Source organism: Salmo salar, chromosome 11, assembly GCF_965601325.2.
Source record: "Salmo salar chromosome 11, fSalSal1, whole genome shotgun sequence".
Lineage (NCBI taxonomy): Eukaryota > Metazoa > Chordata > Actinopteri > Salmoniformes > Salmonidae > Salmo > Salmo salar.
Window position 1 is genome coordinate 93,001,975 of NC_138301.1, and position 109,445 is coordinate 93,111,419.

The following is a 109,445-nucleotide window of genomic DNA, read 5'->3' on the forward strand; positions in this document are numbered from 1 at the left end:
TCAGCTCCTGTGAGATTCTGCCCAAGTCAAGCACTGTCACAAAATAATAAGAGGAAAAACAAGGCAGTGAAGGCCACTTTACCTTCGGCCAGTCGTACCACTACCAAGCGTGCCGCCAAGGTCTACGGGACATGCTTTCAAGTCAGCTGCGTGAAGTTACTCACAATCGCAGAGTGGTAAAAGTGGGTTGTTATGGTACCCACTTTACACGGATAAAGGGGTTGCATAATGTTACTGGTTCCATGCCCTGCAATCTGATTGCTCAATTGGGTTTGCTCTAGATGGGAAAGATTGAGCTTTCTAATTCATTTTGTAACCATGTCTAATTGGTGTTTTATTAGGATGCCACCGGAGATCCTTCTGAAGATCCTGTCGTACATGGATGCCTCTCTTCTCCATAGGCTACGTCAACAAGCACTTCTATGAGGTGGTTCACAATGAGTAGGGAGTGAAGTACTGGTCACATTGTAGGCTATTCTTCCTCCCTACAGTCTTGCATGATCATTTTTGACCCACAGTATTTTCTTGCAGTGGAACGTGGCACAATATGTACTCTGCGGAGTATGTACAGAGTAAGAAGTGGAGGCTCAAGCGTATGGACAAGGGTCATTGAAATTCAATTTTATAACACTCCTTTTTGCTTATCCCACCAGGGATGCTTGCGATGAGGACTATATGCCTGTGAGCACAGTACTTTTTGTAATATCATTGGTGTTTTCCCCCACCAGGTGCTGGACAAGCTGAGTGTGGTGGTGGTGCAGGAGAGGGCTACTGGAGAAGGCTGTATTTCAGGACCATGGATAGGCTTTAACGACACCAAGTGGAGGAAGCAGTTGAGAGATATCAACCTCTTCACAGGCCTGAGTGTCCTCAGGTTAGACTAACTGCAGTCAGTGCTCAAGTTGTACTGCCTCTGTTGTTAGGTATAAAACATACAATATATAAAACATATGCTACTGTAGTATTGTCAGAACCTACTCATTGAAACTCATTGGGCCAGATTCAATTAAATTTAAAGTATTTTGCTCTCCTCTCCCCTGCCTCAGGAGCCAGCGTGTGACCTGGGAGATCAGTGTCTGACAAGAGGGGTTTGGAGGGGACATTTGAGCAGAGCTTGGCTGGATTATGTCCTTTCTATTTCAGGTTTCATTTCAGCAGAAAAGGATGATGGAATGCATGATAGATTAAATAATTAAATCATTCAGTCATTAATTCTCTCATTCCCTCCCCCTACTCCATGCAAGGACAAGCCTCCTTTTGATGACGTGGACCCTAACTTCGGCCTGCATGATTACACGCTCCACATTATACTACACACCACTCGAACCCAGATAATGGCTGGCCACTTCTCTCAACTCTACTGCCGCCAAAGTAAACAAACCACTACCCAGTGAGTTTCTATTCTAGAACTACTGTATATACTTTGGGTACCATAATGCAGCTGTACCATACCACAGTCTGTAGTTGACTTTGGTTGGGGTTGTCCAGCTCAGGTCTATGGTAGTGTCATCCAGTTGAACGTCATCAATAGGGGAAGCCTGTCCCAGCACACGCCTCTCTCTGGCAGAATCAGTATGCCCTGGAAGTGTGAGGCTCTGGAGGGCACTGTGGAGGTACACTGACTCCCACTGGCTGAGGTTACACTTTATAATATATGATAATATATGCCATTTAGCAGATGATTTATCCAAAGCTTCTTAGTCATGCGTGCGTACCACTAGGCCTAGATGATGGGGATATTGTAATAACAGAACAGCAGACAGATATTTTCTCGTGCTCTCTCTATATGTCTTTCACGCTATATTTCTTTCTCTCTATATGTCTTTCTCTCTGTGTCTTTCTTTCTCTCTGTCTTTCTTTCTCTCTTTCTTTCTCTCTATAGGTCTTTCTCGGTCTTTCTCTCTATAGGTCTTTCTCTGTATCTCTCTTTCTATATATATATATATATATATATATATATATATATATATCTCTATATATGTATATTTCTCTCTCCCTCCTCTCTGTAGAACTGCTGCATGATGAGCCTGACCCTGATGGATGAGTACCAGAATCCCTTCTGGTGTGTCAGCATGCCCGTTTCAATGATGCTAAACAACAAGTAGCCCTTCTCCGACGACTACGAGGGCCAGCACTTCCTGATCAAGTACCAGGATATGACCCAGAGGGCAAGGTAAACCAACCCCACATGACCCAGAGGGCAAGGTAAACCAACCCCACATGACCCAGAGGGCAAGGTAAACCAACCCCATATGACCCAGAGGGCAAGGTAAACCAACCCCACATGACCCAGAGGGCAAGGTAAACCAACCCCACATGACCCAGAGGGCAAGGTAAACCAACCCCACATGACCCAGAGGGCAAGGTAAACCAACCCCACATGACCCAGAGGGCAAGGTAAACCAACCCCACATGACCCAGAGGGCAAGGTAAACCAACCCCATATGACCCAGAGGGCAAGGTAAACCAACCTCATATGACCCAGAGGGCAAGGTAAACCAACCTCATATGACCCAGAGGGCAAGGTAAACCAACCTCATATGACCCAGAGGGCAAGGTAAACCAACCTCATATGACCCAGAGGGCAAGGTAAACCAACCTCATATGACCCAGAGGGCAAGGTAAACCAACCTCATATGACCTATGCATCAGAAGATAGATGGAGAGACCTCTTTGTTTATTTTTGTGTGGCAAGTTTGGGTTGGTTTATTAGACACCATATCAGTGAAAACATATCTGTACTGTATATATATCCCCCAAACTTTAGTAATTTAGCACATATGGGGAGCAGCAACCAGGAAGTGGTTGTCTTCATCGCCACGGCCAAAGTCAACAAGCACTTTGGGAGAGCCTACTGACGCTGCATGTAGAGGAGGCACTGTATGACATGCCTCTATCATAATGATTACATAATGATGACGAGATGTCCTAAACAGTCATGACAACTGTTTATGACATCTTGTATGTCACTGTTAGGACAGTATTAGCAATGTAGGCCTTATGACAGAGGTTTCAAGTAAAGTGCTTTGTAAATTGATGACTTAGTTGAGTTTTGTTTTGAGTTGGCTTGAAGTAGTTCAAGCCGGAGGGTTTGCCTCTGCAAGTTTTAGTTCTTCCATGTATTTATATATTTGTATGCATTGTTTTGTGAATCATTTGTACACATTGGTAAAATGTGATCCTAGATATTATATAGAGTAAAATAAATGTGAAATGTGTTAAGAGAGTTAAGAAAGTTTATGTTACAGATCTGATTGTATGAAAACATTTTGATTTATATATTTTGGTGTTTGTTTTTTTGTGAGCCGTAATGCATTAATTAAAATCACTAGTCAACCTAAATCAAAGGGAATTTTACAGCATAGTACTGTAGTAGCTCACTAGAGGGAACTGCCTGCATACTACTGTGTTAGACTTACATCCTCAGGATGGCAGCAGTGATCTTCACCCATAATAGCAATATTTCCAGAAAGAGTAAAGTGCAAAGGCCTTTGCAGCAAGTGCTCCCTCACAGTGCTGGCCATGACCGCTTTCTTCGAAGCTGAGTGAAGACTCATTACACTAACTGTGCATACACCATGCACTGATGCCAACTGTCTAACAGCACAGATAAACCTTCTATGCATCAACATTATTATTTCTAAATACTGGCTGCAAATGCCCCAAAAATATCAAAGCCTTCATTCATACAAGTATTTTTCAATACAGTAAAGAAGCTAGTAAAGAGTTATTGACAGAGTGGAAAGCAGCGATGCTTCAGTACATTTGGCACAGGGGCTCTGCGTACGTTCTAAAAAAAAAAGTAAGAAAGAGACAAAGACAGTGGAGATTACACTCATATATCACTGCATCCTGGCTCCTGTGCCTCCCTCCGGATCCTGAGTGAGCTGTTAGCTCCCAGGGGCTCTGAGGCCATCGGATGTTTAAAATGCTCACCGGCTGTGACCTCTCCATCTCTGCCACCCATTCTACCTAGCACTCCACCAGAGGGGCGGGACCAGTCATCCATCTTCTGGTGGCCTTTTCTGATGAATATTTTACAGGGCCTAATAGTGCTGTGTAAAACCCCGCCATCACATCCCCATTACCCTCCCGGAAACCTCAACAGACAGCTTGGATCTCTACAAGGAGAAAGATGATAAAGATTAGGTAATGTATTGTGCCAGGTGACCTTCTGGTGCCGGGCGTGTGTTTAAATCCCGCATAGTTCTTTTAACTGCTAACTTTTGGCTTGAGAATGTGTTAATGTTTAAAATAGCTTTTCCAACATCTATTGTGTGTCTGTGTGTGCATACATTCGTTTGTGTGTGCGTGCATGTGTGTGTTTGTGCGTTTGTTTGAGTCCTGAGTTGATGCCGTAATTAATGATGCCATATAAAAAAAGACATATCCCTAAGTCAGTACAGGTGATAAATAGTCAAATAAAAAAAAGTTTGATCACGTTGAATACCCTAATGCCACGTCAACCCATTAGGTTTCCTTCCCAGGATGTAGCTAAAGGCAAGACTCTGACCTGCCTGTCATTCATGTGTGAGAGCAGGTGCCGGTGGGAGGACCATCCGCTTGGCCTGTAACTCATCCTGGTCTCCCGCGGGGCAGAGGAGTGATGTGTATGGTGGCCACGCTCTGAGAGCCACATTCATTCTTCATCCCACACTGTAACGCCATTGACACCAGGAAAGCAGGCGGCTCAGCCTAGTCCTAGCAATTCATCTTCGTCTGGGCCGTTCACAGTGGGCTAGCCACGACGCATTGCCTCCCCTCACCCGAGTCTTGAAGAGCTCCCAGAGCTACCTATATGGACTGACTTAACTGCTGGACTGAACCCCCTTTATGACAACACAACATGGTGCAGATTTGTCTAGAGGTTGTGTGGAGGCCATGATAACAACAATGCATAGGTCTTCATAAATTATTTCACAAATCATATTGTGTTAAGTGATATTAAAAAATACCTCAACTTGATGAGCTAATGATCAATCATGAGAGTCCCAATAGCCTACAGCACTGTGCCAATACTGAGTGGACATATTTGATTTACAGTAATCTCTACGCTCAGGTTTGAAGGACACAATGAAGTCCATCTCATCATCATTCAGCTAATGGAGAGTAATGGAGAGCTTGATGACAGATTAAGGCACAGCAGCTCAATGTCAATCTCTGTACAGGATTAATGCCAGCAAAGGTTAACAGAGCCACCAATCATCCAGTGACCTGGGTCTTTACAGATAATTCATGGACATTCTTCTCATGTTTCATCTCGATTGGGATTGGCAGGGGCAGGGCTGCAAATCAGGAAAAGGATCCTAAAGTTTTATGAGTGAGGGGCAATCGTAGGGTTAATGGTAAGTATACTGCTATATACAATATAATATTACACATATTGTACTATACCTTAGGATTTGTCTTTGAACAGGTTTCCTGAACCATTGATGTTAAAGAATAATTTTTTTGTTGGTCCGAATAGAAAATGATGTATTCTAATTTCAGAGCCAGAACAGAGGGGAATGAATAAGGAAAGCTCACAGGGTGAGTCACAGCCAATGATTTATATATACACTAGACGACTAACAGAGGCGCTTGTTTTGAAGCCACCACGCCTCCATTTTAACACTCTCACAAAATATTTTGGAAGCTATAAAAACGCATTTAATTACATTTTTTGACTTGTTTATTCTATTACAGTCACCTCAGTGCATACTTAAGAATTATATGTGACCTAAACATACAAATAAAAAATGTAAGCCTTTTATTGGCCAATACATAGCATCAGTAATCCAGAGATTATATACCATACATCATTAGTCACAGCCCCAAACACATAATTTGCTGTTTTTTCTTAAACAAATTCTTTCAGCCTCTCTTTCATCCCTACTAAGCTCCTCCTACCAATCACCATGAGGGAATCATTCTTCTCTGCTCATCTGTCTGAACAGCTGGACATCCATCCAGCTTCCTGTCAGTAATCAGGGTTGAACAGGGTTGACCCACTCTAGATTACCATTCAACCTTTTGGCCACCTGGCTAGTTTATAAGGCCAACAGCAGTGATCAGACCACCTCAGTTCCATCCACAATTTTTTTTCTTTGCACGTCTAGGGCTGCACAGCTAAGATCTGGAACAGTTCCCAGACCCAACGGTTGCCATCACAAACACTCGCATTGCAGAAGCTTTAATAAGCGGAGAGAGATACAAATCTCATTCACAAACGAATGCAGGTCGACGTTTGTCATGAATCTTGGCTTGGAGACAGAACTGAGCAATTTCCGCTAGATGGGCCAGCTGCAAACTCAAAATTGGCAATATTATAAAAATTCATGAAAAATATCATGAGCTTTTTGGTCCTAATTTAAGGTTTAGGCATTAGAGTTTTTAGCAGTGTGGCAAGGGTTAAGGTTAGTGTTAGGTTTAAAATCAGAATGTATTTCCTTGTGGCTATGCCAGCTAGTGACCACTCTGCGCAGCCACCCCAGTACATGAGTCATCCCAATAAATGCCAAACTGCCCAATTAATGCTAATTTAAAACTACCAGGCCCTGTTTGGCTTGTGGTAGAGGGTCTTTTGACAATCTTAAACATATCACACACTAGGGGGTCCAAGATGGATTGCAGCAGACTTCCTCTGGTTCTTTTGCCTGAAACAGTTGTGCTCCATTGGTTCCCCTTCTTTATAGCTGTTTAGAGGCACTTTAATTTCTCTAAGACACATATTTATGCTAAGCTGCTGGCGCTGTCAGGGATGGGATGTTTATTTATTTTTATTCGTCTGTCCCTGCATAAAGCTGCTACCTTGGCAGTGGCACCCCCATTAAAAAGCAGGACGCTCTGCTGAAGCAGAGGGTGGCGTCGGGTTGGCAGCCATGTTCCCTGGCTAACTGATTTATTTCAAGCATAAAGGAGTGTTGACACGTGTCCTTGCACAGACAAACAACACACGGCTATCAAACCACAGGACACTGGGAGTCTGGGACACCCTCTGCCACTCAGCCCAAACAGAAAGGGAGTCAAAAGAGATGAGAGGAGTACAGGACATGTCTGACAGTATTATTGGCTGATTAAACCCTGCAGGTTTACTGTAAGTTAATGTTCTCTTAGCCAGCCAGCCAGGCAGCCTCAGCCTTGGTGTGGATCCAGAGGGGATGACACAGCGTTGATGAGACATATCCTCACCTCCACTCGGCCCTAAAAGTGTCCATCTCATCATCTGTCCACTGCCCCAGCAGGGTGACATCATCATCATCGGAAGCTGCATGGCATTTTAATGAATATCTTACACACCATTATGTTTAGTGTACTACTACATCGAGTGAGGGCCTGATATTTTAGAACAAGACGGGGTTCAAATTAAATGCAGCACAGACACTGTGCATTTTATGGATTTTCTATAGTATTTGAGAAGTGCTTGCTAGGCAAAGGAATGTGGCAATCATACAGTAAATGATCTGAGAGGATGGGATAGAGTTCAGTGAGATCATGCATATCTCCACCAAGCCCTCTGGTAGGTAAGGTCGTGGTTTCAATTTGCATCCAGTTCTTTCAGATCTACTATAGAGAATCACCGAAATGTCTTGTCATTGGGGGTAATGATTTGGTTTGAAACGTGTCCCATTTCTGTTTGTGTGTTCTGCTGAAGAACGTGAACAGCGGTCAGTAAATACCGCTGGTGCTGTATGCATGCCACTGGCTGAAAAGTGTCTGCCATGCAGGCCCACAACTATGTCTTCAAATGGGCATCATCTTCGCCTTGCGCACTACATTGTTGGTGCCTTATTCGTTGATTTTATGTATTCACGTTAGTTACATTAGTACGCAAAGTTTAGGAATTTCATATATATTTTTGGATACGTTTAGTCGTATGTAAACTAAATTAATCTTGTTTGTCCAGATTTGAGGCGTTTGAACATCCGGATATCACATTATATGCAAGTCCTCTTTATATAAATCATGTTTTTATTACTGTAGGCATGTTCATCTCAACCCTAACTTTATGATGAGGTATTTATTCAAGGCTACAAAAACAGAGGACAATATAACTGATGCAATTAAATAAAATATATAGGCATATAGCCTACAAAGTAGGTCTATATCTAGGCCTGTTTTGAATTGTGTATAGTAGTTATACAACATATTCCAGATGGGATAGTCCATAATTCATTGAGAAATCACTAGATTCTATTGACTACTCATGCAGTTCATTTCCTCGCAGCCCCTTTTCCCCCACGGCGATTACGCACGAGAGTCGTTAATCGGACGGAAGATGGGAACAGCCGATCTATGGCATAGCCTGCCTTGATGTTTGCTCATTGTGTATGCAGGACTGAACAGGATATAAACTAGCCACTGTTCACTGTCTACTCTCTGGAGTGTGCAATTAATTGCGTTAACATTAAACGGTGGATTTACTGTAAGAAGCAACAACCCTCAACTTGAACATTTTGTTCTAACCTAGAAATTGGCGAACAACAAGCGAAAGTGAATTTGACGCAGAAAAATCAGATGGAGGCAACATACAACAATTTGCGTAATGTGGATACCAAAGCAGGTGGACGTAAATAACACTGAGTTATTATTTGGAATAGGAATGTACTGTTGCATCTGTTATTAACATAGAGTTATATCTTTCCATCAGAGCCCTTTACTTTGTTGGGAATTGAAGAAATGTAAATTACCAGAGATGTGTGTCAATTGACAGCAGAAAGACAGAAGCTCTTCCCTCGGTGCAGTGTTAGAGGGCTCCTCTAGATTATCAGGACTTTCCTATTTGCAAAGACACAACTTTCCTCTCCGTGTGATGTTGCCAATTGCCACAGTGTTCATTTTCACACTTCTGACAGGTAAGGCTTGCATTTTACGTTGATGGATGGTGATTATGAAATAGTTTTCAATAAATGTTAAAAAAAACAGTTTGTACATTATCTTTTTCGTTTTATTCAATTTATTTTAATTGTCACCCATATGTACTTTACTGTAATCTACTTCACTGGTACTGACAAATATTTAGTTAAAAGTAAACAATTGATCAACAGATCAAAAATGGATGTAGTGTCCTCTTGACAGTTGGAAACACATTTGAATGAAAAGCTTATTTTATAACATTAGCCCCATACTTTGACGTAGATGCACTCATTCATTTAAAACAGTTCCTATTTACATACACAATGAAAAAGAGGATACAACTTTTTAAAGAGACAGGAACCATGATATCTCAACTTTTTAGTTTGCACTTACATGTGATGATAATCCTGAAAATAACATGTATTCTATGATGCTTTGAGATACCATTAGGCCAGGGTTTCCCAAAGTCGGTTCTGCGGCCCCCTCTGGGTGTACGTTTTTGTTTTTGCCCTAGCACTGCACAGCTGATTCAAATAACTAAATCATCATCAAGCTTTGATGATTTTAATCAGCTGTGTAGTGCTAGGGCAAAAACTCTGCCATAGGCCAATGTTTTCTAGAAAGTAGTCTGGCATGACTACTGTTTATTAATTTTGACTAAGTTGCTTAATTTCCCTTGCTTCACTGAGAGCCCAACTAGCACATTTGGTTCCATGGGAGTTGTGGGAATGTATGTTTTTGGTTTGACATTGTTTGTGGGAACGAAGCCATACGTTTTCTCACTGGTAAAACAGAACAGTTTTTAAATGTTCTGAGAATAGAAGTGAAAATGTATCCTGTTCTTAGGTTGCAGGGAGGTTCTGAGAAGGTCTTACTCTGGTTCCTTGAAAGTTTTCCTCTGAGGTTTTATTAACACTCTGAGAACTGAAAATATAGGTTATTTGGAGATTTCTTTTATAACTTCCTTAAAATGTTCACAGAAAGGACACATGGAAATGTATTTCCTTAGGCATTAATCATGCAAACACATTAATTATTGTCTCTTTCATTGTGACACGGCATCAGTGAGATTCAAACCTATAATCTTCTGTTCTCCATCCATGGAATTAGTCCACTGCGCCACCAGGATGGAGCTAGCATGACATGTTTAAAAAAAACAAAAAAACTGTTCATTTTAGTCTATTCAAATAGACCCCATTTCAAAGGAAACAAGCACTCATTGAGAGCAGGTGTGACCAATTAGTGAGCGCGGGCAACACACCTGGACACACTTCACAAGATAGAGGATCGTTTTGTTGAGGCTGAGAACAGAATGTATATGTTTTTAAATAACATTCTTATAACGTTTTCTGAACATTACTAAAGTTTTCTTGTGTTTTTTTATAGAACACTGTTATCTTGGCTGCAGCGAGGTTTGGTATGGAGGAGAAAAAAAGTGAAGGCCCCATACACCATGAACAATAAAATGGCAAAGATCCACCAGATAAAAAAAAAACGGGAAATTTGACATTCACATAAGTATTCAGACCCTTTACTAAGTACTTTGTTGAAGCACCTTCGGCAGCGATTACAGCCTCAAGTCCTCTTGGGTATCATGCTACAAGTTTGGCACACCTGTATTTGGGGAGTTTCTCCCATTCTTCTATGCAGATACTCTCAAGCTCTGTCAGGTTGGATGGAGAGCATCACTGCACAGCTATTTTCAGGTCTCTCCAGAAATCTTTGACCGGGTTCAAGTCCGGGCTCTGGCTGGGCCACTCAAGGACATTCAGAGACTTGTCCCGAAGCCACTCCTGCATTGTCTTGGGTTGTTGTCCTGTTGGAAGGTGAACCTTCGCCCCAGTCTGAAGTCCTGAGAGCTCTGGAGCAAGTTTTCAACAAGGATCACTCTGTACTTTGATTTGTTCATCTTTCCCTCGATCCTGACTAGCCTCACACTGCCTGCCACTGAAAACCACCCCCACAGCATGATGCTGCCACCATCATGCTTCACCCTAGGGATGGTGCCAGGTTTCCTCCAGACGTGACACTTGGCATTCAGGCCAAAGAGTTCAATCGTGGTTTCATCAGATAGAGAATCTGGTTTATCATTGTCTGAGAGTTCATCAGGTGCCTTTTGGCCAACTCCAAGCGGGCTGTCATGTGCCTTTTACTGAGAAGTGGCTTCCGTCTGGCCACTTTACCATAAAGGCCTGATTGGTGGAGTGCGGCAGAGATGGTTGTCCTTCTGGAAGGTTCTCCCATCTCCACAAAGGAACTCTGGAGCTCTGTCAGAGTGACCATCAGGTTCTTGGTCACCTCTCTGACCAAGGCCCTTCTCCCCCGATTACTCAGTTTGGCCAGGCGGCCAGCTCTAGGAAGAGTCTTGGTGGTTCCAAACTTCTTCCATTTAAGAACGATGGAGGCCACTGTGTTAATGTTTTGGTACCCTTCCCCAGATCTGTGCCTTAACACAATCCTCTCTTGGAGCTCTACAGACAATTCCTTCATCCTCATGACTTGGTTTTTGCTCAGACATGCACTGTCAGCTGTGGGACCTTATAGTAGACAGGTGTGTGCCTTTCCAAATCATGTTCAATCAAAGAAATTTACCACAGGTGAACTCCGATCAAGTTGTAGAAGCATCTCAAAGATGATCAATCAAATCAAATCACATTTATTTATAAAGCCCTTTTTACATCAGCCGATGTCACAAAGTGCTTTACAGAAACCCAGCCTAAAACCCCAGATAGCAAGTAATGCAGATGTAGAAGCACGGTGGCTCGGAAAAACTCCCTAGAAATTAAGGAACCTAGGAAGAAACCTTGACAGGAGCCAGGCTCTGAGGGGTGGCCAGTCCTTTTCTGGCTGTGCAGGGAGGAGATTATAACAGTACATGGCCAAGATGTTCAAACAATCATAGATGACCAGCAGGGTCAAATAATAATAATCACAGTGGTTTTAGAGGGTGCAACAGGTTTGCACCTCAGGAGTAAATGTCAGTTGCCTTTTCATAGCCAATCATTCAGAGTTAGAGACAGCAGGTGCGGTAGAGAGAAAACAACCCTAGCCTCCCGACACATAAACTATTGCAGCATAAATACTGGAGGCTGAGACAGGAGGGGTCGGGAGACACTGTGGCCCCGTCCGACAATACCCCCGGACAAGGCCAACCAGGCAGGATATAACCCCACCCACTTTTCCAAAGCACAGCCCCCACACCGCTAGTGGGATATCTTCAGTGGAAATAGGATTCACCTGAGCTCAATTTCGAGTCTCATAGGAAAGGGTCTGAATACTTATGTAAATAAGGTATTTCTGTTTTTCGTTTTTAATACATTTGCAAAACTTTCTACAAACCTGTTTTCGCTTAGGCATTATGGGGTATTGTGTGTAGATTGATGAGGGAAAAAAACGAATTTAATACATTTTGGAATAAGGCTGTAACGTAACAAAATGTGAAAAAAGGGAAGGGGTCTGAATAATTTCCGAATGCACGTGATCCTTAAGGTCCCTCAGTCAAGCAGCGAATTTCAAACACAGATTCAACCACAATGACCAGGGAGGGTTTCCAATACCTTGCAATGAAGGGCACCTATTGGTAGATGGGTCAAAATAAAAAAGCAGACATTGAATATCCCTTTGAGCATGGTGAAGTTATTAATTACACGTTGTATCAATACACACAGTCACTACAATGATACTGGCGTCCTTCCTAACTCAGCTGCCAGAGAAGAAAGAAACCGCTTAGTGATTTCACCCTGAGGCCAACGGTGACTTTAAAACAGTTAGACTTTCATGGTTGTGATAGGAGAAAACTGAGGATAGATAAACAACTTTGTAGGTACTTAATTATCAGGCAGAACAGAAAACCAGCAAGCTCCGGACCTCGTAGGGTAAGAGTTAATTACCCCTGCCCTATATAGTGCACTACTTATGACCACAACACTAACCTAAATGACAGAGTGAAAAGAAGGAAGCCTGTACATAATAAAAATATTCCAAAACATGCATCCTGATTACAATAAGGCACTAAAGTAATACTGCAAAAAATGTGGCAAAGCAATTAAGGTTTTGTTCTAAATTCAATGTGTTATGTTTGGAGCAAATCCAGTACAGCACATTACTGAGTACCACTCTTCATATTTTCAAGCATAGTGGTGGCTGCATCATTTTATGGGTATGCTTGGAATCGTTAAGGATTGGCATGTTTTTCAGAATAAAAAAAAGAAATGGACAGGCAGAGGAAAACTTGGTTCAGTCTGCTTTCCACCAGACACACTGAGATGAATTCACCTTTCAGCAGAATAATAACTTAAAACACAAGGCCAAATCTACACTGGAGTTGCTTACCAAGATGACAGTGAATATTCCTGAGTGGCCGAGTTACAGTTTTGACTTAAATCTGCTTGAAAATCTATTGCAAGACCTGACAATGGTTGTCTGGCAATGATCAACAGCCAATTTGACAGAGCTTGAAGACGTATGAAAATAACAATGGGCAAATGTTAAAGATTTACTCAGAATGACTCACAGCTGTAATCACTGCCAAAGGTGCTTCTACAAAGTATTGACTCAGGGGTGTGAATACTTATGTACAGTAAATTAGATATTTCTGTATTTCATTTTCAAAAGATTTCCTAAAGTTTCTAAAAACATGTTTTCACTTTGTCATTATGGGGTATTATGTGTAGATGGGTGAGAGAAAAAAATATTTTGAATCCATTTTGAATTCAGTGTAACACAACAAAATGTGGAATTAAGTCAAGGGGTATAAACACTTTCTGGAGGCACTGTAAATAACTCAATGTATTAACTGTAAACATTAACTCTGTAACCCATTACAGTTACACCACTAGGGCAGAAGCGCAGTGGTCACCTTACCTGCTCCAAAGATGAGATCAACAACAATCTCCACAGCACGTACAGTGATGCTATCAGAGAGCAAGATCTGGAGCACTGCAAAGCCTTGATAGTTCCACCAGTACCAACCACAGAGTTCAACGAGAAGCCCAGTTGGAAGGAGGTATAGGAGGTTGTCAAGAGGGAAAGAGCTAGCTCAGCCCCTGGACTGAGTGGTGTGCCCTACAAGTTCTACAAACACTACCCATAGCTACTACACCAGCTCTAGAGAATCCTGAAGGTCTTCTGGAGGAGAGGCAAATTCGCTCAACTGTGGAGATGTGCATACGGAGTATGGATTCCTAAGGAGGAGAACTCAAAGAACATAAACCAGTTCAGAACCATCTCACTGCTAAGTGTTGAAGGAAAGATATTCTTCAGAATTGTGTCCAGGCATCTGACAGACTACTTCCTGAAAAACTCCTACATCGACACATCAGTCCAGAAAGGAGGGATTCCGAAGGTGTCAGGGTGCCTGGAGCACACACGCATGGTCACGCAGCTAATCAGAGAAGCCCGGGAGAACAGAGGAGACATTGCTGTACAGTGGCTGGATCTCACAAACGCCTATAGCTCCATACCCCACAAGCTGTTTGAAGTGGCTCTAGTTCGGCACCACATCCCAGGCTGGACTACTACAACAGTTTCAGTTTGAGAGTCACCTCTGAGTCCACAGCATCGGAATGGCACAGGTTTGAGAAAGGAATCATCACTGGCTGCACCATTTCATGATCATGGCCCTTGCCATGATCATGCTGGTGAAGTCAGCAGAGGTGGAATGTAGAGACCCGCTGACCATGTCTGCCATGCGACAACCTCCTATCATAGCCTTCATGGACAACCGGTCTGTGACAACAACATCTGTCCCATGTAGTAGGTGAAATCTGAAGGGGTCGCAGAAGCTTGTCACCTGGGCACAGATGATCTTTAAGCCAGCAAAGTCTAGATCCCTGGTGGTGAAGAGAGGGAAGACAGTGGACAGGTTCTGCTTTGCCATTCAAGACACACATATCTCATCCATCACAGAGAAATCAGTGAAGAGTCTCAGTAAGATGTTTGACAGCAGCCTGAGGAATACAGCATCCATCAAGACAACCAACCAGGAGCTGGAAGCGTGATTGTACCAACATGGTGTCCTCCCACGGATCCTCTGGCCCCTGCTGGTCCTGATCTTACAGTCAAGGGGTTCAAGAGAAGGGTCAGCAGCTACCTCCGCAAAAGGCTGGAATTACCTCAAAGCCTGAGCAACATCGCCCTGTACAATCAGAAGAAAAAAACTGTAGTTACCCATCATCAGCATACAACCCTGCATCCTGCTGCTGGCTTACTTCTGAAGCTAAGCAGGGTTGGTCCTGGTCAATCCCTGGAAGGGAGACCAGATGCTGCTGGAAGTGGTGATGGAGAGCCAGTAGGAGGCAGTAATTCCTCTGGTCAAAAAATAAATATCCAAATACCCCAGGCCAGTGATTGGGGACATTGCCTTGTGTAGGGTGTTGTCTTTCGTGTGGGATGTTAAACTGACTGTGTGGGATGTCCTGACTCTCTGTGGTCACTAAACAGCCCATGGTACTTATTGTAAGATTAGGGGTGTTAACCCTGGTGTCCTGGATAAATTCCTCAATCTTGCCCTCATACCATCCCCAGCTTATAATTGACTCCCTCTCCCTGTAACTATTCCCCAGGCTGTTGCTGTAAATGACAATGTGTTCTCAGTCAACTTACCTGGTAAAATATGGGTTTAAATGAAATCAGCAGCCTAAATTAGGAATTCATGGAGAGGTGCTGCAATACAGAGAGCCAAGTGACCCAAAAATCTCCTGTTCTGCTGGGGCAATGTTGATTCACCATCATGTCCTCTGTGCCTGAAGAGAGGAATCCTTGAGCACATCCTCAGCTGTTGCTCAAAAGCCTTAGGTGAGGGTTGCTACTACTGGTGCCACAACCAGGTGCTCAAAGCCTTAGTGGATACCATCTGCAGTGGAATCAGCTACTGCAAGTGCCTCTGATCAACAAAGCAGGCAATTGTATTTGTCAGAGGTGGGTAAAAGCCAGCTACCAGAACCTCTTCTTGCAACAGCTCAAGACTGGGAAAGCAGCTCAGATGACACTGAGGCCAGACATTGTGCGGCTTTCGAAACCTCCAAGCAGGTTATCTTACTGGAGCTCACTGTCCCTTTGGAGGACTGCATTGAGGAGGTCAATGAAAGAAAGAGGGTGAAGTATGAGGACCTGGTGGAGCAGTGCCACAGGCAGGGGTGGGCTGCAGAGGGTTTGCTGGTCAATCCCTATACAGGTCCTATAGCCTACTGGGTATCACAGGGGCCAACAGGAGGAAGGCCATCAAGACCACCACAGAGGCATCACTGATGATGTGTCCAAGTGCTTTTCAATATGTATTTTTCAAAAAGAGAACATGACTTTAACCTGTCTGGGCTAGGGGGCAGTATTTTCACGGCCGGATAAAAAACGTACCCGATTTAAACTGGTTACTACTCTTTCCCAGAAATGAGAATATGCATATTATTAGTAGATTTGGATAGAAAACACTCTGCAGTTTCTAAAACTGTTTGAATGGTGTTTGTGAGTATAACAGAACTCATATGTCAGGCAAAAACCTGAGAAAATTACAAGCAGGATGTGGCCTGTCTGCGATTTTGTAGTTCTCCCTTTGCTTCTCTATCGGAACTACAGTGCCCGTGGGGTTATGTAGCACTTTCAAAGGCTTCCATTGGCTCTCTAAAGCATTCAGAAAGCGGATTGACGCGTCTCCTGTCTCCGGGCAGATAACAGGAGCACAGTTTGTCAGTGGACTGCCTGGTGGCTAAGAGATGGGAAATGTGCGTTCACGAGACCTCGCCATTTTTTCTCTTCCTTTTTGAATGAATACAGCATTGTCCGGTTGGAATATTATCGCTATTTTACGAGAAAAATACCATAAAAATTTATTTTAAACAGCGTTTGACATGCTTCTAAGTATGGTAATGGAACATTTAGAATTTTTTTGTCTCGAAATGCGCTCGCGCGTTACCCTTTGGATAGTGACCTGAACGCATCAACAAAACGGGGATATTTGCACATAACTATGGATTATTTGGAACAAAAACAACATTTGTTGTGGAAGTAGCAGTCCTGGGAGTGCATTCTGATGAAGAACAGCAAAGGTAATCCTATTTTTCTAATAGTAATTCTGAGTTTAGGTTGCCCCGACGTTGGCGGGTGTCAAATTAGCTAGCCATGATGGCTGAGCTATGTACTCAGAATATTGCAAAATGTGCTTTCTCCAAAAAGCTATTTTAACCTGTTATGGCTAAGGGGCAGTATTTTCACAGCCGGATAAAAAACGTACCCGATTTAATCTGATTATTACTCCTGCCCAGAAACTAGAATATGCATATAATTATTAGCTTTGGATAGAAAACACTCCAAAGTTTCTAAAACTGTTTGAATGGTGTCTGTGAGTATAACAGAACTCATTTGGCAGGCCAAAACCTGAGAAGATTCCATGCAGGAAGTGAACTACAGTACAGGGAACTACAGTATGCCCTCTGTGATAGTTGTAGCCTACTAATGAAAGGCACTCAAGGAAAGATGGATCAACCGTCTCAGTTACTGTACCATAGAGTGGATCAGGACTGTCAAACTAATTTTGCCTTGAGGGCCGCACTGTATAATTGTAGGTACATTATTATTTCTATACAGTTTCGATTTGATTGGACCCCCTCTGGCCCGCTGGCCATATGTTTGATACCCCTGGAGTAGATGAATGATGTGCATTGCACTAAACCCTCAATCACACATTGGATGCAGTATGCTTGAACCCCCTTGTGTGGACAGTACCAATATTCCACCCACAGGTCCAAGTTTAATCATTATGGAGGGGTGCGATCACACGTGGTGTTTGTAGTGGTGTTGGTGTAGGTTTTTGTAGACATAATTTGTTCACTAGGCGTGTGCGTGTGTGTGTTTTGGCGTCTGTTTGGCCAGAGGATGAGGGTGTGTGTGTGTGTGTGTGTGTGTGTGTGTGTGTGTGTGTGTGTGTGTGTGTGTGTGTGTGTGTGTGTGTGTGTGTGTGTGTGTGTGTGTGTGTGTGCGGTCTCATCCTACTAGGGTGGGCCTTGCTGTGCCACTGTGCTCTCCACGTTTGTATTAAAATGATAGAGCTCAGTCTTTCGATTTCCTCCCTGCTTGGACATGAATATGCATGCATTTATTATCTTCCATTGCTGTGCACTCATTAAGATATCCAAGCTGTGCCTAAACATAGGTCGAGCCTGTAGAAAGATTCAAACATCAGGAAGTATTCATATTTGCTTTGTGCACAATTTCACCTCATGACCCTCCACAACCCCAGTTTATCCTTGGAAATTAAAATGTGATTTTGATTGACCCTCTTTCGTAAGAGAAAGGTCACATAGGTTGAGCCATGAAGGGCAGCACAACCCTTCCATTTCCCAACAATAATTGGCCAGAGACTGCTTACTCTCCTCTAACAAAATGCTAATGATTTTGCAATGTGTTTGTTAATATTGTGCCTGTGTGATCGGTGATTGGCTGCTTTTTTTCATGGTGAAATCACTGATCAGGTTCCTTCCACTCCGGGAACTGGGTTAGGAATGACTCTTATATCTTTGTAGTGACTGGGTGTGTTGATACATCATCCAAAGTGTACTTTTTTTTTTACTCATCTACCAAAAGGTGCCCTTCTTTGCTAGGCATTTCTTTTGGCCTTTTCTACTAAAGCCCATAGACACGCATTGAATAACACATTCGTAAATGTCAAAAAATAAATCATAAGAAACAAGATTTTGAAGTGTCTGTCCTAATTGTAGGCGATATAAAAAAAACTCTGGAAATATTTAGTATAATTTTTTTACACGAATTTAACCTCTTTTTTGGCATAGGCACGAAACTACCATCATACTTCAATTCATTTTTTTAAACCGTTACCTTTAGACGAGTTCTGTGACACTTGTGTGGGTTGTAGAGCAAAACGGTGAACACCATCATGTGAAGGTCTCCCCTTTCCATAGAGTGGTCGTAATAGTTTTTTAGGTGAAACCGTTCAGACGCTACAGATGATTACATGAGAAGCTGACATATGGAATTGTTTTAAGATGGTCATACCATGGATCATTTTAAGCTATTTGATTTAGAATTTTAGGACCCCTTTAGGTATACAAAATATACACTACCAGTCAAAAGTTTGGACACACCTACTCATTCAAGGGTTTTTCTTTATTCATACTATTTTCTACATTGTAGAATAATAGTGAAGACATCAAAACAACACATATGGAATCATGTAGTAACCAAAAAATTGTTAAATAAATACAAATATATTTTATATTTGAGATTCTTTAAAGTAGCCACCCTTGGCCTCGACGACAGCTTTACACACTCTTGTCATTCTCTCAACCAGCTTCATGTGGAATGCTTTTCCAACAGTCTTGAAGGAGTTCCCATATATGCTGAGGACATGTTGGCTGCTTTTCTTCACTCTATGGTCCAACACATCCCAAACCATCTCAATTGGGTTGAGGTCGGGTGGTTATGGAGGCCAGGTCATCTGATGCAGCACTCCATCACTCTCCTTGGTCAAATAGACCTTACACAGCCTGGAGGTGTGTTTTGGGTCATTGTCCTGTTGAAAAAAAAATGATAGTCCTGCTTAGCGCAAACCAGATGGGATGGCGTATCGCTGCAGAATGCTGTAGCAGCCGTGCTGGTTAAGAGTGTCTTGAATTGTAAATACATCACAGACAGTGTCACCAGCAAAGCACCCCCACATCATCACACCTCCTCCATGCTTCACGGTGGGAACCACACATGCGGAGATCAGCCGTTCACCTATTCTGCGTCTCACAAAGACATGGCAGTTGGAACCAAAAATCTCAAATTTGGACTCATCAGACCAAAGGATAGATTTCCACTGGTCTAATGTCCATTGTCCAAGAGAGTCTCTTCTTCTTATTGGTGTCCTTTAGTAGTGGTTCCTTTGTAGCAATTTGACCATGAAGGCCTGATTCTGAACAGTTGACGTTGAGATGTGTCTGTTACTTTTATTTGGGCTGCAATCTGAGGTGCAGTTAAGTCTAATGAACTTATCCTCTGCAGAGGTAACTCTGGGTCTTCCTTTCCTGTGGCAGTCCTCATGAGAGTCAGTTTCATCATAGCGCTTGATGGTTTTTGCGACTGCACTTTTTCCGGATTGACTGACCTTCATGTCTTAAAGTAATGATGAACTGTCATTTCTCTTTGCTTATTTGAGCTTTTCTTGCCATAATATGGACTTGGTATTTTACCAAATAGGGCTATCTTCTGTATACCACCCCTACCTTGTCACAACACAACTGATTGGCTGAAACTCATTAAGAAGGAAAGCGTACCCGATTTAATCTGGTTATTACTCCTGCCCAGAAACTAGAATATGCATATAATTAGTAGCTTTGGATAGAAAACACTCCAAAGTTTCTAAAACTGTTTGAATGGTGTCTGTGAGTATAACAGAACTCAAATGGCAGGCCAAAACCTGAGAAGATTATGTACAGGAAGTACCCTGTCTGACCATTTCTTGGCCTTCTTTGTCATCTCTATCCAAAACAAAGGATCTCTGCTGTAACGTGACACTTTCTAAGGCTCCCATAGGCCCTCAGAAGGCGCCAGAACGTTGAATGATGACTCTGCAGTTACTGGCTGAAAAACAGTAGCGCATTTGGTAAGTGGTCGATCTGAGAACAATGAGACGGGTGCGCGCATGCACGTGAAGAGTCCATTTTAGATTTTGAGTCTTTGAACGGAAAGGACATCTCCCGGTCGGAATATTATTGCTTTTTTACGAGAAAAATCGCATAAAAATTGATTTTAAACAGCATTTGACATGCTTCGAAGTACGGTAATGGAATATTTTGAATTTTTTTGTCACGATACGCCAAAACGCCGCTATTTGGATATAACTATGGATTATTTGGAACCAAACCAACATTTGTTGTTGAAGTAGAAGTCCTGGGAGTGCATTCTGACGAAGAACAGCAAAGGTAATCCAATTTTTCTTATAGTAAATCTGAGTTTGGTGAGTACCAAACTTGGTGGGTGTCAAATTAGCTAGCCCGTGATGGCGAGCTATCTACTCAGAATATTGCAAAATGTGCTTTCACCGAAAAGTTATTTTAAAATCGGACACCGCAATTGCATAAAGGAGTTCTGTATCTATAATTCTTAAAATAATTGTTATGTTTTTTGTGAACTTTTATCGTGAGTAATTTCGAAAATTCACCGGAAGTGTTTGGTGGGAATGCTAGTTCTGAACGTCACATGCTAATGTAAAAAGCTGGTTTTTGATATAAATACGTACTTGATTGAACAAAACATGCATGTATTGTATAACATAATGTCCTAGGAGTGTCATCTGATGAAGATCATCAAAGGTCAGTGCTGCATTTAGCTGTGGTTTTGGTTTTTGTGACATTATATGCTAGCTTGAAAAATGGGTGTCTGATTATTTCTGGCTGGGTACTCTGCTGACATAATCTAATGTTTTGCTTTCGTTGTAAAGCCTTTTTGAAATCGGACAGTGTGGTTAGATAAAGGAGAGTCTTGTCTTTAAAATGGTGTAAAATAGTCATATGTTTGAAAAATGGAAGTTTTCGCATTTTCGAGGAGTTTGTATTTCGCGCCACGCCCTATCATTGGATATTGGAGTGGTGTTCCGCTAGCGGAACGTCTAGATGTAAGAGGTTAATTGAAATGCATTCCAGGTGACTACCTCATGAAGCTGGTTGAGAGAATACCAAGAGTGTGCAAAGCTGTCATCAAAGCAAAGGGTGGCTACTCATAAGAATCTAAAATATAAAATGTATTTTGATTTGTTGAAGTGCAACACTGGCGGATGTGGTGGGTTGAGATGCATCCATGCAAAAAAAACTGATATTGGTGGGAATTTGTCTATTATGTAACCGGTGCGTCAATCAACTCTGGGGGTTAAACACTATTATGCAACTTATTAGGAGAGGAATGGGGAATACCTAGTCAGTTGTACAACTAAATGCCTTCAACTGAAATGTGTCATTTAACCCAACCCCTTTGAATCAGAGAGGTGACTTGTTGAGCACATTTTTACTCCTGAACTTATTTAGGCTTGCCATACCAAAAGGGGTTGAATACTTATTGACTCAAGACTTTTCAGCTTTTCATTTTTAATTAATTTTTGAAAATGTCTAAAGACATCATTTCCACCTCCCGAGTGTCGCAGCGGTCTAAGGCACTGCATCGTGGTGCTTAAGGCGTCACTACAGCCCCGGGTTTGATCCCAGTCTGTGTCACAACTGGCCATGACCGGGAGTCCATAGGTCGGCGCACAGTTGTCCAATCATCATCAGGTTAGGGGATGGTTTGGCCAGGGGGGCTTTACTTGGCTCATCGTGCTCTAGTGACTCTTTGTGGCGGGCCTGCAGGCTGACTTTGATCGTCAGTTGAACAGTGTTTCCACTGACACATTGGTGCAGCTGGCTTCTGGGTTAAGTGGGCAGGTGTTAAGAAGCTGGGTGAAGCGGGCAGGATGCATGACTTGACCTTCGCCTCTCCCAATGAGACAAGATCGTAATTGGATCTCAATTGGATATCATGAAATTGGTGAGAAAAACAGGTTAAAAAAATAAAAACAGAATTACACTTTGACATTATGAGGTATTGTGTGTAGGCCAGTCACACACAATATCCATTTAATAATATTTTTATTTAGACTGTAACACAACAAAATATGGAAAAAGTAATGGGGTGTGAATACTTTCTGAAGGCACTGAGTATACAAAACATTAGGAAAACCTACTCATTCCATGGCATACTGACCAGCTGAATCCAGGTGAAGGCTATGATCCCTTATTGATGTCACATGTTAAGTACATTTCAATCAGTGTAGATGAAGGGGAGGAGACAGGATAAAGAAGGATTTTTAAGCCTTGAGATAATTGAGACGGATTGCGTATGTGTGCCATTCAGAGGGTGAATGGGCAAGACAAAATATTTAAGTGCCTTTGAATGGGGAATGGTAGTAGGTGCCAGGCACACTGGTTTGAGTGTGTCAAGAACTGCAACGCACGCCTCTAGGAAGAGGGAACGCAACACCCTGCTACAACTCAACTCTCCGTGGTGTGAAAGAGGAATGGACTGTAGGTGCGAGTAAGGATGACAAAGGCAGAGAGTGGTACCATTTACAAGGAACTTATTCCGTCACACGGTAATTTTGGGGAAAAGGGGCTGGACGGAACCAAAGCAAAGAAAGTAATTATCAAAGCCCCATTACCTGCCTACCTAACTAGCACCACCTGGTACACTAACCAAAATACAGTGGATGGTCCGCCCAAGTCTTAGTGTGCATAGACAGTAAACTACTACGGGTTATGTATGCCTGCGGGCCTCTTGCCTAAGCACTCCCTAGGTGCCTTGCCCTTCGGGAACAAATGAAACAGAATAACACAAATGTAAGTAAACAATGTCAATCATCAAAATACTGCATCCTACTTACACACACAGGACTTACTAATTAGCTCTCTCTCAACAACCAACATCAAAGAAGCTTGCTCTGAGCAACAACCAATACAGGATATAACCCTCAGCTTCCTTCTGATCAACAGAACACTGGCTTATATAGCTGGAGAAGTAGCCTATATTGGGATACAGCTGTATCCTGACGAGGGGGCGTGGTCAGCTCTCCAATTAGCAATGGGGGCCGACCAATCAGCTGCTTGGGGGAATTCAGGAAGCCATCCTGAAACACACACATACAAATACACAAACTACAACACAGAAACCGGGGAACGTAACAAACGCTGCTAGGGGTTTCATGATCAATGGTTTCCCATGTGTATCAAGAATGGTCCACCACCCAAAGGACATCCAGCCAACTTGACACAACTGTTTTGGAGCCAACATGGGCCTCCTCTGTGGAACGCTTTCGACACCTTGTAGTCCATGCCCCGAAAAATGTAGGCTGTTCACTCAGTGTATATGACAGCAGGATTCAACACATACGGACCTTGAAGTTGTGGTAGAAAAATACTGCCTAGATAAAGTTGACTCATACTTTGCCGTGTATCATTCCAAGTGCTCTCAGCTGTAAAGCTACTCAGCTGTTCTAGGTCATGTTTAAATTGAAAGGGATTGTGCTGGATATCAGGATGGGCTGTATAGTGGGGCAGGAGGACAGTGGGCTAGCTAGGGCATTCCGTGTGATGAGTGTTTGATGTACAGTTTATTGGATTTCAGCAACCGTACCCTGAAAAGTGGGGTCATCTCTTCCAGACTTCCACTGAATAACCATTGTCACTGTGCATGAGCATGGCGTCAGCTTTTATTTTATCCACCACCATTATTCAACATTTAAACTCATTTTTTGGGAGAAACCATAATAATTCTGCTACTTTGAATAGACACACATTTGTGATTTTTTGCGCTATGCTAAAAGCTGTATTTGAAATCTCATTCTCTAGGTGTCCACTGCCAGGAGATGTCAGAAGACACCAAGAACCAAGCTCCCTTCCCTGTCTACCCCTCAGTGGGCTACCAGATCCTCAATGCAGACCACCTACTGCTGAGAGAGAATAGCCAAGAGCTGCTGGGGAACTCCGGCCTGCAGACCCAGAGGCAGGCCTTCCTCATCACCAACCCCGGGGCGGGCCTCCTGCGGCCGGCCGTCAATGCCACGTACGGCCCCCTGTCTGTGGAGAGGCCGATCGGCCGAGAGCTGCTCCTCAGCGGCCGTAGGATCCTTCCTGTCATCCTGGCCCGCCAGGTCCGCTCCTCTACGCCCATTGTCAGAATCCTCTTCCACATGCCCGATTTGGCCAGTGGAGGTGACGCTGGGATGAAGGCAGGGGAAAAAGAAGACAGGGGTAGTGGTGGGAGGAAGGGAGCGGCGGAGGAGGGGGCGCATTGTGTGACGGCGTATGCCTTCTGGGAGACACGGGAGGTGCGGGGGGCATGCCTGCTGTCTCCAGGGGGATTCTGTGTGGCCCAGTTGAAGCCTGAGCCAGCCTGGTTCAGCCCCAGGGAAAGACTGGGAGATGTGCAGGGGAACCCCGTAGAGATCTACTTCCAAAGCCGACGGGACCGGACGGGCCAGTGTGTGCCCCAGGACAGCCTGCAGCGTGTGGGGGTGGGGAGGGGCGGCCCAGTGGGGTCTGGTATACCAATGAGGAGGGTAGGGAGTGTCAACCTCCTAAAGGCCTCACCTGGGAACCCTACATTTCTGCGTCTGAGACTAGGGGGAGCCTTGGTGGTCCAGACCTCCTCCAAACCACTGAGAACCACCGACTTGGCCACTTTCTATGTGTTCCTGTCCAATGTGTCTGCTGTGGAGAGCTTCACTCTTAGGTAAGAACACTGCTTGGATATAATGTTTGTCTGTGCGTCTCTCTCATTGCATAGCTAGAATATCCAGGTCACAATCAGATTGTCTGATAAATTAGCTATGAATGTTGTACGTACTACTACTATGTTGTTGATATGACTTTACTGTCTATATATTGTATTGTACTGCTTTGTGTGCAGAACATATTCTGTATACACTGATGCACTCTCAAACACTGATGGCTTTTGATGACTATTGAGGATCAATTCTACATCCTATTTGTTCAATGTAGGTTTACTAATACTGCTAATATACTACTAAAACGAATGTGTTACTGCGTCCCCTCTGTTACTATGATGCATGCTACCATGATGTGCTGTCCCCTGGCTCAGAACATAAATCCATATGTAACATTAAATGTATAAATATGATTTATATGTTAACCTTTCATGTTAAGCGGATTTTATGAGTACGAAATACACTATATATACAAAAGTATATGGACACCCCTTCAAATTAGTGGATTGGGCTATTTCAGCCACACCCATTGCTGACAGGTGTATAAAATCGAGCACACAGCCATGAAGAGCTCAGTGACTTTCGATGTGGCACCGTCATAGGGTGCCACCTTTCCAACAAGTCAGTTTGTCAAAGTTCTGCCTTGCTAGAGCTGCCCCGGTCAACTGTAAGTCCTGTTATTTTGAAGTGGAAATGTCTAGGAGCAACAACGGCTCAGCCGCAAAGTGGTAGGCCACACAAGCTCACAGATCGGGACCACCGAGTGCTGAAGCGCGTAGGGCGTAAAAATCATCTGTCCTCGGTTGCAACACTCACTACCAAGTTACTTCCAGAGGCAGTTTGAAATGTCAGCACAAGAACTTTCAAGAACTGTTTGTCAGAGCTTCATGAAATGGGTTTCCATGGCCGAGCAGCCGCACACAAGCCTAAGATTACCATGCGCAATGCCAAGCGGTGGCTGGAGTAGTGTAAAGCTCCTCGCCATTGGTCTCTGGAGCAGTGGAAACGTGTTCTCTGGAGTGATGAATCACACTTCACCATCTGGCAGTCCGACGGATGAATCTGGGTTTGGTGGATGCCAGGAGAATGCTACCTACCCCAATGCATAGTGCCAACTGTAAAGTTTGGTGGATGAGGAATAATGGTCTGGGGCTGTCTTTCATGGCTTGGGCTACAGTAGGCTCCTTAGTTCCAGTGAAGGGAAATCTTAACTCTACAGCATACAATGCCATTCTAGATGATTCTGTGGCAAGAGTTTGAGGAAGACTCTTTCCTGTTTCTGCATGACTATGCCCCCTTGCACAAATCGAGATTCAATCAGAATTATATATATATAATATCTTTTTTTATTTATTACAAAAAACACAAGGAAGGGGTAACATTAAAGTATTAGAACATGAAGGACAAACAATACAGCATCAAGACACTATCAAACTTGTATCAGTCTTTCCGCAACATAGCCATCCTCATGTGTGAGGGTGCGTGTGCATGATAGTGATATAAAATATATGTCATAGTTTCCTTTTTCATGATCACAATCTTGTGAAACCCGAACCCTCCAAGATCCCCCCACAGATCCCCAATAGCTGTCCCTCAACCATTCGAGACCCCTCCCAAAGTCCCCCAAGAAGGGAAAAAAATAAAATAAAAATTAATTCCATTCCCCACCCCCAAGAACCCCCCAATGCACCAACAACCAAGAGAATGAACTAAAGAGAAAAAAAGGAAAAGATAGAAGAAAACAACAATGCAAAAAAAAAAATACATTTAAAACAAAGGACATCAAGGACAACTGAAATCATAACTGCAATGCCTACTTTATATGTTTCTGTGCATGTCTGGCACTATTACATGTATGTGTGTGTTCTTGTATGTGTTAATTTGAATGAGAGTGTGTGTATATGTGTACAAACACCTGCACGGCATCAGCCTCAGGCAAACCGGCATTAGTTGTAAAAACACTGCCACTTAGTGTCATTCAAATGTACTTTTATTATGTTTTCTTTTGACTTTTTTTTTCTCCTTCATCTTTTGACCATCATCCTCTCAATCAGAAATGGTTTGTTACGATCAGTGTGGAAGAACTTGACTGGCCTGCACAGAGCCCTGATCTCAACCCCATCGAACGCCTTTGGGATGAATTGGAATGCCAACTGCGAGCCAGGCCTAATCGCCTAACATCAGTGCCCGACCTCACTAATTCTCTTGTGGCTGAATGGACGCAAGTTCCTGCACCAATGTTCCAACATCTAGTGGAAAGCATTCCCAGAATAGTGGAGGCTGTTATAGCAACAAAGGGGGACCAACTCCATATGATTGACCATGATCTTGGAATGAGATGTTTGACTAGCAGGTGTCCACATACTTTTGGTCATGTAGTGTATGTTGGAGGAAGTTACCAAAAATAAATCAATAATTTGTGTCATTTTAGGCCTTGTGGGAAAGGTTTATGACCATGATGTATGGGAGAGGCACTTCATGAAGGATAAGTTCCATGCATTTAAATGGTAACTTAAGGCCACTTGATTGGCGCCAGGGCATGTCTCCAAGGCCATGCTGTGGGATGGTTGAACGCTGGTGTGGCTAGGAGTCATCTTGCAGTTCCGCTCCCTACACAGATTACAGACTTGTCGTATGCTAGTCCCCGTCTACTTCACTCCTGACTGAAAGAAGTTCACAAGTCGTTCTTCCATAGATGGGAAAATAATTGGGAAATTATTCGGCAGCCTTCATATCTTAACATCCTATTAATGTTTGAACAGGGATTTCTGGATATTTTCGTTCATAAATAATGCATCAATTTAATGGAGCAAGAAAACAAATAACTAACAGCTGCCTGACTCCTTTGGGCAGAAATTAACTTATTACGCAGGCAGCTCTATCGCGCCAAAACACACAATTCAATCTGTTTTGCAACAGCTCTACTCACTGCCTCGGATGCACATCACAGAGCAGAATAATATTGCTTTTATTGGAATGTTTTAGATGAGTATACTGAAAAACAGCAGAACATACTCTATCTTCTGATACAGTGATATCCCAAAGCATACCCTGACCTTGTGTTAATCCACAGTTCATATCCTATTATATGACTAAAAGGCACAGGGAGGGATATTCAGTACAGATAACAAAAGATGAAACCTCCACTAGATTAGTTATTGTCGAAATGGGACCTGTGACTGTCTGCCAAAAAATGTTACAAGTTTAATCATCTCTGAACCTGAAACTGACCTGGATTTGTTGCATTGCGTCGGTGGGGATCGAGGAGAGTTGAGTGAGAGATGCCTACCCTCTCTGGTCACAATATTTATTTGAGAGATCAATCTGTTTGCCACCTGAACTTCCTAAATCCATTGACCCACTGCAGATGCTGTTAGGCCTCTGTGCTTGAGTCCCATTGCTCTTCATAGCCCCATACTGGGATTTAGAGAGGGGAGACGAGTGAAGGGACTGAGCCGAGTGTTTTAAGGCCATGTGGAACCAGGTCTGGATTGGCTTGGCTCAGAGATGAGTGATTCTTCCTTGGGGAAATCCCTGCTCCACTTCACTCCTCCAGGCCCAAGATTGAGTCCAAACCCCAAGGGTTATGGCAGATAATCCCTGTTCTGATTGAAAACGATTCGAAGAGGTTAACCCTTTGGGTGGAGATGATCTGACCACCGTTCCATTACTGCCTCCTGGACTTGTGTGTGTGTGCGGTCGTAAATGTGTGAGTGTGTGCATTTGTGTTTGTTGGTAGTTCCAGTCCCATAGTCATTGGAACAAGGCTCTCGATTACAGTAAGCCTATTTGCTGCTCTACCTCATAGCCAGTACTCAGAGACCATCAGGAAAAAGTACCAACTGTCATATTTGAGTAAAAGTGAATATACCTGAATAGAAAATGACTCAAGTAAAAGTCACCCAGTAAAATTCTACTTGAGTAAAAGTATTTGGTTTAAAATATACTTACGTATCAAAAGTAAAAGTATAAATCATTTCAAATTCCTTATATTAAGCAAAACAGATGGCACAATGTTTTTGTTTTTTTAATTACAGAAAGCCACGGGCACACTCCAACATTCAGATTGGATAATTTACAAACTAAGCATGTTTATGTTTATTTTATATAAATAGCAAAGTAAAGTACAGATACCCAAAAAAACTACTTAAGTAGTACTTTAAAGTATTTTACCTAAGTACTTTACATTACTGGAGACCATCCATCCCCAGTCTGTCCAAAGTGGCTATCCCTTTTGCTCTTTCCCTCCATGAAAAAGCCCACAGTACAATATCAGCATATACAGAGATCATATGCTACAATGTATATTAAACTTTAACTAATTTGATATTCTCTACAAAGCCTTAGAGAGTTACTTGTGGAATTCATTTCAATATTTTTGGTGACCGAATTGGATTCTTCTCACATCAGTTTCTTTATAAACACTGTGTATTTAATTTGAAAGAAGAAAAAAAACATAAATTATACCAAGCTTACATTTACCAAGCTCACTCCTCTAGCCTAAGCTCTTAAGACTGTTAGAATCCTCAAAATCGAAAAATCTGAAATTAAAATGTCAGAAGCTAATATGAGGGTAGAGAGTCTTAGCGAGTCTTTACATTAGATATGAAGTGAACTTGGAATACCAAATCCACAGACACCTACTGTAATCTATGAAAATGAGCCCACTCTGTTTGTCCTCCTGCTGCATGGTTGGCTGGGAAAATTAGCTCGGTGAAAATGACGGTTGCATGACAAGTAATTTAATTTGCTTCGTAGAATTGTGGGTAACCTATGGACATTTCAGGCAGCCTCATTTTTTTTATCTGCAAAAAAATTGATTGCTTAGTCCAAAGGAATTAATACTTTGTGAAATTCAGGCCATGGGATGCTAACATTGTGTATTTTGAAAAGTGCTATTTTAGTGATGAGTTTGTGCTGTGCTTTAAGGGAGGTTCAGGAAGTCTCCGGCAGCAGTCTATTTAGCTGATAGCCTGTTGGCTGTTCCACACTAAATAGATTGTAAACGTGGGACATGTGAAGGTAGTAGATGAAGAGAGGAGCTGTAAAACATCACAAATGAGATGATGACGAGTTGACTTTGAGGAAGTCACACAGACAACTCTATCAAGTCTCCCTTAATTTCCCCCCTTTTCTACATGATCTCAGGCAAAGGATTTATTTAATCAACCTCCTCATTGACTCTCGTTTCCTTTACCATCCTGATCTCATACTTAGACTGTTTACTGATCCAGCCAGGCTTAAAATAGACTGTTGTCATCCGGCTTTGCCCCTGTTGGTCTGAATTCCTCCTGGTTCCTTGTACTGGCCAACTAGATTGAGATATATATGTAAAACAACATGTCCTAATTTATATTAATGGGAAAATCCACTCAAACTATCTTTTAGTATTTTTTTCCATTAGTCCACTGTAAATATAGTCCACAAAATGTTTGCATGTCAGCAGTCAAGTTTAGAAGATGTAGGACTTTCAAGCAGGCTGTGTTTCTGCCGTTTTTGAGTGGATTTCTCTTTTAACAGGAGTAATGATATGTTTGGTTGGCTGTAATGCTGGCCTTGCCTCAACAAACCTAGCTGAGAGTTGATTAGTCTGGCTCCTGACCCAGGCCTCGGCCCTGCCTGGGTTAGTATTCATCAGAATACCAGCTGTCAGAGAGCACCAGTCTTTGTATGTTTGACTGACTAACACCCCTGCAGGTGGACAGGACAGGGGGAGGGTGTGTGTGTGTGTGTGTCTAACCCCTGTTATCATATTTTATGAAGTTGCCTTGCCAGTGTGTTTGTGTTTTGTGGAGACTAGGAGTTGTATGTCTGGCAGCGTGTGACTTTAAGCCACTGGGCTTTCACTTCATGACCACACTATTCTGATGTCCTCCCCATTATCTGAATATTTTCCCCTCTAATACCATTTCTGTAATAGACCTAATGGAGGAGTATTTCTGTCTTTGATCCTGTTTGTGCTGTTTCAAACAGTCAGCTCAGTTTAAAGAATAATGAAATGTTAGTACTTTATAAGACAACACCCTGCTAAGCAATTAGTATTCCAATCGCAAATTCAAATACCTACCTATGAAAGCAAATCATTTTCTGTCTGACACACACACACACACGGCACTGATGGGCGCTATCTGATATTATGATCCACAGCTGCATCATATGCCAGTCACATTTTCCTTTAATGCCACATAAAGAGCATCAGTGATTCCTATCACATGTGCGTTTAAAGGTGACAGGCAAAGGTCTCCACAAAACTATAACACTTAATAATAATGCTCATGTAGACTTCATTAAATAAGCCTCCACACCAAAAACTATGACTACATTTTAGCTGTCATTTCTACTTTTTGGTGAATGCCATTTTCTGTCCGTAGAATTCAAGGATGACATAATTTGAGGGCAAAAGGAAAATAACAATTGCTCACTGCAAGGAACACAAGCTACAGACATGGCTTTTATGAGTAATTTTCTGGATCAGAAATGAAACAAATGATACTGACATGATCTGGGAAATAAACATGTATGTCAATAATGATTATACTCATATGCAGATAATGCAGCCAGGTCACCCGTGATATGTCAGTGTTCAACATTCATCCATGTCTGATGACGTGGAAACCAGACACTAGGGACAACAGTGAGCGCTGTTACCTTGAAGTAGGTTTCGGTTTTGCTAGGGAATTGTAAACAGGGATGGCGGATGGGTGTAAGCATGTTTCTAATCCAATGATAGAAAGTTATTTTGAGATTTTTGATTTAAGCCTATCCCAAACCCTAACCCTTACCTTAACCATTCAGAGTTAATGCCTAACCTTAAGATTTCGGAGATAATGCCTAAACTTAACCCTAACCTAAAAAAATATTCAAATAATGCCTAAACTTAATCTTAAACACTTTGAAATTTGATGTTTGGAACAACTTCGAAATTTGAAGTTTGTGAAACATGAAGGAACGTCTAATTATGACATGAGACTGTGAAAGCAAGTAGAGATAATGAGATCCAGTATGATCTAGCTAGTTAGTTAGCTAGCTATAGCCAGACAGTGTATTCCCAATCAATTTGATGAGGCTCCCATTCATACAGCTAAGATTAGCTAAATGTTTTAGTTGATAATACTTGTTGGATGATACAACACATGTACAGTATAATGAATGTTAGCTAGCTAGTTACCTAGCTAATACACTTAGTTTACTTCTTGGGAAACAATATTTCTGCTATCTAGCTAGCCATTTCTGCTGCAGCCAGCAAGCTATCTAATCAAAATGTGGCTAACGACCACATGAAAATAATTTAGCTATTACTGGTCAAATGTTACCATATATACATCTCATTCTGCAGCATAAATCTGACCGACCACCAACTGTCACAATTACCAAGTTTCCATCAACAGTTTTTTATGTGAGTAAAGTCATAACGTTTAAAAGATATCACAACAGCTGTGATGGGAACAGGAAGTTTCGGTACAATAATTTGGACATGGTGGAATCTTTTTGTGTCGGTAAAATGAATTATGCGAGAAATGGCAGTGAAAACTCCTTTATGCGCAAATACTGATATAATAACAGTCATATATGTGCAAATATTGATATAATAGCCATCATATCAAAATAAACTTGGATTAACACGGTGATGGTGTGTCCTCCAACTACGACTTGAGAAACAATGCAATTTATTAGGCTACAGATTAAATAAATGACGATGAACATCACAGTGTGGTGAAAGTGAACTGTGATCTAGATGCTCTTTTCCAATAAATATCGAGGGTCTTCTGGTGACATGATGATCGAAGCTTCACAGCCTTTTGACAAATACAAATATTCTTGCTCTTATCCATAATAATCTCATTATGTAGAATAGCCAACCCGCACAGCCTAACCTCATTATATCTAGAGCACACTAGCCAAGACCAGGGTAGGCACATTTGCTTTTTAACGCAACAATTTTTGTGACAAAACTGTAAGTGGAGTTGAAAATGCGATGGGAACAAATTCTAGAGTATTTACATGAAAATCTGTCGCCAATTGGATCGAAACCTAGCTAATGCAACACAAGTGAAAAATGAAAACTACTTTGAAATAGCTGGATCAAATGTAAAACTTGAAATAGAGTTCTGATTTTGTTCAACAGTACAATACCGAGCATGTGAGCTCAGAAATGTGTGAAATTGTGCACTAAAATCAGACAACTTTGAACGTTTTCCAAGAATTCCAATAGAGCAAGTTGACAAAGTCATAACATTTAAAAGTCATAACTTTATATCAAGGATACAAAATCTACCCTGACCAAAATATTATTTCAGACCATTTTAAGATGTATTTAGCTGTTGTATTCAGAAAGGTTTGGAAAAACAGGGACATCTTTGCCTGTCACCTTTTAATGCTGATGGGTTCTGACAAATAATCATGATTTAATCATCTTTTCTAGGAAAGGTATTTTATTCCTGTTGAGATAGATGAGAGCGATAGATCAGTGACCTTTATCTCGCTGATGGAAGATGTGCCACTCCATATTACTTTACTTTATTTAGACAAGTATTATATTAACTAGACTGCTCTCACATGTAGTGGCCTCCAGTTCTCAGTGTAATAAATATGTACAAGTAGGGATTTGTAAAAAAGGCACTGACTGCGTAAACATTGCTATGGTGGTTTTGACTAAATTCAACTTCCGGGCAACCCCTGGTCGGCCTTCAAAATCTATCACTCGGTCTCCTCCCACGCCTTGAAGTCTCACGTGTTCTTGTTCTGTTCTGTCCCCTCTCTAAGCCTTTATGTTCGCTGGGAGGAACAGACAAGCTGTCTGGCCTATGGATTGAGTCGAAAAAAGCTTAAGGCAGAGCGGAGAAAGCTCCAGGGCCATGTTGCACAGCTGGAAGAAACCCAAAAGGAGAGGAGATTAGTGCTTCTTAGGCCACACAATCAACGGGCCTGATTAAGAAACAATGTTACAGGCACTTCTCCATTTAGATATACACACACACACACACACACACACAATGATGGAGAGAAATGGGCCTGGTCAAAAGTACTGCACTACATAGGGAATAGGGTGCCATTTGGGATACAGACTCAGTCAGCCCAGACTCAGCCAGGACAGAATCACTCCATCTAAATAAGCTTGTATGTTTTCATGTAAAGAGAAACACACAGATGACTATATGTATTACATCACATTAAACATATATTGCAAATGTACAGTATATACTGTAGTGGACAGATTGACATACATTTAGGTTATATCGGTTATATCTCACACGCATACACAAGATTAAAGACTTACTTTAACTCCTTGTACTCCTTGTACCCACCCCCAATGCACATACAGTGCCGACGTCCAGGTCCTGAACCTCCCCTAGGTTCTTACTGTGGAATGCAGTGTTTGGTTTTCGCCAGACATAATGGGATACATCTCGTCCAAAAAGTTGACTGAAGTTTGCCAAAAAAGCACCAGGATGCACCTGGATGATCATCAAGACTCTTGGAAGAATGTTCTATGGACAGATGAGTCCGAAGTATACCTTTTTGGAAGACATGGGTACTATTATTCCTGGCAAAAACCAAACAATGTATTCCACAGTATGAACCTTATACCAATTCTCAAGCATGGTGGTGGTGGTAGTGTGATGGTTTGAGGATGCTTTGCTGCCTCAGGACCTGGACGACTTGCCTTAATAGAGGGAACCATTATTTCTGCTCTGTATCAGAGAATTCTTAAATCAAATCAAATTAAATTTGATTTGTCACATGCGCCGAATACAACAGGTGTAGACCTTACCGTGAAATGCTTACTTACATGACCTTAAGCAACAATGCAGTTCAAGACATAGAGTTAAGAAAATATTTACTAAATAAACTAAAGTAAAAAATAAAAAGTAACAATAAAATAACAATGACGAGGCTATATACAGAGGCTGCTAGTACAGAGTCAATTGTTTTATTTAACCTTTATTTAACTAGGCAAGTCAGTTAAGAACAAATTCTTATTTACAATGATGGCCTAGGAACAGTGGGTTAACTGCCTTGTTCAGGGGCAGAACGACAGATTTTTACCTTGTCAGCTCGGGGATTCAATCTAGCAACCTTTCGGTTACTGGCCCAATGCTCTAACCACTAGGCTACCTGCCATCAATGTGCGGGGGTACAGGTGCGTCAAGGTAATTTGTACATGTAGTTAGGGATAAAGTGACTACACATAGATAATAAACAGCGTGTAGCAGCAGTGTAAAAACTATGTGGTGGTGGGTGGGACCTAGACTTGATGCTCTGGTACCGCTTGCCTTGCTGTAGCAGTGAGAACAGTCTATGACTTGGGTGACTGGAGTCTGACAATTTTTGGGCCTTTTTCTGACACCACCTAGTATATAGATCCTGGATGGCAGGAAGCTTGGCCCCAGTGATGTACTGAGAGGTATGATTTATCCTCTGTAGCACCTTACGGTCGGATGCCGAGCAGTTGCCATACCAGGCGATGATGCTCTCGATGGTGCAGCTGTAAAACCTTTTGAGGATCTAGTGACCCATGACAAATTTTTTCAGTATCCTGAGGGGGAAAAGGTGTTGTTGTGCCCTCTTCACGACTGTCTTGGTGTGTTTGGGCCATGATAGTTTGTTGGTGATGTGGACACCAAGGAACTTGAAACTCGGGACCCACTCCACTACAGCCCTGTCGATGTGAATGGGGGCATGTTCGGCCCTCCTTTTCCTGTAGTCCACAATCAGCTCCTTTGTCTTCCTCATGTTGAGGGAGAGGTTGTTGTCCTGGCACTACACTGCCAGGTCTCGGACCTCCTCCCTATAGGCTGTCTCATCGTTGTCAGTGATCAGGCCTACCATTGTTGTGTCGTCAGCTAACTTAATGATGGTTTTGGAGTCGTGCTTGGCTACGCTGTCGTGGGTAAATAGGGAGTACAGGAGGGGACTAAGCACGCACACCTGAGGGGCCCCCGTGTTGAGGATCAGCGTGCCAGATGTGTTGTTGCCATCCCTTACCACCTGAGGGCGGTCCGTCAGGAAGTCCAGGATCCAGTTGCAGAGGGAGGTGTTTAGTCCCAGGGTCCTTAGCTTGGTGATGAGCCTTCAAATCAAATCAAACCGTATTTGTCACATGCGGCAAATACAAGTGTAGGCATTACCGTGAAATGCTTACTTAAAACCCCTTAACCAACATTGCAGTTAAGAAGAGTTAAGAAAATATTTACCAAATAAAGTTTAAAAAATATATATAATAATAACAATAATAATAAAAAGTAACACAATAACATAGCAATAACGAGGCTATATACAGGTTAGTTGAGGTCATTTGTACATGTAGGTAGGGGTGAAGTGACTATGCATAGATAATAAACAGCGTGTAGCAGCAGTGTACAAACAAATGGGGGGTGGGGGGGGTCAGTGTAATTGTTCATTAGTCTTATGGCTTGGGGGTAGAAGCTGTTAAGGAGCCTTTTGTACCTGGCGCTCTGGTACCACTTGCCGTGCGGCAGCAGAGTAAACAGTCTATGACTTGGGTGACTGGAGTCTCTGACAATTTTATGGGCTTTCCTCTGACACCGCCTAGTATATAGGTCCTGGATGGCAGAAAGCTTGGCCCCAGTGATGTACTGGGCCGTAAACACTACCCTATGTAGCGCCTTACGGTCAGATGCTGAGCAGTTGCCATACCAGGCGGTGATGCAACTGGTTATGATGCTCTCGATGGTGCAGCTGTAAAACTTTTTGAGGATCTGGGGACCCATGCCAAATCTTTTAAGTCTCCTGAGGTGGAAAAGGTTTTCTCATGCCCTCTTCACGACTGTCTTGGTGTGTTTCGACCATGATAGTTTGTTGTTGATGTGGACACCAAGGAACTTGAAAATCTCACCCGCTCCACTACAGCCCCGTTGATATTAATGGGGGCCTGTTTGGCCCACCTTTTCCTGTAGTCCATGATCAGTCCACACTGCCAGTTCTCTGACCTCCTCCGAGTCATGACTGAACGACGACGCGGATAGTATAGAGCTGGCAGGATTTTCAATTCACCGGCAGAACAGAGAAGCTACGTCTGGTAAGACGAGGGGTCGGGGTGTGTGTCTTTTTATCAATAACAGCTGGTGCGCGACTTTAGACTACCTTTACTCCACACACAGAGATGCGTACAAAGCTCTCCCCCACCCTCCATTTGGCAAATCTGACCGTAATTCTATCCTCTTGATTCCTGCTTACAAGCTAAAACTAAAGCAGGAAATACCAGTGACTCGCTCAATACGGAAGTGGTCAGATGATGCAATGCTACACTACAGGACTGTTTTGCGAGCACAGACTGGAATATGTTCCGGGATTCATCCAATGGCATTGAGGAGTATACCACCTCAGTCATCGGCTTCATCAATAAGTTGTCATGTCTTCACTATTTGTGATGTCATGCTATTTTCAAATCGATTACCTAACGTTTAATTATTTGATTAAATGAATCAGGCAATAACTAACTCATTTGGAATCCGGGGCACCACGGAAGCATTAGTTTATAGAGAGGGCTATCTCCCGAATCAACTCTTAAAGATCTGAAGATCTTTTATATCAATAGCAGTCAATCATTAATTATTCTTTGCCTTCTATCAGTCTCATCTGAAAGTCGTAAAATTCTTGGTTATCTGCTCGAACCCTAATATAAATTATGATTCAGCGATGTGCAAATTGGCTTAATTATTTATTTACTAACTAATCAAATCACAGACATACAGAAAATACACAGTACATTGGGTTGCTACATGATACAACTAAAAAGTCCCTAGTGGAAGAAACCGATATGACGGCTTGGTAGACAAAAGAAAAGGGGTGTGCAGTTCAAGAGCGGGAAACTCATAGAGGAAAATGACACTCATAGAAATTGCTAACGCTTTACATGAACGACTGCTCATTTGAAAATAAATTGCAATTTATATTTACGCCCGTACGTCGTTGTTGTCTTCTCTGTTGGAATCCAGTCCGTCTGCTGGAGAGTGTCGACAGAAAAGCCTCTGGTTGCGTTTCCCCGAAGATCAAAGTGTTTCATGGATGTTAGAATGGGTACTTCAGAGTACCATTCGGAAATGTTCTCATAGATAAATGTTTCGGCAGTTGACTGTGTTCTTGTCCCAGATTTACGTAATTTCTAACTTCAGACTAGTTATTAGTGTCGTCTAGAATTTCTCACTTATTCAGTAGTGAATTGATAGTCTCAGAGTTTAACCATATCCAGCCTTGTAGCCAATGCTCCACGTGGGATGGTTTTCTAGTCTTATAGTTTCTAGAGGTCTTAACCTCTATGGGCTAGGTGGGACGCCCACCTACTCAACAGCCAGTTGAATCCTGTGGCGCGTTATTCAAATACCTTAGAAATGCTATTACTTCAATTTTTCAAAAATATGACTATTTTACACCATTTTAAAGATAAGACTCTCCTTAATCTAACCACACTGTCCGATTTCAAAAAGGCTTTACAACGAAAGCAAAACATTAGATTATGTCAGCAGAGTACCCAGCCAGAAATAATCAGACACCCATTTTTCAAGCTAGCATATAATGTCACATAAACCCAAACCACAGCTAAATGTAGCACTAACCTTTGATGATCTTCATCAGATGACAACCCTAGGACATTATGTTATACAATACATGCATGTTTTGTTCAATCAAGTTCATATTTATATCAAAAACCAGCTTTTTACATTAGCATGTGACTAGCATGTGACTAGCATTCCCACCGAACACTGCCGGTGAATTTACTAAATTACTCACGATAAACGTTCACAAAAAGCATAACAATTATTTTAAGAATTATAGATACAGAACTCCTCTATGCACTCTATGTCCGATTTTAAAATAGCTTTTCGGTGAAAGCACATTTTGCAATATTCTCAGTAGATAGCCTGGCATCACAGGGCTAGCTATTTAGACACCCAGCAAGTTTAGCACTCATCAAAGTCAGATTTACTATAAGAAAAATGTTATTACCTTTGTTGTCTTCGTCAGAATGCACTCCCAGGACTTCTACTTCAATAATTAACAAATGTTGGTTTGGTCCAAAATAATTCATCGTTATATCCAAACAGCGGCGTTTTGTTCGTGCGTTCAAGACACTATCCTAAAGGGTAAAATAGGGTGGCAAGCATGGCGCAATTCGTGACAAAAAAATTCGAAATATTCCATTACCGTACTTCGAAGCATGTCAACCGCTGTTTAAAATCAATTTTAAAGCCATTTTTCTCATAAAAAAGCGATAATATTCCGACCGGGAATCTGCGTTTAGGTAAACAGACAAAGGAAAAGAAAGCATTCGGTCGAAGCGGGCACGCGCCTAAGCCCATAGTACTCTGAGTGGCCACTTGCCAAAAGCGATAAAGTGTTTCAGCCAGAGCCTGCCTCGATATCGTTCAGCTTTTTCCCGGGCTCTGAGACCCTATGGAAGCCGTAGGAAGTGTCACGTTATTGCACAGATCCTGAGTCTTCAATAAAAAGAGCCAAGATGAAACACTACTTCTCAGACAGGCCACTTCCTGCTTGAAATCTTCTCAGGTTTTGGCCTGCCATATGAGTTCTGTTATACTCACAGACACCATTCAAACAGTTTTAGAAACTTTAGGGTGTTTTCTATCCAAAGCCAATAATTATATGCATATTCTAGTTACTGGGCAGGAGTAGTAACCAGATTAAATCAGGTACGTTTTTTATCCGGCTGTGTCAATACTGCCCCCTAGCCCTAACAGGTTAACCATTCGAGACGTCCGGCTTACCGTGTGTCTCTTTGGCACCTTGTAGTTTTAACTACTTCACACACCAGCGTCACCCGGCATGTTTTGGTCTTAGAAATTCAACCATTTGCAACCTTAGCTTACACCGGGGTTTGCGTGGTCTGGTGTGAATTTCATCAGGAGTGGGTTTTATACGTTTCAGTAGAAAATGGCTGTTCCATGAAGCCAAATGTGATGTCTGGGCTCATGGGGGTGTGGCCACTGACTAGTTCATCTTCATATGAAAATCCATAGTCTTGTTTAGAAGGTTAATATCACATTACATCTTTTCACAAATAGTTTCATGTTTATTCACATACTTTTCACAATATTTAGATGTAAACCTGACAGCTGGGAAATATACACTTTAACCTCTATGGGCTAGGTGGGACGCTAGCGTGCCACCCGTGGTGCACTCCATCAACAGCAGGTGCATTTCAAGAGCGGCAAATTTGAATCCAAATAAATGTCAAAATTCTAATTTTTCAAACATACAACTATTTTACACCCTTTGAAAGATAAACATCTCCTTAATCTAACCACGTTTTACGATTTCAAAAAGGTTTTACGGCGAAAGCATAAATTTAGAGTATGTTAGGACAGTACATTTACAAGAGTTGTGTGTAATGTTTTGTCAATTCAAAGACAGGGTCACCAAAACCATAAAACCAGCTAAAATGATGCACTAACCTTTTACAATCTCCATCAGATGACACTCCTAGGACATTATGTTAGACAATGCATGCATTTTTAGTTCTATCAAGTTCATATTTATATCCAAAAACAGCGTTTTACTATGGCATTGATGTTGAGGAAATCGTTTCCCTCCAATAACCGGCAGTCAAGTCAGCGTCACAAATTAAATAATTAAAATTAGAAAACATTGGTAAAATATTATATTGTCATTTAAAGAATTATAGATTTACATCTCTTGAACGCAATCAACTTGCCAGATTTAAAAATAACCTTACTGGGAAATCACACTTTGCAATAATCTGAGCACTGCGCCCAGAAAAATACGCGTTGCGATACAGACTAGACGTCATGTTGGGGAGATCTAAAATCGAAAATACTATGTAAATAATCCATTACCTTTGATTCTCTTCATCAGATGTCACTTCCAGGTATCACAGGTCCATAACGAATGTAGTTTTGTTCAAAAAAGCTCATCATTTATGTCCAAAAATCTCCGTCTTGTTAGCACATGATCTAAGCCAGCCGGACTTCTCGTCATGAACGAGGGGAAAAAATATATTTACGTTCGTTCAAACATGTCAAACGTTGTATAGCATAAATCATTAGGGCCTTTTTTAACCAGAACATGAATAATATTCAAGGTGGACGAATGCATACTCTTTTATAACGTATTGGAACGAGGGTACCCAACATGAACTCGCGCGCCAGGTGTCTAATGGGCCATCATCGTTCCATGGCTCTTGTTCGGTCAGATCTCCCTCCAGAAGACTCAAAACACTTTGTAAAGGCTGGTGACATCTAGTGGAAGCAATAGGAAGTGCCAAAATATTCCTCAGCCCCTGCGTTTTTCAATGGGATAGGTTTAAAGGTAATACAACACATCAGGTATCCACTTCCTGTCAGAAAATGTCTCAGGGTTTTGCCTGCCAAATGAGTTCTGTTATACTCACAGACACCATTCAAACAGTTTTAGAAAATGTAGGGTGTTTTCTATCCATATGTAATAAGTATATGCATATTCTAGTTACTGGGTAGGAGTGGTAACCAGATTAAATCGGGTATGTTTTTTTATCCAGCCGTGTCAATACTGCCCCCTAGCCCTAACAGGTTAAGAGATACCGTTATGTGTGTTTCCTGTCCTTCATGAGATCACCAAATGAAACACACTCGTCATAACTGTCCCTTAAGTGTCCAGGGACCATTCATCACTAAGTATTGAACGCTGAGCTGTAGTCAATGAACAACATTCTCACATAGGTGTTCCTTTTGTCCAGGTGGGATAGGGCAGTGTGGAATGCGATTGAGATTGTGACATCTGTGGATTTGTTGGGGCGATATGCGAATTGGAGTGGGTCTAGGGTTTCTGAGATGATGGTGTTGATATGAGCCATGACCAGCCTTTCAAAGCACTTCATGGCTACCGACGTGAGTGCTACAGGATAATATCATGCCATCCGTCTTTGAGTTGAAGCTGAAGCACAGCTGGGTCATGCAGCAAGACAATCATCCAAAACACACATTCAAGTCAACATGAAAATGGCTAAAAAGTAACACATTTGAAGTTTTGGAATGGCCTAGTGAAAGTCCAGACTTAATCCCAATTGAGAGGTTGTGGCATGACTTTAAATGAGCAGTTCATGCTTGAAAACCCACAAATCTCTGTTCGGCATGGAAGAGTGGGCCAAAATTCCTCCACAGCGATGTGAGAGACTGCTCAACAACTACAGGAAGTGTTGTTTTTGCAGTTTAAGATGGCTCCACCAGTTATTGAGTGTAAGGGGGCAATTGGTTTTTCACACAGGGACATTGGGTGTTGCATAACTTTGTTTATGAAATAAGTATGTCATTGTTCACTTAAGTTCCCTTTATCTAATATTAGGTTTTGGTTGAAGATCTGATAACATTCAGTATCAAAAATATGCAAAAGTAGAGAGAATTAGAAAGGTGAAAATATTGTTTCACAGCACTGTACATGCTTATTCAATCATTCCAGGAATAAGTCTGATGACAAGATCTCCATGGTCAGGCCATGTTAGAGAGCATTCTTTACCCACACTGGGTCACCCCGTCCTAGGGAGTTTGTATGAGGGCCTCGTACTGCCACCCTGCCTGGTCCTCCCACCCTTAGAGGCGCGTAATGAGGGCTCCTGCTCTGCTGTTGACTGGAGAGATAGACGGGATGATTCACACAGCAGATTAAATGATCCTTGGTTCCCCAGCAAGCAGCTAAAGGTGATGGGAATAAGATGTGCCTGCTGATTCTCGGTTTGCAGGCAGGGAGGTAAACATCACTTCTCCGATGTCTTTCAGCACACCTCATTAGAACACACACACATGCATATATATATATACACACACACACACACACACACACACACACACACACACACACACACACACACACACACACCAGCCAAACAGTGGTAAAAACATGTTGATCTTCTTTCAAATTCAACTTTCACCAACCAGGCAGCTTTAGATGCTGAGCACAGAGCAGTGCAACCTCCATAGACAAACATTGGCATTAGAATGGCCCGTAATGAAGAGTGACTTTTAACTTGGCACCATCATAGGATGCCACCTTTCCTAAAAGTCAGTTCGTCAAATGTCTGCCCTTCTAGAGCTTCCCCGGTCAACTGTAAGTGCTGTTATTGTGAAGTGAAAACGTCTAGGAGCAACAACGGTGCAGCCACGAAGTGGTAGGCCATACAAGATCACAGAACAGGACCGCCAAGTGCTGATGCGCATTGCACGTTAAAATCGTCTGTCATCGGTTCCAACACTCACTACCGAGTTCCAAACTGCCTCTGGAAGCAATGTCAGCATAAGAACAATACGTCAGGAGCTTTATGAAATGGGTTTCCATGGCTGAGTAGCCTGCACACAAACCTAAGATCACCATGTGCAATGCCAAACGTCGTCCAACATCAGTGCCCGACCTCACTAATGCTCGTGGCTGAATGGAATCAAGTCCCTGCAGCAATTTTCCAACATCTGGTGGAAAGCCTTCCCAGATGAGTAGAGGCTGTTACAGCAGCGAAGGGGGGGACCAACTCCATATTAATGCCCATGATTTCGGAATGAGATGTTCAACGAGCAGGTGTCCACATACTTTTGGTCATGTAGTGTACGTCAGGCTTCTATCATTATCTAAGGTTCTCAGGTGATCTTAGATAGACCCACCTCCCATGCAGCAGATACTCATGGGTCAATAATATTCAAACAGATACGTGGAGATTCTGTTGATATCAACTCAAGTAGCCTGTGTTTGTACAGTATGTGTGTATGTCAACTAACCTGTGTGTGTTACAGTAACTGTGTGTCTGTGTGTTCCAGAGCCACAGTGAGGAAGGGCATGTCATTCACTACAGCGAGGCCCAGTGACTCAGCCTTATGGGACATCGCCCTGGAGTCTGGCAGAGGGGGCGCAAACACCATCTCCGCCGTGTGTCAGAGGAAAACAACCACCACCAGGAAAAGGTGTGTGTTCAAGAATGAGATGGGTTCCTAACCAACCTCTACTGAATTCAAAAAAATGAAACTACAAATGGTTCTGAACATCTTATTCATTACAAAACTGAATGATTGCCAAATTTCTAGAAGCCCTACATTTTCCGCTTTCTTAAATGGCCTTCCTCTGTCCTGTTACTACTGACTGATATAAGTAGTGTACAATTGTTGATGCACAGCACGTGTCCAAAGACAAGGGTAGAAGAAACAAACAGGTTGTTTGTTATAGATTTTTTTACCTTTTTTTAACCTTTTTTTTACCTTTACTTAACTAGACAAGTCAGTTAAGAACAAATTCTTATTAACAATGACAGCCTAGGAACAGTGGGTTAACTGCTTTGTTCAGGGGCAGAACGACAGATTTTTATCTGTCAGCTTGGGGATTCGATCCACCAACCTTTCGGTTACTGGCTCAACGCTCTAACCACTAGGCTACCTGCCGCCCCATCTGTTAAAATAGGAAGAAGGAAGAAATTGCAAATCTAGAATTTTGATTGAGGAAGAAAACTATTGAATTTCATCAGTTGCCTTGTTGGTGTGGTCATGGCATCTTTGCGACAGCCTGTTATTGTATGAAGCAGGTCTATGTTACATTGTGATGAATCACTCTCATTGTAAATAGACTGAAGGGACTATTCAAATAACTCATTAGGGAACTATTTTAACGGATACAGTATATGTGACATAGTTATTTGCTTTAGGCAGTAATTCCCCTGATTTACATTAGATATATTATGGGACCCAGTGATTTCCCTGGTCAGGTGAGGTCATGCGGTCAGGAAAAAACTCTGGGCCCTAGTTATAATCTTATGCAATGGTTTCCCGGACAGAGATCTAGCCTAGTGCTGACTAAAAAAGCATTCCCCAATGAAGAATATTAATTGAAATGGACTATACGACTAATCTTTGACCTGGGAAACCAGCCCTATAAATACAAGGAAAAACATACAGTAGTTGACAATGCAAATCAGTTGTTTGTAATACTCTGAGATTATGATGACATTAGTAAGAACGTTAGTATTCCTGCTGTCTACCACAGTGGGGGAGGGATCAACTGGGTTAATATGAACACTTTAAAACCCTCAAACTCAACTCTGGACCTCGAAGCCTGTTCCACTGCCTTTTTTCATTGTTCCCCTCTAGTCAGGGCCTTCTTTAGATCTGGGATACCAGGTGGGTGCAATTCATTATCAAGTAGAACACAAAACTAGCAGGCTCCGGACCTCGTAGGGCAGGTATTCCCAGGGGTACGCGCAATGTTGTCGGGTGTACGCCAAATAAAAATGTGATTCACGTTTTTTTTTAAATAAATTTATAAACAGTACATTTATATTTTCCAACGGGGCTATACATTTGTGTGAGATTTTTTCTCTCGCCTGAGTAGCCTAGTTTCACTGCCAAAAATAAAATGTAACCATCTAGTGTTTAGCGAAATAATACAATGTCAAATACAGGTAGCCTAGTTAAATAATGAACTACCAATCATATTAACCGTTACTCTCTCACGGTAAACCTTCACTCTTGCGCAGACATTTAGAAACTAAACATGACAAGCCACAGGAGTTTTTTGAGCGAGAGTAAAGACGACTTTTGAGTAGTAAGACATGTATAAAAGCAACAGATACTATTAATAAGAAAGGGCTAGAAGCATCTTATATTGTGAGCTACCGAGTGGTAATGGCTGGGACAATGCTGGGAGAAAAGTAAAAAAAAAATATACAAACAATTACTTCATTAAACAACACTGTTTCACGACGCATCAGTGACATGGCAGGAGATGTTTGGAAACAATTACTGCTTTGCGTACATGCTAGTGAATTATATGTGTTACAGTTGGATGAGTCAGTAGATGTGGCGGGCCTGGCACAGCTCCTGGTATATGTCCATTACATTTATGGGGGGGGGGGTCAATTAAGGAGGACAATACGAGAGGATATTTTTAAAGTACTGGACAGCTTTTTGACATCAAATTGACTTTGGTGGTCAAGATGTGTTGGTATCTGTACTGATGGCGCAAAAGCCATGACAGGGAGACATAGTGGAGTGGTAACGCGCGTGGAAGCAGTTGCTCCCGACGCCACTTGGGTACACTGCAGCATCCACCGAGAGGCTCTTGCTGCCAAGGGAATGCCTGACAGCTTGAAAGACACTACAATGAAAATTGTTATCTTTGTTAAAGCAAGGCCCCTGAACTCTCGTGTATTTTCTGCGTTATGCAATGATATGGGCAGCGACCATGTAACGCTTTTACAACATACAGATGTGCGCTGGTTGTCAAGTGGCAAAGAATTGACCCGTTTTTTTAAATTGAGAGATGAGCTTAAAGTTTTCTTTACTGACCATAATTTTCACTTGTCTGACCGCTTGCATGATGATGAGTTTCTCACACGACTGGCCTATCTGGGTGATGTTTTTTCTCACCTGCATGATCTGAATCTAGGATTACAGGCACTCTCCGCAACTACACTCAATGTGCAGGACAACATTGAAGCTGTGATTAAGAAGTTGGAGCTCTTTTCTGTCTGTATGAACTCGGACAACACACAAGTCTTTCCGTCATTGTATGATTTTTAGTGTGCAATTGAACTCAAGCTGACGGACAATGTCAAATGTGATATAGAGAAGCAACTGAGTGAGCTGAGTATGCAATTACGCAGGTATTTTCCCAAAACGGATGACACAAAATACTGGAGTCTTTATCCCTTTCATGCCCTGCCTACACTTACCAATATCTGAACAAGAGATCCTCATTAAAATTGCAGCAAGCGGTTCTGTGAAAATTTAATTTAATCAGAAACCATTGCCAGATTTCTGGATAGGGCTGCGCTCAGAGTTTCTTGCCTTGGCAAATGACACTGATGCCCTTTGCAACCACGTACCTATTTGAGAGTGGGTTCTCGGCCCTCACTAGCATGACAACTAAATACAGGCACAGACTGTGTGTGGAAAATGAATAAGACTGAGACTCTCTCCAATACAACCCAACATTGCAGAGTTATGTGCATCTTTTAAAGCACACCCTTCTCATTAACCTGTGGTGAGTTATTCACCATTTTTTATGAACAAATAAGGTTTTATATGTAAGGTGGCTAAATAAAGAGCAAAATCGAATAGTGTGTGTGTGTGTGTGTGGCAGGGTTTAAATGATGGCAACAAAAAAAAACATTTGAGAGTGCACTGACCCTGGTGCTAGAGGGGGTACGCAGCTGGAGGTTGAATGTTTGAAGGGGTACAGGACTATAAAACGTTTGCGAACCACTATCATAGGGAAGGAGTTGAATACCTCTGGTTTAGATTATTTCTTCATGATGTGATCTTGTAATCCCCCATCTTTATATCAGACACATCTTGTTATTGACAACTCATGTCCATTTGTCAATTGTTATTTTGTCATTAAAGGCATTTGATCTATGTACTCAAGTGATGTACACAAGTCACTGCTGCCAATAGATTTGAGTTGCTATATTATTAATGTATGTATTTAATTGAAAACATTCGGAAAAGTTGGCACCATACTGTATATGACACTTCATTTTTTTCTCATGGACACATGAAGAATTGCAACAGGCCAGGTAACGTGATGTTTTACAGATGCACATCTACAGTATTTATTGGTGGACTAGACATGTTGGCTTTAGAGGACAGCATCACGCGTCACATTATCAAAAATGGAACGTCAACATGGAACATTGTGTGCTGCTATCACAGCACTACCTGATCCAGATGGCAAAACAAACCTCTGCCCAGCAACCTCCCAGCACTTGCTCTCCCCCTCAGGCAAACACACACACACACACTCCAACCCGGCTCAGCATGCCGCCTGTCCGACCCACTTATCTGTAATCATCAGTAATCATCAGTGCGTTATCCGGGCTTAAGCACTGGCTGGCGTGCTCCAGGGAAGATTAGGAGCCCAGATATTCCAAGTCCCAGCAGTGGTATTAACTAGTGAATAACCAGTGAACACCCAGGCTGGTGGACAGAGGTTTCCACCCCCCCCCCATGCACCCACTCTGGAACTGATGATAGGAAGCTTTACAGGCTGTGACCACCAAAGCCCTCAAAGAGGGAAATTTTCCACTTTTTTCAACTCCATTCCTGTCTAGTAGTAATTGTGTGGAATCATGGTGAAAATGGTCCCAATGAACCACCAAGAATCCTGTCCAATCACTTTTTTTGAGAAAGAAGTGAATGTAGAGCAAAGCTATCTAGAGGTCCTATCTGAGTGTTAGAGATGCTGTCAAGGCTCTGACTGGTTTAAAAATCCTTAGGAGTCGAATGAGTTACCTGTGCGGCCATCAAAATCCATCCGTTTAAGATAGAGATATCAGTTTTTTTATGGGCTGCGTCTCAATCCACCACATCCGCCCAGGTCGGCCTTCAGATACGCTGCTGTTTGTCAGACCAGGAGACCGGTCTTCTCACAAAAACGTCTGTAGTGTCTGAATGGTTTTGCCTAAAGGCAAATATGATCACTCTATGGAAAGATGAGACTCTCACGAACACGATGGTAATCCCCCGGGACTCGTCTGAAGGTAACCTGGTACCGGAAGTATGGAAGTAGTTTTATACCAACAAATAAAACGGGATAAATATGTGTCCCAAATAAAATATATTTCCTGAGCTTTCTTATATCTCCTAGATATAGGACAGACACTTCAAACCCTATTTTGCCATTTGTGAATGTGTTATTCAATGTGTTTCTATGGGCTATAGTAGTAAAGGCAAAATTATATATTTTCTTTTTTTTTTTATTCTTATTTTATACATACAGGGGTCCTAAAATTCTAAATCAAATAGCTGAATGGTATGACCGTTGAAGTGACGTTGATATCTGCTAGGTTGGAGGAACATGAACAACTATGATACCCAAACTATGACTGTCAACACTTACCTACACAACAGTATAACCAAAGTGTATGTTAGAACGGGATCGTTTTATAATAACACTGGGACTTTGAATGTGCATGTTAGATCTTGTTGATTGCAGCATTCATGTCCATTCATGAGCTGTGAAACATTGTATTGAATGCTTTTGTGAAAATCATTAGAATGCAGAATGGGAATGTAACTCTATTCCAGGATTGTCAGGGGTCTGTTGGAGGTATTGCAGCTTGACTTTGAGACCAAGGAGTTGACTGATCAACAATCAGAGAGCCAGATGATCACATGGCGTTTTGAAACAGGAAACATCAAGGATGTCGGCGTCATGAGGATCTATACCACTCAGAGAGACTACGTGGGTCTGGCACCACTGGTCATGGTGAGGAGTGTGTGTGTGTGTCAAATCAAATGTTATTTGTCACATGCGCCGAATACAACAGGTGTAATGTGTGTGTGTGTGTGTGTGTGTGTGTGTGTGTGTGTGTGTGTGTGTGTGTGTGTGTGTGTGTGTGTGCTCGAGTGTGTGCGTGCATGGGTGGCATTTTATTACTATGTGTGCATGCACATCTTTGTGTATGCCAGTTTGTATGGCACAGCAGCAGCTGCATTAACAGTAACACCACCATTGTATTCGCCCCGCAGCTTAACTGTGAGTTGAATTAAACTCCCCTGGACGTGCAATTAAGTGTAGGCTGGGTGTACCATCATTTTACCTCTATTGTTCTCTCATCGGGTTTGATGTTTTATGGAGGCGATAAAGGAACAATAAAGCGTGTGTGTAAATGATTGGGAGAGCCCTGGAGAGGGGATGTCAGGGGGGTGTCGATGTGTTAATTGTTGTACGGCTGAGTGCCAGCTCCCTTGGCCTCTAGCTTTGATCAATTCTGTCCCAGGTCACACTCTCCCTCAGTCAGTGTTAATGAATTTGACGTTCATTGAGAGGATCAAACGGCTCCAACCTAGCAGGTAGGAATGAACCATCTTTTTAATGAAGCCACAATGCATATTGATTTATAAAATGTCTCCCTAAGTATGTACTAAGTACAGATCTGGATTGTCAGAAGACACTAATACCACCTGCGTACTTGTGACCGAAATCAAGCACACTTCCATTACGTTTGTCAGTACTTTACACATTCACAGCAGTGTTTGCTTCAGTATAGTAGGTTTGTACCAATAGTCAGTTAGGTTTGGGTGACTTTCAGAGGCAGAACTAGAGCTTGCCCTTTCTGAATCGCGGTCAGCAGCTGTTGTGCTGTGCTGCTGAGTTTAGAACGGCTGACAGGCTGCCCTGCAACATCTGTCGAGTGCTTCAGTTAAATCTACACCAGGCCAGCCACTGTTTCCACCCCTACAACTCCTAGATTAGGAAGACATTTTATTAGAGAGCACCACGGCCAGAAAACTGTTTTGAATCAATGTTCAAAGAGAGGTTATGGAGCTATAAGAGAGATTTCATCAGCCGTGGATCAACGTTGACTTGTCTATTCATGTTGAGAACTTATACCTAACAGTTAAACACAATAAACAGTACAAGGGAATGTGTGTGCATGTGACTGTGTGTGGGCATGCATTGGTGCATGCATGTGTATGTACAGTACATGCCAATTTTTGTATGTATTTGTGTGATAATCTGCCTGCCTCACACGGTCACTCTGTCCTGTCTTGCCCCCTGTAGGACAGTGACGTGCTGAACACAGCTGTTCTGACTGCTAAGAAGGTGTCTGTCCCAGTCAGGACTCTGGCTGTGGAGTCTGACGGCTCCGTCACTGATGTCACCAACTACACCAACTGCAGGTCCACTGATGAAAACGTGCTGAAGGTACAGCATTGGAACCCCTGTTTCAATATTCACTGTTTCCCTATGTTGCAAGATAACAAGACAAGACCTGAGAGAGTGAGAGACTCTGAATACCCCATATACTCATAAACAAATCAATATTGTTAACCAGTTTGTAATAGGCTGTCCCCGTATACTATTATTTTGGGTCTTCCATATTGCTAATTTAGCTGCCCCTAACTCAAAATTAAGCAAAATAACTACACCCCTTCGACTAAACCTATACTTAAGCCAAAATATAAACAGTTGGGAAGAGAACCTCTCCCAAAGCTGAGAACCAAGAAGTGATCAGGTCAATCATCCCGACCAACCTGGGACACTGTAAAAACAGATGTGCCAGAGTTTGACTCAGCACAGAATGGACACCCTTCCCCAACTGTCGGATCCAGATGTACCAGATGCATATTGGTGGCTATGGCTCCATGTATTATCCTCCATTGGAGGTCAGCTATCCTCTTTTCAATAGGCAGTTTGTGAAAAAGAGGCTCTTCAAAAAGCCACATCCCTGGTGGCATGCCGGCTTACGGGACTTGACAAGAACTCTCCAAGCCTGCATAACAGACTCATAAAATGGAGTCAGGCCAGGCAAATCACCCCCCTCCAGCTTTAAGAGGAAAAGGTGCTTGTCTAAGCCCAAACAGCCCGCTCTCCTCATCATTGTGTAGGCTGTGTCCAGCTATAACCGTCACTGTACAACAGTCTCTGGGCTGCTTGAAACCGGAAAGCCATGATCCTGGAAGAAATGTCCACCAGGCCTTTCCCATCCTCATGCAGTGGCAGGTACAGGGCTGCAGCTTTAATCCAGTGTTGTCCAGACCAGAAGAAATTGACAAGGGTCTTCTGAAGCTCTTGTATCAGACCCCCCGGTGGCTGTAAAATCATTAGTCTGAGCCACAGGGTAGAGGCAGCAAGGTTATTAGCTACCAGCACCCTTCCCCTATAAGACAGCTGGGGTAGCACCCATTTCCACCTTGACAGTCTGGCACACACTTTCTCCACTACACCCTCCCAAAACATGACATCATGTAACAACTTAACATTAAAATTCCAGTAACATGATGACCTTCGTGGACAGGACAAGTGAATATCAACAGTAACAATATGGTGATCAGAGAAACCCACAGGAGTAATATCACACCTTCCAACCCTACGACAGTAGTGCTCAGATACATACAACCTGTCTAACCTTGCTGCACTGACACAACCTTCATTAACTTTTAGCCATGTGTACTGCCTAACTTTTGCATTCCTTACTCTCCACACATCAGAAAGCTCAAACTCAGTTAATAGACCAGACAGGCAAGTGGCTGACCGCAGGTGAGGTTCTTCAGCGGTGCGGTCAACAGTAAAATCCACTGTACAGTTCCAGTCCCCCCCTAAAACCATACACCCCTCTTGGTCACACTGTCTTAAGGTTTCCTTTATTTTATCAAATACAGCAATACACTCTGTACCCTCATTAGGAGCATAAACATAAAAAAAACGAATAAAAAACCCATAACATCCACCTTGACCAATAAAACCCGTCCCTTGACAATCTCTGTTGTAGATACCACATTCACCCCTAAGCCTGAGGAAAACAAAATTGCCACCCCAGCACTGAAATTAGTACCATGACTGAGTATATGCTGCCCCTCCCACCACATACCCCAGTCAACCTCATTAGCCTCATCACTATGTGTCTCCTGTAGAAAAACTACATTAAGCCTTTTCTGTTTTATTACTTCTAATACCCAAGCCCTCTTATTCCTGTCCCTTCCCCCATTAATATTGAGAGAACCTACCCTCAGTACCTCCATATAGAAAAGAGAAAGGAAAAGCAGAAGAAACCACAAAGAAACCAAAGAGAAAAAAGACACCCTATGAGTCATCATCATCATCATTGTTATAATTTTCTCTTAACCTGACCACGTTTCCCACTACCTTTTGCTGCTGGGACAGCAGTAACACATTTCCTCAAGCGAAAACGCTTCTTCTCACTCAACTGGTCTAACCCCACCATCTTCTGTAACATCACAGCTGACCTCACAAACTTATCAATATCCAAAAAATCTGCCAATTTGACAGATTTCCCAAAAGTCTGATTCAGGAACCCATTTACCTCCTCTAGATTGTAAATTGAGTCGTCACCAGCTGCTATCTTATCAATAGAGATATCCTTATCCTGATCCTCCTCAACTGAGGCCACAGACCACTGACTCCCTTCTACCACATCCCTCTCAACACTCCCCACTTGCACCCAATCACTCGTATCAGGCATCTCCTCCACTACCTGGGAGACTAGCCCCACCTGCACCCCCTCCTGTACCCCATTACTCATAGTGGGCATCTCCTCCACTACCTGGGAGATTAGCTCCACATGAACCCCCTCATGTACCCCAGCACTCGTACTGGGCACCTCCTCACCAGTCTGAGGAAATGGCTCTTCAGATCCATCCTTACCTTCTACAACAATATTTTTCTGCTGCATAACATTTCCCTCTGGTACAAGTTGCAACTCCGTGCCCTCAACACTGACAACTTGTTCCTCAGCAACAGGTGCTTGTGGCTGCTCTACCGCTGTCGTCCTACCTCTCCCTACATCAGTGGGCCCAGGCGTTACGAGACCACCTGCGCCCCTCCCTCTGCCTTCTCCCTTTTCGGGCAAGCATGTCGCTTATGACCAACATCCCCACACTCAAAACACTGTTGACTACCCGTACTAGCATAAGCCATATACAATCTGTTGTCATACTTGACTTTAAACGATAACTCCAAAGTCTGCTCCGGTGAGTCCAAAAACATAAACACCTGTCGCTTAAACGACATTACCTGTTTCAAAGCCGGGTGTTTGCAACCCAACGGGACAATCTTAATTGAACTTGCAAACTTCCCAAACTGCAATAACTCGCGCTCCAATAGCTCATTGGGAATAAACAGAGCGGTACATTCGAAATCGTTACCCGTGTTGACGGAGAAAAAAGCGGCATAACTTGAATAAACATTCCTTTAAGATGTACGCCATGCTCAACCATACGATCAACAAGGCGCACTTTAAGAAAAACCACCACCGCTTTATTCATCCGTGACGCATAAGCAACATTCTCATATCCTACCTTCTCTCCCACGGCGACCAGAAACTCCTCCACAGTGACAGTAGCTTCAGTAACACACCTAAAGCCGTGTCGAAGTGACAGGGACGGCGTCCCCATGTGGGTCGCCATCCCCGCCAAAACCAGGGTAATTTCGACACGAAAAACAATATACTTAATTTTACCACAACAACTAAATAAAAATAATGATAACCTTAATCATGCATAGGAAGAAAAAAAAAATAGCACCAAAAAAAGGAAGCGTAAAAGAAAACCCAAGATATCTAACTCTACACAACACTCGCACTCACACACACAATTCCCAGCATGCACGAAACACTCCCAGCATGCAGAGAGAAAGAGAGCGAGAGAGAGAGCCGGGCAGGTCTTTTCAAGGTTAGCCCTGGAACTTTATCCAGTTTCTTTCATATCACTCTCTCTAAGAGTGACCCCTCTTAGAGTAAAGCACCTTACTGGGTCAGGGTAAAGGATGATCCCCGAACATGGATACATTTCTATACACATAAACACAGATAGAGTAAGATGGTTCAACAGCATGCTCTTTCTCTCTTCTCTCTCTCGGCACTTAGATGGATAAGCCTACAGTATGTGACTATGGGCACAGGGACCTCACGTTTGATAGAACTCTTGCTAACCACTTAAATAACTCCACATGGAGAGGTTGTGTTCTTTAACTCAACCTCCCCCTGCCCCCCCCCCCCTCCCCCCAGGTGTCAGATCGTTGTGACTATGTGTTTGTGAACGGGAAGGAGACGAGGGGGAGGATGAGGACGGTGCTCAACTTCACCTACAGCTACCTGAGCGCCCAGCTGGAGATGAGTGTGTGGATGCCCAGCCTCCCCCTGGTCATCGACGTGGCTGACCCCGAGCTCAGCCAGATCAAGGGCTGGAGGGTCCCGGTGGCCGCTGGCAACAAGAGGTATGGTTTTGTTTGTTTACAACTCTCCACATATTGATGTTGGCAGAGCTTTCGTCTTGGTCAATGCTATTTTAAAGCCACAGTACAGAATGGGAGAGCTGATGCCATGACCTGCTGGAGTTTGGCATTCATTACATTTTAAAGAAGGATTTGATCAATTGTGAGTTGCACAAACGTCATAACAAATCATCACAAGAGCTACTGGTAGTGGCCCACTGCATAGTGACAAAGGATGAAATCAAAGAACATTAAATGTAAGTAGGATTTCACAGAGCTATACCCAGAATCCTAAACCCCTAAACCACAAAATAGTGTTTGTTTACCAGCCTCATAAACTAGAGCTGTGCTGTTCAGACAGATAGATGAATTCATAAATGCAAGAAGTACAGTAAGTACTATGACAGAGAGGGTACGGAATGGAAATCTCCGAGCTTACCAGCCTTGCCTAATGCATATTACAGAGAGACTCTATAATAATCAACTATAATCACATCACTGTTAGTTACATAAGTGTGTTATGCCCTGTAGATGGGACTGTATAGACATGCTCTCAGGAAACAGGTCAGTAGGGTCTCTCTCAATACTGAGTGCCGTACCGCTGCCTGGTTCTCACTCAATACACTGACGTGGATGGATGGATTGTGTAGGGTGTTGTTGTTTTTCTCTGGAGATATCTTAACCTGGTTATGGGTGGTGTCAGAGCCAGCTACCCAAGCCCATTTAACCCTCAGTTATTTTTGCAGACGTCTGTCAGTTAGTGGTTTAAGTATACTTAAGCAATAAGGCCCTAGGGAGGGTGGTAATATGGCCAATATCGTCTCATATACACACGGGTGGGTGGTTGGGTTGAGCCAATTAGCACCCAGTATCAAAACTACCCGGTTTACACAATTTATACAATTATGTTTTGTCTTGCATTACTCTGGTCATAGCCATAAATCCCCTGTGTCTCTGTGTGTGTGTGTTTCAGGACCAGCTGGGACAGTGAGGAAGAGGAGGAGATGAGGAAGGGCAGGGGCTGCATGCTACAGTACCAACACACTGTGGTTAGGGTGCTCACACCCTTTGTAGCCGAGCCGTCGGACCCAGCTCCAGACCCCATGGCAGGGAAAGTGGGGGGGGCTCTGGAGAGTTTCCTGGGGACAGACTGGCAGGTGGATGTCACCAGGCTGGTGCGTTACTCTTTCAGGGTGAGAGACCCAGCTATAGCCAGACTACAGGCTGGGACTGTACTGCAGGGACGCTCGGCAGGGACCACGACTCTACAGGTAATGTGTGTGTGTTTGCATGTGTGTATACGTGTGTACATACAATGCCTTCAGAAGGTATTCACACCCTTGATTTTGTCCACATTTTGGTGTGTTACAGCCTGCCTTTAAAATGGATTCAATGGATATTTTGTGTCACCGGCCTACACATAATACCCCATAATGTCAAAGTGGAATTATGTGTTTTTTTGTATTATTACACATTTAATTGAAATGAAAAGCTGAAATGTCTTGAGTCAATAAGTATTCAAACCCTTTGTCATGGCAAGCCTAAATAAGTTCAGGAGTAAAAAAGGGGTTAACAAGTCACATAATAAATTGCATGGACAATGTGTGCAATAATAGTGTTTAACCTCTATCAGGATCAGTAACTCTACCTACATGTATATATTACCTCAACTAACCGGTGCCCCCTCTCATTGACTCTCATTGTACCAATACCCCCTGTATATAGTCTCACTATTTTTATTTTACTGCTGCTCATTAATTACATGTTACTTTTGTTTCTTTGTTTCTTTTTCCTTTCCGTATTGTTTAAAACTGCATTGTTGGTTAGGGGCTCGTAAGTAAGCATTTCACTGTAAGGTCTACACCTGTTGTATTTGGCGCATGTGGCTAATACAATTTGATTTGATTTGAAAGGAACAAGAACATTTTCCAGCACATAGACATATCTGATATGGGCAGAAAGCTTAAATTGTTGTTAATCTTACTGCACTGTCTAGTTTACAGTAACTATTACAGTGAAAGAATAGCTTGCTATTGTTTGATGAGAGTGCACAGTTATGAACTTGAAAATGTATTAATAAACCAATTAGGCACATTTGGGCAGACATGATACAACATTTTGAGCAGAAATACAATGGTGCATTGGATCAGTCTAACATGTTGCACATACAATGCTGCCATCTAGTGGCCAAAATCTAAATTGCGCCAAAGCTGGAATAATACATTGCGGCCTTTCTCTTGAATTTCAAAGATGATTATAAAAAATGAATTATTTGTATTATCTTTTACCAGATCTAATGTATTATATTCTCCTACATTAATTTCACATTTACACAAACTTCAAAGTGTTTCCTTTCAAATGGTATCAAGAATATGCATATCCTTGCTTCAGGTCCTGAGCTACAGGCAATTAGATTTGGGTATGTCATTTTAGGCGAAAATTGAAAAAAAGAGTCCGATCCTATGAACTTGATTTTTGAATGACTACCTCATCTCTGTGCCCAACACATACAGTTATCTGTAAGGTCCCTCAATGGTGAAGTTATTCATTACACTTTGGATGGTGTATAAATACACCCAGTCACTGCAAAAATAGAGACGTCCTTCCTAACTCAGTTGCCAGAGAGGCCAATGGTGATGGATGGATCAACAACATTGTAGTTACTCCACAATACTAACCTAAATGGCAGATTGAAACTAAGGAAGCCTGTATAGAAAAAACATATTCCAAAACATGCATACTGTTTGCAATAAGGCACCAAAGTAAAACTTCAAAAAATGTGGCAGCTTTATGTCCTGAATACAACGTGTTATGTTTGGGGCAAACACAACACATCACTGAGTACCACTCTTCATATTTTCAAGCAGGGTGGTGGCTGCATCATGTTATGGGAATACTTGTCATAGGCAAGAACTAGGGAGTTTTTTTTAATCATAAAAAGAAATGTAATAGAGCTAAGCACAAGCCAAATCCTAGAGGAAACCTGGTTCAGTCTGCTTTCCAACAGACACTGGGAGACAAATTCACCTTTCAGCAGGACAATAACCTAAAACATGAGGCCAAATATACACTGCCGTTGCTTACCAAGACAACATTGAATGTTTCTCAGTGGCCTAATTGAATCCCAATTTGTAATTCAACAAAATGTGGAAAAAGTCAATGTTTTGAATACTTTCTGAAGGCACTGTATGCGTCTGTGTATATACTAATGTGTGTGTATGATGTTGCAGGTGATTTCTCCTCTGTCTGACTTAATCCTGGCTGAGCGGATGGTCAGGGTTCTGGATGACAAAGTGAGCGTGACAGAGCTGGGAGTGCAGCTGGTCTCTGGCCTCTCTCTGTCCCTCCAGCTCAGCTCAGGGAGCAACAGGGCCATCGTTGCCATGGCTACCACACAGGAAGTCATGCAGAAACCCAAACAGGTAACTAGCTGTAAAATAAAACCTGTATCAAACCTATTATGCAAAAATATAGAACTTCCAATATAATACTTTTTCCAAAGAACAAGCCCCAACACATTGTGCCATTCAGAAGCTGGGGCACTGCTAGAAAACTACCCTCAAAGCCCTTCACAGATATTACGCAAGAAAATTATCAATTTCACAGTGTAACCTGGTGGTCTAGTAGCATATGTTTTGTCCCTGTGATTTCTGTGTGTGTGATTTAATGGTGTCCACAGCTCAGGCCTGTAGTACAGTGGCCACGCTGTGAGTCAGGCAGGGAGCACGCACACAGTTTAACAGCTCACACATTAGCCGGGCAGCATGCCCATTCAAAAACACTTCCCAAACTGTGAGCGGGGAAACCATTAGGCAGTTGTCCATACTTCATAGCCAGCATTATGACAGCCCTGTGCTGCCTTGGGGCCTGGTGAACCGCTAGCTTGACCCAGTCAATACTCAAGCTATTAGAATGGAGCTAGCGCACATGCCCATTTGTTTCTGTGATGGGCTGTGTTAATGTAAAATTCTGGGCTATGCATAATGTATTTCCCCTCAGAATATAGGCCAGGCCTCTTGCTCTAATCGTTCATATCAGCTAACAGCTCTCTGGTTCTATGGTAACTGGACTGACTTGTGGTGGGGGTAATTACCCACATTGCGCCCTCTGGTGGCTATTGTTAACAGTGTTTGTTATGCATCTACTGTATATTGATATTGATCCCCTGTGGTTAAATTGAGTTTCAAAGCATGATTTGATAGGACTGTGGTGTGTGGTACAATAGCCTCCGATCTAATTATAAAGAGATTAACAGAGGCAGTTCTTAGATACCAACAAAAGGAGGGATTATCTAAAATGGCAACCCAACCGACAAAACACTGAGGCAGGAAATTAAATAACTGTGGAATTGTGAACCATTGGGTTGCTTGAGGATCCTTTGGAAAGATACAGAATCAGATCAGCTCCTGATTTACCACCTACTATTATGCATTATCACAAGATCTATTTATGAGAGGGAATATTTGGAAATAAATTGCTCAACAAAACTTGGGGAGAATATTGATGTCATTGTTGCATTTTGTCCTACTTTAGGATTTCCATTGTCCTCTCCTGATCCAGTCTCTGTATTGTCTCTCCTTAGGAGGCACTGGTCAGCTGCTGGGTCCAGTTCAGTGATGGCTCAGTGACCCCTCTGGACCTCTTCGACCGCAGCGTCTACTCCCTGACTGTGACTTCATGGGACGAGAGAGTGGCGACTGTGCGCCGGACCCCCCAGTCAGCGTTTGTGGTGGCGGAGGGCGAGGGTCAGGGGGCGCTGGTGAAGGCAGAGCTGAGGATTTGTGAGGAGTGCCAGAAGTCCAAGAGAAAGAGCAAGCTGGTGGTGGGCAACGGGCTTCTCAGGGTCACTTTCCAGATGGGCAGCAGGCCCGACGGAGGGGACACTGGTGGGGGTGTTGCTGAGTATGGCAATGATGGTTCAGAATCAGAGGGAGAGCCTAAGCCTGTTGTGACATTACCATGGGAGCCCACAGCAGTCGTGGCATCACAACGAGAGCCTGAGCGCGTTGTGACCTCACCACAGATTCTAACTGAGGGGGACGGAGACAGACGCTTGTTCAGGAGCACTGTGCCAGACTTCCAGGAGACCATCATGACTGACGTCACCACATCATCTAGCAGGGCTCAGGAAGTGGCTGGAGGTGGCATCTCTACCATCAGCACCACTACCACCAACACTGACAGTAGTACCACCACCATGGGCAAACCTGGCACTGACAAACCTCTGGTGACTGGCAGACCTGGCAGGGATAGAACCCTGGGAAGAGGACAGGGGCTGAGGAGAGACTGGGGAAACCTGGTGGAAAACCCCAACAAGAAGAAAGAGATGCCCAAAGCAGAGGCACCACCCCAGAAAGAGCAGCCCAAGCAGTCCAAGCCGCCGCTGGTGGTGGAGAGTGACCTGGTGAGGACATTTAGAGCCATGTCAGACCTAGAGATCGGTATCTTCGCCCTGGTGGGGGTCTCCGTGGTGGCCATCCTGGCCTTCCTGCTAAACTGCACCTCCTATAACCTCTGCTTCCGGGGCCACAAGACCCCCATCCAGGGCAACCCAGATCCCAACAGCCCTAAGGAGCACAGGAATGACTGGGTGTCGCTGGGGACCACCACAGGTCCCCAAGTCTCCACCCTCAAGCGGGAGAACCACCGCTCAATGGAGTCCAACTGCAGCCTGCAAAGTCACAGCTCCATAGATACCCACCGGGCCCTGGAGAGCAGTCTGAGTATGAGTGCTATCCCAGAGAGGACAGCCACCCTGGGCAGGAGGACCAGCTCCCAGCAGGTTCCCGCCCTGGATCCCACTGCCCAGCGTTCAGCCACCCTCCTAGCCAAGCCCACCAGCAGCGATCCCCTCCACTCCCCCACCAGCAAGAGGAACCAGGTCCAGTTCACCACCTTCACCACGCTGGACATTAAGCACCTGGCTGCCCTGAAGAGGAACGAAGTGGACTTTAACTGGCCCAGTCAGGCTGGGGGAGCTGGGGAGCCTCAGGGGCCCCTACCTGACATGCCATGGCCTGTAGTTAGACCCCTGGGCGATCCAAAGTGAGATTCCACATGGTTTGTGTGTGTGTGTGCGTGCGTGCATGCGTGTGCATGCATTTGTGTGTTCTGAACCTGTTTAAGTGTATAAACTGTGTAAGTAGAGTATACACATAATAATAGGTGTATGGACACTGTCATTCCATTATGTCACACATATTATGTCACACACATGAACAAATTATACACATGACTAAATTACCAAATGAATGACCAGACCTCATTAATATGGGATGGTAAAAAATGTATATTTCTACAGATTATTGTTTACACTGTTTAAATGCAGTTTAATCATTTTCCTTTCGCTTTTATATATTTCTATGACTCCTCCACAAAATAGCTTCAGATTTCACTTTGTACCAGTTGTTAGGGTAATTGCAATATGAAAGACATTATTTGTAGTTGGTTATATACTTTCCAGCCTTTGTATATTTGTATGATTCCTCAACAGAATAGTTTAAGAGTTTGAACAATTGGTCAGAGAAAATGCAATATTTATGAATATTATTGGAAAATGATTTTATACAAACCACCCTTTTGAATGGACATTTATTCAAATTGTATGTGCTATGCAAACACAGTTCATGTTCATGTAGAGTTTGAATTGTATGTACAAGAATTGTCTTGGGGGAAAGAGTTCCTCCATTTGAAAAAATAAAGTATAATCTTGTCCTCAACATAGAGCAATACATTTTAAAAGAGAGGATTATTTCATGTGTAAATGAAGACGAATGGTGCTCTGTCTGTGCAAAGCTGTTTTGATGTTCAATTCCTATGAGATTAACCAATAAATTACTGAATGAAGGACAAAATGTATGTTTTGGGAGCAGAATTTCATCAGTATTGTCTTCTACCATTATTCCTTTTTATTTAAAATAATGTGATTATTTTATATTCAAAACTCATAATAATGGGTGATATTGTCCAAAATATATTTTGTGTATTACTATAAAAGCCAATGGAAATTGTGAGATTCTCTGAGCTTTGGTTTGTCTCTGTATGTCATGTGGCATACAGTACAATATGTCAGTGGCATCACAAGAGTAGGTCTTGCTGCAGTCCCCCTCCTCTATGTGGCCTGTGAAATGAAGGAACTTTTCACGCCACTTTGATACAAAGTGATTTTCATAGCAGGTTAGGAGGGAATTTTCGCTAACCCTTTTCCTAACCTTAACCTGATCTCCTAACCTACTACATTAATTATCCTAACCTGCTGCGTAAGTTCTCCTAACCTGTTACGAAAAAGTCACTTTGGTATTGAAGTGGTGTAAAAAGTGTTTCCCGTTAACTGAAGTCACCCACTGAATGAGGTCCATTTTGAGTGATAGGAGTAAGTGAGAGTGAATGAGTGAGTGAGAGAGAAAGATGGCAAGAGAGAGATCTCCCTTTTGCTTATTGCGATAGCGCCAACACACTCCTGAGGAAATGCTGTTTGTTATCTTCTGCCGAGGTACACAACTCCCTGGCTCCCTCTCTATGGTGTAACCGTGGCGACACATCTCTAAATTACATTTCAGCAGTAAAAAAACCTGTACAAGCTTAAACTAACCCAGATAATCTGATGTGCTGATGCACTGAACCTCAAACTGACAGTAGAGGATTTGACAGCATGTGTCATTTCCTTCTGCTGTAGAGGGGGACGGATTTGAAGTGTTGATAAAGGCTATTTAATACATTTTCCCAGAATTCTCTCCCTTTACACATCCAGCATGTTTTCTAGCTATGTGGGTAGACTTTCTCCCCTTCAAACAGTTTATCTTTCTTACAGGAGCTGGAGAGTTAAATACACTTTCACCTGCGACAGTTCCCGTGAATCTCTGCAGTGTTTCTGACCACAAAATTACTGTAATAATAGAGATTACATCAACTGACATTAATGTGTAAAGGCAAATATTAAAAATTATACTCAATATCAATTTTCTATATGTAGATCAGCTATAATATTGCAGATAGATTGTAGCTACCATCAATGTAATTCTCTGCATCATTTCCAATCGATCTTTTATTTTTTTGTAAATATACTACCGTTCAAAAGTTTGGGGTCACTTAGAAATTTCCTTGTTATCGAAAGAAAATGATTTTTTTTGTCCATTAAAATAACATCAAATTGATCAGATATACAGTGTAGACAGCTAATCCAAGTTTATCATTATAAAAGGCTAATTGATCATTAGAAAACCCTTTTGCAATTATGCTAGCACAGCTGAAAACTGTTGTTCTGATTAAAGAAGCAATAAAACTGGCCTTCCTTAGGCTAGTTGAGTATCTGGAGCATCAGCATTTGTGTGTTCGTTACAGGTTCAAAATGGCCAGAAACAAATAACTTTCTTCTGAAACTCGTTTGTCTATTATTGTTCATGAAATAGTACACGCAAAACAATACCCGCAAAACACCAGTCTCAACGTCAACAGTGAAGAAGCAACTCCGGGATGCTGGCCTTCTAGGCAGAGTTGCAAAGAAAAAGCCATATCTCAGACTGGCCAATAAAAATAAATGATTACGATGGACAAAAGAACACAGACAGTGGACAGAGGAACTCTGCCTAGAAGGCCAGCATCCCGGAGTTACCTTTTCACTGTTGACGTTAAGACTGGTGTTTTGCGGGTACTATTTAATGAAGCTGCCAGTTGAAGACTTGTGAGGCGTCTGTTTCTCAAACTAGACACTCTAATGTACTTGTCCTCTCGCTTAGTTGTGCACTGAGGCCTCCCACTCCTCTTTCTATTAAGGTTAGTGCCAGTTTGCGCTGTTCTGTGAAGGGAGTAGTACACAGCGTTGTACAAGATCTTCAGTTTCTTGGCAATTTCTCACATGGAATAGCCTTAATTTCTAACACAACGTGCCGTTGGAACACAGGAGTGATGGTTGCTGATAATGGGCCTCTGTACGCAGTTGAAGATATTCCCCAAAAAATAATAAGCTGTTTCCAGCTACAATAGTAATTTACAAAATTAACAATGTCTACAATGCTTTTCTCTCAAAAACAAGTACATTTCTAAGTGACCCCAAACTTTTGAACGGCAGTGTGTGTACATATATATATATATATATACTGTACCATTCAAAAGTTTGGACACACCTACTCATTCAAAGGTTTATCTTTATTTGTACTATTATCTACATTACAGAACAATAGTGAAGAACTATGAAATAACACACAGTTTAGAGAGAATTATTTCTTTCCGTTTTTTTTTTCTTGCATCACATTCCCAGTGGGTCAGAAGTTTACATACACTCAATTAGTATTTTGTAGCATTGCCTTTAAATTGTTTAACTTGGGTCAAACATTTCGGGCAGCCTTCAACAAGCTTCCCACAATAAGTTGGGCGAATTTTGGCCCATTCCTCCTGACAGAGCTGGTGCAAATGAGTCAGGGTTGTAGGCCTCCTTGCTCGCACACGCTTTTTCGGTTCTTCCCACAAATTTTCTATAGGATTAAGGTCGGGGCTTTGTGATGGTCACTCCAATACCTTGACTTTGTTGTCCTTAAGCCATTTTGCCACAACTTTGGAACTATGCTTGGGGTCATTGTCCATTTGGAAGACCCATTTGCGACCAAGCTTTAACTTACTGACTGATGTCTGGAGATGTTGTTTCAATATATCCACAACATTTTCCTTCCTCATGATGCCATCTATTTTGTGAAGTGCACCAGTCCCTCCTGCAGCAAAGCACCCCCACAACATGATGCTGCCACCTACATGCTTCACGGTTGGGATGGTGTTCTTCGGCTTGCAAGTCTCCCCCTTTTTCCTCCAAACATAACAATGGTCATTATGGCCAAGCAGTTCTATTTCTGTTTCATCAGACCAGAGGACATTTTTCCAAAAAGTACAATCTTTGTCCCCATGTGAAGTTGCAAAACATAGTCTGGCTTTTTATGGCGATTTTGGAGCAGTGGCTTCCTCCTTGCTGAGCGGCCTTTCAGGTTATGTCAATATAGGACTCGTTTTACTGTGATATAGATACTTTTTTACCTGTTTCCTCCAGCATCTTCACAAGGTCCTTTGCTGTTGTTCTGGGATTGATTTGCACTTTTCGCACCAAAGTACATTCATCTCTAGGAGACAGAACACGTGTCTCCTTCCTGAGCGGTATGACGGCTGCGTGGTCCCATGGTGTTTATACTTGCATAGTATTGTTTGTACAGATGAACGTTGTACCTTCAGGTGTTTGGAAATTGCTCCCAAGGATGAACCAGACTTGTGGAGGTCTACTATTTATTTTCTGTGGTCTTGGCTGATTTCTTTTGATTTTCCCATGATGTCAAGCAAAGAGGCACTGGGTTTTAAGGTAGGCTTTGAAACACATCCACAGGTACACCTCCAATTGACTCAAATGATGTAAATTAGCTTACCAGAAGCTTCGAAAGCCATGGCATCCTTTTCTGGAATTTTCCAAGCCCTGTGCGGCCTCCGTCCCGTATGCGGGACGGACATCCAGCGAAAAATCCTATCGCCATTAGCATAACAAAATGTAATAATTTAATTTATTTTTAATTTTTTTAAATTATATTGTTTTATAGATACACCTCTCCTGAATCGAACCACGTTGTCCGATTTCAAAAAGGCTTTACAGCAAAAGCAAAACATTAGATTATGATAGAGGAGTATATCGTAAAAGTAGCCACATAGCCATTTTCCGACCAACCACATGCATCACAAATAACCAAAAAACAGCTAAATGCAGCACTAACCTTTGACAATCTTCATCAGATGACACACCTAGGACATCATGTTACACAATACATGCTTTCTTTTGTTCGATAAAGTTCATATTTATATATAAAAACAGCATTTTACATCGGTGCGTAACGTTGACTAACTATTTTCCCTCAAATGCATCCGATGAAACAGCGCTACAATTTACTAAATTACTATTGGAAAACATTTTTAAAATGTAATATTGTCATTCTAAGATGTATAGATGAATATCTCTTGAAAGCACCTGTAATGCCAGATTTAAAAATAACTTTACTGGGTAATCACACTTTGCGATAAAAGGGGATGCGATACTCAGAACAATAGGCTAGCAATACAGGTCAGCGCCATCTTGGAACAATCACATATCAAATCTAGTCTTGTATACTATTGTCAATAATCCCTTACCTTTGATTATCTTCATCCTTAGGCACTTCCAGGAATCCCAGGTCCACAACAAATGTATTTTCTTTCGAAAAAGTTCATCCTTTATGTTCCATTAGCTTGTTGTTGTTAGCGCGTTCTGAAGGCTGCACCAAAAGCTCCGTGGCCGCGGGACTATTCTTTCAACAAAATGCATTTTTTTCTTATTTAGGTTCGTTCAAACATGTCAAACGTTGTATAACATAAATCTTTAGGGCCTTTTTCAACCAGAGCTCCAATAAGATTCAAGGGGGACGATTGCATTGTCTTTATAAACGTTTCGAAAGGGGAGGGTAGCCAGGGGCGCCGGCGTCATAATGGTGATGGCCCTCTCCGTGTGACCACGTTCCACAGCGTGTCATTCTGTTAGTTTTCACAGTAGGAGACTCAAATCACTTTGTAAAGACTGGGGACATCTAGTGGAAGCAATAGGAAGTGCTCAATGAACCATAGCTCACGGTGTGATTAATAGGCAACGTGATGAAGTTGAGTCCGCAATTCAGAATTCCACTTCCTGTTTCGATCTGTCTCGGGGTTTTGACTGCCATATGAGTTCTGTTATACTCACAGACACCATTCAAACAGTTTTAGAAACTTTAGGGTGTTTTCTATCCACAAGTATTAATTATATGCATATCCTAGCTTCTGAGTTTGAGTAGTAGGCCGTTTAAAATGGGCACACATTTTTTTCAAAATGCGCTGTGGCTCCCCCTATCCTAGGCGACCGTCAAGAGGTTAAAGGCAGAGTCAACTTAGTGTATGTAAACTTCTGACCCACTGAAATTGTGATACAGTGAATTATAAGTGAAATAATCTGTCTGTAAACAATTGTTGGAAAAATGACTTGTGTCATGCAAAAAGTAGATGTCCTAACCGACTTGCCAAAACTATTGTTTGTTAACAAGAATTTTGTGGAGTGGTTGAAAAACAAGTTTTAATGACTCCAACCTAAGTGAATGTAAACTTCCGACTTCAACTGTATGGAATTATTTAGTCACCAAAAAGGTGTTAAACAAATCTAAATATATTTTATCTTTTGAGATTCTTCAAAGTAGCCACCCTTTGCCTTGATGACAGCTTTGCACACTCTTGGCCAAGTCCACATTATGGCAAGAACAGCTCAGATAAGCAAAGAGAAACAACAGTCCATCATTACATCATGAACTTTTTAAGTTTCTTCAAGTGCAGTTGTGAAAACCATCTAGTGCTATGATGAAACTGGCTCTCATGAGCACAGGAAAGCAAGACCCAGAGTTACCTCTGCCGCAGAGGATAAGTTCATTAGAGTTACCAGCCTTAGAAACTGCAGCCCAAACAAATGCTTCGGTGGAAGCATTTAGATCGGTGGAAATCTGTCTTTTGGTCTGAATAGTCCTAATTTGAGATTTTTGGTTCCAACCGCTATGTCTTTGTAAGACGCAGAGAAGGTGAATGGATGATCTCAGCATGTATGGTTCCCATCGTGAAGCATGGAGTATGGAGGTGTGATGGTGTGGAGGTGCGTTGCTGGTGACACTGTCTGTGATTTATTTAGAATTCAAGGCATACTTAACTAGCATGGCTTCCACAGCATTCTGCAGTGATACGCCATCCCATCTGGTTTGTGCTTAGTGGGTCTATCATTTGTTTTTCAACAGGACACTGACTCAAAACACACCTCTAGGCTGTGTAAGGGCTATTTGACCAAGGAGAGTGATGGTCCACAATCACCTGACCTCAACCCAATTGAGATGCTTTGGGATGAGTTGGACCGCAGAGTGAAGGAAAAGCAGCTAACAAGTGCTCAGCATATGTGGGAACTCCTTCAAGACTGTTGTAAAAACAATCCTCACGAAGCTGGTTGAGAGAATGCCAAGAGTGTGCAATGCTGTCTTCAAGGGAAAGGTTGGCTACTTTAAAGAATCTCAAATATAAAATATATTTTGATTTGTTTAACACTTTTTTGGTTACTACATGATTCCATATGTGTTATTTCATACTTGTGATGCCTTCACTCTTGTTCTACAATCTATTAAATAGTAAAAAATAAAAAGTTTTGACTCATACTGTATAGTGTACTTTATACTTTACATTTTATAGGCATTTTCAAATGTACCCCAATGTAAAAAAAGGAAAGGTAGTTGAGACATTTGTCTAGATAAAAAATATTTGGGTTTGACAAGCACTTTGCGTTTCCTGCTTGTCATTCATGAACAACAGGGAGGAAGGACAATCTCCCTACATCCGCAGTATCATTACAGTGGCCCTTTAATCTGGCGCATCAGCTTCCCTATTGACATTGAAGGGATTGGGGTCGTTATGTTGGGCTGGGATTAGTGTGCATTAGTGGACCCTCTCCATGGCACATGCCCTTTAATGTGGGCCAGAGAAGACAAGGTTGCTTACTTGTTGCTATGTTAACAACACTACCCTGGGTCATATTCAGCACGCTCAATGGGGCAAATGCTGTCGAACTGAAATCGAGTAGGAGCGTTCGTGTACTGGACAGGTTTGGATGGTGCCATCTCGTTTTGAACGTGACTCTGCTTCTGATTTGCCATAATAGATGGAATGTTATTCTAATGTTGTCTTTTCTACTAATGATATACAGTGCCTCTAACCTTACACTTGTTCTTTCATGTAGGCTACAGTATTTCCTTATTGAATCCTCTGATATGCTACTGTTGAAGGAAGTTTAGATGTGAGTGGTGTTTAATAGAAAGGATATTGCCCCAGATACTGTTTAAGTCTTCAGATGAATAAGAGAAATCACTAACAGTGAAGTGACGCAGTGTGCAATGGCAGTTCTGCCTGGTGCTTCATTAACTCACAAAAGGCAGGCATCAACAGATCTCCCTGGTGCACTTGCCGTAACACATCTCGCAGATCTCACTGATCAACAGTCTCCCATTTTACTCATTGATACGCAACGATAATGTCATTCTGTAAAGCAGGGCAGGTTAACTACGGAGCACGATGAGGATGAACACAAATGAAACAGTGGCAGAAGAAAATAAACCAGGCCAGTAGAGCATAGCAGCCAAGTCGACTGACATCTGGAAAACAGAGGAAGGAAGAGAGAGAGAAAGAGAGAGAGAGAGAGAGAGAGAGAGGGAGAAGTTGGGAGCAAGAGAGAGAGGGTAGATATGGAGAGAGAGGACACAATAAAACGAGACGATTAAGCCCACAGCAGCCTGTGTATAATGAGGTAGTCAGTCAAGCCTGTGATGAGGACCTGAGTGGGACCACACAGTCAATGCCCCAAGGGCCCCTGGGACAGACACTCTCAGGTCAGGGGGCCGCTGGAGCAGAACAAACAAGGACATCCATTTTTCCTCTCTCTGCGGAACCCGAACTGGCCAATCAATACCCTAGCCTGAGGGGCTGGAATGTGACTAAAAATGTTTTTAGGGAGAGTGAGAGCTCTCACTTACAACGTGTATAGATCGTTTCTGAGGAAGAAGATTTAAACTGCTGGCAGATACAGTACATATTTTTTGTACGATAAATGTCTTCAGCAGTCTAAATCTATAAGATTATCACTCCATGATTACAGTGTCTTCAGAAAGTATTCACACCCCTTGACTTTTTCCACATTTTATGTTATACCCTGAATTTAAAATGGATTAAATTGAGATTTTCTGTCACTGGCCTACACACAATAACCCATAATGTCAAAGTAGAATTATGTTTTTAGACTTTAGAAATGTCTTGAGTCAGTAAGTATTCAAGACTAAATAAATTCAGGAGTAAAAATGTCCCTGACAAGTCACAAAATAAGTTGCATGGACTTTGTGTGCAATAATAGTGTTTAACCTTATTTTTGAATGACTCTATCATCTCTGTACCCGACACATACAATTATCTGTAAGGTCCCTCGGTCGAGCAGTGAATTTCAAACACAGATTCAGCCACAAAGACCAGGGAGGTATTCCAATGCCTCGCAAAGAAGTGCAGTTATTGGTAGAAAAAAATAAATAAGCAGACATATCCCTTTGAGCATGGTGAAGTTATTAAATTTTTTTTAAAATGTAGTCATTTTAGCAGACGCTCTTATCCAGAGCGATGCATGAATGCATACATTTCATTTAAAAAAAAATGCATTTTTTTCCGTTTTTTTTCCATAAATAAGTTATAAATTACACTTTGGATGGTGTAGCAATAAACCCAGTCACCACAAAGATACAGGGGTCATTCCTAACCTCAGTTGCCGGAGAAGAAGGAAACCGCTCAGGGATTTCACCATGAGATCAACAGTTACAGAGAGTAACAGCTGTGATAGAAGAAAACTGAGGATGGCCCAACAACATTGTAGTTACTCCACAATACTAACCTAAATGACAGAGTGAAAAGAAGGAAGCCTGTACAAAATAAAAAATATTCCAAAACATGCATCCTGTTTGCAATAAGGCACTAAAGTAGAACTGCAAAACATCTGGCAAAGAAATGAATGTTATGTCCTGAATACAAAGTGTTGTGTTTGGGGCAAATCCAACACAACACATTACAGAGTACCGCTCTTCATATTTTCAAGCATGGTGGTGGCATCTTGTTATGGGTATGCTTATCATCGGCAAGGACGAGGAAGATATTTAGGATAAAAAATAAATGGAATAGAGCTAAGCACAGGCAAAATCCTATAGAAGAAAACCTGGTTCAGTCTGCTTTCCAAAAGACACAGAGAGACAAATTCCCCAGGACAGCATGACAATTCAGTAGGACAATAACCTAAAACCTGTCATGACGTTGCTATCGTTAATGTGATGACATGCCATTTATCGAATAATTAACTATGTTTATTATTACATAATTCAATGAGTCATGTAACAATTAACTCAGTAACCTGGGGCACGACGGGAAAGTTTGTTTAATGAGTTACCATTTCCCAAATTAACTCAAAGAATATCAGAATATATCGATTTCGTAGCAGTCACTAATTAATGAATTCCCTCATCAATCTCATTCTGAACATCTCATAATTTGTAAATCTGCACAAACCTCTCACTAATCATTCTGTACCACACAAATAGAGCTGATTATTTATTTACTATCAAGCTAAATGATAAAATTATATCTATATACACAAACAGTCTGGGTTATTGGTTAGAAATTAATACAGTGGCAACAGGTCCCTAGCGGACCAACACAATATGACACATGTTACACAAGATGGAGATTTAAAGAGAGAGAGAGAGAGAGAGAGAGAGAGAGAGAGAGAGAGAGAGAGAGAGAGAGAGAGAGAGAGAGAAGCAGCACTTGGATACATTTGTAAACTATGCTTAGTTTTAACCCTAACACCTTGCCCCAAACTGCCGCTCTTATGGGTAAGAATTGTAATGCCTGTATTTATGTGTTAAAGGTCTCTGTTGGGTATCTCTTCGTGTATCTCTGATGGGCTCAGGCCTTCATGGGCTGCGTTCTTCTTCGTGGGTCTTGTTCTTCGTATGGCCGGGTGTAAGTCTCTGATTGTCCATAAGATGTCACAATGTCCTTTCTCTTAGTTGTCTGTTTCCTTGCACACGTTCTGTGAGAGTGGGCTTCGGAGGAGGCTAATCAGCTGTGTCGACGCTCCCAGCGTGGGTAGGAGGACCGTGTAGACAACCGGTGACTTGAAAAGAATAACCGGGTGGTCCTGCTTGAATTCACCTTCTTAGATACAGTACTCAACCATAGCATTGATTGTTAAGAGGTTCCTTTGTCCTCTTCAACAACTATTCGTAGACCTCGGCTGCACCGTGTGGTCAACTTACTCTTGTATGTTAATTCTTAACTCACATGCTTTATACCCTCGGGTCAAAAGGGGGCGTTTCTGTCTTAATGACATGCTCTCTGGGTTCCCTGGAGCGTAGCTCGTTACGAGGCAAGGTATTAGAATTTACTATGATCTTGTTTAGACAACTAAAATCACAGTTTATCATTAAAAAACATTCTCTTTAATCTGGATATTTTCTACACAATGTAAAGGATGTAAACATCATATACACATGATGAAAACTCTTCGCTACAATGTTTTCCTTCTAACGTCCTCATTTAACTTTTAATAACGTCAGAAAATAGACATACATTTTCATATTCTGTCATTATTTCCACCATTTGGCTGATCAAATATATTGTCCCAAAGTCCATTAATTTGATGTTTTAGTTTTGGTCTGTAAAGTCTTCATAAGGCACACAGACATTCCGATCTCTCACATTAGACCAGAAAGGAGTTGGTATGCTGCCTTACAATTTACAATGGGCGTGAGGTCATAAACCCCCCCCCACCCCCCATGTGATTCCAGCATGTATTAACTCAGGGGTGTGATTACTTATGTAAATGTGATATTTCTGTATTTAATTTTCAATAAATGTGCAAAAATGTCTAAAAACATATTTTCACAATAAAAAATGATTTAATCCATTTTGATTTCAGGCTTTAATACAAGAAAATGTTGAAAAAGTCAAGGGGTATACTTTCTGAAGGCACTGTATATTAGTACAGGGTGTACATTCTTGATCAACTATTGATAAACCTATAGGATGAATTTACTCTACCATATACCAGTGCAGATTTGCTTTTTGATTAATCATCTTAACAGTATACTCAGTTTATTAGGTACACCACCCCGTTCACAAACATGGTTCACTCCCACAGACAGTGAGTCGTGTCCGTGGCTTGCTATAAAAAAGCAGGCAGACAGGCGTCGAGGCATTCAGTTAGTGTTCGATTTGGTGTTTTATTAGGGTCCTCATTAGCTGTTGCAAAAGCCGCAGATAATCTTCCCGGGGTCCACACAAAACATGAAACATGACATAATACAGAACATTAAGAGACAATTACAGCTCAAGGACGTAACTACATCAATAAAAATGTGAACACACACGTAGCCTATGTAACAGTGTAGGTTCCGTCCCTCTCTTCGCCCCAACCTGGGCTCGAACCAGGGACCCTTGCACACATCAACAACTGACACCTACGAAGCATCGTTACCCATCGCGCCACAAAGGGCGCGGCTTTTGCAACGCAAGGGGAAACCCTACTTCAAGTCTCTGAGCGAGTGACGTCACTGATTGAAATGCTATTAGCACGCACCACCGCTAACTAACTAGCCCTTTCACATCGGTTACACTCACCCCCCCTTTGACCTCCTTTTTCCGCAGCAACCAATGATCCGGGTCAACAGCATCAATGTAACAGTGTAGGTTCCGTCCCTCTCTTCGCCCCAACCCGGGACCCTTGCACACATCAACAACTGACACCCACCGAAGCATCGTTACCCATCGCGCCACAAAGGGTGCGGCTTTTGCAACGCAAGGGGAAACCCTACTTCAAGTCTCTGAGCGAGTGACGTCACTGATTGAAATGCTATTAGCACGCACCACCGCTAACTAACTAGCCATTTCACATCGGTTACACCTACATATCAATACATACACACAAACTATCTAGGTCAAATAGGGGAGAGGAGTTGTGCCGTAAGGTGTTGCTTTATCTGGGGTTTTATAAACCAGGTTTGCTGTTCATTTGTGGTCCCGTGTTGCTCAGTTGGTAGAGCATGGTGTTTGCAACGCCAGGGTTGTGGGTTCGATTCCCATGGGGGACCAGTACGGGGGAAAAAATGTATGAAATCTGGATAAGACTGTCTGCTAAATTACTAAAATGTAAATTTGAGCAACATGAGATTGAAGTTTGAAGCAATAATGGCTCTATATAACACTGTACACTTTCTTGGATTTGTTCTGCATTTGCAGACTGTGACAAAACCACTGGTGGCTTGTCTGGTGGGGTAAGTGTGTGTAAGTTGACTATGTAAACAATTTGGAATTTTTAACAAACTGTTTCTTACAAATAGAAGAAGTGATACAGTCAGTCTCTCCTCAACTCTTAGCCAAGGGAGACTGACATGTATAGTATTTATATCAGCCCTCTGATTACAATGAAGAGCAAGACGTGCCGCTCTCTTCTGGTCCAGCTGCAGCTTAACTAGGTCTTTCCTCGCAGCACTCGTCTGGACAATAATCAAGATAAGACAAAACTAGAGCCTGCAGGACTTGCTTTTTGGAGTGTGGTGTCAAAAAAGCAGAGCATCTCTTTATTACAGACAGACCTCTCCCCATTTTACAAATATTGAATATATGTGACCCGATTCAGGAAACTAGGCATATGTCATAAGTCACGACTTCACAGGAGAGCTGTTTGAACATAAAAAATATTATTTTATCAAAATGCGTTTTTGTTTGGCAGAAATGCCTTCTCGAACATGTGAACTTTCATGTGCCTCAATATCAAACTTGTGTGCCATCTGTAAATACAAATAAAATTGTTAAATTACGAGCCTAGTTGGTTTAGCCACAAAAAAAGTGAGCAACCTTCACACTAGCCATGATTGGCTGAGACAATGAGTGGGCTGGACATGCCGAGAGATGAGTTTGGATTGATCTACCATATGAGTTTATTTGAGTTTATTTTATTTTTACAGGGACAGTGCACATTAATCAACGTTTCAGTAAAAGTGCCGGTTTTAGCCAGCCGGCTAATTTTCAACCGCAGTCCCTGGGCAGGTTATTAAAAACAATTACAATTCAGACAGTCATTGAGCAGTGAGCACATTCAGAGCAACATAGGATAATTAAGCAAGACATAGTATACAGACAGAGCAACATAGAACAAAAAGCAACAAGACAAAATCCATAAAAGCAACAAAGTGTTTCCATACCTCACAAGCTACAGACAACAGACAACATGGAAAGCGGCAATACACAGCTAGGGATTATGTTCACAAATCTGATTGACCTTTAGCCATGTCTTCATGCATTTTGTGAAAGTGTGATATGTGGTGCAGTTATGTGTGTCTGATGGCAGTGTATTCCAGACATGGGAAGCTCTTACAGAGAAAGCAGATTTACTAAAGGTGCTTTCCTTAACCTGTTAGGGCTAGGGGGCAGTATTGACACGGCTGGATAAAAACGTACCCGATTTAATCTGGTTACTACTCCTGCCCAGTAACTAGAATATGCATATAATTATTGGCTTTGGATAGAAAACACCCTAAAGTTTCTAAAACTGTTTGAATGGTGTCTGTGAGTATAACAGAACTCATATGGCAGGCCAAAACCTGAGAAGATTCCATGCAGGAAGTGGCCTGTCTGACAAGTTGTGTTTCATCTTGTCACAGAGGTTGTTATGTAGAGTAGAGGACCAAGGCGCAGCGGGATTGTGGACACTCATGTTTATTAAAGGAAACATATAAAGCATCCACTTGAACAAGAAAACAATAAACAGTACTTACAATGGTAACAGTGTGGCAGGCTCAAACCAACGCAGTGCACACAAACAACCACCCACAACCCCAAAGAAAAACACACACACCTATATAGGACTTCCATTCAAAGGCAACTCAACACACCTGCCTTCAATTGGAAGTCCCAATCACCCACACAACATTTAACAAACACAAACCACCTGCCACATCCTGACCAAGACTAACACAATACACCCTCTGCTGGTCAGGACGTGACACATCTGGGCTCTTTTTATTGAAGATTTAGGATCTTTGCAATAACATGACACTTCCTACGGCTCCCATAGGCTCTCAGAGCCCGGGAAAAAGCTGAAGGATATCGAGGCAGGCTCTGGCTGAAACACATTATCGCGTTTGGCAAGTGGCCGCTCAGAGTACTGTGGGCTTAGGCGCGTGCCCGAGTCGACCGAATGCTTTATTTTCTTTCCTCTGTTTACCTAAATGCAGATTCCCGGTCGGTATATTATCGCTTTTATACGAGAAAAATGGCATAAAAATTGATTTTAAACAGCGGTTGACATGCTTCGAAGTACGTTAATGGAATATTTAGAATTTTTTTGTCACGAATTGCGCCATGCTCGTCACCCTTATTTACCCTTTCGGATAGTGTCTTGAACGCACGAACAAAACGCCGCTGTTTGGATATAACTATGGATTATTTTGAACCAAACCAACATTTGTTATTGAAGTAGAAGTCCTGGGAGTGCATTCTGACGAAGACAGCAAAGGAAATAACATTTTTCTTATAGTAAATGTGACTTTTCTGAGTGCTAAACTTGCTGGGTGTCTAAATAGCTAGCCCTGTGATGCCGGGCTATCTACTGAGAATATTGCAAAATGTGCTTTCACCGAAAGGCTATTTTAAAATCGGACATATTGAGTGCATAGAGGAGTTCTGTATCTATAATTCTTAAAATAATTGTTATGCTTTTTGTGAACGTTTATCGTGAGTAGTTTAGTAAATTCACCGGCAGTGTTCGGTGGGAATGCTAGTCACATGCTAGTCACATGCTAATGTAAAAAGCTGGTTTTTGATATAAATATGAACTTGATTGAACAAAACATGCATGTATTGTATAACATAATGTCCTAGGGTTGTCATCTGATGAAGATCATCAAAGGTTAGTGCTGCATTTAGCTGTGGTTTGGGTTTATGTGACATTATATGCTAGCTTGAAAAATGGGTGTCTGATTATTTCTGGCTGGGTACTCTGCTGACATAATCTAATGTTTTGTTTTCGTTGTAAAGCCTTTTTGAAATCGGACAGTGTGGTTAGATTAACAAGAGTCTTGTCTTTAAAATGGTGTAAAATAGTCATATGTTTGAAAAATTGAGGTTTTTGCATTTCTAAGGTTTTTGAATAACGCGCCACGGGATTACACTGGCTGTTACGTAGGTGGGACGATTTGGTGCCACCTATCCTAGAGAGGTTAAGGGAACTATACAGTCACCTCTCATGGCAGACCTTGTGGATCTGCTGCCATATGTTTGGGTTTTCTGTTTAACAAAAATACTGAGTGGAGGGGGAGCCAGGCCATTTAGGATCTTGAATACAAGACATGCGTCGGTGTATTGCACAAGATTTTCCCAACTCAGGAGCTCATGCTTTCTGAGGATGTAACAGTGATGATGGCTATTGGGCTTCCTATCAAGCACTTTGAGAGCCTGTTTGTAGACAGACTGAATAGGTTTTAATGTTGTACAGCAAGCTTGGGCCCAAAAAGTCAAGCAGTATGTTAAGTGGGGGAGTATCATAGATTTGAAGTACAGTGTTGCAACCTCTGTAGTCAAACAATTTCGTATAAATCGGAAATTAGCTAGGTTGAACTTGGTTATTTGAATTAACTTTTTCACATGCTTTTTAAAAGAGAGGTTGGAATCAAGTATGATGCCAAGGTACTTAAAATCAGATACCACCTGGAGCTTCTCCCCTGACACATAGACATCTGGCTCAGTAGCATCTGTTGCCCTCTTTGTGAAGAACATGCAAACAGTTTTTTTTCACATTGAGATGCAAACACGAGTCACTGAGCCACTTTGTAACCTGGACCATTACAGTAGTGAGTTCTTGTGCAGCTTGTTGTTTGCTCTTTGCATGCACATATATCACTGTATCATATGCATATATTTGAACTTCAGACCCAGTACAGACAGAACACAGATCATTAATGTACAGGCTGAACAGGAGGGGCCCCAGTATTGACCCTTGGGGCACGCCCACATCATAGCTAAGTGTGTGCGACAGCTCATTGCTCACTCTGACACACTGAGTTCTACCTTCAAGGTATGATTTCATCCATCTCAAGGCATCGGGGGAAAAGTTGAACTTGGACAATTTTGTGATGAGAATCTCATGGCTAACAGTATCAAAAGCCTTCCTTAGGTCCAGAAACACAGCCCCAACAACGCCCCGTTTGTCCATCTTGGACTTCACATTTTCCAGAAGAAAGCAGTTGGCCGTTTCTGTGGAGTGTTTCGCTCTGAAGCCAAACTGCATGGAGTGTAATGTGAAGGGGCTGTTGTTGAGGTGGGAAATCAGTTGTTCTGCTACACACTTTTCAACAACCTTCGACACCACAGGTAGTATACTAATGGGCCTGTAGTTACTCATGTCAGCAGGGTTGCCCGATTTAAAGATGGCCGTTATTATGGCCTACTTCCATACCCTTGGAAACACCCCCAGGCCAGTAGATGTGTTGGTGACCTTAGTAATGGGGCCAATGAGTGACTCTTTATAGTTTTTAAGAAAGGTAGAGTCCAGCCCAAACACATCTTTGGCTTTAGAGTTCTTTAGTGAGCTAATCACCTTGTTCACCTTTGACTCAGAAATCCTCCCTTATGATGAAGACAGGTTGAGCGTCATTCACTATCACTGAGCCCAATAAACCAGTGGAGGGGTTCTGTGTCAGTACCCTGACAGAGTCAATAAAGGAATTGAAGGCTATTGCTATTTCGACTGCATCCTGTGTTAGATTGTTATTCACCATGATTTCTAGTCTTTTTGCAGTGTTACTATGTTCTTTCCCTGTTAACTTTTTTAGATTCTCCAAGATCAATTTAGAATTTCTCTTTGTTTCACCAATTATGTTAATAAAAAAAGTTTGCCTTGGCCTGTCTGATTTCTTTCATCACCTTATTTCTCAACATGGTAAACCTACATCTGTCATGCTCTAATTTGGATTTTAGGGTTGTTTTTAGAGCATAATCTCGTTCTTTCATCAATTTCCAGATTTCTCCATTTAGCCAAGGAAGAATGCTCTTTTGACGAGGTTTGGATTTGATTTTCTTTAGGAAACCATTTATTGTAGTCTGGATTGTGGATAGAAAAACCTGACTATCAGCTCCCATGTCTGTATAGGACAAGAGATCATTCCAGTTAATTCCCTTAATTGCGTTTTCAAAATAGTTTAATTCACTCTTAGGTTTTCTTAGTTGATCAGGCTTTCTAACAGTAGAGAGGTTAAACCTGCTCTTAGACAGCTTTCTGGCTATAAGTGTCAGATTATGATCAGATAGCCCAGTAACCATATTGAATGATTTAGTCACTCTCTCTGGTTTATTACTGAACACCAAATCAGCCTGTGTTTTAGAGCAACAAGTCACCCTGGTTGGCCCTTTAACTAGCTGTGTAAGGTCAAAGGTATTAGTGATCCGTCTGAGGGTTTTCCTACAAGACTTGTCTTCATAATTAATATTAAAATCTCCCTTTAACCTCTATGGGCTAAAATCTTTGAAAGCCAAGTTAACCTCTCAACAGCCAGTGTAATCCCGTGTCGCGATATTCAAATACCTCAAAAATGCAAAAACCTCAATTTTTCAAACATATGACTATTTTACACCATTTTAAAGACAAGACTCTCGTTAATCTAACCACACTGTCCGATTTCAAAAAGGCTTTACAACGAAAGCAAAACATTAGATTATGTCAGCAGAGTACCCAGCCAGAAATAATCAGACACCCATTTTTCAAGCTAGCATATAATGTCACATAAACCCAAACCACAGCTAAATGCAGCACTAACCTTTGATGATCTTCATCAGATGACAACCCTAGGACATTATGTTATACAATACATGCATGTTTTGTTCAATCAAGTTCATATTTATATCAAAAACCAGCTTTTTACATTAGCATGTGACTAGCATGTGACTAGCATTCCCACCGAACACTGCCGGTGAATTTACTAAATTACTCACGATAAACGTTCACAAAAAACATAACAATTATTTTAAGAATTATAGATACAGAACTCCTCTATGCAGTCGATATGTCCGATTTTAAAATAGCTTTTCGGTGAAAGCACATTTTGCAATATTCTCAGTAGATAGCCCGGCATCACAGGGCTAGCTATTTAGACACACAGCAAGTTTAGCACTCACCAAAGTCAGATTTACTATAAGAAAAATGTTATTACCTTTGCTGTTCTTCGTCAGAATGCACTCCCAGGACTTCTACTTCAATAACAAATGTTGGTTTGGTCCCAAATAATCCATTGTTATATCCAAATAGCGGCGTTTTGTTCGTGCGTTCAAGACACTATCCGAAAGAGTAAATAAGGGTGACGAGCATGGCGCATTTCGTGACAAAAAAAATTCTAAATATTCCATTACCGTACTTTGAAGCATGTCAACCGCTGTTTAACCTGTTATGGCTAGGGGGCAGTATTTTCACGGCTGGATAAAAAACGTACCCGATTTAATCTGATTATTACTCCTGTCCAGAAACTAGAATATGCATATAATTATTAGCTTTGGATAGAAAACACTCCAAAGTTTCTAAAACTGTTTGAATGGTGTCTGTGAGTATAACAGAACTCAAATGGCAGGTCAAAACCTGAGAGATTCCTTTACAGGAAGTGGCCTGTCTGACCATTTATTGTCTTTCTTTGACATCTCATTCCATTACAAAGGATCTCTGCGGTAACGTGACACTTCCCACGGCTCCAATAGGCTCTCAGAGCCCGGGAAAAACCTGAATGTCGTCATTCCAGCCCCAGGCTGAAACACATTATCGCCTTTCTCAAGTGGCCGATCAAGGGACTGTGGGCTTAGGCGCGTGCACTGGCCGCCCCCGTCTTTGTGTTTTTTCCTCTGTTTACCGAAAAGGAGATTCCCGGTCGGAATATTATCGCTTTTTTACGAGATAAATTGCATAAAAATTGATTTTAAACAGCGATTGACACGCTTCGAAGTACGGTAATGGTATATTTAGAATTTTTTGTCACGAAATGCGCCATGCGCACGACCCTGATTTACCATTTCGGATAGTTTCTGGAACGCACGAACAAAACGCCGCTATTCGGATATAACGATGGATTATTTTGGACCAAACCAACATTTGTTATTGAAGTAGCAGTCCTGGGAGTGCATTCTGACGAAGACAACAAAAGGTAATCAAACTTTTGTAATAGTAAATCTGATTTTGGTGAAGGCTAAACTTGCCGGGTGTCTAAATAGCTAGCCCGTGATGGGCTATGTACTTAGAATATTGCAAAATATGCTTTCACCAAAAAGCTATTTTAAAATCGGACATATCTAGTGCATAGAGGAGTTCTGTATCTATAATTCTTAAAATAATTGTTATGTTTTTTGTGAACGTTTATCGTGAGTAATTTAGTAAATTGTTAGTAAATTCCCCGGAAGTTTGCTGTGGGTATGCTAGTTCTGAACGTCACATGCTAATGTAAAAAGCAGTTTTTTGATATAAATATGAACTTGATTGAACAAAACATGCATGTATTGTATAACATAATGTCCTAGGTGTGTCATCTGATGAAGATCATCAAAGGTTAGTGCTGCATTTAGCTGTCTTCTGGGTTTTTGTGACATTATATGCTAGCTTGAAAAATGGGTGTCTGATTATTTCTGGCTGGGTACTCTGCTGACATAATCTAATGTTTTGCTTTCGCTGTAAAGCCTTTTTGAAATCGGACAGTGTGGTTAGATTAATGAGAGTCTTGTCTTTAAAATGCTGTGAAATAGTCATATGTTTGAAAAATTGAAGTTTTCGGATTTTAGAGGAATTTGTATTTCGCGCCACGCCCATCATTGGATATTGGAGCAGGTGTTCCGCTAGCGGAACGTCTAGATGTAAGAGGTTAAAATCAATTTTTATGCAATTTTTCTCGTAAAAAAGTGATAATATTCCGACCGGGAATCTGCGTTCAGGTAAAAAGAGGAAAGAAAATAAAGCACGGGGTCGACTCGTGCACGCGCCTAAGCCCATTGTCCTCTGATCGGCCACTTGCCAAACGCGATAATGTGTTTCAGCCAGAGGCTGCCTCGATATCATTCAGCTTTTTCCCGGGCTCTGAGAGCCTATGGGAGCCGTAGGAAGTGTCACGTTACAGCAAAGATCCTCAGTCTTCAATAAAAAGAGCCAAGATGAACAACAACTTGTCAGACAGGCCACTTCCTGTTCAGAATCTTCTCAGGTTTTTGCCTGCCATTTGAGTTCTGTTATACTCACAGACACCATTCAAACAGTTTTAGAAACTTTAGGGTATTTTCTATCCAAATCCAATAATGATATGCATATTCTAGTTACTGGGCAGGAGTAGTAACCAGATTAAATCGGGTACGTTTTTTATCCGGCCTTGTCAATACTGCCCCCTAGCCCTAACAGGTTTAAGATGACCTCTTTCCCAAAATCACATTCCCTAAGCATGTTATTCAATTGATTAAAAAACACACACTTTTGGTGGAAGGTGGTATATACATTCCAATAAGGGTAAAATACATTTGGGGAGACAGTGTAACGTTCAGGCCAATACATTCTAGTTCATTATCACATGACCACATGACCATGTTTACATCGGATATGTTCTTTAATGTAAATCATCAGACCCCCTCCTCTTCCTTCAATCCTGTCTCTCCTGAAAACATTGTAGCCAGGCACAATCAAAGCAGCATATGGAGAGTTTTTATGGAGCCATGTCTCTGAGAGGCAGAGGAAGTCAAGGTTGGAGTCTGTGAGAAGATGTTGAATTTGATCACTTTTTGGAATGACAGTACGAATGTTCATATAGGATGCATCTGTCTATTGGAACTGATCAGTATGCTTAGGTAAACGCGTCAAACGCGGCTTAAAAAAATGTGTTGTCTAGAAAAACTACATAAACCTAATGTCAAGTTAAAGTGTTATGTTAGCTAGCTAACGTTAGCTGGCTGGCTTGCTAGCTAACATTATGTGTATGCTATCCACTTTCTGGAGGACCGAGTTTTGAAATCAGTGGAATTCAAGTATGATAGCTAAGGAGATGGAGAAAATACCGGTCTGGAATACATCATCAAACTTAGGCAACCATGCATGGCATCAGACAGGAGATGCGTCCAATCATGATGTATACTGGTAAGATTTTCAGATTTTACACATTTCTAATTTTGGCAGAAAATGTTTTTATTTCAAGTGCTAACGTTCAAGCTAACGTTAGCTGGCTGGGTCGCTAGCTAACATTATGTGTATGATTTATTCTTCGTGTCTCAGACACATTTGCTTGACAAGTTACATGTCTTAATAAAAGACTCGACTCTAATTTTGACAAAGTATTTTCATTTCAAGTTTAGCTAGCTAGCTAACGTTAGCTGGCTGGCTCGCTAACTAACGTTATGTCATGCGTTGGGATTCATTGTATACCTAGCTGGCTATCTAGCTACATTTCTTAACAAAAGACTCTTGTCTTACTGTGCCAGAGTGCAGAATAACTGATGCATTTTTGAACACTCAACACCCGTTTAATATGTCCGGTGTCAGTAAACGTTTGCAACAAAGCGGCACAGGTACAGTCACCAACGCTCTGTATAACATGAAAAAAGCCTAACCAGCTTTGATAGGGTGAGTAAAATGGTCAGAGTGGGGTGTTCTCTCGTTATGTGTCTGGAAGTAGCTAGCCAATGTTTGCCAGTTAGCTTGGGTGCTTGACTGTAGTTGTGAGGTCAGAGCTTTCAGAACAACCCTACTGGCTAGAGCATCCAGTGTGCACTATGAACGCGAAAGCACAGAGTGATAGGGCGAGTAATGTTCAGTGAGCTGTTCTCTCTCTCTTAGATGTCTGGAAGTAGCTAGCAAGTTAGTAAAGAATGGTTGGATCAACCTTTAAAGAGATAGGTTGGGCTAAGGCTTAATTAAGAGGGTGTGAACAATGCTGAATGGTTGTAGACAAAGAAGGGCTCTCCAATAGTAGTACCAAAACATTGAAAGACGGTTTTCTCAAAAGTGAAGTAGATAGTAAGTGGTAGCTAACCAACCAGGTTCTATGGCTATAACTAGTCAAGCAAATGTGTCTGAGATACGAAGAATAAGATCATACACATAAAATTTGCTAGTGACCCAGCCAGCTAAGGTTAGCTAGGTAACAGTACAATTGAAATGAAACCACTGTCACGAATTCCACCGAAGGTGGCTCCCCTGCCTGCTCGGGCGGCGCTCGGCAGTCGTCGTCACCGGCCTACTAGCCGCCGCTGATCCCTTTTTCCTTTTCGTTTGGTATGTCTTATTGTTTGCACCTGTTCCCCATTTGGTTCTCTTGATTTATGGTTATTTAAGCCTGTTTAGCCCGCCCAGGTTTGTGCGGGATTGTGTCGAGTGTGGAGATGTGCTGGCGATCGACAAGTATTATTTTATATGCATGCTGTGTACCTGTTGTTCTGGGCACTGCATTTTTTCACGCCCCGGTTGTGTTGGCGTCGACCGTTTTTGTGTTTATTGGAATAAACACAAATTTCCTTACCTCTGCTCTCTGCGCCTGACTCCTACCACCATTCCTAGCAGTTACTGACAGAATCCCGCACCAGCTATGGAGTCAGCAGGAGCAGCCTCCCCTCCTCTCCCATCGATGGAAGAACGGGTCCTCCATCATACCACCATTCTCCACCGAATCGGCTCAGCGATGGATCAGATGATGGAGAGGATGGACCGCATCCCCCGCACCAACTCCCCCCCCAACAGCTACCCCTCCACCGGCGTCCGGACCCGGAGCCTTGCGCCTGGCTCTCCCCAGGGAATACGATGGAGCGGCGGCTGGGTGCCAGGGGTTCCTGCTACAGTTGGAGTTGTACCTGGCTACCGTTCGTCCGACTCCCTCGGGAGAGGAGAGCGTAAGCGTCCTCGTCTCCTACTTAACGGGACGTGTCCTGGAGTGGGCCAACGCAGTGTGGTATGGCCCAGACTCGGCAAGGGATCACTACCCCGAGTTCACCCGCCGTTTCCGGGCCGTGTTCGACCACCCAGCAGAGGGCCGGGCGGCGGGTGAACAGCTGTTCCACCTGCGGCAGGAGACAAGGAGCGCACAGGACTTTGCTCTGGAGTTCCGGACCCTGGCTGCTGGAGCGGGGTGGAACGACAGGGCCCTGATGGACCACTATCGGTGTAGCCTCCGGGAGGACGTCCGCCGGGAGCTAGCCTGTCGGGACACTACCCTCTCACTGGATGAACTAATAGACATGTCCATTCGTCTCGACAACCTGCTGGCTGCTCGCGGGCGTCCGGACCGGGCCCTGTTGGTTCCACCTCCAGGTCCTCCAGCACCCGTCCCTATGGAGCTAGGGGGGGCCGCATCCAGGGGAACCGGAGGAGGAGGCTCCTCCTGTACCCAGTGTGGTCGGAGAGGACACACTACCGACCGGTGCTGGGGGAGCTCCTCTGGGAATCGGGATGGCAGGCGGAGCACTCCTCGTTCACCTCAGGTGAGTAAGCACCAACCTCACCCAGAGCTCCCTGTTGGTCATATGTTCGTTTTAGTAACTTTCCCCTTGTTTTCTCCCTCTTTCCAGCATAAGGCGCTAGTCGATTCAGGCGCAGCTGGAAACTTTATGGATCGTGGGCTCGCGTTAAGGCTAGGGATTCCCCTGGTGTCGTTGGACCAACCTTTCCCCATGCACTCCTTAGATAGCCAACCATTAGGGTCAGGACTGGTCAGGGAGGCCACGGTGCCACTGGACATGGTAACGCAGGGGGATCATGGGGAACGGATTAGTCTCTTCCTCATTGATTCGCCTGCGTTTCCGGTGGTGCTGGAGATTCCCTGGCTGGCCAATCACAATCCTAATATTTCGTGGAGACAGGGGGCTCTCAGAGGGTGGTCAGAGGAGTGCTCAGGCAGGTGTAAGGGAGTTTCCATCGGTGCGACGATGGTGGCGAGTCCAGACCAGGTTTCCACTGTGCGCATTCCCTCAGAATATGCCGATTTGGCTATCGCCTTCTGTAGAAAGAGGGCGACCCGATTACCACCTCATCGACGAGGGGATTGCGTGATAAACCTCCAGGTAAACGCTACACTTCCCAGGAGTCACGTGTACCCATTGTCACAGGAGGAAACGTTGGCTATGGAGACATATGTCACGGAATCTCTGAGACAGGGGTACATTCGGCCCTCCATGTCACCCGTCTCCTCGAGTTTCTTTTTCGTGAAGAAAAAGGATGGAGGGCTGCGTCCGTGCATTGATTATCGAGGTCTAAATTCTATCACAGTAGGGTTTAGTTATCCGCTACCTCTCATCGCTACGGCGGTGGAATCATTTCACGGCGCGCGTTTTTTTCACGAAACTGGACCTCAGGAGCGCATACAATCTGGTGCGTATCCGGGGAGGAGACGAGTGGAAAACCGCATTCAGTACCACATCGGGCCACTATGAGTACCTCGTCATGCCGTATGGGTTAAAGAATGCTCCAGCCGTCTTTCAATCCTTTGTTGACGAGATTCTCAGGGACCTGAACGGGCAGGGGGTGGTGGTGTATATTGATGACATCCTGATCTATTCCGCCACCCGCGCCGCGCATGTCTCCCTGGTGCGCAAGGTGCTTGGGCGACTGCTGGAGAATGACCTGTACGTTAAGGCTGAGAAATGTGAGTTTTTCAAACGAGCCGTTTCCTTCCTGGGGTATCGCATTTCCACCTCGGGGGTGGTGATGGAGGATGACCGCGTTAAAGCCGTGCGTAATTGGCCGACTCCGACCACGGTAAAGGAGGTGCAGCGGTTTTTAGGGTTTGCCAATTACTACCGGAGGTTTATCCGGGGCTTTGGTCAAGTTGCTGCTCCCATTACCTCACTGCTGAAGGGGGGTCCGGCGCGCTTGCACTGGTCAGCAGAGGCGAACAGAGCGTTCAGTCGCCTGAAGGAGCTGTTTACCGACACTCCCGTGCTGGCTCATCCGAACCCCTCTTTGGCATTCATAGTGGAGGTGGACGCGTCCGAGACTGGGGTGGGGGCCTGCTATCACAGCGCTCGGGCACGCCACTCAAACTCCGCCCGTGCGCTTTCTTTTCCAGGAAGCTCAGGCCGGCGGAGCAGAACTATGACGTGGGGGACCGGGAGTTGTTCGGCCATGTTCTTTACCCGTTTCCGGTTCACGATCTCTTATCGGCCAGGTGCACAGAACACAAAGGCCGACGCACTGTCCCGCCTATATGACACCGAGGAGAAGGCCATCGATCCGGCTCCCATCATTCCAGCGTCGTGCTTGGTAGCTCCGGTGGTATGGGAGTTGGACGCGGAGATCGAGCGGGCGTTACGGTTGGAACATGCACCATCGCAGTGTCCGGCAGGTGTTCAGTACGTGCCGCTTGGTCTCCGTGATCGATTGATTCGATGGGCCCATAATCTCCCCTCTTCGGGTCACCCTGGGATCGAGAGGACAGTGCGGAACCTGAGGGGAAAGTACTGGTGGCCCAACTTGGCCAAGGACGTGCGGTTGTATGTTTCCTCCTGCTCGGTGTGCGCTCAGAGCAAGGCTCCTCGACACCTGCCTAGAGGGAAATTACACCCCCTCCCTGTTCCACAGCGGCCGTGGTCGCACTTGTCAGTGGACTTCCTCACTGACCTTCCCGTCTCTCAGGGGAACACCACTATCCTGGTCGTTGTGGATCGGTTCTCGAAGTCCTGCCGTCTCATCCCGTTGCCCGGTCTCCCTACGGCTCTGCAGACTGCGGAGGCCCTGTTTACCCATGTCTTCCGGCACTACGGGGTGCCCGAGGACATCGTTTCTGATCGGGGTCCCCAGTTCACGTCCAGAGTTTGGAGGGCGTTCATGGAACGTTTGGGGGTCTCGGTCAGCCTGACCTCGGGTTTCCACCCCGAAAGTAATGGGCAGGTGGAGAGAGTGAACCAAGAGGTGGGTAGGTTTCTAAGGACGTATTGCCGGGACCGGCCCAGGGAATGGGCGAGATACGTCCCATGGGCAGAAATAGCCCAAAATTCCCTACGTCACTCATCGACCAACATGTCACTGTTCCAGTGTGTTGGGCTACCAGCCGGTCCTGGCTCCATGGCACCAGAGCCAGACCGAGGCTCCTGCGGTGGAGGATTGGGTGCAGCGCTCGAAGGACACTTGGAGAGCCGTCCAAGACGCACTCACTAAGGCGAGTGGACGGCAGAAGAAGATCGCTGACCAGCACCGCAGTGAGACCCCTGTGTTTGCACCAGGGGATCGAGTCTGGCTCTCGGCTAGAAACCTGCCCCTCCGCATGCCCTGCCGGAAGCTGGGCCTGCAGTGTGTAGGGCCGTTTAAAGTCCTGAGGAGGATAAACGAGGTGTGTTACTGGTTACAACTTCCATCTTACTACCGTATTAACCCCTCGTTTCATGTGTCTCTCCTCAGGCCGGTGGTGGCTGGTCCCATGCAGGAAGGTGAGGTGCCGGAGGTTCCTCCACCCCCGCTGGACATTGGGGGGTCCCCGGCGTATAAGATACGCGCCATTCTGGACTCCAGACTTCGGGGAAGGGGGGGGGGGGGGGGGCTACAGTACCTCGTCGACTGGGAGGGGTACGGCGCGGAGGAGAGGTGCTGGGTACCTAGGAAGGACATTTTGGACCCCCCACTACTGAGGGAATTCCACCGCCTTCATGGGGATCGCCCTGCGCCTCGTCCTCCGGGTCGCCCTCGAGGCCGGTGGCGGCGCGTTGCGGGAGCTGCGTGTCAGGAGGGGGGGTACTGTCACGAATTCCACCGAAGGTGGCTCCCCTGCCTGCTCGGGCGGCGCTCGGCGGTCGTCGTCACCGGCCTACTAGCCGCCGCTGATCCCTTTTTCCTTTTCGTTTGGTATGTCTTATTGTTTGCACCTGTTCCCCATTTGGTTCTCTTGATTTATGGTTATTTAAGCCTGTTTAGCCCGCCCAGGTTTGTGCGGGATTATTTTGCGTCAGAGTGCGTATTGTTATTGGATGTGCTGGCGATCGACAAGTATTATTTTATATGCATGCTGTGTACCTGTTGTTCTGGGCACTTTGCATTTTGGCGTCGACCGTTTTTGTGTTTATTGGAATAAACACAAATTTCCTTACCTCTGCTCTCTGCGCCTGACTCCTACCACCACTCCTAGCAGTTACTGACAACCACATTCTGTCAAAATTAGAAACGTGTAATATCTGAAAATCTTACCAGTGTACATCATGGTTGGACGCGTCTCCTGTCTGATGCCTTAGTTTGACGATCTCCTTAGCCATAATACTCGAATTCCACTGATTTCAAAACTCGGTCCTCCAAAGAGTGGAGAGCATACACTCTTTGTTAGCTTGCGAGCCAGTCAGCTAATGTTAGCTAGCTAACAGTACACTTTAACTTGACATTAGGTTAATGTAGTTTTACTACGCGATACATTTTTTTTAAGCTGCGTTAGACATGATTTACCTAAACATACTGACCAGCTCCAATAGACAGACGCATGCTATATGGTAGACCAATCCAAAAGCATCTCTCGGCATGTCCAGCTGTAAGGGGTGCGTAACCGGTGGCAGGGAAGTCAGACACAGGAGAGCAGAACTAGGTAATAGCCGAAGCAGTTTAATAGCAAAACAAACGGCATAAAGAGTAACAAGGCATGGGTACAAAACCCGTTGCGCACCAGTCAACATGTACACAAGCACTTACAATAAACAATACCACACAAAGACATGGGGGAAACGAGGGCTAAATACACAACACGTAATGAGGAAATGAAAACCAGGTGTGTGGGAGAACAAGACAAAACAAATGGAAAATGAAAAATGGATTGGCGATGGCTAGAAGACCGGTGACATCGACCGCCGAACACCGCCCGAAGAAGGAGAGGAACCGACTTTGGCAGAAGTCGTGACACCAGCCCACTCATTATCTAAGCTAATCATGGCTAGCAGGAGGTTGTTCACTTTTTCTGTGGCTAAACCAACTAGGCTCGTAATTTAAGAATTTGATTCGTATTTACAGACAGTATACATGTTTGATATTACGACACATGAAAGTTCACATTTCGAGAAGGCATTTTGATAAAAATATTTTTTTACGTTCAAACAGCTCTCCTGTGAAGTCATGACTTGCAACATACGTCAAGTTACCTGAATCGGGTCACATATATAATTACCGCAGTCCAAGGTAGGAGAGTCAGACACACACACACATGCAACAACATTACTCACATTTACTTCCGGTATTGGAGTTCTTGGTTCTGTGCGTGGGGTGAATAGGGCACCATCATCCTCCTCCTGAATCTCACTCACGATGGCTGCAGAAGCTGGGGTACTTGGGATATGTTACCTCCTCCTAACTGGAGGTCTTACCAATGCCTTGCCCAGCTCCTCGAGAAATATCCATCTTATCTGGAGCTTCCCGATGTTCCAATCTGGTTTCAACTCCATCCAGATGACAATCGCATTGTACACCGTGATGTCCAAGATGTTGAAGAATATCACAAGTGGCCAGCGTAGGGTTCTTCTTTTGCAGCTGTAACCAGTCACCAGCTTCTCTAAATTCTCCATCCCTCCTTTTGTGGCATAGTAATCCATTATGATTTTTGGTTTTTGATGTTCCTGGCCAAAGATTTTCCCATCCCTATGCAGAGTACTCATGAGTACCACATTTTTTACTTTCTTTGGCACATAGGACACTAGGGACGTGTCGGCCTTGAACACAAACATAGAAGAATTGATAGGCCTGTTCTGTCTATTCAACAGCTGAGGTGGGAACTCTGGTATGTTTTTTCGTACTGTTCCTACCATCGTCAGCTTCCTCTTGAGAAGCTCCTGTCCCAGCTTGTGTGAAGTAAAAAAGTTATTGCATGTGATGTTGTGGCCACGTAGTCCCTGTGTCAAGTCCAGGACAACCTGCATCCCTTGGTTCTTCTCAGGGGCTCCTCCATCTGGCTTCCCCGTATACACTTGCAAGTTCTACGTATATGATGAAGCAGCATCACAGGCAGCCCAGATCTTGATTATTTTGCGGGTTTAGTCGATATGTACTGCCTGAACGGGCAGCGTCCCTTAAATGGCATAAGCCGCTAATCAACAGTAGCGTTGGGCCCAGGGTTGTACAACAGGGAAAGGCGGTCCACCCACTTGTCCCACACTGACCTGATTGCAGCTAGCTTGTCTCTCTGCTGCCGAACTGGTCTGGTGTCTCAGTTATCGAACTGAATAATCCCTGAAACAATGTGGAAGTTTTCCAGAGACATTGTTGCACAGAAAGGTTATCTGCCAGTTTCTGCATCCCACAGGGATTCTGTGGATTCCCCATTGGATCTGAAAACACCAGCAAGGATAAGAACCCCAATGTATGCATGTAATTGAGTTTTGTCCATCTCCAAAAATACGCCTTCCCTTCAAATTAGTGCAGTCCAGAATAATTTTCTGAATGGTGTCTGGGATGTACAGTTCAAAAGTAGACTTTATGTCCTGTACATGAGTAACTGCCATCTGTGTTGGCCCTGGTTACATCCTTATCACATTGGTAGCAATGCGGGGTGGCTCATTCCTTGGGCAAGAAGACAATTGAATTTAAAAAAAAATGGACATCCATATTTCTCCTCCTGCAGGCTGCTGATGAGTTGTTTACTGATGGGCTTTTTTTTATCAGAGATAATTTTTGCCATACTGATTGATTGTGGTAAGGAGCCACACACGCAAAGCTATTTATTTGTTGTGTCCCTCCCCCAATTTTCACCTGTCTGGGGTAGAGTGTGGAAAAATATTTGTATTTTTTTTACAATGTATCGAAATAATGTATCGGAATAATGTATTGTAAAAACATTGTGCAGGTTCCTGCAAGACAATGTGTAGTTTCACACACTACAAAGGGTAAAGAGTGTGAGAAAAACGGGAGCCAGACAGCCAGGCACGGAGACAGACAGGTTCTTGGTGCTATGTTGAAACAGCAGGCCCAGGGAGGAGGAAGACAGAGTAAAGGCACACAGCAAACCTTTTTGTTAAATGTTTACTTGTTTTCACCTACATAGGTACTTTTCCACACTTTTATTACACTCAGGTCCAGTGGACCCAAACACCACATATGTAAAATAAATGTGTACGGGGTGCACAGTGTGCATTCAATGAAAATGTGTTATTTTACATGTTCTTCACAGAAAATGAGCCAAAGCCATTGAGTCTCAAGTTTAAAAAATCATTAATTGTATAATTTTTATTTTTGTAAACATTGAAAATGGGTCCCACAGACCCGTACACCACACAAGGGTTAAAAGATCCTTCACCTGTGATAGAGAGACACCGCTGTCATCAACGGTACTCTCGGCGGCTTATGGTCTTTGTCATGGTAGCTAGCAAAGTAGATTACGCAGTTACTCCTCGTAGTTCCAGACAGGGTTCCTAGTCACAGGGAAGATAGAAAACAACAACAAACAGCAGGGATCTAGACAGCCACAAACCTGGGACAATCTGCGGTCCCAGCCACAATGGCTAACCGCATCGCGGGCTGCATTCAAGCCCTCAAGAAAACCCTGCTAGTTTGATAGGCAGCTAGCTAGCAGATAGGCTAGCTGCTATGCCAAATCGCCCCTCAGACACGGCCTTGGTCGGCACGATCACTGGACAGAGAGTAGCAGTCCCAGCAACTGATGCCAACTGCTTCGTGGGATCCAAACTCAAAAGTTAGCTGGCTACTAAGAAACTTTTCAAAACACTTTCAAAACAACAAACTTTCCAAAACAACAAACCAAGCTCTCCCTCATTCCGCGTTCAACAGGAAGCTGTTTTCGTCCACAGGACTGCCGCTGACTAGATGTTCTTTGTTTGTCGCTCATTCGCAGTAAACCCTAGCCACTGTCATGTGTGAAAAGCCCAGGAAGCTGGCCGTTAAAACGGAACATTAAAATGGACAAACCAGTATTTTTTTATTTATTTCACCTTTATTTAACCAGGTAAGCTAGTTGAGAAGAAGTTCTCATTTACAACTGCGTCCTGGCCAAGATAAAGCAAAGCAGTGCGACACAAACAACAACACAGAGTTACACATGGAATAAACAAACATACAATCAATAACACATTAGAGAAAAAAAAGTCTATATACAGTGTGTGCACATTCTGTAAGAGAAATAGGCCATAGTGGTGAAATAATTACAATTTAGCAATTAAACACCGGAGTGATAGATGTGCAGAAGATGAATGTGCAAGTAGAGATACTGGGGTGCAAAGGAGAAAAAAGAAAAAAGAAAAAATACCAGTATGGGGATGAGGTTGTTGGATAGGCTATTTCCAGATGGGCTATGTACAGGTGCAGTGATCTGTTAGCTGCTCTGACAGCTGGTGCTTGAAGTTAGTGAGGGAGATATGGGTCTCCAGCTTCAGTGATTTTTGCAATTTGTTCCAGTCATTGGCAGCAGAGAACTGGAAGGAACTGGGAGGAATTGAAAGGAGGAATTGGCTTTGGGGGTGACCAGTGAAATATACCTGCTGGAGCACGTGCTACGGGTGGGTGCTGCTATGGTGACCAGTGAGCTGAGATAAGGCGGGGCTTTACATAGCAAAGACTTATAGATGACCTGTAGCCAGTGGGTTTGGCGATGAATATGAAGCAAGGTCCAGCCAACAAGAGCATACAGGTCGCAGTGGTGGGTGGTATATGGGGCTTTGGTGACAAAACGGATGGCACTGTGATAGACTGCATCCAATTTGCTGAGTAGACTGTTCTAGATTTAATTTTGGACTGGAGATGCTTAGCCTCTATGGGCTAAGCGTCCCACCTACGTAACAGCCACTTGCAGCCTGTGGCGCGATTTTCAAAACCTTAAAAATCCTATTACTTCAATTTCTCAAACATATGACTATTTTACAGCTATTTAAAGACAAGACTCTCGTTAATCTAACCACACTGTCCGATTTCAAAAAGGCTTTACAACGAAAGCAAAACATTAGATTATGTCAGCAGAGTACCAAGCCAGAAATAATCAGACACCCATTTTTCAAGCCAGCATATAATGTCACCAAAACCCAGAAGACAGCTAAATGCAGCACTCACCTTTGATGATCTTCATCAGATGACACACCTAGGACATTATGTTATACAATACATGCATGTTTTGTTCAATCAAGTTCATATTTATATCAAAAACCAGCTTTTTACATTAGCATGTGACGTTCAGAACTAGCATACCCCCCGCAAACTTCCGGGGAATTCGCTAACATTTTACTAAATTACTCACGATAAACGTTCACAAAAAGCATAACAATTATTTTAAGAATTATAGATACAGACCTCCTCTATGCACTCGATATGTCCGATTTTAAAATAGCTTTTTGGTGAAAGCACATTTTGCAATATTCTAAGTACATAGCCCAGGCATCACGGGCTCGCTATTTAGACACCCGGCAAGTTTAGCACTCACCATAATCATATTTACTATTATAAAAGTTTGATTACCTTTTGTTGTCTTCGTCAGAATGCACTCCCAGGTCTGCTACTTCAATAACAAATGTTGGTTTGGTCCAAAATAATCCATCGTTATATCCGAATAGCGGCGTTTTGTTCGTGCGTTCCAGACACTATCCGAAATGGTAAAGAAGTGTCGCGCGCATGGCGCAATTCGTGACAATAAAATTCTAAATATTCCATTACCGTACTTCGAAGCGTGTCAACCGCTGTTTAAAATCAATTTTTACGCCATTTTTCTCGTAGAAAAGCGATAATATTCCGACAGGGAATCTCCTTTTCGGCAAACAGAGGAAAAAATCCCAAAGGCGGGGGCGGTCGGGGTCACGCGCATAAGCCTAGTGTCTCTTGATGGGCCACTTGAGAAAGGCGATAATGTGTTTCAGCCTGGGGCTGGAATGACGACATTCTGTTTTTTCCCGGGCTCTGAGCGCCTATGGAAGACGTGGGAAGTGTCACGTTAGAGCAGAGATCCTTAGTAAAAGATAGAGATGGAAAAGAAGTTCAAGAAATGGTCAGACAGGCCACTTCCTGTAAAGGAATCTCTCAGGTTTTGACCTGCCATTTGAGTTCTGTTATACTCACAGACACCATTCAAACAGTTTTAGAAAATTTAGGGTGTTTTCTATCCATATGTAATAAGTATATGCATATTCTAGTTACTGAGTAGGAGTGGTAACCAGATTAAATCGGGTATGTTTTTTATCCAGCCATGTCAATACTGCCCCCTAGCCCTAACAGGTTAATGTGAGTCTGGAAGGAGAGTTTACAATCTAACCAGACACCTAGGTATTTAAAGTTGTCCACATATTCTAAGACAGAACCTTGCAGAGTAGTGATGCTGGACGGGCGGGCAGGTGTCGACAGTGATCGGTTGAAGAGCATGCATTTAGTTTTACTTGCATTTAAGAGCAGTTGGAGGCCACGGAAGGAGAGTTGTATGGCATTGAAGCTCGTCTGGAGGTTAGTTAACACAGTGTCCAAAGAAGGCCCAGAAGTATACAGAATGGTGTCGTCTGCATAGAGGTGGATCAGAGAATCACCAGCAGCAAGAGCGTCATCATTGATGTATACAGAGAAAAGAATCGGCCCGAGAATTGAACCCTGTGGCACCCCAATAGAGACTGCCAGAGGTCCGGACAACAGGCCCTCCCATTTGACACACTGAACTCTGTCTGAGAAGTAGTTGATGAACCAGGCGAGGCAGTCATTTGAGAAACCAAGGCTGTTGAGTCTGCCGATAAGAATGTGGTGATTGACAGAGTTGAAAGCCTTGGCAAGGTCGATGAGTACAGCAGCACAGTATTGTCTCTTATCGATGGCGGTTATGATATCGTTTAGGACCTTGAGCGTGGCTGAGGTGCACCCATGACCAGCTCGGAAACCAGATTGCATAGCGGAGAAGGTACGGTGGGATCCGAAATGGTCGGTGATCTGTTTGTTCACTTGACTTTCGAAGACCTTAGAAAGGCAGGGTAGGATAGACATACAGTGAAGGAAAAAAGTATTTGATCCCCTGCTGATTTTGTACGTTTGCCCACTGACAAAGAAAGGATCAGTCTATAATTTTGATGGTAGGTTTATTTGAACAGTGAGAGACAGAATAACAACAAAAAAATCCAGAAAAACGCATGTCAAAAATGTTATAAATTGATTTGCATTTTAATGAGGGAAATAAGTATTTGACCCCCTCTCAATCAGAAAGATTTCTGGCTCCCAGGTGTCTTTTATACAGGTAACAAGCTGAGATTAGGAGCACACTCTTAAAGGGAGTGCTCCTTATCTACGCTTGTTACCTGTATAAAAGACACCTGTCCACAGAAGCAATGAATCAATCAGATTCCAAACTCTCCACCATGGCCATGACCAAAGAGCTCTCCAAAGATGTCAGGGACAAGGTTGTAGACCAACACAAGGCTGGAATGGGCTACAAGACCATATCCAAGCAGCTTGGTGAGAAGGTGACAACTGTTGGTGCAATTATTCGCAAATGGAAGAAACACAAAAGAACTGTCAATCTCCAACGGCCTGGAGCTCCATGCAAGATCTCACCTCGTGGAGTTGCAATGATCATGAGAACGGTGAGGAATCATCCCAGAACTAAACGGGAGGATCTTGTCAATGATCTCAAGGCAGCTTGGACCATAGTCACCAAGAAAACAATTGGTAACACATTACGCCGTGAAGGACTGAAATCCTGCAGCACCCGCAAGGTCCCCCTGCTCAAGAAAGCACATATACATGCCCGTCTGAAGTTTGCCAGTGAACATCTGAATGATTCAGAGGACAACTGGGTGAAAGTGTTGTGGTCAGATGAGACCAAAATGGAGCTCTTTGGCATCAACTCAACTCGCCGTGTTTGGAGGAGGAGGAATGCTGCCTATGACCCCAAAAACACCATCCCCACCGTCAAACATGGAGGTGGAAACATTATGCTTTGGGGGTGTTTTTCTGCTAAGGGGACAGGACAACTTCACCGCATCAAAGGGACGATGGACGGGGCCATGTACCGTCAACTTTGGGCGAGAACCTCCTTCCCTCAGCTAGGTCATTGAAAATGGGTCGTGGATGGGTATTCCAGCATGACAATGACCCAAAACACACGGCCAAGGCAACAAAGGAGTGGCTCAAGAAGAAGCACATTAAGGTCCTGCAGTGGCCTAGCCAGTCTCCAGACCTTAATCCCATAGAAAATCTGTGGAGGGAGCTGAAGGTTTGAGTTGCCAAACGTCAGCCTCGAAACCTTAATGACTTGGAGAAGATCTGCAAAGAGGAGTGGGACAAAATCCCTCCTGAGATGTGTGCAAACCTGGTGGCCAACTACAAGAAACGTCTGACCTCTGTGATTGCCAACAAGGGTTTTGCCACCAAGTACTAAGTCATGTTTTGCAGAGGTGTCAAATACTTATTTCCCTCATTAAAATGCAAATCATTTTATAACATTTTTGACATGTGTTTTTCTGGATTTTTTTGTTGTTATTCTGTCTCTCACTGTTCAAATAAACCTACCATTAAAATTATAGACTGATCATTTCTTTGTCAGTGGGCAAACGTACAAAATCAGCAGGGGATCAAATACTTTTTTCCCTCACTGTAAGTGTAGCAGTTTGAGTCTAGTGTCTCCCCCTTTGAAGAGGGGATGACCGTGGCAGCTTTCCAATCTTTGGGGATCTCAGACGATACGAAAGAGAGGTTGAGCAGGCTAGTAATAGTGGTTGCAACAATTTTGGCTGATCATTTTAGAAAGAGAGGGTCCAGATTGTCTAGCCCTGCTGATTTGTAGGGGTCCAGATTTTGCAGCTCTTTCAGAACATCGGCTATCTGGATTTTGGTGAAGGAGAAATGGGGGAGGCTTGGGCAAGTTGCTGTGGGGGGTGCAGGGCTGTTGACCAGGGTAGGGGTGGCCAGGTGGAAAGCATGGACAGCCGTAGAGAAATGCTTCTTGAAATTCTCAATTATTGTGGATTTATCGGTGGTGACAGTGTTTCCTAGCCTCAGTGCAGTGGCAGCTGGGAGGAGGTGCTCTTATTCTCCATGGACTTTACAGTGTGCCAGAACTTTTTGGAGTTTGTGCTGCAGGATGCAAATTTCTGTTTGAAAAAGCTAGCCTTTGCTTTCCTAACTGCCTATTTATATTGGTTTCTAACTTCCCTGAAAAGTTGCACATCGTGGGGGCTATTTGATGCTAATACCGTACGCCACAGGATGTTTTTGTGCTGGTCAAGGGCAGTCAGGTCTGGAGTGAACCATGGGCTATATCTGTTCCTGGTTCTACATTTTTTGAATGGGGCATACTTATTTAAGATTGTGAGGAAAGCACTTTTAAAGAATAACCAGGCATCTTCTACTGACGGAATGAGGCCAATATCCTTCCAGGATACCCGGGCCAGGTCGATTAGAAAGGCCTGCTCACTGAAATGTTTTAGGGAGCATTTGACAGTGATGAGGGGTGGTCGTTTGACCGCAAACCCATTATGGACGCAAGCAATGAGGCAGTGATCACTGAGATCCTGGTTGAAGACAGCAGAGGTGTATTTGGAGGGCAAGTTGGTTAGGATGATATCTATGAGGATGCCTGTGTTTACGGATTTGGGGTTGTACCTGGTAGGTTCATTGATCATTTGTGTGAGATTGAGGGCATCAAGCTTAGATTGTAGGATGGCCAGGGTGTTAAGCATGTCCCAGTTTAGGTCACTTAGAGTGATTTGAGCAACTTTGAGCGTGGTATGATAGTCGGTGCCATGCGCGCTGGTTCCAGTATCTCAGAAACGGCCGGCGTCCTGGGCTTTTTACACATGACAGTGGGTAGGGTTTAACGCGAATAGCGCGACAAACAAAAGACATCCAGTCAGCAACAGTCCTGTGGATGAGAGAGGTAAAAGGAGAATGGCAAGAATCGTGCAAGCTAACAGGCTGGCCACAAACAGGCAAAAAAACGGTATTGTACAACAGTGGTGTGCAGAACAGCATCTCGGAACGCACAACTTGTCAGTCCTTGTCACGGATGGGCCATTGCAGCAGATGACCACACCTTGTTCCAATCCTATCAGCTAAAAACAAGATGTGGCTCCAGTGGGCACAAGATCACCATCACTGGACAATTGAGGAGTGGAAAAACATCGCCTGGTCCGACGAATCCCGGTTCATGATGATGGCAGAGTCAGGATTTGGCGTAAGCAGCATGAGTCCATGGTCACATCCTGCCTGGTGTCAACGGTACAGGGTGGTGGCGGTGGTGCAATGGTGTGGGGAATGTTTTCCTGGCACTCGTTAGGTCCTTCAATTGAGCAAGGTTTGAACGCCACGCTCGTGATTTGTTGCGTGTTGTCTGTCTGAAGAAGACGCTCTCAGAACAATTCTTTCTCCTTTCGAAATGTCCAAGGGAATCCGACTTTCTCCCCAGACCTTGTGCTGTCGTTCCACTGTTGTTCCAATGTCTAGGTTTCCGAGACTAAACAATGTAGGGTCATCACGCTTCATTACAACTGTTCCGCTGTACAATGACTGTTTTGCTTCCAGAGATATGTAATACATTACATTCACTACACTTAAGTAATAACTGCAATTGCACATTGAGGGACAGCATCTATGGTTGTGATGTAGCTGTTTTATACTGGCACCAGGCCAAGAAGATTTGGATCATTAATTTAGCACAATGTACTGTACTTCACCATTTAGGCTTCTGAAAAAACATACACTATTGTATTGTATACAGTGCTGGTGTAAAGGTGGAATATAGTGAATTATTGGTACCAGGCTGGAAATAACATGTATTTATGTAGCCAGCTAAAAGTTCCAGCAAAAGTAGCAGCATAAAATATGTTTATTTCTAATGGAAAAATTACATTCATCCCAGAAATATGGAGGAACTAGTCTGGGTCTGCAGTTATTTTTCACTTAGCTTCAGATCTAAAGAGCACAGGAAGGTGTGCATTTGTGTTTACGTGTTTTTGTATAAGGATAAGAATGAAAGCAGCAAAAACAAAGTGGCCTGTCAATACGAGAAACACATGGAGTGTGAGTGTAATGAACACGAGGAGAGACAGAGAGCTGGTTTATTGCAAAGGACCACAGGAGGAGGCAGGTAGATGGGTCCAGGGGAAGGCAGAAGGTCATACACAGGGTTCCAAAAGGGCAACAGTACAGGCAGGGAAAAGGATAGTTACGTAGTCCGGGAGATCAGGCAATAGGTAGATAACAGGAAATCCGATAGACTAAAGTACAGGCAGGGAATAGGCAAAAGGCATCGTTAGTGAGGCAGGCAAAAACTATCATACACGGGAGGAGTAAATCTTGGGAAACCCAGGGCTCAGCACAACGTGTGTCACAAAACAAACAATACCTCACAGTGATGGGGTACAAAGAACTGAACTAAATAGTGTGGGATAATGACATACAGGTGTGTGAACAGGTGATTAGAATTCAGGTGATTGGGACCTAGGTGTTTGAGAGTGTGAGCTGGAAAGACTCCGGTAGAGAAGCTGGATTTTTTTTTCTTTGTTCAGCAGCGGAACATACTGTATTTGGACAAATTGTCAGTATCAGCCAACCCCATTTCTTTAGAGAACTGCTCCTGTCTTACATGTAGTAAGCAGATTGTGTGTTCTCTATCCCTTTGATCTCTGACAACTGTTATTTTTCTTCTCTCTACCTCCCTCTCTCCTTCCCTCGCAGCACAGTCTGCTGTCATCCATGCTGAGGCCCCGAACACTCTTTATCACTCACTCCTTCCTCTCTTCTTTTTCTGTCCCACTCCCTATTGCTCTCTTTTCCCTTCGGATTTCTGAAATGTGTCAACACTGTATTTTCTGTCATTTTTGGCCAATGGGGATTTGGGTATTAGGACTTTCAACCTTCTTTGAAAAAAATTGTGCTGGAAGTATGAGGCAATAGGTGAAACAGATGGAACAGTTCTCTCTCCCTCATGTGTACATTTTACTTTAAAAATGTTTATTGAACATTTAAGTCATTTAGTAGACACTCGTATCCAGAGCGACTTTCATACTTTTTCGTACTTTTTTATGTATCTACAAAGAAGTTCACGATCGATGCGCTGTCCACGGTCCTGAACCGACAGTGCATTACTCTTAATACTTCCTCTCTCTCTTTCTTTCTCTCTCTCTCTCTTTCTCTCTCTCTCATCCTCCTTCCCCCCCCCCTCTCTCTCTCTCTCTCTCTCTCTCTCTCTTTCTCTCTTTCTCTCATCCTCCTTCCTTCCTTCCCTCTCTCTCTCTCTCTCTCTCTCTCTCTCCCTCCTTCACTTTCTGCCAGGGGCCATTACACACTACTCAACAGGTCCTCACAATAACACAATTACAAAAAATGTGTTTTTAGTTTAGCTACTTACACAACTCTAGATTGTTTAACTCAGCTCTTTCCATCATTCAGGTTAGCAGCGTTCAGGTTAGCAGCATTCAGAGGGGAGAAACAACACCAGCAACGCCACAAATTAGGCAAGGTGTTGGGATGCTGTCACATGAAACGAGACTGTGCATGCTTGTGTGTGTGTGTTGGGGAGGTGAAGAGGGAGAGCGGGAGCCCTTTTAAGTAATGTTGTCAACACATGTAGCATCATCTGAGACTGAAAACACTCCTTTAAAATATAATAGTTCCCATTCCTTCTTCTCAGGATTGACAGCACAAATCTATTACATGAGTAGACTAGTTTTGAATGACAGAAACATAATGGTGTTCCTTTAGTTGTATAAGCTGTCTAAGCTGCTGGCTCTGGCTTAGTCCCAAACAATATCCTATCCTTTGTAGTGCACTACTTTTGAGCCCTATGGGCCCTGGTCAAAAGTAGTGCACTATATAAAGCATACTCTGTCATCTGTGTTGCATTTGGGGTTAGAGCTGTTCCCCTGCCAGTTTTATACAGCTAGGGCCCCTCCATCATGGCAAGGTCAGTATGTGTCCTCTGTATCTGCACTGCTCTAATACCAGCCCACGCACTCTGACTCTGTCTCTGTTCATGTGGGGGATGAGCCATTATCAGCCAGTAAAAAAGCAGCAGGTGATTTATCCCCTGTCGGCCGTGACACATCTTATCACGCTAGGCCCATTAAGGGTGTTTCCACGACGACATGATATATGACCCCCTTCGCTGGTCTGTTTGCACTCAGTGGGTTTTACTGCTGAAGAGCCATACATGTGTGTGTGTAAGTAGTGTATGTATGTGTGAGAGCCAGAGAGCCAGAGAGCCAGAGAGCCAGAGAGCGAGAGAGAGAAAGAGAGCGAGAGAGAGAAAGAGAGAGAGAGAGAGAGAGAGAGAGAGAATCATCTCACTTTCCCTGCTCCTTCCCCTTTATCCCCCATCTTCTCTATCACACCTCCTCACCTATCACATCTCCCCATTCCCCCTATCCCGGACCCAGGGTTCAATGGGTTCTTGCCCCAGGGAAAGAGAATGAGGTCTGGCTACAGTCCAGGGTCCTGGGTCCATCGTTCCATTTACTGTGCTGCAGTGGAGCCATGACCCTGGCAGAGGCTTGTACTGTACCGATCAATACAGCCCAGAGAGAAGGCTGTAAATTAGACTACTAATCCCATGCTTTTCTCTGGCACCTCTGCCCTTCCTTCCTCGCTCCACAACCTGTGCCATGACCTGAACAGTAAAAGCTATCTGTTTGTGTTGTTGTCTCTTATTTTCATGGACCCAGTACTGACCCTGGAAATGTTTAAACCGTTTTAAAGCTTGGCTAATGTTTGAAGCGCTGCTAGATGGTTATTGGCATTTCTTGGATCTGAGGTGAAAGAGAAGAAACATTCATGATATTTTCTCTCTGCGTTCGACTATTCATGTGAAATACCTTCAACACCTGCCTTTGTCACTTGGAACAATATACAGTACCACACACTATGGAATTGTTGCAGAAACTGGGTACATTTTGTAATTTTGTAATTTTGCTTTGTCAAATGCTTTGAAAATGAACTTTGCAAGGCTAGGCATTAGCTCAGAGATGTAACAGCTAGAGACATCTTCAGGTCTCAGGCACGGTTAATCATCACACAAGCATGATTCACAGTCTGTGTCCACAATTGAAATCTGATTAAGCTATGCAGGGCTAGACCTTCACCTACAAAGGAAGTGCTCAGCCACAGCAGTGACAACTTCAAAGGTTCTCACACACTATTTTAAAATCTGAGGGGAGAGTTGCAATAGAGTGAAAGTCTCCATCTTTCAGCGACATCCTTCACAGCACAACTAATGGCAGGGGCGTGTCCGTGACAGGTACGTATGACTCGGACGCCAGTTTCATCTCTGACACAAGGCTTTGATTACTGTGTAGAACGTCGCAGCCGCTGGATCTCACAAATCGTACCTGATTGGATTTCCTGATCAAGGGGCTGTGTGTGTGGGTGAGGGGAGCTGGGGTGTAGGGGGTGGCACAGCAGGAGGTCTGGCTCACAGCAGTGTCTGAGCCTCAGAGACAGGTGTCTCGCTGTCAAATAGACTTACTGCACAATCCAACGGCAGGCAGCGGAATTAAAATGTGTGGCTGGCGTCATAGTGGAGACAGGGGGACATTATTATCTCTGGGTCGGAGGCTCTCTAGCAGGCAGGCAGGGATGTTTGATGGAAGGTTCTGTGCTCTGTGTGACGTTAACATGCACAATTGTGCAACTCATAGATTGAATATTCATAAGGCCATAGACACAATGTTTTTAGGCTAGTTTAAGTTATTTAGATTTTTTTTAGAGCAGCAAATCTTGAAATAATCAATGTTGTCATTAATAGTCTGTCACAATGGAATTAAGATTCGAACACCAATATTTTCCCTAAGTGAATAATTACTCATATCATCTGTGATTGGAGCACATGGATGTGTGAATAGACTGATGGAATTCTTGTCAAATGTGGTCACTTTATCCCATTCTGCGGCACGAGCACACACACACACACACACACACACACACACACACACACACACACACACACACACACACACACACACACGACCAGCAGCAACCAGTGGAGCAGCACTCCTCACTCATGTCTCTCTGTCTCACTACTACTCATTACTCATGTCTCACTACAGTCAATTAGCGTAAACACTAGATGAAAACAATGGGACAATCGGTGGGTGCACCGCAATCAGGCTGATACTGTCACTCAGCCGCTAAGTCAACCAGCCTGACAGAATGGAAATACTGAGAGTGTAGCTGTCCGTCAAGCCAATACACAGAGACCGTGTCATAGTGTCACAGAGATGTCTCAGGAACGGTCATCTCAGTAGATTTGTATCGTAGAGCAATTTTCTGCTGAAGCCTTAGACAAGATAGTCATAATTGTAATGGTTATTTTAAGGTGACATGCTAACATGACCTCTTTGATTTTGTCTCCTGGCAGCACTTCATCCTGTCTTGCTGCGTGAGGTAACAGTACATGATTTGAATTATTACAATAGAATGCACAGATCAGATAAAAATACATTCACTGTCACTACCAAAATATATGGAAGAGATTCCTGGGTATGCTTTGCTACTTAACAGGTTTAGCAATACTTCTGTGTGTCCTTTAATCTATGAATAATTATAATGTAATAGGGAAAGGGGGATACCTAGTCAGTTAATATGACACGTGACAGAGCGAACCAGTCTTTGTGCTAACTATCAGAACAGGGTTCTTGCTCATACTAGAGAGAAAGATTCCTTTTTTTGCTGGAGAGAAAGAAACCTTTTTATTCCCACTCGTGCATTCACACATCATCTTTCTGGAGCCATGGATTTAACGCAACACATCCATGTTATGAGCGGACATGGTTTCAAAGAATTCCGTAGAGTAGGTGGGTAGTGTTGGACTCTTGCTAACAAATCAAATCAAAATCAAATACATTTTTATTTGTCACATGCACCAAACCTTACTGTGAAATTCTTACTTACAAGCCCTTAACCAACAATGAGGTTTTAAGAAAATATAGTTAAGAAAATATTTACTAAATAAAGTCTTTTTTTAAATGAGAAGAAACACGATAAAATAACAATAACGAGGCTATATACAGGGGGTACAGTTTAGTCGAGTTCATTTGTACATGTCGGTAGGGGTAAAGTGACTATGCATAGATAATAAACAGCGAGTAGCAGCAGAGTAAAAACAAAGGGGGGGTCAATGTAAATAGTCCGGGTGACCATTTTATTAATTGTTCCGCAGTCTTATACATTGGGGGTAGTGGTGAAGGAGCCTTTTGGACCTAGACATGGCGCTCCAGAGAGAACAGCCTATGACTTGAGGGAATTTTTTTTTCTTTTTTGGGGGGGGGGGCCATCCTCTGACACCGCCTGGATGGCAGGAAGCTTGGCCCCAGTGATGTACTAGGCCATACGCACTACCCTCTGTAGCGCCTTACGTCGGATGCAGAGCAGTTGCCCTACCAGGTGGTTCTCAATGGTGCAGCTGTAGAACTTTTTGCGGATCTGGGGACCCATGCCAAATCTTTTCAGTCTCCTGAGGGGGAAAAAGTGTTGTCGTGCCCTCTTCAGTCTTGATCTCACACAGTCATTTAGTACTCTCTGAAGCCTGCACACATGCGCTCTTCAGATCAGAATTCAGGATGTTCAAACAAGCAAATGGACTGAGCCCTTTGAGAGGCCCTTTGGTGGCAGTCAGTGTTGTGTTTGAGACCACCTAAAGCGAGACCAATTCAAGACCATGACTGAAATGATGTCAAATTACCACCATAATAAGAGTTCAAAATATCCAGTATTTCTGTGTTCATATTTCAGAACAACATGTGGATTCTTTAGACATTCAGAATATAAAAAAATGCATACTTAGGGAAAATAGAGACACTCTACAAATTACTACTTACCCAAACTCAGTGGGAAAAATGGGCTTCCTACGCTTTCAGAGAAGGACTAAAACAATGATTATAAAAACAATGAAAATTATATTCTTATTTTCAATGATGTTCTGATTTAATTTCTTCAGTTTTTGTTGGAAATGAAAGGGTTAAGATCCTAAAATGACATACCTAAATCTAACTGCCTGTAGCTCAGGCCCTGAAGCAAGGATATGCATATTCTTGGTACCATTTGAAAGGAAACACTTTAAAGTTTGTGGAAATGTGAAAGGAATGTAGGAGAATATAACACAATAGATCTGGTTAAAGATAATACATTTGTTGTATCTTTGAAATGCAAGAGAGAGGCCATAATGTATTATTCCAGCCCAGGTGCTATTTAGATTTTGGCCACTAGATAGCAGCAGTGTATGTGCAAAGTTTTAGACAGATCCAATGAACCATTGCATTTCTGCTCAAAATGCTGTATCAAGACTGCCGAAATGTGCCTAATTTGTTAATTAATAACTTTCATGTTCAAAATTGTGCACTCTCCTCAAACAATAGCATGGTATTCTTTCACTGTAATAGCTACTGTAAATTGGACAGTGCAGTTAGATTAACATGAAATTAAGCTTTCTGCCAATATCAGATAAACTCAGCAAAAAAAGAAATGTCCCTTTTTCAGGACCCTGTCTTTCAAAGATAATTTGTAAAAATCCAAATACCTTCACAGATCTTCATTGTAAAGGGTTTAAACCATAAACAATTAATGAACATGCACCTGTGGAACGGTCGTTAAGACACTAACAGTTTACAGACGGTAGGAAATTAAGGTCACAGTTATGAAAACTTAGGACACTAAAGAGGCCTTTCTACTGACTCTGAAAAACACAAAAAGAAAGATGCCAAGGGTCCCTGCTCATCTGCATGAATGTGCCTTAGGCATGCTGTAAGGAGGCATGAGGACTGCAAATGTGGCCAGGGCAATAAATTGCAATGTCCATACTGTGAGACACCTAAGACAGCACTACAGGGAGACAGGACGGACAGCTGATCATCCTTACAGTGGCAGACCACGTGTAACAACACCTACACAGGATTGGTACATCCGAACATCACACCTGTGGGACAGGTACAGGATGGCAACAACAACTGCCCGAGTTACACCAGGAACACACAATCCCTCCATCAGTGCTCAGACTGTCTGCAATAGGCTGAGAGAGGCTGGACTGAGGGCTTGTAGGCCTGTTGTAAGGCAGGTCCTCACCAGACATCACTGGCAACAATGTCACCTATGGGCACCAACCCACTGTCGCTGGACCAGACAGGACTGGCAAAAAGTGCTCTTCACTGACGAGTCATGGTTTTGTCTCACCAGGGGTGATGGCCGGATTCACGCTTATCTTCGAAGGAATGAGTGTTACATCGAGGCCTGTACTCTGGAGCGGGATCGATTTGGAGGTGGAGGGTCCGTCATGGTCTGGGGCGGTGTGTCACAGCATCATCGGACTGAGCTTGTTGTCATTGCAGGCAATCTCAACGCTGTGCATTACAGGGAAGACATCCTCCTCCCTCATGTGGTACCCGTCCTGCAGGCTCATCCTGACATGTCCCTCCAGCATGACAATGCCACCAGCCATACTTCTCACTCTGTGTGTGATTTCCTGCAAGACAGGAATGTCAGTGTTCTGCCATGATCAGCGAAGAGCCCGGCACATCTGGGACCTGTTGGATCGGAGGGTGAGGGTGAGGGCCATTCCCCCCAGAAATGTCTGGGAACTTGCAGGTGCCTTGGTGGAAGAGTGGGGTAACATCTCACAGCAAGAACTGGCAAATCCGGTGCAGTCCATGAGGAGGAGATGCACTGCAGTGCTTAAAAGAGGTTAACCTCTTGGGGCTAGGTGGGACGCTAGCGTGCCACCCGTGGTGCACTCCATCAACAGCAGGTGCATTTCAAGAGCGGCAAATTTGAATCCAAATAAATGTCAAAATTCAAATTTTTCAAAAATACAACTATTTTACACCATTTGAAAGATAAACATCTCCTTAATCTAACCACGTTTTACGATTTCAAAAAGGTTTTACGGCGAAAGCATAAATTTAGAGTATGTTAGGACAGTACATTTACAAGAGTTGTGTGTAATGTTTTGTCAAGTCAAAGACAGGGTCACCAAAACCATAAAACCAGCTAAAATGATGCACTAACCTTTTACAATCTCCATCAGATGACACTCCTAGGACATTATGTTAGACAATGCATGCATTTTTAGTTCTATCAAGTTCATATTTATATCCAAAAACAGCGTTTTACTATGGCATTGATGTTGAGGAAATCGTTTCCCTCCAATAACCGGCAGTCAAGTCAGCGTAACAAATTAAATAATTAAAATTAGAAAACATTGGTAAAATATTATATTGTCATTTAAAGAATTATAGATTTACATCTCTTGAACGCAATCAACTTGCCAGATTTAAAAATAACCTTACTGGGAAATCACACTTTGCAATAATCTGAGCACTGCGCCCAGAAAAATACGCGTTGCGATACAGACTAGACGTCATGTTGGGGAGATCTAAAATCGAAAATACTATGTAAATAATCCATTACCTTTGATTCTCTTCATCAGATGTCACTTCCAGGTATCACAGGTCCATAACGAATGTAGTTTTGTTCAAAAAAGCTCATCATTTATGTCCAAAAATCTCCGTCTCGTTAGCACATGATGTAAGCCAGCCGGATTTCTCGTCATGAACGAGGGGAAAAAATATATTTCTGTTCGTTCAAACATGTCAAACGTTGTATAGCATAAATCATTAGGGCCTTTTTTAACCAGAACATGAATAATATTCAAGGTGGACGAATGCATACTCTTTTATAACGTATTGGAACGAGGGTACCCAACATGAACTAGCGCACCAGGTGTCTAATGGGACATCATCGTTCCATGGCTCTTGTTCGGTCAGATCTCCCTCCAGAAGACTCAAAACACTTTGTAAAGGCTGGTGACATCTAGTGGAAGCAATAGGAAGTGCCAAAATATTCCTAAACCCCTGTGTTTTTCAATGGGATAGGTTTAAAGTCAATACAACACATCAGGTATCCACTTCCTGTCAGAAAATGTCTCAGGGTTTTGCCTGCCAAATGAGTTCTGTTATACTCACAGACACCATTCAAACAGTTTTGGAAACTTTAGAGTGTTTTCTATCCATATATAATAAGTATATGCATATTCTAGTTACTGGGTAGGATTAGTAACCAGATTAAATCGGGTACATTTTTTTTATCCAGACGTGCAAATGCTGCCCCCTAGACCCAACAGGTTAATGCAGCTGGTGGCCACACCAGATACTGACTGTGACTTTTGATTTTGACTCCCCCCCTTTCTTCAGGGACACATTATTCCCTTTCTGTTAGTCACATGTCTGTGAACTTGTTCAGTTTATGTCTGTTGTTGAATCTTGCTATGTTCATACAAATATTTACATGGTAAGTTTGCTGAAAATAAATGCAGCTGACAGTGAGAGGACGTTTCTTTTTTTGCTGAGTTTATGTCTATGTCCTGGGATATGTTCTTGTTACTTACAACCTCATGCTAGTTGCATTAGACTACGTTAGCTCAACCATCCTGTGGAAGGGACAACGATCCCGAGGAAGTTTTAATTGGTGGGACCATTTTTACAAAATGGTTGCTGTAGTAAGACATCTCTTTGAAAATGACTTCTGTGTGTGAAACAATGTTGTATTTCAAATGGAATTGACAGCGTTTTAGCAACATGCAATCTTATAGACATCTGTTCATATACACCTCCAGGAAGAGTATGACAGTTTTTAAAACATTTTCTAGCAAGTGACCACTTAGATATGGTCATTTTCACATTTTCAGAAATTCTTAGAATGTTTGGGAATGACGTACACTAAGGCATTTGTGAAAATTCTATAGCAATATAGAGTGGGAAAGCGGCTGTGCATTTGGACAATTAATAGACACTGCAGTATATAAAACCGAATAAAAACATCTGTCTTGTCCAGGACCGTAGTCTACAGAGACTGGTGCACTATAGCCAATCAAAGCTACAGTAGACCTTTATACAAACAAGCTATTTGCCACACAGCCCTGCCATCATTCTGTCACGTATACTCCCTCTCCGGCGCTCGAGGTCGCCAGTCTGCTTATTATTAGGCACACCTGTCACCATCGTTACGCGCACCAGCGCCTCATCAGACTCACCTGGACTCGATCACCTTCCTGATTACCTTCCCTATATCTGTCACTCCCTTTGTTTTTTTTCCCTAGGCGTTATTGTTTCTGTTCCAGTGTTCCATGTCTGTACGCTATTCGTGTCTTGTGTC

General features: G+C 43.0%; 1 protein-coding gene across 2 annotated transcripts; it reads left to right on the forward strand.

Annotated features, from left to right (window-relative positions):
• Nucleotides 1-8,226: 8,226 nt before the first annotated feature.
• On the forward strand, nucleotides 8,227-61,653 carry LOC106563162 (transmembrane protein 132D). Of its 2 annotated transcripts, none has more exons than XM_014128438.3 (9): nucleotides 8,227-8,834; nucleotides 24,201-25,083; nucleotides 43,855-43,998; nucleotides 49,111-49,291; nucleotides 50,591-50,734; nucleotides 54,555-54,763; nucleotides 55,734-56,031; nucleotides 57,991-58,182; nucleotides 59,343-61,652. In XM_014128438.3, the coding sequence occupies exons 1-9, from the start codon at nucleotides 8,792-8,794 to the stop codon at nucleotides 60,807-60,809; spliced, it is 3,561 nt and encodes a 1,186-aa protein (XP_013983913.1). In that variant the 5' UTR covers nucleotides 8,227-8,791; the 3' UTR covers nucleotides 60,810-61,652. The 2 variants fall into 2 exon arrangements, with proteins under 2 accessions (XP_013983913.1, XP_082814272.1); XM_082958146.1 differs by lacking the exon at nucleotides 8,227-8,834 and adding an exon at nucleotides 22,410-23,696 and having other exon boundaries at nucleotides 59,343-61,653.
• The last annotated feature ends 47,792 nt before the right edge of the window (nucleotides 61,654-109,445 follow it).

Bases quoted from the DNA above. Each gene is read 5' to 3' on its own strand.
- LOC106563162 (XM_082958146.1), top strand. From the start codon at position 23,642: ATGGGCCTCCTCTGTGGAACGCTTTCGACACCTTGTAGTCCATGCCCC. The intron at 25,084-43,854 runs GTAAGAACACTG...TGTGTGTTCCAG, and splicing joins GTGGAGAGCTTCACTCTTAG to AGCCACAGTGAGGAAGGGCA. The intron at 49,292-50,590 runs GTGAGGAGTGTG...TGCCCCCTGTAG, and splicing joins GTCTGGCACCACTGGTCATG to GACAGTGACGTGCTGAACAC.